At 42.6% G+C, this 144,179-nt stretch overlaps 2 protein-coding genes across 4 annotated transcripts; one reads left to right on the top strand and one right to left on the bottom strand.

The window, feature by feature from the left end:
- Positions 1–47,336: 47,336 nt before the first annotated feature.
- Positions 47,337–62,509, top strand: ZSWIM2 (zinc finger SWIM-type containing 2). Its single transcript, XM_045032391.1, is given in 10 exon segments — positions 47,337–47,360; positions 47,362–47,553; positions 47,742–47,818; positions 50,290–50,330; positions 51,139–51,358; positions 52,369–52,620; positions 53,655–53,739; positions 54,901–55,022; positions 56,134–56,287; positions 60,735–62,509. Coding segments are annotated over 10 exon segments (1,983 nt in total). The 3' UTR covers positions 61,551–62,509.
- A 10,942-nt stretch (positions 62,510–73,451) lies between these two features.
- Positions 73,452–132,395, bottom strand: FAM171B (family with sequence similarity 171 member B). 3 transcript variants are annotated; one of them, XM_045032390.1, is made up of 8 exons: positions 132,382–132,395; positions 88,211–88,444; positions 87,288–87,380; positions 86,128–86,286; positions 83,610–83,780; positions 80,661–80,777; positions 76,595–76,718; positions 73,452–76,250 (listed from the first exon to the last, which is right to left on the bottom strand). In XM_045032390.1, the coding sequence occupies exons 2-8, from the start codon at positions 88,431–88,433 to the stop codon at positions 74,930–74,932; spliced, it is 2,208 nt and encodes a 735-aa protein (XP_044888325.1). In that variant the 5' UTR covers positions 88,434–88,444; positions 132,382–132,395; the 3' UTR covers positions 73,452–74,929. The 3 variants fall into 3 exon arrangements, with proteins under 3 accessions (XP_044888325.1, XP_044888323.1, XP_044888324.1); XM_045032388.1 differs by lacking the exon at positions 132,382–132,395 and adding an exon at positions 131,731–131,881; XM_045032389.1 differs by lacking the exon at positions 132,382–132,395 and adding an exon at positions 128,637–128,740.
- Between the last annotated feature and the right edge of the window lie 11,784 nt (positions 132,396–144,179).

Genomic DNA, 144,179 nt, shown 5'->3' with positions numbered 1-144,179 from the left:
GTTATCTTTAGAGAAATAAAAATTACAAGGGGAATTTTTAAGCCTTCTTTGTTATACATGATACAATTGATTAGTTTAACATAACCAAAGAAAGCTGAAAAGGCAAGCTAACAGAAATTGTTGCATGTAGACATGCATTTCTCTCTGCTGGAGTCTACTAAACTTCATGCATGTTCATTGACTATCCTGCTTTAAATTTAGGTCATTCACACAGAATCAGAGTTTGTGCAATGTACATTATGCCCCTTGGACTATACAGTTTGTTTTATTGGAATCATGCTCCCATAGGGCCTTTAAGATCATGGGATAAATTGTTAAATGTCATCAATGCAAATTATTAGCATTGTGGTACTGTAAACAGTGTCTCAAAGCTAACCAACCCAGACCTCATTAAAAATTGCTCAAGTATCCAATTCATAAGGGTCAGCACTGCTCATATTGGAATTTATCCAACACCCAGATTTTTCCTATTGATGGTAGATGGATTACATGAGATCAAGGTGGCATGTTGCCTAAATACTACCCATCTACATGTGTTTTACTGGAGATTCAACATCAAGAAACTAACAGAATGGTAGGGGGAATAGCTCAAGGGACAGCTCTGCCATTTTTACTCATGCTAAATTGCACCTTGTCCCACTGAAATCAATGGGACTATTCATAGCAGGCAAAAAAGGCCCTCAACTCACTACATTAAAAAGATTAAACTGGTCAAAATGAGTGACATGAGCACACACATTTCCGGAGATAGAGAAGAAGAAAGGAATTGCCCTTCCTTCTTTTAAGTTTGGAATTAGTTTAATCTTTTAGATAATCAGAAAAAACTCACATCATTGTGAGGAAGATTTTGCAAAATAAGTATTTTCTGCCTGAAATTTAGCACCTGTTTCCTTGGGCTCATGAACTGACTTCTCAGCAGGGGAGCAAAAAGCAAAAGTACATTATTTGAACAGCTGATATATGGTACAAAGAGTTTATGATGGGAAGACTGTGACCTACAGGCACTTCATACGCTGGCAGCTGTTTTAAAAGCTTGCACAAATTTAAAGGGCATAGAAGTCCTTTATTACATCACAATAGAGATACTGAACTTGCCAATACATTAAAAAAGATACAAAGGTTCTATTTGGTGCATTAAATAACTGCATCATGTATTTCAGAGACTTAGTTTGAAATATTCTCATTTATCTGTGTGTCCATTCTTACTAACAATACCTCCCTGCCCAGATGAATTAAGTTTTATTAGTTGCTCAGATAAATATATTTTGTTTCAGTCCAGGTGACACGAAGATCAAGCACAACAAATAGATAGCCAGCAAAAGGCACATGGTTTTGTACAAAGCCACTCTTGTATTGTAGATTACACATACTACACAGTTTTGCACTGCAGGTCATATGAAGCCACAAAATCTGTGCTGTAAAACGTCCACTCCATCTTTAGCTTTTCCTAATGAAATTTCATTGCTGAAAAGGAATCTATAACAAAATCTTCACTGGACTCTATTTCAATCAAAATTTTAAGTGAAGATGTTGCTGGATTTAGAAAGAGAGAAAGAGTGTGTCCCTATTTTAACACAGAGTTCACAGCGGCAAGAGGAAGAAGATTTAGAATTCCAGTATTTCTAGCAATGTGATAGTTTTTTTAGGGTAGAAGCAATAATACCATTCCACTGTGTCAGATCCTCACTGTGTCATTCATATTTTAAACCTAAACCACAGTGGCTACATATTTTAATGAGCAAAAATTATACGGAGTTATGCAAGTGTGGGAAAAAGACAAGTGTGGGAAAATACAAAGGGGACGGGCAATGAAACTTGTGTTGACCTTTGTTCAACATTCCCAGAAGCTAATACAGATTGAGCTGTAACTCGTGAACTGTGGCAATGCTTTTATGATCCCCTACACTGGATTTGTGGGTATTGCTGTACCTTTAAGAACAATAGTATGAGAGAATAAAGACATAGTCTTTCTCTAGTTCTCAGCTGATTCTAAAACAAAATCAGTTAGAGAAGTGTGAGCTCTTTTTCGCAATTCTACATTCATGGATTTTTCAGTTTCTCCCTTTCTTTTATTTGAGGTTTTCAACAGAAAATCAAGATAAATTTAACAGAGCTTAAGGAAGAGAAATGTTCCTTTTTAAGAGTTAAAAATGGACCTATGTAAAAACTGTTCTTCATGAAGGATGCATCCTGTCCATTAGGGCAGTGTTTCTCAAACTTGGGACGCCGCTTGTGTAGGGAAAGCCCCTGGCGGGCCGGGCTGATCTGTTTACCTGCCGGGTTTGCAGGTTCGGTCAATCGCAGCTCCCACTGGCTCCAAGCCAATGGGAGCTACTGGAAGCGGCAGCCAGTACGGGCCTCAGCCTGTGCCGCTTCCAGCAGCTCCCATTGGACTGGAGCAGCGAACCGCGGCCAGTGGGAGCCGCGATTGGCCGAACCTGCGGATGTGGCAGGTAAACAAATCAGCCCGTCCCACCAGGGGCTTTCCCTACACAAGCGGTGTCCCAAGTTTGGGAAACACTGCATTAGGGCTTCATATACAGCAAGTTACCATTATGCTGAAGTGATTCTTGCCTGACTTCGTTCATCATAGAGGGTGATGTTTTTCTGAAGTAGATTTGCTGTTGCCTTGAGAACCACTTCTGTCTTCTAAAAGACCATGCTTTTTATTATCCTAGCAAAGCTTAGGTGCATGTAGCCTCTGAGAGCATTTAAGCCATAAAATGAGAATCCAGAAAGATCACTCTCCAAAGCCTTTCAGTGGTAGATGGGAAAGAGCTTCAAGGGGCCCTTCTCAAGATTTACAAGGCTTGAATTGCTGCCAGACATATGCAGCTTGGAACTTTTTTTTTTTGAGGCTTTCTGAGCTTTACCAGACAAATCCAACCTTGGTGGTATTCCTGAGCAGTCATTGGACAATGTAAAACACTACAAAAAATATAAACAAAATGGCTCAAATCAACTCTGTGGACAGTTTTCTGAAAAGAGTTAAGGGTTTAAGAAGCAGCACTTCAAAAAGCCATAAGTGCTTCCCAGAACCAAAAAGATTTAAATTTCCACACAAACAGATAAAGGACTTCAGCTGCTTAGCCTTTCTTATTCCACAACATTCACGACTGAGTTTAACTTGATCTTTGTAATCATGTAACCTCCACTAAATGGGGGACTCTACTCCTCAGACCCCCATGTAAAGGAAACCATCCTCACACAAATCCCCCCATACTGCTATGAAAGGGGGCCTCAGCCAGTTTCGCACTACCATTCCATCTTTACCTAAGTCCCGTGAGCATGCTCCACAGGGGCTGAACCCACATGGTAGGAAGGGGTGGTGAGTGGATGAGCCCAGGACACACATGGCCTCCCACCCCTCTGAAACCTGCAGCGTTTACTCAGAAAAAATCATGGGATTATATACCGTATGAGATTATATTAGTTCTATTGAGCCCTCTCTAATAGCACAGTTACTTTGGAGTCATTTTATCAGAAAACTGGAGAGGAGCTGCCACAGAGATGGTCCTGGCCTCCTGCAAACTCCAAGTAAGAAGCTCCAAGGAGTTGAGCTACTGATGATTTACATAAATTAAGCATCTGTCCCTTGAGCTGGATCCTGTGGTCTGTTCTCCCATTGTATGATGCCAGTTGTTTGGACCGAAGCATTTTAATGGGCAACTTTATCCTCTCTTTATTTAAAAATACAATCTTTAATATCAAGTCTAGAGATGTTTTTGTAATTTTTTTCAAAAAAGATTACCCTATATTGAAATGAAACATCAGCTTTTATAAATTACAAAAGAACTCTGACTCCCTCTTGTGACTGAGGAACAGAAAGCAAACAAACCTTCAAGTTGAAGTTTGTTTCATAGAGTGTGCAATATGTTATTCTTGCAAATGAGATTGCATTCAGAATGAGTCCCAAAAACCTTTCGCCCATTGGAACTAGAGAGAATTAATTCAGATTAACTACATTCCAAATGGTTTCTTCCAACCTTAATAGCAAAGATTCCAAGGTGAAATGGATCATACCGCAGTGACAATAATATTGTGTTTGTGTTGTATGTCTGAGTGCCTTTGCTTTAGGGCCCATTGTGAATTTCACCTCATCTTTATTCCTGAAGCACTGTGTCTTAAGATAAATAGAAAATTGACCATCAAGTACCATTCAACCAGCCAAGGATTAGAGATGTTCCTCACACTCTCTGTTCCCCCTGCAGCACGCCCCCTCTCCTCCCGGCCTCCAGAAAGCCATTACATGACCCCTATGTGAAGGTACAATGGAATGGGTGGTATAAAACTAACTATCCTGGCTTTATATCATCCACACTGGGGAAATCCTCAGCTGAACCTTTAGGACAGCTTTAATGTCATTTTGTGCAGTCCTAGTGGTGCAAAGTGACCTTACAGGGGCTGAAGTTCTTCTGCCCGATTATCAAGAGGTCTCCTCAGGAACCAACTAATGATAAGAACTGCAGCCCAATGTATGCAATTCCTCTTAGAATTTTCCAGCCTGTGTCAAGTGACTTGAATGTTTTTTTTAAACAAAAAACCAAAACAAACAAACAAAAAACTCTAGCTTTTATACCTATGTTTACATATTAAACATGCAGAAATAGCTTGCTGAATACAAGCAATGACCATTAGCACTGCCCGAAATTTCCACAGCTGTGTGGGCCTGCACTCAACACATCCCTCCTACCCGTAGCCTTGCCCCTGAACACTCCTTATACCTGGGTTTGCAAATGGGTCACTGGAAAGTAGCCTTACGGTTGTTTTCCACAATGCTTCTCCTGGGGGAATTCCACCACAATTGGAGCCAGGGCTTTTAGGGCCCCTTTAGGTGACATAAAGGGGCTGGAGTGTATGTGTGGGTGAGTGGGGGGAAGGATCTGTGGTGTCTGAGACTGACAATCCTATAATTACAGCAGAAAGGAGAAACTACTCCCCATTCCTTCAGATCATCAAGAACCATCATTTCCACGGTACTAGTGAAGTAATGAAATCTCTTTTCTTATCCATACCTGGAGTGACCTAGTTTGAGATGACGGTTTCTTCCCTTATGTCTGGAGCGAGCTCGGCAAAGTTTTCAGTCAGAGATCTTTCCCACATATTCCAAGAAATCTCCAGATAGAGAAGATGGCCACTGAGCTTACTGAGCCTCCTCAAAGGATTTTTCAGATGGCTGCCAGAATAAATAGGGACATGGGATTCAGTGTGGCCCACTTAGTGCTAATGAGAATCTGTCCAGAAAGGGACAATAACCATGTGTAACTATGCTGGAAAGAGCCATTTCCACAGTGAGTCCAATCCCCTCTTGACAGCTGGAGGAAGTGATGACCTTGTGAGAGATGTTCAAGCAGAGGGCAGCCCCCAATCTGAAAGGGGAGCTTTACAATCATTAAGGAACATATACAGCATATTTGTGTTACTGATGAAGTTCATTTGTTATGAGGCCACTGTCAAGGCGCATCTGTCAAAACGAGTGACGTTCCTGCTTTGGCCATCTCTGCCTTTCCCATGACTTTTCTGAAAGTTATGCATCTGAAGCAAGTAATATCCCCCTGAGCAGAGGACGGTCCTCAAATGAACAGCATAACAGGGAGGGAAACATCTCCTCAAAAATGGTGTACATATAATAGGGCAAAACCTTCTGTCTTCTTAAATGATTATGTCATTTCCTGCTATTCTCCCTATGGAGATATTTATTTTGTGATCTCAAACCAGGAGGCCTGATTCTTTGTTGAAATTTTCAATGTGCAGTTAAATAGAATATTATTTAGAATGAATTCTTGGGCAGTGCCCTTCCTGCCTAATGAGGAGTTGTTCTGCTGGGAAACTGCAAAGGCAAAAGATATATACAGGCTTTTATTAAAACAGGTTTTCTTCCTTTGTTTTTCCTCAGAGGCTACAAAGGACTAAAATAGCAAACTATAGGGAAAGTGGCCATGACAGTAAAAGATGACATTCAGGCCCACTCAGACACTGAGATGTAGAAAATGCTGCACCTTTTGGGACAAGTCAACAAAATAACAATACATTTTTACAACTGTGCTACTTTCCATTTGGTTGATAAGCAACACAGAAGTAATATTTTGGCTGATTTTCTGAACCACTAGGAGGGCATTAATGAGTGCATAGTATTATAGTGGAAGCATTCGTGCATACCTCTTGTAAACTTCTAAAACACAAAAGGATAGATAGACTAAGGGACTTAAACTAATTAAATATCACTGGGGCCAGAAAGTGAGAGAGTGACTTTATAGCATCGTTGTGAGGACACTCGCCTAGATTTTGGGAGCACAGGGTTCAATTCCATTGTCCAACCAATATTTAATTACACAAAGTGGAACAGCTTCAACAGGACAGATTGAGAGGGACCCACCCAGCCTGAGGTTTAAGGGACTCACCTGGGATATGGAAGACCCAAGGTCAAGTCCCTACTCCAAATTTGGCAGAGTAGAGATTTGAAAATGGGTCTTCCACATCCCAGGAGAGTGCCAAAACCACTGACCTATTGGCTATAATGGGGTGGGGTGTCTCTCTTTCCCTCTTGACCACTTAACTCCAGAAGAGGGTTCACAGCTGTGACTCTGAAGCAGAGGTAAGTACCTACCTCCAGCCCAGAGCTAGGTGTTTAACTACCTTTTGAGGTACCTCAACCCCTGCTGGTGGCTGTCATCACATCATCTTGCAGACACATGATTCAGTAAAGCAAAAAATAGGAACAGAAGAAGTATATCCTTAAGGAGTTGCTGTTCCCAAGCAGATCCACAGGCAGCCATGAAAACTATGTGTTCGTGTGGAGCTATATAGTGGCACATCTTGGATGCTCATCACCACCTTAGTTTCTTCCAAGATGGAGAATCCAAATCGATTTTAAAAATGACAGGTGTCCCCATAAATTTTGAAATGTTGATGCAGGTTAATTATCCTGCATTGTATAAGATTGAAAGTCATTTAAGAAGAGATGTTATACAAAATCTGATTTCTTTGGTATTATTCATGTATGTTTACCTCCAAAAGTACTCTCTAACACCACCATCATTTAAAATCCAATCATTCCATTGACTCTCAACATCCTTGGTAAGATATATACCTCATCATTCAGCAGAGACAGCTGAGTCAGCTGGGGTATTCATGCCAGTGCTGCTCTGCTCCAGGGATTATGTAGGGTGAGAGCAGTTTTAAAATTCATTTGTGACTCCACAGGCCCCCAGCTGATGGAGCTGCACCTCCTTTCCAGGTGGACTTAATACCAGCATGGGCCCACAAGCCGGGTTGCACCAATGGAAGTGAACATATCCTCTGGAACAAATGAAGTCAGGATGCATAAAATAAGGCCTTGTCTACGTAATTATCAACTGAAGATTTTTGACTAACTCCTAGCATTTTTAACCATCCTATTACTATGCTGACAGCTTCAGATGTAAAGAAAGACAGTCTCACTACAGATGTGTGAATCACTGGTCTGGCTCTTATCAACACCCCCCTTGACTGCATAGCAGGGAGATTTAATCTAATCATGGTAGCTGGCAAGCAGAGTACACAGAATCATAATAAAAATATACTATTTTAGGGCCAGAGCACAGCAAAAGTACAAAATGAGGCGCCTGTTACAAGAAGACTCAAAATCCTTATCTGGGCTAACAGAATTAGCTGTGGCCTGAGGAACTAATCTACCTTTTAGTTTGCTGAAACACCTGCTACATACTACAAGAGGAACTCAGCAAAAGTGAATTAGTTTCATTACATGGTATGTCAATAAAGAGATTTTAATCACTTCAGTCTAATCAGAATTTCAAATTTGATTTCCTTCAAGGAGGCATAAAAGAGCAATTCACAAACAAACAACTTACTCACCACTCCGTTAGAAGGAAAATCATAAATAGGAAGATCCAGAATCAGCACGGCAGCAGCATGCTCAAGAGGAAGACCAACAGTTCCAGAAGACAAACATTACTCCTAAACTTCATGATTAAAAACTTCTTCACTTTTTAATTCTTTGTAGAGAATATAGGAAGACAAAAATATTAATAGAAAATATGATCGGAAACAAAAACTCGCTACAATCTGATGTTTTTCTATATTACTACTCAAAATCATAAGTAATCTGCTATGATATTACTGTATGATTTACCAAATGCAGATAAAAATAGGTTGTACCTACTATCTCTAGATTAGAAGACTATATCTAGACAAGTTAATTTGTATTAACTTTGTGATAGTGGTTGATAATGCCTATTTTAATGATCATTTATTCCTTATACAGTAAGATTTAAGAGATTAACTAAGAAGTTCCCTGGAAGTCTGACAGCCTGTGATGTTTTTTATTTTCCTTCTTATTCATTTCCAAAAATTGTTTACCTGGGAAAGGGCAGAGCCACCAGACATCTTTGAAAACCTCATTTTTTCCTCACAGCCTCTCTCTCCAGCTTTCATCTATATATGCTTCACTTTTCTAATAGATCTTGTAGAGTAACAACTGGGTTAAGCTATTTAAAGCAAGGTGGAGGGGGGGCGTGCTACTGAGGAAGGGCTATAGAATTAGGCCCTTAAAATTTAGGAAATGGAAAGGCTGCATATCACTTTCTGTGAACTAGTGATAGATAAACATCAAGAGGTTCAGAGGTTTACCTTATTCCAATAAGAAAAACATCCCAGCTGTGTGGTGCTCACATGGACATTTTCAGCTTCATCCAGCATTAGTCCATAGAATTTCTTACATCAGAGTGGCAAAAGCAAAACTACACACCAGTCATTTTTCCTGCATACCCAGTCAAGATTCCCTCCAACTTCCTTTTTCTGAGTGTGGAACAAATGACCTGCAGAGTTCAAGTTTAAACCACATGACCAGAGTCTCCCCCAGTCCCATTCCATGTCCCTCTGACTATACCACATCTCAAATTCTATCTCCTCAGTCACTTAAGCCTCCCCTGCTTCCCCTCTATTGACTCAATGCATTATCAGCCCTTGAGCCGCTACGGCAGTGATACCACTGTAGCTGCTCTAGTACAGATCTCTTGTGTAAATCACGACTTGCACTGGTGATGCTTCCCGCACTTTGAAACCAGGGTAAGCAGCACTGATGCTACCATGCTTTCCACGTGCAGCATGTCTACACTAGGGGCTTGCACCAGGTGACCTATGTCAGTGTAGTTATACTGGTAGCTAAAAAATTTCATTTCCACAATGTCTCATTCTTTCTCCTCATTTTTCCAAGCCTGTGCCGCTTCCCGCAGCTCCCATTGGCCGGGAACAGCGAACCACAGCCATTGGGACCTGCGGGCGCCCATACAAATGTAAACAAACGGTCCAGCAGCCCACCAGTGGCTTGCCCTGATGGGCTGCAGGTTGCACACCACCACTCTAGTGCCCCTGCTGTTAAAGTCACTATTTCTGATGTTTCTCCTTTTTTTAGAAAATGAGCAGCTAGCTAGAGACCTGGCGAGGTATGGTAAGATCACTAGCCCCAATAGGAGGATTCCTTTGGCCTGTAAAGCCCCCGCGATTTGGCATGTTTTGTCTGTTTATAGGCAGGTTTGTGTGATATTAAACAATGCTTCCAAAGTTTTAAAAGTTTCCCTAAGTATAGGACTGGGGAGTGTGACTACACAGTGTTTGTTGCCACTGAGGACATGGCCTGTTTTCCTTGTGGGTGTCTGACACATTTGGTTAATCAGTGCCCTAAAAAGAGGCAGGCTGCCCATAGGAATGGTGACCCTGTGCCTGGGCATATGGGGGTTTCTGAGCATGAAGCACTGGGTGGGGTGGCTGTAGGAGAGATGAGGTCCCAACAGGCTCCAGATATCTCTGGGCTTGTTAGTTCTGGGGAGTTAGTGCCCCCTTTACAACCTGGGGGAGAGGGCATTACTGGATCTGTGGATGCTGACTCAGCGGCCTCTCAGCCTCAGCCTGACTGTGATTCTGGCTTGCTGGCAAAGCCCCAAAGTAAAACACTGCCATTGAAGGCAGAAGGAGCTCCAGTTTCTGAGGGTGCTGAGAAACGGGCTAGTTTGGTCAGCGCAGTTGGGAAGCACGCTCTTGAAGGTGATTCTGACAGTGGTTCTTCGGTTAGGGTCATGGAAAATTCTCAGGTATTAGTTTTGCCTTCTTGGTCCCAGTAACCTCTCCCTCTGGTCTCTCTGACGTTTCCCCCTTGAGTTCAGCAGTGACCCTGAGTCTGAGAGTGTGGGGGATGACGAACAGTAGTGCTTCTCCCATTGACATAACTACCACCTCTGGCAGAGGTGGTTTAACTTCACTGACTGGAGAAGCTCTCCCATTGGCACAGTAGCATCTTCACTAAAGCACTACTGCGGCACAGCTACCCCAGTGCTGCTGCAGCGCCGTACATGTAGACAAGCCTTAAGGCAAAACTTAGACCATGGCTACACTTGCACTTCAAAGCGCTGCTGCGGCAGCGCTTTGAAGCGCTAAGTGTAGTCAAAGCGCCAGCGCTGGGAGAGAGCTCTCCCAGCGCTGTCCGTACTCCACCTCCCTGTGGGGAATAACGTACAGTGCTGGGAGCCGCGCTCCCAGCGCTGGGGCTTTGACCACACTGGCGCTTTGTGCGCTGGAGAGGGTGTGTTTTCACACCCTGCTGCAGCGCTGCAAATTTGCAAGTGTAGCCATGGCCTTAGATTAGAGGTGAGAAAATCTGGTTTTGTTGTCTGCTCAGAATACTATGAGATGTGTCTCTGAGTTTGACAAACAGAAACAGTAAAGATTGGGAAAAAAAACTGATGGTCAAAGCGCATGTCTCTTTGAGCAATGGAAATGTTGGGAATTAATTAATATAGGAGAATTTCATGGTTTTATGGAGGTTTTTTCCCCCCCCGCCCCCGTATCCATCTTTTTCTTATTTTTTTCTGAGGAGTTCTGGTCTGATGGATAATTTTCTATGCAGTTCTCCAAATGTGAATGGGTGCAGGAACATTAAAAAAAAAAAAAAACTCTTTTTGAATACCTGTCCGAGAAAAAGCTGGACATTTCTTTTTTGCAAGAGATGCACACCCATGCAGGCAACCAAAGCCACTGACTTACTGGGGTTTTTCGGAGTCATGGTTCCACTCCAAGTGCAGGGGTTTCCACTCTCTTTACAGACGGAGTGAAGCCAGATTTGGTGGTTGTGCATGAAGTTGTTCCAGGACATTTACTGACAGTTCAAGCTACTTTTGAGTAACATCTTTTCTTTATTAATGTCTATGGTCCTGCTGTAGGGAAAGACAGGATGTGAGATTTTGGCAGGCCATTTGGCAAATTGTTTGGTAAGTGATATTTTAATTTTGGGAGGGTTACTTTAATTGTACTCTTAATGAGAGATTGGATAGGAATCATTTAGGACCACATCCACTCTCTGCTCAGCGACTTGCACCTCTTTTACAGGGTTCTTACCTGACTGAGGTGTGGCAACATTTTCACTCTTACACACAGCAATACATCTGGTTGAGTACTAGTGGCAGTTCCTTCTCTGTAGCCTTTTGGAACCATTATTATGTTTTTACTGATCATTTGTCTCATTTTCTTTCTAGCTGTGTTGTCCCTACCAGCATTTCAGATCATGTCTTGGTCTTATTTGCGTTGTCTCTTCCTTCTATTCAAGACCATTGTCCATACTGGCATTTTAAAGCTCATTTTTTACATGATTTCACTTTTTGGGGGAGCCTGGCGTGCCTCAAAGGATGTTTTCCCCTCCTTGAAGCCATAGAGGGAGGTGGGTGGGCACTGGTAAAGCAAGTGCCAGCTCTGGCCAAGGCCGTAGGCGTTATCTAAGAACTGACAAACTCAGAGCTGGAAACCAAAGCAGCTGTATGTTAGTTTTGTTCAAAACAGGCATTAGTCTTATAAGAATGTATTTCGTGTTCAAATTCCATGAAATGCTTGTAACTTGCTGCATGCATTAATCTCACTTGTAGTGCCTCAGTTCCATGCTACAAGGTAAAATATATGTTTGTTTTATTATTGGAAAGTGCCTGCTCTGAACTTGAACTCAGACAGGAAGAGTGGCTCCCCCCCACCCTTCCCAGAGGACTATCAAAATGAAGTGGGCCATTACAGGACAAAAACTTTGTTAATTGCCCCATCCACCCATGGAGAAGTAGGTGCAAAAGGCCTCATCCCATCAGTTTTAATGCTGGAAAAGGGAAATAAAAATAGCTGAATGAAAATTTTTCATCTCTGTGCTATTTGGGCTTTCACAAGGGCTGGAAAAAGCAGAGATTACTAGTGTTGACCTTCGTTAAGCCCTAAAAAGACATACAATGCTGACAGATTACTCTCTCTCTGTGGCACCTTTTGAATCACAGAATGAAATTCATTTGTATATACATACTGGAACTGAAGTTAGGTTTACTGACCTGTTGCCAGGATCAGGCTCTTTCCCCTGGAACAGCAGCACCAGACAGCCAGCAAAAGGGAAAATCCTTGCACGCCTGAGTCCAAGAGCTATGACAGTGGCCAGGAGAAAGGAGAACCTCTGAGTCCAGTGGAGGAAACTTTCATGTGCAGTACTGTCCACATGACTAAAAGTCCTACCTCCTCCGATCTCAGCAGGAATAGTAATAGCTATGATGCTTAGCTCTTAAATAGGGCTTTTCCCCAGAGATCTCCAAGTGCTTTACAGAGGAAGACAAGTATCATTATCTCCATTTTACTAATGAGGGAAGTGAGCCACAGAGAGATGAAGTGATCTGGCCAAGGTTGCTCCGTAGGCAGAGTGCAGGGACTATAACCAAGGTCTCCTGAATCCCAGTCCAGTGCAAGCCCGTTGGACTGTTCCAGGTATGTCAGAAGCTTGGTAAGATATCTGTGAACCAGTCCATTAAAGATGGAGTCATTTAGGGCCCAATGCTGCACACATTGAAGTCACTCGTAATTTGGCCATTAATTTTGATGAGTTCAGGTTTGTGGCCTTAGATTGCAAGTGCAATAAGGAAGGGACCAATTTCCTTGTGATTTGTAAACCATCAAGCACAATATCCACACCTCAGTAAGTCAAAATGAGCAAATGCTACTACTGTTACTGACTTTAGAAACACTGGAGGTGACACTGAAGACAGAGACCTCACACGCAATGGGATAGACTCTCAAAATGGGGCACAACTCCTTTGTGCCAGTGAGATGGGGTAAAGGGGCTACAATCTTCTGAGCATTTGTTGCAGGAGAGTGGGGGAACTCTCCATCGGTGCATCTGTGATACTGCTGGCCCTGAGCCTCTGCCTTCAACTCTCTTCCCAGGATAGGAGGCATATTGGGCGGGGTAAGGGGAGCATGGTGGAGCAGTGTTCAGTTCCACTAATCCTCAACTAAATGTAGGATCCATTGAGGATCATACATTGATGGCAGGGCTACCGGAACAATTTTTATAGTGGGGGCGCTGAGAGCCATTGAACAAAACTGTAAACCCTGCATATAATGGAAACCATTTCAAGACAGGGGATGCGGCAGCACCCCCCGCAACCCTATTTCCAGCACCTTTGATTGATGGTGCAACCTAGAGCTTCCTGGTAACAGCTGTATGTTGCATCAGGGCTTGGGCTGGCCCCTAGAACCAAGAGCTGGACCTGGCTCCAAATACCCCTGGCCCTCACTTCTTCTGAACTGAGCAAAGCCCTGACTAGAGAATCTAGACCATTATGTGCAATTGTAAATAAAAAAAAAAAAGTTGGAAAGACATTCCTCAAGTAGTCAATAATGTACTGGAAACGGAAGACAAACTGCAACTGCAATTGGATCCAAAATTAGTACTAATGAGCATAATTCCAGAAAATCGGCCATCACTGCAGAAACCACAAAACTCCTATTAATAGTATTCTGATGTGCCAAAACTATCATTACAAAGAAGTGGAAATCCCCTACCAGCCAACAGTAAAACAGAAGTGATGACTCAAGGTATTGCATGCTGTGAAATAAATGAAAACATTTTATATGTAGATTTATAAAAAATGCCCCATCAAATTTGTTACACGAGAACCCTTGATTCATTACTCAACATAGTATTAACTTGCAACATGAGATCTAAGTCTTTCACAGTGAAGTAGATATATGCTACAACTATTATCTCTATTCGAGAACTAGTTTTTTTTTAAATGTACAAACTGTAACAAAAACACTCTCTAAGAGATGACACCTCCTGTAAAAAATTTAAATTGGTTGCATGATTTTGTGCTATAGGCATATAGCACCAACCAAAAATGTGGGGAAACACATGACTGTGAATCAAATCATAAACAGTATATAGTATTAGATTAATATTCTCTTAGCAAAGCTTCATCGCCTTTTGCCCAACCTGATACTCTTCCTGTATTTGTGCTCTGTTGAACACCAGCAAGTTCACGGCTTCCTGTGTGATAGTGATAACATCTGACTTTGTTGTTGGCTGCTGGAGTGGAGGGGAAGACAATGCCCTTTCACCTGTCTAAAGCAGCACAGAGCTTATCAGATCCTCTCCAGATACCGTTGAAGGAAATGGGCTGGGAGGGCTGGCCCCACATAGGAAACATATAAAAAAATGTCCTGTGGTAATCTTTTTTTAATGCCATTAGAAAAGCACTTCTGCAAAATTTAGTCCTAGACAGTGGCATTTGTACAAGATAATCTGAAGTAAAAGAACAGGAGAAAGCATTATATACAGCACATTAAACTTAGGTTCTTTTCTTCTTAAGTGATTTTATAGTCACACATAGCAAGCGTGCTTCACATTATGGTGCCAGAATAAATTGTTCTTCACTATTCTTCCTCCTCTCTGTTTCTATAGTGGACCGAGCCTTTAAAGGTCATACATTGTGTGAAACATTATAAGCCTCCTTTTCTCTCAAATAGTACATTTAGGATTTCGTTAATATACTAGGAGTTCTCGCCAAGTTATGGTCAAGCACATTTCCTTTAAATGACCATAAAAGAAAACACATGTCCAGATGACTATTAGGACCATCTCGGAATGTCCCAGTACAGCAATCTAGATAATAGTCATACTCTAAACTGGTAAATAAAGGACTACACGGTTTAATAAAAGTATAACTCTGTAGAACAGATCACATATAAGTCAATTAACAGTAAAAATGATAAAAGGGCATTGACAAACCAAACTTGAGTCTGAATTTTTTTTTCATATCATGGTTACCAAGGCACACTTGAACTGATAACTAATTGAGATTAAAGAAACAAACTCTCTCTTTCATTTTGTTTACTTTGTGCATTTGACAACACTTAATTTATAATCAGTTTCACTGCTTCCTGTATACAGGGCCTGATCAAACTTCCCATTGAAATTACTAGAAACATTCCCATTGACTTCAATGGAACTGGATTGGGAGAGAAACACACTTTAAAAAAACCAGGATGTAATTGACAAAACAAAAAATTGCAGTGGGACTCAGGGTCAGATATAGCACCAGAAATGAAAGAACTTTCATTTTTTAATTAACAAGATTTCGAGCTGGTGGTGTCCTTTTACCCTTACATATTTATTAATGTTACATTTCACTCTCAGGCCTGGTCTACACTAGGCGTTTAAACCGGTTTTAGGAGCGTAAAACCGATTTAACGCCACACCCGTCCACACTGAGAGGCCCTTTATATCAATATAAAGGGCTCTTTAAACCGGTTTCTGTACTCCTCCCTAACGAGAGGAGTAGCGCTAGTATCGGTATTACCATATCGGATTAGGTTTAGTGTGGCCGCAAATCGACAGTATTGGCCTCCGGGCGGTATCCCACAGTGCACCACTGACCGCTCTGGACAGCAATCTGAACTCGGATGCAGTGGCCAGGTAGACAGGAAAAGCCCCGCGAACTTTTGAATATTTCCTGTTTGCCCAGCTCCGATCAGCATGGGTGGCGATGCAGTCTGAAATCAAAAAAATAAAATAAAAAAAGAGCTCCAGCATGGACCATGCGGATGTGATCGCAGTAAGGGCAGGCAAATCTGTTCTATCAGCGCTCTGTTACAGAAGACGAAATTAAAAATCATTTTAAAAAAATCTCCAGACAGACGCCATAGCAGGGACTCAGTGCACTGCTGCGTGACAAGCGTAACGGAAAGCCAAAGAATCAAATGGACGCTCATGGACTGGAGGACTCAAGCTATCCCACAGTTCCTGCAGTATCCGAAAAGCATTTGCATTCTTGGCTGAGCTCCAAATGCTTCTAGGGTCAAAAACAGTGTCCGCGGTGGGTCAGGGCATAGCTCAGCAATTTACGCACCCCCCCACCCACCCCCAGAAGTGAAAGGGAAAACAATCCTCTCTTGACTCTTTTACATGTCACCCTATCTTTACTGAATGCTGCAGATAGACGCGATGCTGCAGCACCCAACACCAATATCCTTGCTCCCCCCCCCGCCATGGGTGGCTGATGGTACAATATGACTGATACCCATCGTCATCATCAGCCTATTGGCACATGGGGCAGTGCAAAAGGACTGGTAACCATGCCGACTAGCATCCGTTAGGTCGATCAAGGGCACCTGGCCCTAATTTTTCCTGGTAGATGGTGCAGTATGGCTGGTAACCGTCCTCATCATAGCAACAGGGGGCTGAGCTCCATCAGCCCCCACCCTTCATGTGTAAAGAAAAGATTCAATTGCCCCTGGACTAGCAGCGCGATGCTGGGCTCCTCTCCTCCACACTTCTTAATGTCCTGTCTGGACTATCATAGCAGCTGGAGGCTGCCTTCCACTCATTTCTCACTAACAAGTCACTGTGTCTTATTCCTGCATTCTTTATTACTTCATCACACAAGTGGGGGGGCAATGCTACGGTAGCCCAGGAAGGCTGGGGGAAGAACGGAATCAACAGGTGGGGTTGTTCACCCCCTGTGAATAGCATACAGCTCATAATTTCTGCTGGATCTGACACAGAGCAGCTGTGCTCTCTGGTTCTATGATACAGTGGTTCTCTAGTACACTTGCCCAAATTCTAGACTGGACTGATTCTATTTTTAGATACCAAAAAGGAGGAATTGACTCAGGGAGTCATTCCCAATTTTGGCTTTTGCGCCCCTGGCTAAGAGCAGCCAGGGGCACTTATGACAGCAACAGATGGTGCAGTTCAAAGGACTGGTAACCATGATAATCTTTTTACCAATTTATGGATTGGTAGATGGTACAGTATGGCTGGTAACCATCTCTGCTGTCATGCAAAAGCAAAAGCATGCTGCTGTGTAGCGCTGCTGAATCGCCTCTGTCAGCGGCATCTAGTACACATACGGTGACAGTCACAAAAGGCTAAACAGGCTCCATGATTGCCATGCTATGGCATCTGCCAGGGCAATCCAGGGAAAAAAGCTGCGAAATGCTTGTTTGCCGTTGCTTTCCCAGAGGAAGGAGTGACTGACAACATTTACCCAGAACCACCCGCGACAATGATTTTTGCCCCATCAGGCACTGGGATCTCAACCCGGAAATTCCAAGGGGCGGGGGAGGCTGCGGGAACTATGGGATAGCTACGGAATAGCTACCCACAGTGCAACGCTCCAGAAGTCGATGCTAGCCTCGGACCGTGGACGCACACCACCGATTTAATGTGTTTAGTGTGGCCGCGCGCACTCGATTTTATACAATCTGTTTTACAAAACCGGTTTATGCAAATTTGGAATAGTCCCGTAGTGTAGACGTACCCTCAGAATCCTAAATTCTTTCCAGAAACAAACCTGTCAATACAATAACAGAATTGTACTGTGAAATAATTTAGAAGTCAGGAAATGGTGTTGGAATGCATATGAAACACAGGAGTGATGGTAAAACTGAACTTTATTCCCTGACCTAGTTACCTGACATGGGTCAGGGTTACAAAAGGTTAGTGCCCGTTTCATGACAAGGGTCAGTATCCACTTATTCCAGAGAATCTTGGAGGATTGAGAAACTGGCTTTGCAGGAAAGCATAAGAACAACCAAGTTTAGAGAGAAAGATTAGATTGAGGTTTATGTTCCTTCCATTATTGTAATTTGAGTTAACTATAAAGCCAAATCCCAGGAAGAGAGAGGTGTGTGAACTATAGGCAGTGTGTGCAGAGTCTGATCAGAGAAGGTGGGAACCTCACTTAATCACATTAAAGATTCATGCACAACCTTAACTCTGCTTCATCTATACCAGGGGTGGGCAAACTTTTTGGCCCAAGGGCCACATTTGGGTATGGAAATTGTATGGCGGGCCATGAATGCTCACAAAATTGGGGGTTGGGGTGCAGGAGAGGGTGAGGGCTCTGGCTGGGGGAGCAGGCTCCAAGGATGAGGGTTGGGGGTGCAGGAGAGTGCTCCGGGCTGGGACCGAGGGGTTTGGAGGGCAGAAGAAAGGATCAGGGCTGGGGCAGGGGCTGGGGGTATAGGAGGGGGTCAGGAGGGCAGGATCTGGGCAGCACTTACTTCAAGCCACCCATGGAAGTGGCAGCATGTCTCCCTTCTGGCTCCTAAGCGGAGGTGCCGCCAGGCAGCTCTGCGCATTGCCCTGTCCGCAGGCGCCATCCCTGCAGCTCCCACTGGCAGGGGTGGTGCTTGGGGTGGGGGCAGCATGTGGAGCCCCCTGGCTGCCCCTACACATAGGAGCAGACGGGGGGTGGGGAGGGACATGCCACTGTTTCCAGGAGCCACAGCGCACATGGAACAGGGCAGGCCCATGACCATGCTCCCAGTGGGAGCTTGAGGACCAGAATAAAACGTCTGAAGGGCCAGATGTGACTCCCGGGCCAGAGTTTGCCCACCCCTGATCTATGTACACCCGTGGTAAGGTTTTACATCCACTTTGCAAAGCTGTAAGGGACTACACAAGAGTTGTAAAAGCAACAGAGATCCAATACTCTTTCCTCCAACAGTACACTCTAACATTATGCAGCCTTTTATTACATCATTAAATACCTGCACTTACAGTAACTCCTCACTTAAAGCCGTCGGTTAACGCTGTTTCATGGTTATAATTTGCTGACCAATTAGGGAACATGCTCGTTTAAAGTTATGTAATGCTCCCTTCTAACGCTATTTGGAGCCACCTGCTTTGTCTACTGCTTGCAGGAAAAGCAGCCCATTGCAGCTAGTTGGTGGGGGCTTGGAATCAGGGTGGACCAGCAGCCCCTATCAGCTCCCCCTAAGTTTCCTGTGCAGCAACTGCCCAGCAGGCTATCAATTGCAACTGCCCCCCCCAGTGCCATGTGCTGCTCCTGCCCTCTGCCTTGGAGCTGCTCCCAGAGACTCCTGCATGCTGTACAGGGGGAGGAGGGAAGTGGGAGGCTAATGTCCGGATGTCCCCCTCCCCCTGCTCCCCATCTTCCATAGAGCAGGGGGGGGACACACCAAGGCTCAGGACTGAGGGCGCTTGCAGCAGCTGCAGTCTCAGCAAGCTGATCTAATTAACAAGGCAGTGTACTCAAAGGGGAAATGAGCATCTCTCCCTCCATTCCTGCTGCCTTGTAGAGTGAGAGAGTTAACCCTTGAGGGCTCAGCCAATTGCTAGTTCATCATTTAGCAGTAAGGGAAATATCCCACCCTCTGACTCCTCCACCTCAACCAAGCTTCACAATCATCATCATCACTGTGTACCAGTATTAAATTGTTTGTTTAAAACTTATACTGTGTGTATATGTATACATATACATTTGTCTGGCGAAAAAAATTCCCTGGAACCTAACCCCCTCATTTACATTAATTCTTATGGGGAAATTGGATTCGTTTAAGATTCGCTTAAAGTCGCATTTTTCAGGAACATAACTACAACGTTAAGTGAGGAGTTACTGTATGCACAGCAGTCACAAAAATAATGAGACTGGCCTAAAAGTGATGGGATTTCTTCTTTTTTTTAAATTGTGGTTTGGTCCATATCCTAGCTTTGGAACTCCCCATGACCACACCCAGGGTACATTGAGTCAGTTACAGGGTAAAAATTCAACCTTAATGTATGCCAAGTATGCACATAAAAAATGCAAGCCTCAGCTACCCAGCACCTGCTCTCCAAATTTCCCCCTCCCCTCACCCAGATCCCTGGTGGCTCCTCTCAGGCTGGCTCTGTCAACCTCCCCATCCCCATCCCAGCATGATCTCATGGCCCCTCAGTACCCCAGCAGTCACTCCTTGTCTCCAGCCTGCAGAGGAGATGGCTCCTCCTGGCCTCTTACTTACATGAACTCCCCATTCCTGCACTGTGATGGTGAGGGTGAAAGCACTGCTGCCCAGCTGGCTGGGAAGAGGCAGCTCTGCTCTGCTCTGCTGCACCTGTTCCAGAACTCCACCCCTCTCAGAGCACAGGAATGCACCTGAACTGCAGGCAACAGCTATGGCTGTCTGGCTGGAGCACAAGTAGCACAGAGGCCTCTAGCCGCTGAAGGAGCTATTGCAGGCAGTTTGGGCAAAATTCCTGAGCTGCCTGAGTTCTCTTGCAATATCACAAATAGGGAGATTGCAAAATAGGCCCAAAATTACTGCACTTGTGATAATATCCTGCATGTTAACAACACTGCATCTGTAGAATTTCATAGTTCTGTGCAGTGCTTTTTGTGTGTGAGAGAGAGAGAGAGAGGCACTGCATCAAAGTCTGAGCTATGTACTTTTTGGGTTTTTTTGGTTTATTTATTTTGGCTAGTAAAACTGCATGGAAAGAATGTAACTAGAGAGGTCTGCTGAACTGGTATCCGCTTATTAAGTTAGAACTTACTGCCCAGTTCTCAAGAGTTCACAGAAATCATTGGCTGTTTTTGTTGATTGGTTTGACAAAAACCTATACCCAAAATGTATCATATTTGTATTGCAGTAATACCTAGCAGACCTAACCAAGATCAGGGCCCATTGCAGTAGACACAGTAGATACATAGTGAGAGATAACCCCTACCCCTAAGGAGTTACAACCTGAACAGACAAGGTGAACAAAAGAGTGGGGGAAAAGGAAACATTACCCCTATTTTACATTGGGGAACACAGGCCCAGAGAGGCTAGGTCAGAGGCGCTGGAACAATTCATATAGTGGGGGTGCTGTGAACCATTGAACCAAACTGTAAATCTCGTATATAATGGAAACCACTTCAAGTCGGGGGGGTGCTGCAGCACCCCCCACATCCCTAGTTTCAGCACCTATGAGCTAAGTGACTTGCTTTAGGTCACACAGGAAGTCTGTGGCCAAATGGGAAAAAATAAACCAGCTCTCCTGAGTCCCAGTGTGGTTGCTAAACCCCAAGACCATCCAACCTGTCAAGTCTTAATATATTGACCTGATAGTTTTCAAATATGTTAAGGGCGGTTATAAAGAGGACATTAGTCAATTGTTCCCCATGTCCACTGAAGGTGAGACAATAGTAATCGGCTTAATCTGCAGAAAGCAATATTTGGATTAGATATTAGGAAAAACTTTCTAATTACAAGGTAGTTAAGCTCTGAAAGAGGATTCCAAGGGAGGCTGTAGAATCCCCCTCACTGGAGGTTTTTAAGAATAGGCTGGAGCTAGACAACACTTATCAGGGGTAATCTAAGGTTTACTTGGTCCTACCTCAGTGCAAGTGGCTAGACTTGATCTCACAAGGTCCTTTCCAGCCCTACACTTCTGTAATTCTGTGTAGATACTTATAGACAATGCTCAAGTCTCTTAACCTTCTCTGTTAAACTAACTAGATTGAGCTCTTTGAATTTGTCACTATAGGCCATGTTTTCTAATCATTCTTGTGGCTCTTCTCTGAACCCTCTTCAATGTATCATGCATGGACATTGCTCCCCTTTCAGTGAATAACTGATTTTAATGGGAGTTAGGTGTCTAAATACCTTTGAGGATCTAGGCGAAATGCTTATGCAAAGATCTGCTTAACTTCTTTAGAAACTATACTGAACTATTAGGATAACTGGTATTTCTTGGTTTCAAATCAGGATGGAAATAGAGCATGAAGAGGGAGAGGGGTGTTTCCCCGTCTCCATAAAGGGGGATTTTTTTTCCTCTTTTTTTTTTCCCCAGGACAGATTTATTATAACAGGCAGCTTAAAAATCCTTAAATTCCATAGTCCTGGCACCAATTTGTTTTATTAGATTTACAGTGAGTGGCTAGGACAAATCCAAGTTTTTTGTTCCTATTATAATTATTATTTTATAACTTTTAGAACATTATGAACAATGAGAGGGAAGCTTCTATTTACCATAAATACTCCCCTTACATTCTGGACTTGCTTCTAAGGCCTGGTCCACACTAGGACTTTAATTCGAATTTAGCAGCGTTAATTCGAATTAACCGTGCACCCGTCCACACCAGGAAGCCATTTAATTCGACCTAGAGGGCTCTTTAGTTCGAATTCGGTACTCCACCCCGACGAGGGGAGTAGCGCTAAATTCGACATGGCTATGTCGAATTAGGCTAGGTGTGGATGCAAATCGAACTTACTAGCTCCGGGAGCTATCGCACACTGCACCACTCTGTTGACGCTCTGGACAGCAGTCCGAGCTTGGATGCTCTGACCAGCCACACAGGAAAAGTCCCGGGAAAATTTGAATTCCTTTTCCTGTCTGGACAGTTAGAATCTCATTTCGTGGTTGGACATCGGGGCGAGCTCAGCAGCACCGGCAGCGATGCAGAGCTCTCCAGCAGAGGAGTTCATGTAATCTCTGAATAGAAAGAGGGACCCAGCATAGACTGACCGGGAACTCTTGGATCTGATCGGTGTGTGGGGCGAGGAGTCTGTGCTTTCGGAGCTGCGCTCCAAAAAACGGAATGCAAAGACCTACAAGAAGGTCTCCAAAGCCATGAGAGACAGAGGATACAGCCGGGATGCAACGCAGCGCCGCGTGAAAATCAAGGACCCCAGACAAGGCTACCAAAAAATCAAAGCGGCAAATGGACGCTACGGAGACTGCCACCATTGCCCCACCAGTGACCCTGGACTCTGACGATGGGACAGTGTCGACGGCCAGTTCCTCGGCGATGTTCGCGGACGGGGAAGATGAAGAAGATTTTCTGGAGGACGAGGCAGGCGACAGCGCTTACAACGCTGGTTTCCCCGACAGCCAGGATCTCTTCATCACCGTCACGGAGATCTCCTACCAACCCTCCCCGGCCATTAACCCGGATCCTGAATCAGGGGAAGGAGCAGTCAGTAAGTGCTTTAACCATGTAAACTTTTATTCTTAATATAACAGGAATCTGAAGTATGTGAAAAGGAGGTCTCTCTATATATGGGGATAGAACAGAAATCCTCCTGGGAGATCTCCACGAAGCTCTCCTGGAGGTAATCTAAAAGCCTCCGCAGGAGGCTCCTGGGGAGAGCTGCCTTATTGGGTGCTCCATGGTAGCACACTTTTCCGCGCGAGGCTTTCATGAGGTACTCAGGGAGCATTGCCTCCCCGAGCATGGCTGCATAGGGCCCTGGTTTGTGCTGGCTTTCACGCAGCATGCGCTCTCTATCTCCTTCAGTGACCGTCCTCAGGGTGATCTCGCTCGGAGACTCCTGCATCTAATTAGGGGAATTACTGTAATGTTACGCCTGGTCCAAAGTATTTGTAAAAAATCTCCGGACAGACGGCATAGCAGAGACTCAGCACGCTGCTGCGTGACGAGCGTAACGGAAACCCAAAGAATCAAATGGACGCTCATGGAGGGAGGGGGGACTGAGGACGCAAGGTATCCCACAGTTCCTGCTGTCTCCAAAAAGTATTTGCATTCTTGGCTGAGCTCCAAATGCTTCTAGGGTCAAAAACAGTGTCCGCGGTGGGTCAGGGCATAGCTAGGCAATTGACGCAGCCCCCCCACCCACCCCCAGAAGTGAAAGGGAAAACAATCCTCTCTTGACTCTTTTACATGTCACCCTATCTTTACTGAATGCTGCAGATAGACGCGATGGTGCAGCACTCAACACCAACATCCTTGCTCCCCCCCCCCCCCCGCCATGGGTGGCTGATGGTACAAAATGACTGGTACCCGTCCTCATCATCAGCCTATTGGCACATGGGGCAGTGCAAAAGGACTGGTAACCATGCTGACTAGCATCGGTAAGGTCAATCAAGGGCGCCTGGCCTTAATTTTTCCTGGTAGATGGTACAATATGGCTGATAACCATCGTCATCATAGCAACAGGGGGCTGAGCTTCATCAGCCCCCACCCTTCATGTGTATAGAAAAGATTCAATTGCCCCTGGACTAGCAGCAGGATGCTGGGCTCCTCTCCTCCACACTCCTTAATGTCCTATCTGGACTATCATAGCAACTGGAGGCTGCCTTCCACTCATTTCTCACTAACAAGTCACTGTGTCTTATTCCTGAATTCTTTATTACTTCATCACACAAGTGGGGGGACAATGCTATGGTAGCCCAGGAAGGCTGGGGAAGAATGGAATGAACAGGTGGGGTTGTTGCAGGAGCACCCCCTGTGAATAGCATACAGCTCATAATCTATGCAGGATCTGACACAGAGCAGCTGTGCTCTCTGGTTCTCTGATACAGTGGTTCTCTAGTACACTTGCCCATATTCTAGGCAGGACTGATTCTATTTTTAGATACCAAAAAGGAGGGATTGACTCAGGGAGTCATTCCCAATTTTGGCTTTTGCGCCCCTGGCTAAGAGCAGCCAGGGGCACTTATGACAGCAGCAAATGGTGCAGTGCAAAAGGACTGCTAACCATGCCCATCTTATTACCAATTTATGGTGTGGTAGATGGTACAATATGGCTGGTAACCATCTCTGCTGTCATGCAAAAGCAAAAGCATGCTGCTGTGTAGCGCTGCTGGACCGCCTCTGTCAGCGGCATCTAGTACACATACGGTGACAGGCACAAAAGGCAAAACAGGCTCCATGGTTTCCACGCTGTGGCGTCTGCCAGGGCAATCCAGGGAAAACGGGCTTGAAATGATTGTCTGCTGTAGCTTTCCCGGAGGAAGGGATGATTGACGACATTTACCCAGAACCACCCGCGAAAATGGTTTTTGCCCCATCAGGCACTGGGATCTCAACCCAGAATTCACAGAGACAGACTAGACTGTGTTCATTGTTCGCAAAAATTTATCTTTGCAAGGAATTCACTCCCTTTTTCCCATCACACAGCTTGGACTGTCTCCAGACCCGCCACAGCATCCCCCTCACAGAGGCTGGCAAAGATTAGGCGGCGAAATAAAAAGACACGGGACGAGATGTTTGCTGAACTTATGGGGTGCTCCCGAGACGACGCGGACCAGCAGAGCCAGTGGAGGGAGACCCTCTCTCTGTACCAGCGCTCACACAGCGAACGGGAGGAGAGGTGGCATGAGGAAGACAAGCAGGCGACTCAAACGCTGCTTGGACTAATGAGAGAGCAAACGGACATGCTCCTGCGCCTTGTGCATGTTCTGCAGGACCTCAGGCAGGAGGACAGAGCCCCCCTGCAGTGTATCTGCAACCGCCCTCCCCCGCCACAAAGTCCCATACCCCCCTCACCCAAAATAACCAGAAGGAGGAGCGCCAGAGGCCGTGTAAACTGTCACTGCACCCCAGCAGAGTGCTCAAGTACCCAAAAGCTCTCATACTCTAAATTTTGAGAAGTCCTTTCCTTCCCGCCTCACCCAAGCCCCATCCCAGTTTCATCCCCTAACTGTCTAGTTGATAATAAAAAATACTTTTCTGTTAATTACTGTTTCCGTCATGTTCTTTTAGAGGAGACTGTGTTTGAAGGGGGGGAAGGGGGTTGGTAATTTGACAGGACAATCACCTTTACCAGGGTACAGACATGGGGGCAGGATCAGCAGCAGGTCACACACACACACTGCAGTCAGTACACACCCTGGTCGGTATGGGAGGTGGTTTGCAGGTTCTGTGTGGGTGGGGGGGTACGTGACTTTGTAGCGGGGGAGGGGGGTTACAGATCTCATGCAACGGTCCCTGTCCTGGACCACAGAGCCACGCAGCAGAGGAATCTGTATCCGTCCTCCCCCGCCAAAAGGCCACATAGCCCCCGCACACAGAGTCCCAAAAAGGAGGGATGGCAGGCTCCGTTGAAACATCCAGTCCGGCACTGCAGACTGCTCTGGGAGCAGGAGCCTGTCATTCCTCGAGTTTACAGGCAGTCTTTACATCACTGCACACCCTACCCAGCACAGTCCGTGTCCCAGTTTCAACCCTGTAACGCAAAGTCATCAATAAAAAAACCTTTGTAAAGTTACAGTGGAACATGTATTTTATTTTTAAACGTGTGTTGGAAGTTGGGGAAGCGGGGTGGGCGGGGTATGTAACTGCAGATGCTAGTCAACAGTCACTTGGTAAAGAAACAGGGGCAGCTTCAGCTTCTCTGTAAAGAAACTGAACAGTCACAGGTCACGCTGCTCACTGCTCGCTGGTACTTGAAGAGTTCCTTGACGCTGTGCAAGGCGCCTGCATAGGGCTTCACGAGCCAGGGCATTAGCGAGTAGGCTGGGTCCCCGACGATCACTATAGGCATCTGCACATCCCCAAGACTTATTTTGTGGTCCGGGAAGAAACTACCTTCCTGCAGGCGTCTAAACAGACCAGAGTTCCTGAAAACACGCACGTCATGAACTTTGCCTGGCCACCCGACGTTGATGTTGGTAAAACGTCCCCCATGGTCCACCAGTGCTCGCAGCACCATTGAAAAGTAGCCCTATTTCTCAGCAGCTGACTGTGGTTCCATCAAATCATGCAGTAACAATAGAACAACTTGGGAGAGATCTTTGGAGGAAAATCCTTGGGGTTTCCTGCCATATAGCCTCCTCATGTAGCTTTTACCCCCAGGGGAGCAGTGATCTGGCCTAGCGATCTCATATGTCCTATCTGCATCAAACAACATTACATTAAAAAGATGCCATCAGAAAAGCAGCATGATCATTTCACTTTGTATTTGCATCTTATATGAGAAATGAAGAAAACTGTAAGTCATTTGAGTCTTAAAACTTTTCTCAGCACTGTCACCCCAATATTTTGTTAATTATTTACCAACTGTGCTCTGATTAGAACCTGAAAAATATAAAATACAATGTAAAATATGTAATAAAAATATGATCAGAACAAATTTATAGTCTTTGCTTTCCTAATAACGTATCACTGTATGGTCCTCCTAAAACTGCACTACTTAAGTCAATGGCAGTTTTGAGATTGATTTCAACAGTGCAAGTTCAGAGTCCTTTTATAGCCAAAATTATTACTTACTTTCACAGTTCATGGGAGTATAAGTCTCAGCCTCCTTTGTGCTTGAGAGCACCACAATTGGCACCAGTGGGAAAACTGTTTTCTTAGCATTGCTACATATACCCTTCACAGACTAGTAGGTAGGAAATGGATGGAGAGGAGCATGGAATGACCAGAGCCTCAAGCCGTAAAAACAAGTCAAGCAGTAAAACTGAGCTGGCAAGAGGGAGTAAACTGCACTCTCTTACTTCCATTCTGGGCTAAGGGTGAACCATAAAAGGAATTGAGACTCAGAAAGCCATTTCCCAGGGCTGCTTCTGGCATGACATGTCTAAATCCCACAAATTACACAGGGCTATATTTAGGTCTCAGTCTAGTCCTAAGCAAAACTACTAACACCAAATTTAGGCTATGATCCTGCAAACTTTTACTTGTGTGCGCAAAATGTTAAGACTGTGTGAAGTCCTACTGATTTCACTAAGATTAAAGTTAAGCACATGCATAAATGTTTGCAGGACTGTGTCTTTATACACACCAAAAAGTTACCACAAGTGCCTTATGCTTTTTTTTAACTGGAATTTCTGAATGTATCCATTTAAATTAAGGTGTGTGTAACTGGTTGTGCTCACCACTGTGGTGCCTCCTGCTGGTCACTCCAGGACTTACCTCTATCCTAGCCATGGAGCACCCTCTGCGGTTGTTGTTCCACCCGCTGCCTGCTCTGCTGTACTGTCTGGGACCTGTGTTGCTCCATGCCCCTGCTCTACTCTCCCCACTTCTGGGGGTATCAGCAGTCTTCAGTCTGCACCTGCCTTCGTGGCAACCTGCCACTCCAAAGTCTAGTCCCTTGCCTCAGGGACAAGGCACAGTCCATTGGCCACACTCCTCCATGGTAAGGTGTGGTGTAAGGGGAGGACCCAGGCCTACCCACTACTCTGGGTCCCAATGCAGGTGGACCCTCTAGCAGCAGCCTCCCACTACCCTCCTTCTGTCTCCTCTTCTCCCTGTGTACCCTGGGCCACTTCCCCTTGGCCCGTGCACCTTCTTGGCTCTTTTAATCAGGGGCTGCCGCCTGGCAGGTAACAAGCGGAAATATCTCTCTCTGCTCCCCTGAGCCCTGCTCTAGCCTTGGTGCTCTGTCTACAGAGAGCCAGTCCTTCTCCCTTTCTTGTCAGAAAGAGACTCCTGTCTCCTCTGCTTTGCAGCCTTTATATAGGGCCCAGCCTGGCCCTGATTCACTGCCTTTCTGCCCTTTTCTGATTGTCTGGGTTCTGCACAGGCTCCTCCAGCCTGCTTTAACTCCTGCTCTGCCAAAGTGGAGCAACTGTCCCACTACAATGTGGAATAAACAAAGGGAGAAAGATATTCCATAAAAGAGCTTTATTTAAGGGTTCATACTCATGGCAGTAGAATATACAATTTTTAAGAATAAATATATCCAGAAACGAAGCTGAATAATGTCATAAAGGGATAAATCTGTCAGATTGCTAGTATATCCTATAGTTATGATGATTATTTCTCTTATTCAGCAAAATAAAAGAAAATACATTTAACCATAACATCAACAAGGGAAAATATATTGTTTTAATTACTTGGGAATAATTGGTAGTACTGTACAGCCCCCCCCTTTTTTTTTCATTTTCCAGTTGCATCTTGGTGGTGTGACATGGTGAACAACTGTTTAACATCAGGTCATAAAAATGAGTAATTGTTAAAAATAGTGTATAGAAATTAAGCAATGGACACATTTGTACAGATACTCAAAGGTATTTAGTCTCCTAGCTTCCATTTGCTCAATCTGGTCAATTGCTTTCAAGGGAAGTAAAGCACCTAAATACTTTTGAGGATCAGGCCATAGAGTCAGTCTTTACTGTCATTTGTGAAGGGAGAATGTGAGGCTTTTGCAGGCTGTAATTGGCTGAAACTCTTATCAGTGACCATGTGATTAAAGGCTGTGTCATAATGCATATGCAGAAGGGAGCATCAAATTAAGGTTGTATGGGGCATATTTTTGGCATTTCCTTACTTGTCAGTAGTTGATACTGCAACCTTGATGTTCTTTTAACATATTTGTGGATAGGGTTGTTTGTTTTGTGTGCATGTGTGTGTAATGTCCTAGGTTTAAATAAAAAGAGCCAGATATTCCATTATGTGACATCTTATTAACAACTGGATGATTCGTAAGCGGGGTTGGAACCTTTAGAGCTACCTCACAGACCTCTGCCACTTGAGCTAATGACATAACTGAAAGCAGTAGTAGGTTGTCATCCTCTATGTGGACCAGCACTAGATGTGGGTGAGACACACTTTGCCAGTGAGTTTCACATATATTTGCTGACAGCAGAGGAAAGGTGGGACTCAAGAATCTTGGGTTCCATTCCAGATTTGGAAGAGAGTATTCTAGATAGTCACAGATCAGAGCCATCCTGTTTTGTCCACTCCAACCCTGTCCATGTCCTATCACCTTCCCACCTCTGGTTCCTTGTCCCAGTACCATTCTTTTTGCCTTCCCAAACCCTGTCTCCCTTCCTCACGTTTCTCATCCCAGTCCCAGTCTCCTCACCCAGTCAGTCCCAGTTTCCCCCTCTGGATGCCCCATTCAAATCCCAATTTCTGACATTCTCAGCCCGTCTACTTGCCCAAACAATCACAGTTCCCGCCTCACAGTCCCTCATCAGTCTGCCTCTTCCTCCCACCAAATTTTAACAATGGCAATTACCTTCTCTCCACCTAATTCCCTCTGCAACCTCTCTTTTCCCAACACCGGTTCCCAGTCTCCACTCCAGATTCCTCATCCCCTATCAGTCTCCCTCCCCAGACTCCCAATTCTTTGTCCAATATCTTTGGACAGCCAGTCACAGTTCTCCCCACGTATCTGACAAGGAGCTGGGGTGTCTCCCCTCCTCCTTCCCCCATTCCCCCCAACAGGTTCCCAGCCCATCTCCTTGTTCAGCTTGTCCCAGTCTTCTCTCCTCCCCCCAGCTCTTTGTCAGATCAGTCCCCCCTTACCCTCACTATCTCCCAATCCCAGCCTTCCCTATTCCTAGTCTCCTTGCCCAACAAATCCCAGCTTCCATGAGCCCCAGGCCCAGTCTCCTTGCCCAACTAGTCCCAGTCTCCCCACTCCAGGGCCTCAGTCCCAGGTCTCCCCCAAATCAGTCAGTTTTTCTATCCACCCAACTCACCCCAGTGTCACAGGCTCCTTTTCCAAATCTGCTCCCTCCCTTCAACCCCTCGGTCTGGATCTTGTGACCTGTGCATTTGAGTCAGGCTGCCTGGGTACTAACGGGGTGGGAGAGTGTTACTGACAGCACAGGAGAGACATTCTTCCTGCTCTCCATTCTGGTGCCCAGCCCAAAGCAGCCATTAGAGGGAAGACTGGTTTAGCGCCTAGCCCTGGCTGGAGCATGCCCAGTCACTTTCTGGAGATAATTCATGCATAGTCTGGTCAGCAGAAGGAGTTGTGAGAGGCCTGAGCATGCTCAATGTACATGGAATCTTTGGAGACTTTAGATACTAAACTCTAAGGCCCACATCCACAAAGATAGTCAGGCTCCTGACTTTCATTGAAATCAATGAAAGTTAGGAGCCTAAATATCTTTGTGGATCTGAACCTAAGTCTGTACTGAGCATTTGTGAACCCAGATGTTTTGAAAAAGGGTTATAAATTGGCCAAATTTGGTTACATTTTCACAAGTAGAGCAAAAGGCATACCCCGCTGACACAAAGACCACTTCACTGCCTGATTTTAAGCGTCTGCTCCAAAGCATGTGGGTGCTAGAGCTTCTCAAAGAAAAGGTTGTCAGACTATTTTTAAATAGCAAAACAACATATTTCCCTAACCTCATTCTCAAAAATGACAGAACCTTTTCATAAAAATTCAGTCTAAGGCAGACAACCATCATGGAACATTTCAGCCCAAAGAGTTAAAGGATGGCAAACTTGCTAAAAATAGGGGGTTATAATGGGAAGTGTTGGACAGCTGTAATAATAGGGGAATTACCATCCCCAATATAATATCATCTAATTCTCTGTTCACCTGCTCTTTTTAGTTAATACCTTGTGAAATCAGATTGGTGATGTCAGCAGCCAAGCGTCTTATCTTTTCTAGTCATAGGTATACATAATATGGTTATTTTAGATTCGGTAAGCAGATTCAAGATATTCCTATAATGCACAGCTGGAACATATTTGGGAAACAACTGAATGAGTCAAAACAAACAGCCTGGTAGGAAATAAATTAAATTAATTAAATAGATTTAAGATGCAGTTGATTTTTGGTCACTTTTAACTTGGCTGACATTTGATGAAAGGTCAATGTGCTATTACTAATCTAAATCATCCAAACCAATCTAAATCATCTGTACAATCTTTTAAGTCAACATACAACTTTACAAAAATTTAGAAGATGTCTGCAAGACTTCTTGTCCTTCCCTCTCCCCTACAGCCATGTTACACAAGTGAAGCTTCATATTTGGAATTAGGATCTGCTCATAGTCATAGCAACACTTCCAGTAAATACAGGAAGTTGTGTCATCTTAAGTGTTTGGTGGTTACAATTTAAATGAGTGGAAAGTCTGCAAAGGAAATCTTTTGAACCTGAATAGTTAGTGATTTGGGTGGAGCACTGGGATAAGGGATTGCTTTACTATATTGACCTTTCACCGCTGGAATTTAAGCTTAGAGTCCAGAGATATATAATGGAAAATTCACTTTAACAATTTGACATTTAATATCACATACAGTGTGAAGTTAACTACAAAAATATAAAGGCTTCCACAGCTAATATTTTAACTCATAGGGTGACCAAATTTCCCAAAAGGAAAATGGGACACTGCGTTGGGATAGCCCAAGCCCTCCTCTCCGCGGGGTTGGCCCAAGCCTCTCGCCCACGCCCCCCTCCCTGCACAAGACTGGAGCTGGTGTTGCTGCTCGCCCAAGCCCTGCCTGCCCCGTGCGCGAGGCTGGAGCTGGCACTGCTGCTCACATGAGCCCTGTCTGCCCCCCGCCCAAGCTCTGCCTCCCCCCTGCATGGGGTTGGCATCACCAGTCACTTTTTTTTTACAAAAGTGGGCATTTGTCCCTTTTGCTCTTGCCAACCGATCAAGTAGGCAAGAGAAAATGGGACAAATGCCCACTTTTGTCAAAGAAATTGGGAGGGCTGGGACAGGGCTTAAAAAACAGACTGTCCTGGCCAAAACAGGATATAGGGTCATCATAAATCCAATGATCAATGGGTTGCTGTGATGTGAAAATAAAAAAAAATAGCATGATCTGGCATGTTTTATCACAAAAAAAGAAGAATATTTAAAGTATATATTATACCCACTCCATTAGGTATATTCTAATTATATAATTAAAAATGAGATTGGCTTTGAGATTTAAAGAATACAGGACCAATGACATATAGCTGAGCAGGTCTGATTCTGTCCTGCATAGGGCAGTGATAGGTACCGTATTTATCGGCGTATAACACGCACTTTTTTCCCCTGAAAATAGGGGGCAAATGATGTGTGCGTGTTATACGCCGATATAACCTATAACCCCCCCCCAGCGGCGCGGAGCGGCGCCCTAGCCCCTGCCCCACTCCCGAGCAGCGCGGCCCTAGCCCCCCCCCCCAGCGGCCCGAGCCCCCGCCCTCTCCCCCCCGCAGCGGCGGGGCCTGAGCCCAGGCTTGCGCTGATCAGCTGTATGGCGGCGCAAGCCTGAAGGGAGGGGGTGGCCCCCCCAGCACTCACCCTGCGAACTGCTCCAGTCCAGCTTCTGGCGGCGGCGGCGGCGGGGGCGGGACGGGGTATGGACAAAGATGAAATATCGGGACGCGGGGGCGGCGGAGAAAAAAACCGCCGGAGCTCCACGCCTCGCCCCCCCACACCCCCCGCTCCGGCGGCCGGGTTTTGTTTTTTTTTTCCACTGGAGGGAGGGGAGAAGTGGAGACGGAGCAGAGGCAAGCTGATGGGGGTGGGACGGGGTATGGAGCGGCGGCGGCGGCGGGGGGGGGCGTTAGAGTTTTTTTGTTCCCCCCCCCGCGTCCCGATATTTCACCTGTGTGATCTGGTCACCCTACTTAGCCCCCGCGCCCCTCCAGAGCGGCCCGAGACCCCGTCCTCCCTCCCTCCCCCGAGCGGCCCTGGCCCTAGCCCCCGCCCCCCTCCCGAGCGGCCCGGCCAGAGCCGCCTTAGCCCCCGCCCCCCTCCCGAGCGGCCCGAGACCCCGTCCTCTCTCCCTCCCCCGAGCGGCCCTGGCCCTAGCCCCCGCCCCCCTCCCGAGCGGCGCGGCCCGGCCCGGCCCGGCCCGAGCCCCCGAGCGGCCTTAGTCCCCGACCCCCTCCCGAGCGGCCCGAGATCCCGTCCCCCCTCCCCCCCGAGCTTCAAAGTCCTTTATTTGAAATTTAAGTCTTTTTCCTGAAATTTCCCCCTTAAAATGAAGGTGCGTGTTATACGCCTGTGCGTGTTATACGCCGATAAATACGGTATATATAAATATATATATATATATATATATATACACACACACACACACACACAAGCCATTTCATGTATTATGAAATAACACATGCACCACTACGCTAACCTCAGTATATTTCACAGGGAGAAACACAACTGTTACCATATGTCAGAGTCTACCCTCACTTGAAACTGGGGGGTTTCAAAGTGAGGACCCGCATGCCTTCCCCCACCCCAAAATCCTAGGGTAGGTCTCTCCTTTGCTGCCACCACCTCAGTCAATTACGTGGGCCGGGACACCCCTGTATTCCCCCTCCCACTCCTCTTTCCAGAGACGTTCCCTGGGGAAATACAGATCCACTCACAGGAGGGAAACCTCCCCCCTCCCTCTCTCCTAGCCACTGGAAAGAGATACCTGATTCAAACTGCTTGAATCAAACCCAGGAGGAATTCTCTCTTCCCCCTCCCTTCTCTGCCCGGAGATAAGCCGTCTCACCACCGAGAGAGAGTTTCTCCGTCCCTTCCCCTATCCACAGTAGAAGGGATTTAATCAAATCTTTATAGAAAGAATTTATTAAAAGAAAACAAGAAAATACAGAATCTCTATGAGCCCAAGCCAGACACTCATAGGGTATAACCTTGCTAAGTTCTGGAGAGAATCCCCTCTCCTTCTCAGTACAACCAGTACAGGCAGAATTAAGAATAATCAATAACAAACACACAGAATTGCAAACATAGGATTATTAGATGGAGACACAAAGTATCTTTCTAATACTCACTATCTTGACTAGAAGAAATTAGTTCAGAAAGGTGAAAGCTGGTAGAGACTTGATTAAATCGTCTGGACCCTTGTAATTCCAAAACGGCTAAGAACAAAACACACAGCAACAGAGGGAAAAAGTTCACTCCTAGAAATTTCAAATTCTCTTCCCTGATTGGTACTCAGGTCAGGTGCCTACCAGGTACTATTTTTAACCCTTTACTAACTATTCATGACACGCCCCCCAAATCGCTACAGTGGGATCCACTGGCGGCGATTTCCTCCTAGAACTGTAAACAAACAGAGTAATAAAACACATGCACTATCACATAGACTACAAAGCATGAAAACATGTTAAGAACAGTTTTTAGCCACTTGATTCTGGGAAACTTTCACGAGAGAGTGCATCAGCAACTTTGTTGGAAGCTCCTGAAATGTATTGAATGTCAAAGTCAAAGTCTTGGAGAGCTAAGCTCCAGCGGAGAAGTTTCTTGTTGTTTCCCTTGTTGGTGTGAAGCCACTTTAGCACAGCATGGTCAGTTTGTAGCTGGAAACGGCGGCCCCAAACGTATGGGCGTAGCTTTTCCAGGGCATATACAATGGCGTAACATTCTTTTTCACTGATGGACCAGTGGCTTTCCCTCTCAGACAGTTTCTTTCTGAGAAACACGACAGGATGGAAGTTGTGATCCGGTCCTTCCTGCATTAGTACCGCTCCTACCCCCCGTTCAGATGCATCGGTGGTAACTAGGAAGGGTTTGTCAAAGTCCGGGGCCCTTAATACAGGGTCAGACATGAGCATCGCCCTTAAGCTGGGTAAAGGCTGTTTGACACTCATCAGTCCACTTAACTGCATTTGGCTGGGTTTTCCTGGTCAGATCAGTTAGTGGGGCAGCGATTTGGCTGTAGTGTGGTACAAATCGCCTGTAATATCCGGCCAAACCTAAGAAGGATTGGACCTGCTTCTTTGACCTTGGAACAGGCCACTGTTGGATAGCCTCCACCTTGGCCTGTAGGGGGTTGATGGTTCCTTGACCCACCTGGTGTCCTAGGTAAGTCACTCTGTTTTGGCCTATTTGACACTTTTTGGCCTTAACAGTTAGTCCTGCCTGCCTGATGCGCTCAAAAACCATTTTCAAATGTTCTAGGTGTTTGGGCCATGAATCAGAAAAAATGGCCACATCATCGAGGTATGCAACTGCACAGTCTCCCAATCCCGCTAGTAGACCATCCACCAGCCTTTGGAAGGTGGCAGGTGCATTCCGCAGTCCGAATGGAAGCACATTAAACTCATACACCCCTGCATGGGTGATGAATGCAGACTTTTCCTTGGCGGGTTCATCGAGTGGTACCTGCCAGTACCCCTTGGTTAAGTCAATGGTAGAGATGAACTGGGCACGTCCCAACTTTTCCAATAGCTCATCAGTGCGTGGCATTGGATAGTTGTCTGGACGGGTTATAGCATTTAGCTTACGGTAGTCCACGCAAAAGCGTATTTCCCCATCTGGTTTGGGAACCAGAACCACTGGGGATGCCCATGTACTGGTAGAAGGGCGGATGATCCCCATCTCCAACATGTTGTCAATCTCCTGTTTAATAGCAACTTTGGCATGAGGTGACACCCGGTAGGGTGGTGTTCTAATCGGGTGAGCATTACCTGTGTCAATGGAGTGGCAGGTTTGCTCAGTCCGTCCTGGGTGGGCTGAGAACAAGGTGTCGAAGTGAGTGCACAGCTCCTTGATCTGTTGCCGCTGTCGACATTGCAGGGTTGTGGAGAGGGTCACCTCTTTCACACCACCATTCCTTTTACCTTCGTAGTAGACACCTTCAGGCCACTCGGTGTCCCTCACTTGAAACTGGGGGGTTTCAAAGTGAGGACCCGCATGCCTTCCCCCACCCCAAAATCCTAGGGTAGGTCTCCCCTTTGCTGCCACCACCTCGGTCAATTACGTGGGCCGGGACACCCCTGTATTCCCCCTCCCACTCCTCTTTCCAGAGACGTTCCCTGGGGAAATACAGATCCACTCACAGGAGGGAAACCTCCCCCCTCCCTCTCTCCTAGCCACTGGAAAGAGATACCTGATTCAAACTGCTTGAATCAAACCCAGGAGGAATTCTCTCTTCCCCCTCCCTTCTCTGCCCGGAGATAAGCCGTCTCACCACCGAGAGAGAGTTTCTCAGCCCCTTCCCCTATCCACAGTAGAAGGGATTTAATCAAATCTTTATAGAAAGAATTTATTAAAAGAAAACAAGAAAATACAGAATCTCTATGAGCCCAAGCCGGACACTCATAGGGTATAACCTTGCTAAGTTCTGGAGAGAATCCCCTCTCCTTCTCAGTACAACCAGTACAGGCAGAATTAAGAATAATCAATAACAAACACACAGAATTGCAAACATAGGATTATTAGATGGAGACACAAAGTATCTTTCTAATACTCACTATCTTGACTAGAAGAAATTAGTTCAGAAAGGTGAAAGCTGGTAGAGACTTGATTAAATCGTCTGGACCCTTGTAATTCCAAAACGGCTAAGAACAAAACACACAGCAACAGAGGGAAAAAGTTCACTCCTAGAAATTTCAAATTCTCTTCCCTGATTGGTCCTCAGGTCAGGTGCCTACCAGGTACTATTTTTAACCCTTTACTAACTATTCATGACACCATACTTGGAAAACAATACATTTAAATTAGGCAATGAACCCAGCCACACATCAATGCCTATATAGAGTCTCCCACAGCAGAGTGTCAACAGCAGTGGTTCTCAACCTTTCCAGATTACTTTACCGCTTTCAGGAGTTTCATTTGTCTTAGTAACCCCAAGTTTCACCTCACTTAAAAACTACTTGCTTACAAAATCAGACATAAAAATACAAAAAAAGTGTCTTAGCACACTAGTACTGAAAAATTGCTTACTTTCTCATTTTTATAATATAATTTTAAAATAAATTGATTGGAATATAAATGTTGTACTTACATTTAAGTGTGAACTATATAAAGCAATATAAACAAGTCATTGTTTGTATGAAATTTTAGTTCATACTGATTTTGCTAGTGCTTTTTATGTAGCCTGTTGTAAAACTAGGCAAATATATAGTTGATGTACACCCTGGAAAACCTCCAAGTATCCCCAGGGGTACTTGTACCTCTGGTTGAGAACCACTGGTCTACAGGTTATTTTTAATCTGCCAATAAAAGGGTTGGTACAAACCTTTCAATACACCTGCTATGCTGAACTTCACTAACAGGTATAAAATACAGTGGGGAAAATCACTGGGCTAAAATCTATGTTACACATTACTTCCTGCTGTATCTACCAGTGGCTTAAAGATACCTATGTTCTGACAAAGATTAATTGATAACATGAATATTGCTTCAAGAAAAACATGTCACTTCAGCTTCACATGTTGTTTATGAAGCTGAGCTCTCATCCACATCAGTAATGCAATTCAGCTGCTCATTACAAGCCTCCACCACACACATGGTTGTCTGTCATTAAAGTAGTTGATTAGCAGGGATGAGTCTGATGAATAACAGATAACCAGATTGTGGAATGAATAGCTGAAGAAAACACACCATTGTTTAGTACAACATAGTCTGTATCAGTGTGAGGTTGATTCCCTTGCATGCAGACAGTGACTGCAAGCACCCCTTAAAATAGAGCAATATAAGTGGCAAGGATCTGAAAGGAGGCGTGGAAATTTCAATGAATCAGTTCAAAGAAAGATGTTAAGTAGCGGTATTTGTTTGTTCATCTGTCCCAGATATCCCCTATCACAGTGGTTCTCAACCACGGTCCGGGGGCCGCAAGCAGGTTTCAGGGGGTCCACCAAGCAGGGTTGGCATTAGACTTTCTGGGGCCCAGGGCAAAAAGCCCAAGCCCCACCCCATGCGGGTGAAGCCTGGAGCCCCAAGTCCCACCACCTGAGGCTGAAGCCAAAGCCTAAGCAACTTAGCTTTGCGGGGCCTCCTGTGGCATAGGGACCCAGGCTATTGCCCTGCTTGTGCCCCACCCCCAATGCCAGCCCTGCCTTTTATATGTAGAAAAACAGTTGTTGTGGCACAGGTGGGCCATGGAGTTTTTACAGCATTGGGGCTCTGAAAGAAAAAGGTTGAGAACCCCTGCTCTATCACACAATCAGACTGCAGGGAGTGTGCGGGCCCACGGACTTACTGGCTGCCACTTCCAGCAGCTCCCAGTGGCCTGCAGTGGCGAACCGCAGCCAGTGGGAGCTGCGATTGGCCGGACCTACAGACAGGGCAGGGCAGGTAGACAAACTGACCCAACCCGCCAGGGGCTTTCCCTACACAAGCAGCGACCCCAGTTTGAGAAACACTGATCTATGCAATGGCTAATTCACAGGTGTCTATGACCAGACATGTTACACCAAGATGAGGTGAGAGATTACAGCTGCCCATCTACCTTTGGAGAACGCCATGTTATGCAGCTATTCTGGATGCTCAAAGACAGAGTAAGTCTATTGCACCTATCAAATGCTGCTCAAACCCCAGGACTAGATCAAATGATCAAACTTCCATATGAATTTAATAGATGGTACAATATGAGAAATAGATTGTGATTACATAACTAAAGATAAACAAAAAATCAGAATTAAGTGGAGCACTGAGTTTTAATTGATATTTCTTGACCTTGGAGTGCTCAATTTTACAATCTTAACACAGTATCAGTATTTTAAATTTAATTTTCTAAATGTGGCGATGTTCTGGTTTGTGGAGGTACTACAGGGTAAAAAGCAAAGGGCACTTCAGTCTCCAAGGTTTCCAAGCTCCTTGGGCCTGAAAAAAATTACAAATGGAAGTTGTAACATCTCTCTCTATATATATAATTTTGAACTATTTGGCTTCAGTGCCATTGTCCTTTAACAAGGACCATTAGAACCCCATTGCCTTTGACAAAGGGTTGTGGATTATCAGAGAAAACATACACCTCAGTCTTGTTTTGGTAAAACCTAATAAAGTTACTTAGCCTCACTGTGCCTCAGTTAGCCCACTTGTAAAGTAAGGATTAATATTATTAATCAGGTTTATCATGGTAGTTCCTAGAAACCAACCAAGAATGGGCCCTGTTGTGCTAGGCACCGTACAGAATAGTAATCAATCTCTAACCCAAAGAGCTTATCCCAAAGGAATAGTTACTAACATCACCGGCATGGTAGGAGACCTAACTAGATAAGGCTTGAAAAGTTTAAAACCTTCCTAAGGTCACTGGTTGGAAGAAGACAAATTCTATTCTAATCTATCTTGTATACATTCTTATACCACACTCATCACCATAATATCTGAATACCTTCCAGAAGTGCATTATGGTATGTCTGCACTACAGTAAGGAAGTGTGATTACAGCATATGTACATAGGCGGCAGGTTTGTATAATTTTTGGTGGGGCCCAAAATGGTGGTGCCCCCCCGCTCCCGCCCTGTAAGCCGATATAAAATGAAGCTACAACGCGTCAGCGCCACAAGATTACAAGGATCAATTAAAAGTGGAAAGTCAGAAGCAGCACTTGCCTACTTCAATATACTGTATTATATTTTGTTGCACCTGTTGTGATGAAGTGGGAATGTTCTTAATATTTTCTCTGAATACTGTGTGGGTGCCTCAGTTTCCCCTGCAAGATGCCAACTGAAGGTGTTGGGGACAAAGAGATCAGGTCGCCTCCTTGTCCGGAAGAGAGACAGAGGCCAGAGGAGGGAGTGTCAGTTTGGAGCTGGCTGGGGAAATGGGGAGAGACCCAGAACTTGGTTCTGGGCTCCCCACCCCGCAAGATGGACCTGACAGAGGGGTTCTGTTTTCTGTACCAACAAGCTCTGTTTAAACTGTGTTCCCGTCATCTAATAAACCTTCTGTTTTACAGTCTGGCTGAGAGTCACATCTGACTGCGGAGTTGGGGTGCAGGGACCTCTGGCTGCCCCAGAACCCCGCCTGGGCGGACTCACTGCGGAAAGTGCATGGTGTGGAAGGGCATGCTGAATGCTCTGAGGTCAGACCCAGGAAGGTGTAAGCTTCTTGCCCTGGAGACAGTCTGCTCAGAGAGGAGGCTCCCCCAGAGTCCTGACTGGCTTTGAAGGAGTAGTTCCAGAGCATCCCAGCATCCCCTTCCACCCCATGCACTTCCCAGAAGTCCGCACAGGCACTAACACTCCCTCCTCTGGCCTTTGTCAAGAAGGCTAACAGCATTTTGGGCTGTATAAGTAGGGGCATTGCCAGCAGATCGAGGGACATGATCATTCTCCTCTATTCAACATTGGTGAGGCCTCATCTAGAGTACTACGTGCAGTTTTGGGCCCCACATTGCAAGAAGGATGTGGAAAAATTGGAAAATCCAGTGGCGGGCAACAAAAATGATTAGGGGGCTGGAGCACATGACTTCTGAGGAGTGGCTGAGGGAACTGGGATGGTTTAGTCTGCAGAAGAGAAGAATGAGGGAGGATTTGATAGCTGCTTTCAACTACCTGATAGGGGGTTACAAAGAGGATGGATCTAGACTGTTCTCAGTGGTAGCAGAGGACAGAACAAGGAGTAATGGTCTCAAGTTGCAGTGGGGGAGGTTTAGGTTGGATATTAAGAAAAACTTTTTCACTAGGAGGGTGGTGAAACATTGGAATGGGTTACCTAGGGAGGTGGTGGAATCTCCTTCCTTAGAGGTTTTTAAGGCCCGGCTTGACAAAGCCCTGGCTGGGATGATTTAGTTGGGAATTGGTCCTGCTTTGAGCATGAGGTTGGACTAGATGACCTCCTGAGGCCCCTTCCAACCCTGATATTCTATGATACTCTAAACTGACCACCAAATTTAAGTTGCGTGTTTTTCCCGTCTGGGGCAGGGCTGGGGATAAGGAACTTGGGGTGCAGACAGGCTGCCCCAGGGCTAGGGCCAAAGAGGACTCCCCTCCACCCTCCCTGGCAGCAGCAAGCTCCTGGGGAGGGACCCCTCTCTCCCCCGCAGTTCACTGCACATGCTCCTAGGTCCCTCTCAGGTCCAGAAAGCCCACTCGGCTCCCCTATGGTGGGTACCGAGGGGGGAGGTTGCCATCACGTGTGGCCTCCCCTGCTGCCACCCCTCACCATAGCCTCACTGGGGATGGGGCTGCCCCTTGCCCAGCATGGTGCAGGAGTGAGGACTGCAGGGTGGTAGCTGGAGAGGGGCACAGTACCACAAAATTCACCTAAGCCCCAGCTGCACAGGTCTAGGAAGCTCCCCTCCCCAGTGGTGTAGCCAGGTTCTAACATCAGGGGGAGCGAACACGTAAAAAAAGATGCCAGCCAACATATCCAATTTCTAATCAGGTAGTTCTATAACAGGCTATAACAGGCTGCCCTGGACCCCATCACCCCCTGAAGCACAAGGTAGGGGTAGGCACCACCATGTTGTGCAACAAACACTTGACAAAATTACTGGACTTAGTGATGGACAATGCAGGCAGGTGGGTATTATGTCATTCAATCATTCAACCCATAAAATTGCACACATTTTGCCTCAGTGAAATTAAATATCCAGAGAATTACTGGGCCTGTGATGATGACCAGGGCTTGCTCACCTGTGGCTCGGGCTCCCCCTCCCTGTGCTGTGGAGGAACAGCCAGGCAGGTCTGCATCTGCAGGCAGGCACCCTGCCTCATGTGCAGCTCCCGTGGGCCCTGATAGCCACTAGACTGGAAGCCTCCCGGCCAATGGAATGGGCTGGGCTGGGGGGCGGAAGGCAAAGGGGGAGATTGTAGGGAGCTTTGGAGGAGGGGAGGCAGTGGGGGAGGGGAGTGGGCTGGCACAAAGGGGAGGGTTCTCTGGAGAGGAGTGACGGGCACAGGGGTCATTGGGAGTCTCTCGAGGGGGCAGAGGGTTGTGTGGGTCTCTGTGGGGCAGGGGGCTGTGATGGGCGGAGCCAGCTGCAACCTGGGTCTGCTCTGCGGGGGGTGTTGCTATAGTCCCCTCAGGAAGCTCCCCCCATCCTGTGTATTTTATACCAGCCTCGGGGTGCCCATTGCTGCGCCTTTCCCCGCCCACGGCTCCATCTGTTTGTCCCCACAACCCCCCAGCTGTGTCCGTCTGTCTGTCCCACAACCCCCTAGCTGTGTCCTGGTGTGTGTCTGTCCCACAACCCCCAGCTGTGTCTGGCTGGCTGCCCCCACCACCCCTGGCTGTGTCTGTCTGTCCCACAACCCCCCAGCTGTGTCTGTTTGTCCCCACCAACGCCCCCCCCGACTGTGTCTTTGTGTCTGTCTGCCCCCCCCCCGCTGTGTGTGTCTGTCCCACAACCCCCTGGCTGTGTCCTTGTGTCTGTCTGTCCCACAACCCCCCGGCTGTGTCTGGCTGGCTGCCCCCACCACCCCCAGCTGTGTCTGTCTGTCCCACAACCCCCCAGTTGTGTCTGTTTGTCCCCACCAACGCCCCCCCCGACTGTGTCTTTGTGTCTGTCTGTCCCCACCCCACCCCCCCGCTGTGTGTGTCTGTCCCACAACCCCTGGCTGTGTCCTTGCAGGGGTGAGCTGCAGCCGGTTCGCATGGGTTCGCGCGAACCCGTTGTTAAATTTAGCAGCCATTTTAGAACCGGTTGTTAAGGGCTGCTAAATTTAACAAAAGTTCCCGCCCACTCCTCTCCTGCTCCGCCCCCTTCTCCTCCCCCTCCCCTGCTTCCCGCGAATCAGATGTTCGCGGGAAGCCTGAACAAGCAGCATGGAGGCAGCCAGCAGGTAAGCTGGGGCGCGGAGGGGGAGGGCAGGTGCGGCTGGCTCAGCAGCTCCCAGTCCCAGACCGCAGCTCCCTCCAGCCCAGCGCCGGCCCGGGGAGTCGGGCCCCGCGGCTGCCGCCGAGTGGCTCGGCCCCGGTGCCAGCCCGGGGAGTCGGGCCGCGCGGCTGGGCCCCGGTGCCGGCCCGGGGAGTCGGGCCGCGCGGCTCCGGCCCCGGTGCCGGCCCGGGGAGTCGGGCCTGGCAGAGTGGACCCGGTCCCCAGGCAGTGTGGTAAGGGGGCAGGGAGGGGGTGGGTTGTGGGGGGGTGGATAGGGGTCAGGGCAGTCAGAGGGCAGGGAACAGGGGGATTGAATGGGGGCAAGGGTCCCGGGGAGCAGTCAGGAAAGAGCAGGGTTGGATGAGGTGGTGGGGGCACTCAGGGACAGAGAGAAGGGGTAGTTGTATGGGGTAGGGGTTCTGGGGGGCCATTGAGAATGAGAGGAGGGGTTGGGTGGGGCGGCAAGGGGCAGTCAGGGGATGGGGAAGGGGGGGATGGGTCAGGGGTCTCGGAGTGTGTGTGTTAAGGAACATGAGGGGTTGGATGGGGCACGACCCCCCCCCGGAGGGGGGGGGAAGGAGGGAACCCGTTGTTAAAATTTTGGAGGGAGGAGGGAACCGGTTGTTAAAAATTTGGCAGCTCATCACTGTGTCCTTGTGTCTGTCTGTCCCACAACCCCCCGGCTGTGTCTGTCTGTCCCACAACCCCCTGGCTGTGTCTGTTTGTCCCCACCAAACCCCCCTCCCCGGCTGTGTCCATGTGTCTGGCTGCCCCCACAGCTCACCGGCTGAGTCTGTCTGATAGGGACAGACCCTGCTGCTCGCTCTGCCCAGGGCTCAGACGCTGCCGGTAGCTCGCTCCCCATCCCTGCTGTGGAGGCGTGTATTCAGCCATAACTCAAAAATGGCTGAATACATTTTGCCTGTAAGTTAATACACAAGCACCTCTGCACAGATACCAAATATAGAAAATGCCAGCCAAATAGGGCAGTGTTTCCCAAACTTGGGATGCCGCTTGTGTAGGGAAAGCCCCTGGCAGGCCGGGCCAGTTTGTTTACCTGCCACGTCCGCAGGTCCGTCTGATCGCGGCTCCCACTGGCTGCAGTTTGCTGCTCCAGGCCAATGGGAGCTGCTGGAAGCAGCGCGGGCCAAGGGATGTGCTGGCCACCGCTTCCCGCAGCTCCCATTGGCCTGAAGCAGTGAACCGCGGCCAGTGGGAGCCGCGATCGGCCGAACCTGCGGACGCGGCAGGTAAACAAACCAGCCCGGCCTGCCAGGGACTTTCCCTACACAAGCGGCATCCCAAGTTTGGTAAACACTGCAATATATGAATGTTTTGGAAATCTGAGCATATGAAAACAGAAGGAAACTGTTTATCAGTCTTATTGTTGAAGTGAATTGTGTGCTTAGCACAATGAGGTCTTGGTCCCTGACTGGGGCCTTTTGTAGCTACCATGTACAAATAATAAAAGAATAGCATAACAATCAAGCAAACACTAGAATATCTTAAGAACAAGTTGTTCAAACATTTAAGTTGATATTTTGGTGTGCCCAAAGTTTGTTTCCTGTACAGTCAATACAAACAAGGATACAGTTTTCAAACACATCCAAAAGGTTGATTCCCAGCTGTTGGCATCTTGTGTTACCAAAATTATAAATACAGACAACAGAAAATTATTATGATGCTTGAAAAAATCAGAGCTATTTTACAACTAGAGAGTAATTATTACAGTTAGTTACACACATTTTTGTTGATTTGTATAACTTTTACATCCAAGCAAATTGAACATACTGCTGGCCAGAAATATTGATACAAACATAAAACTCTCCTTTATGACAGATTCAGAGCAAATGTGTTTCTGTAAGCAACTTGCAAAGCTAAAATTTACAAAAATGAGAATCTTCCTATCTGAATTAGCAATTGTAGTTCATCCCCGTAAGTTCCCAGTTATGTCACAAGAGCATAGAAAAAGAGCTACTTTTTATTATTCTTACAAAGTTGTTATGTAGTAACAGGGAGCAGGGGTAGCAGAGGACACTGGGGATACAGAGCTGGCAGTCTGTGGTCTCCTGCTGATCCCCTGGAATCTGGGCAGGCAAGACTCCAGCCTGTCCTACCACTGAAAGGAGAGCAGTATCTGCCTGCCTCCCAATGGAACAATTCTAAACCGAACACTGTCAGATATGCTCATAAAATACTTGAGCTAATATTGACACAAGATGGTAGGAATTGTAATATCCTCTGAATAGACACAATTCCATCATAATTACTTTCCTGTACCTTTGGAGAGGTGATGAGCAGATGGTAGGAGAGATTAAACCACTATGTGGCTACAAAGAGGTCTATTATTTTTGTTGTTGTTTATTTTTCATTGAAATGGGATAAGGTGTCCATTTTTAATATTATTGGGTAAATTGATTACGTAAGGATGCCTAAAGTATGAGATTGGTATATAAACTAAAAGAAAGAGATACATAAAATAAGAACACTAAACAAATAATGATCATCAATACTAATGTAAGGACTAAGGAAGAAACAAAGTGCAACAGTTCCCCCTGTTGGCTCAACAAAAAACAGGTTACTAACCAATACTGTTCCCAGACCAACACTCACATTTCATTATATTACTGGTTCATAAGCATGAAAAAATTAAATACAAAATACCAGATTAATTTCAGCTGCATAAGAAAATAATCAAGTTTTGCCAAATGGTAGAGGACAAAGTGTTATCTTCAAACTTTTGAGGAAATGCTGCAGACAGTGAAGAGTAAAAATAATATTGAATAAACCACTGAGAGTTTTCTTAGGTTTATTTTTAGTTACTCGTAATAAAGAGGGAAATATAAAAATGATGTTAAAGAAAGGTAAAGAGTTCACACAGGATTTCAATTAAGTTCTAAATTAGGGCTGCTATTTTTGGGCCAGTTACCTACGATGATGTGAATGATTTTGGCACAAGGCAAGTATCCACTCCCTCCAGCTGATGTTGTAAACACTGCCCCTGACCATTCCTTAGGTTCTGCTGCAAACAAGCATCCCTTCCTAATCCAGGTTGAACTGCAGCCAGGTCACTTCCACCAAGATTTTACTTCAGTGAAGCAGACTCTGCAGTAAAACTATAAAAAGGCAGAGTTAATGAAGAGAGAACTAAGGCCAAACATTAATAATGCTGCAGCGGAAGACATCTCACAATGGCCACGAAAGATTAAACAGAAAGGGTAAAGCCCACTGGTGAAAGGCCCTGCAATAAAAGAGCAGTTACACACTGGGAAGAAGGGCTTGGATGCTGCTCCATAAATCCCCATTATCTACTTGCTTGTTTGCTCCAAACCGCTCCCAGATGCCCCCTGAAGCTAAATCTATTGTGTGGGAGACTGTGGGATGTTGTGGTGGTGGTGGGTCATAGTTCTACTTATATGTTATTTTTTACAACTTTGAAATAACAAAATAAGATGGAAAAAACCTGGCAGTGGAGTCCCAGCTAGGTTGACCAGATGCCCCGATTTTATGGGGACAGTCCTGATATTTGAGGCTTTTTCTTATATAGAAGCCTATTACCCCCCCCCCTCCCGATTTTTCACACTTGCTGTCTGGTCACCCTAGTCCCAGCACTACTCTGGTTTGGCCTGGCCTCTGCTGCCCCTCCGGACAGGCCAACACCAGCCTTGAGTGGTTAGGGTGAGCAGCCACCAAATGTGAAAAATTGGGACACGGGGTGGGGGGTAATAGGAGCCTATATAAGAAAAAGCCCCAAACATCAGGGCTGTCCCTATAAAATCGGGACATCTGGTCACCCTATGAGTGGTGCTGCGAGCCTGTGCACCCGGTCACAGCACCCAGGTCTCTGCCTGGGGAGAGCGGGGGTGGATTTATTCTCCAGCCCCCGAACCTGGAATCCTGTTCAGGACACCCCCCCCCCAGCCTCTTACCCCGGGCCGGGCCCGGGCGGGACCTGACCCGACCTCTCCCCACCCCCGGGGCAGGGCCTGGCCCGACACGGACAGGTGACAGCAGGAAAAAACACGAATTTCCCGAACAACAAACGGACCAGTCCGAGCCGCAGGGAGTTGCGCGCGCGGCTCTCCGCGGGAGCCCCGGGGCCGAGCGCGGGCACGGGCCGACCCGCGCAGCACGAACGCCCCTCCCCCCGCGTGGCCTGGAAGGGCTTGTGGCTTGGACCCGGCCGCCGCGCGACACACCAGCAAATAACGGCTCCCGTGGAGCCAAGGGGCCGCGCGCGTCACACCCAGTCAGTCATCGTCCCCGCGTCGCTTTGCCCCCGCCCCTCACGGGCGCGCGCGCGCTGAGCAGCGCGCCACGCTCGCGGGGACGCGCCGTTTCTATGGGGACCGGCATCAACGGCGGAGTCTGCGGCGGCGGCGGCGGTTTTGGCCCCTCCACCTGCTCCCAGCCGGGCCCCCGCCATGTCCCGGCGGCGGTGCGCAAGCGCCGGGCTGAGCTGGAAGCAGGACCAGGCGCTGGGCAGCACCATGCGCATCGTGCGGGAGCTGGGCCCCACCGGCTTCGTGCTGCAGGAGGAGGGGGGGCCCGCGCACCGGGTACGGAGATGGGGGCGGGGGCGCGCTCGCTGTGAAGCCCGCGGTGCTGAGTGACCCCCCCCGCCCGCCCGCCCGCCCGCAGAGGGCAGCGAGCCCGGCCGGCTGCTGCTGGGTCTGCCGGAGAGTCAGTCCGGGGCGCCAGCCCCCGCTGCGCCGCGACCAACGCCGCCGTGTGTCTGTTTCCCCAGGTGTTCCTGGGGGAGCCTCACTCCTGCACCTGCGCCACGTTCCTGAGGGAGAGGGACCTGTGCAGCCACATCTGTTGGTAAAGGCGCTGCTCGGGGGCAGCTCCCCCTCTCCACCCACCCAGCCCTGACGCCTTCCTTTCCTCCGGGGAAGAGGAAGCACTGGTCCAGATCAGGGGTCAAAACAGCATTTGCTGAAACAACCCCACTTACCTCTTAGCTTCATGGTCTAGGTGAAAGAAGCTAAGAATCAGGTGGCTGAAGTGCTCGCAAAAACGTGCAATTTCGCATTAAAATTACCTATTTTAAATGTAGAATGGAGGGTAACAAACTTTGTAACTATCTGGAAGAGAGTAGTAGGAGTGAACCTGGAAGTTACAGACCAGTGAATCTGAAGTAAGACTCAGGTAAATTACAAAGCCCCTAGGTTAACATGAAATGATGGGGACACACTAGCTGTGGCTGCTGTAAAGGAAAATTGGTTGCTTTCTAATTTATCAGTTTGCTCTAGCACCTCTTCCTTGATACCCCGATCCCTGAGAGCACTTCATCTTTATTACCAGGAGAATGCTGGCTCAGGATAGGTATCTCCACCCACATCCTCCATGGTGAAGACTGATGCGAGGAAATGATTTAGAGTCTCAGCAATGTCCTTATGTTGCTTAATTTCTCCCTTTAGGCCCTGGTGAGTCAGCAGACCTATCAATTTTATGAGAGGCTTCATAAAAGAATTTCTTGATGGATTTGACACCTTTTGCATATTTGCTCTTCAAAATCAATTTGGCCCTCTGGTTTCCCTCTTTTTACCTGCTGTAACTTGTGTGCTTTTTATTGGCCATTGGTCAGATTTCCAAAGTTTGAAGGATTTTTATCTAGCTCCAATGGCCTCTCAAACCTTGCCATTGAGCTAATTGGTTCACTCCTGGCCTGCTTGGTTCCTTATTTGTTCTGCAATGCACAGGCCTTCTGCAATTTTTAAGCAGCATTAATGCCACCTCTAAGGACTTTACTTGCAATGTTAAGGCCTTTTTGACTAACAGTCTCATTTTATTTAACTGACTTTAGAAACTTTAGAAAGGGAATTATGTTTGGGTATCATATTTCCTCCTTCCCCTTAGGGTGTTACTATTTAATGGCTATTTCTACTTTTCAGATTAATGCTTGTGTGTCACATAAGACTCAATCAAAAATAGTTTCTCCTCATGTTTGCTCTAGAATTAACTTTCCCAAGAAGCAATCCCTTAAAGCATGAAATTGTTTCTCTAAATGTTGTACCGGTGTGCAATTTAACCAGTTAGATGTAGTCAATTATGTATTTCCAATCTAAGAGAATTCTTTGACTGTGCAAACAAAATAGGGGATGAAAGAGAACAGGTGGATATAATATTAAATTTGGATTTCAAAAATGTCCCTCACAAGAGGCTCTTAAGGAAACCAAATAGATCTGGGGTAGTAGCTAAACTATTGGCCTGGATTAGAAAATGGCAAAGAAATGGGGGAAAATAGTAGAAATAATTGGTAATTATGAGGCTTTCAAACAACCAGCAGAGGCACAGAGGACCTCAGTTTGGATAAGAACGCATTTGTGTACAACTTAGCTGTGTAAACTTTTGTTCTTACAGTTTTAGTCCTAATATTTTCTCTCTGAAGTATTTAAGATGGCTGTTGTCCCTGAAATGTAAATGTGACAGGTTCAATCACAGAGACCCCCTTGGGACTGTCACTTGATGTGCTGGAATTACCTCTGAGCCCATTTTCCCTGCCAGCTTAGGACTCCAGAACCCTGCCTTGTTGAGCCAGACACGCTAGTGTGCTGCAACATAAACCCAGGTCTGGTCCATGCCCCCAAAAATGATTAGACTCACAGATTAGACTCCTTTCTAGTCTGGGCCCAATCCTTTCCCCGGTACAGTTCTTGTTAGTTCCAGAAGACATTTTAGGTGGAAACTAGGAGTGTTTTCATGACTGGCTGCCCCCTTTGTTCTGTTCCACCCCCTTTTATAGCTTTGGCACAAGGCGGGAATATTTTGTCTCTAGGTCTCCTCCCCTCCTTCTAAATGGAAAAGTACCAGATTTAAGATGGATTCCAGTATCAGGTGACATGTTCACATGTCCTGTGAGACCCCAGCCTCCATTTTTCCAGGGCTGGCCTACAGGTACCCAGAAAGGTTTGCAAGTAAACAGTCATTTACAACCAATTGTACTAGTCAATGGGAGCCATCAAGATTCTAAATCACCATTAATGGCCCACTCTGCATAATTACAGTAGGATCCCAGTTATACTTCATATTTCTAGCTTCAGCTACAAGAATGATACATGCATACAAAAGGGATGAACACACTCAGTCGATTATAAGCTTTGTAATGATACCTTACAAGAGACCTTTTGCCTAAAGCATATTCCAGTTACATCATATTCACACTCATAAGCATATTTCCATAAAACATTATGGAGTGCAATGTCACAGTAAAGTTGAAAGTAATAGCCAGTAGTTAGCTTTAGCTGACTTCCACAAGCACCACCTGATGGTTATCTTATTATCATTGTTAGGATATTGTTGAAAAAATTCAAAATTCCAAGAAACCATGAATGTAAGTATAATTCTTTTTGCTTGCTTGTTTTATCTTGCATATAGAGTTTAAATGCACAAAGGCAAAGTTCTCAGGAGGTTAGATAAGATCATCTTTTAGATCAATGACTGTTTTCCCCTAACTAGCATATCAACATGTTAATGGTTTGGGACATTGTCAGGATTCTGAAATATGACACCTTTTTCATATCTGTAACGCTGCTAAAGGTACAACTGTAAAGTACTTAAAGAAAAATATAGTAATTTGCAACACTTTCAGGGCCTTAAAGTAGAAGATCATGTGATTTAATAAAGTACCTATCCCACTCAGGGTATCATAAAACATTTTCAGATCCAAGTACTTCATTGATTTGGCAAATGTATAATCCATTTTGCACTTGGACAGATTTTGCACTGCACCTCGTACTACTCATTACAGAAAGTGCAACTCCCTTCTAGCCATGTTTGTGCCACACAGATTCAGGGGGTGATGGGTCTCCTCGAATAAATTAATAGCTGCTGTTTGGGGTTGCTTCTGATCATAGTTTAAACATATACACCACCATATTTTGGTGGTGTTTCAGGAAACCTGACTTGAGTTCTATAGAAAAACCTTTGAACCAATTTTGCCATAAAGATCAGTTTAGATGTGAAGTTGTACAAATTATCGTTACAAATTGCAAATGAGAAATGAAGATATACAACATTTCTGGCACTAGAAGCACTGACATCGTTGGTTCGCTGCAGATGATTTACCCTGAAAGTTATGATAGCTGAGTATAGTAAATGTTAAATTTTTGACAAAGAGCTTTAATTTGAGTTTTCTGTAGATGCTTTTCAGCTGGGTCTTCTGGAAGGAGAGATCAATGATATGCTTCAGCAATTACAGCAAGAACAGACACTCCCCCCAAGAGCAAACACTCTCTCCACCAAAACATTACAGAAAGAGGATGATGGATACATTAATCAGAAAGAAATTGATGCAGAGGATGTCTGTCCTATTTGCCAGGAAGAGCTACTAAAGAAAATGTTTCCCATCACTTATTGCAGGTTAGATGTATAGTTTTTCTAGTTTGTTTTCATGGTGGAAACTCAGAAAAAGTTTTCTGTGTTAGCTAATGATAGAAAGTTTCTGCACAGTTAATGGTGCAGGGATCCCATTGGAGGGCTGGTCTTGACATGTAAAAATTGTAATATTAAGTAGTTAATTTTTAGGGATTTTTTTTTATAAATGCTCTTTGAAACAAAGCAGGGCTGTTGTGTTGTGGCTGAAAAACTATTGTATTAATGATACTGGGTTTTCTAAATGTTTATGGACAGGGTACAGTAATTAATGCCTGTTTCAGATCTTGTCTACACTCAATAGTTTTTTTTGACAAAAGTCAGCTTTCATTGACAAAACAGTGGAAGTGTACACCCAGAAATGCTCCTCCCCTGATGTAACTCCCCTGCTATGGAGACATAATAAAAGCACCAACAAGAGGTGTAGGACTTATGTCGGTGTAGTTAAGATGATGCAGTGTCTGTGTAGACACTGTGTTCCTTACACTGGCTGTCATTCTTGTCAATTTCATGAAATTGACAAGAAAGCCAGCTCCTGGCCCCCGAGCCAGGCTGCTGCCCTGTCTCCGCTCCAAGCTGGGTTGCTGCCCAAGCTCCCTGTTCCCCGCTGGGAGCCCTGCTGCCCCTTTGGGGTCCTGGCTCCCTGTAAGGAGCACAGCAGCTGACTGGATTCTAGGCACGAATCTCCCTACTAGAAGTGAGAACCCACTGGTGTCTGCAGGCCCTCCCCCCGCCCCCGCTCCCAGCTGAGAGCATGGAGGTGAGAAGCCCCAGGTAGCAGCTGGGCTCCCCGTGTGTGGAGCTGACAACCCTGACTCTCAGTTCTCCACACTGCCCCTCTTCAGTTGGTGGAAGCACTTCTGCTGAGGACATGCACCACCTACAGAAGGAAGGTAGTGTGGACATCAGCCACTGCAGTAATTAATGTGGTGGTTGTAAGTTGACCAAAAATAGTTTGACTTAAGATTGTATCATAGACATAACCTTACTTTCTGTAGGTATGGCTGTGGAAACAACGTTCACATCACATGTATGAAGATTTGGGCTGATCACCAGGGTGAATTAGAGAGTGACTCTGTGGTAAAGTGTCCCCTCTGTAGAGAAGAATTTGCACCATTAAAGCTCATTTTAGAAGAATTCAGGAACTCCACTCAGCTTGTGACTGCAGCAGAGAAAGTGAGACTTGACAAACACCTTGGACTCCCCTGTAATAACTGCAGAGCATTTCCAATTGAGGGAAAATGCTACAAGTAAGTACTTTTAAAGCACTTTTAATTTAACAGTACAATTCCTTGTAACAACCTATAATTTACTACTTATTCCCTTTTGTCTTTACTATAACTAAACAAACAACGTTTCTTTGTGGGATAGATGACATTGGTTCTTATAGCTCAAGTCTAATTATATTGGTGCTGATTTCTGGTCAATTTACATTACAGTGATCGGTGTAACAGATTCCTAATGGGATCTTTAGCTCAATGATATATGAGGTTGAGTCAGCACCTCTGAATTCCTTAGTGTAATGCATTTCATCTGAAGACTTATGGCTATATCCACTAAAAGCACACAAGTAAGTTTACTCACACAAGAAATCGCACTGCCAGTGACGTGAGTAAAATTATTCATGTTTGTGGTGGCTGTAGGTCGACCTAACTTAAGTCTACTTAATTTTATAGCATAGACATGCCCTTAAAAGCAAGTAAAATTGAAAACACATCTAAAACTTAGATTAACTAGGTACAGGTTTTGTTCAAAATGGTTGTCTCTCACCAGTATTCTTCTCAGTTATGACTGACTTTTCCTCGGTCAGGATCTTCCACAGAAGTACAAGATGCTGGCTACCCTTGTCTTCCTAGGTGAAGGATCTTTGCCTAAACCTATTTTCAGTTTCCAGAGACTTCAACCCCTCCTTCTGTTGGTGAAACAGACCCCCTCCAGGGGTCTGCAGACCACAGGTTGAAAACCACTGTTCTGTGGTAATGACAACTTTTCGCTGACCTCTTTGACATAGTCTGTGGACCCCCAGGGGTCCGCAGACCACAACACCGGCACATACAATTCACTTTTCTATAAAATTCAGCCAGAAACAAAGCAAAGCAAAAGGGTTTTATTTTATAAAAACTTTCACGGATTAAATGGGCTTGAGTTAAGATAATTTTATACTGTAATATGGGACTTCCTGATACTAAATAGTAGAATTTTCAACAAAGGCTTTTCATACATTAATAAGTTATACTAAACTGTTAACATTCCACTCTAACTACCTTATATTTTTATTTTTCAGGTGCACTGAGTGTAGTGAATATCACCTATGCCATGAATGCTTCACTAGCTTTTGCCATCCTCCACATGTTTTCACCTTTCGACAGGTACAGAACTATATTTTATTGCATCATATCCAAAGCTATCTAATGGTCAGGCATAGAAAACATTTTACGTAGGAATGTAAAACTGATCTTGTTTTTTAAAAATAAAAACACCATTACAGTGACGAGGATTACCTGTGATTGAATATAAACCACTATGAAATACTTAAATAGTGAGGAAGGAGTAGAACCGTAAACTGAAATGGTACTTCAAAATAGGATCAATTGTGTGGATGAGGAAGGAGACATGACAGAAATGTCAGCTGCCTCTGTACTATTCATCTTCTGTCTTGCTCTGGACCTTTCAAATTACTCTCTGCAGAAACGGAATAAAGAGAATGGGTCATTTCGGGGCAGGGGACTGAATGTTGTCATCCCGTCTCCTGGCCCTCGTCTGGTGGTATTTTCTATTAAAAAAATAATACAGAATATACTGTATTAACTTCTCGGTGCCCCACTCCTTGGTAGGATCACCCTTTAAAAATGCTCAGGACAGCCACTAGCTGGAGGATCCCTGTCAACATGGCTGTGTTGGAACCACAGTGCCAGAGGAGTGCTGGGAGCACAGACCTAACTCAAAGGCATGGGGTTATCACTGTGAACTACCTTGGACTTCCACTGTGCCCTACCCGAGGATCTAAAAGGCTTGGGCAGTGATCTAGCCTTTTATCAATTTGTGCATTTCCATAGTTAATTAATTTTTATATCACTAATTCACTGCATAGAGCCAAGGTACATAAACCACGTGAATGAGGATTGCCATAGCCTCCATAGGTTCAATGGCAGGTTCTGCAGTTTTACGTCTCAAGACCCAGAAATATTAACTCTTCAAGTTTACCATCCATAAGGATAAGTTTGGGTTTTTTTGTTTGTTAGACATAAGGGCCAAAATTGTCCTGCACTGTTGTGAGAGACTGCACAGCACTTCAGAGCTTTTGCAAAACCTCATACAAGAGAGTCTCTTAAAATACAGGGACTTCAGTCAGAATGGCGATTAATCTGTTTGTAGCTACAGAAGTTTCTAGAGAACCAATTTGGTAAATTGTTCATAGTTTCTTTTCATGATTTACAAAACCCATATTTTGGAAATTGGAGGGTTTTTTTCTCAGTTACTTCTTGCACCATATTCTGCAGTCTTTCATTAGCTTTTTCTGTATTCAATAGAAGAGAAATCAGAGGTGGAGGTCACTTGACCAAGTTTCACAATTGTCAACTTCAGGAGGAAATTTAAAAAGCGTTAATCCAGGTGATAATTCTAAAGAAGAGATGTTACATCTTCAAGAGAAGTAAGATACATTTTTTTTCATACTATTTAATGTAATCAAATTCAACATTCTTTAAAAACAATTCTTTTTTTCAATTCATTAACATTTACTTTTGTTTATAGAAATGATCCTGTAAAGGGTAACAGGAAATGCTTTAGAGAAACCAGATGTATATTAATTTCATATCTTCTTAATCTAGATAAAATAAAATTTTAAATGCACCTTGCAGGTGAGTGTGATTCTGCTCACCTGTGTTTAGAAACTAATGGCATGAGCCTTGGAAAAACATTTTAAACCATCACATTATGAACTACCCTTTGAATAGCAGTAAAAAAAAAAAAAAAAAAGACAGCAAAAAGCAAAAACTATGCATTTAAACAATTAAATGTGTTTGTGGAATTTCTGAATGGAAAGAGAAACTACCAGCAATATCATAAGCAAACCGTATGAAAATAGGCTTACCATCCAGGTTTGCAGATGAAAAAGATTTGAGTAAATATGAATTGATGTGCTTATTGAAATCAAACTCTTTGCAGTTCACTGATGACGAAGAGCTAGCATCGCACCGCTTTGTACTAGAACAGAATACTGTTTTAGTGCACTCTGACTGCAACAGGCTCCACACATGCAAACAAAACCTGTGTATACCTCACAGAAAGTCTTAGTGAGGAAGGATAGCCTTGGTTAAGAAATTAGCCTGGGCCTCAGGACATAAGGATTAATTTCCTGGCTCAGCACAAACTCCCTGCATGAACTTGAGCAACTCACGTGACCCCTTTTTGTGCCTTGGTTCTCTCAAATAAAAAGGAGATTATAATCTTTCAACCAGAAGTTATAGGCTTGATGCAAGAATTACTTGAGTGACATTTTCTGGCCTGATTAATACAGAAGGTCAGACTAGATTATCATAATGGCCTCTCTTCTGCAGAGAGTAAGGGTCCACTGATGATGGTTTTGTAGCAAGATCAGGGCCTCAGTAATAGTGGCCAAACACATTAATCTGCTGAACCATCAGCCTGTAAAGTGATAGTCCTATCACCAAAACTAGCCTGCCATTTTGAATGTTTCAGTTTCTATTGCTATTTTCCTACTATGTACTGAAAAAACATGATGTGTATTTTCTATTGTTTAGGTCCAGTTGCATCCCAAAGCACATTGTAAAATCTTTACCTCTGATGTTGATTAGAAAATGTAGCAACTTTCTTGCTCCAGGTCTGCAATGTAGGCTCTGCTTGAAGATCTTTTGTCTTGGTCAGTATGCAAGACTCTTGCCATGTAATCACAAGGTAAAGAAAACTAAAGGCTCTAAATTTTACTGAACCCAAAACCCAGTGTTCATGCCAAAATCCCACTGTTAGCCTGTGTTCATGCTTGTGGTTCAGCTCTTTAACATAATCTAGACACTTAAAATTCTCTTCTACAAAGTTGATGAAAATGCAAGCATTGGAGAGAATATGTGAAGTATGCTGAATGCAGTATTGTGTAGTCGTGTTGGTCCCAGGATATTAGAGACAAGGTGGGTGAGGTAATATCTTTTATTGGACCAACTTCTGTTGGTGAGAGAGACCAGCTTTCATGCTTATACAGAGCTCTTCTTCAGCTCTGGGAAAGCTTACTCAAGCTATGTCTACACTACAGCTTATGTCAGCATAAAAAATGTCACTCAGGGGTATGAATAAGCTCTCTCCCATTGGCTTAAGAGCATCTGCACTAGCAGCGTTATAGCTGCATCAGGGCAGCTGTGCTGCTGTAAGCTCTGTAGTATAGCCATAGCCTCAGTGTCACAACTATATACAAGATGGAACAGATTGTTTGTTTAATATAAGTAGTTAATATATTTCAAGGAACCATTCAGGGTGAAGTGGGCTGTTAACACCCTTCCAGTCAGGGCCGGCTCTAGGTTTTTTGCCACCCCAAGTGGGGAAAAAAAAGAAAAACAAAACAAAACAAAAAAAACCTCCGAGAGCGCAACTCCCAAAGCAAAAAAAAAAAAAAAAAAAAGTGGCCAGAATGCCGCCCCTAGCATATGCTTGGTTTGTTGGTGTCTAGAGCTGGTCCTGCTTCCAGTCGTAGGGCGGCAAAGAAAGGTGGGGAGAACAGCTGTGGGGAATTGTCAGTGGGCTATAGATTGTTGTAATAAGCCATAAATCCAGTGTGTCTATTCAATACTTGATTTTTAGTGTTTAGCAAAGTTATGAATTTTAGGCTCCCAGGCTCACCTTTTGAAGGTGTTGTGCAGGTTTCCTTTGAGGATGAGGACTTAGAGGTCAGATACAGAGTGATTGTTTTATGAAAAGTGTTCACTCACAGGTGGTGAGGTGGTTTTGTGTTTTATCACTTTCCTGTTCAAGTTCATACAAGAGCGTAGTGATTGTCTAGCCAGTTGCTGTAGGGGCACTGAATGCACTGAATGAGGTATATCACATGTTGTGATAGCTATGGATAGGACCCATGGATCTTGAAAGGTGTGTTGATGGGGCAGCTTCCTCCAGGACACAACAGACTTCCTCCACAAACTCCAACATTAACAGCTGCCCTCAGAACACCATCCTTGTCACCATGAACATCACCTCCTTATACACCAGCATCCCTCACAATGATGGCATAGCTGCCTGCTTCAAATATTTACAAGACAATGAGCAACCCTCAGCTGTCCTCCTCAAACACATCTATTTCATCCTCACCCATAACAATTTAACGTTCAACAATAAACACTTTGTCCAAGCCATGGGAACAGCTGTGAGTACTAGGATGACTCCCCAAAATGTCAGCCTCTTCATGAGTAACTTTGAAGAATAAATTTTTAGACAAATGCACCACAAAAACAATGATACACCTGAGATACATCAATGATATTTTCATCCTCTGGACAGACAAACTCCCTCAGAGATTTCCACCACAACTTCAACAACCCACCAGTAGTCCATTAAACTCTTTTTGGAACACCCCCACACCAGCATCAACTTCCTGGACATCATGATCAGCTTTAGCAATGGAACCCTATATACAAGAAACCCACAGATCATCACACCTACCTTCATAGAGCCAGTAACCACCCCAAACCTACCAAAACAGCTGTTATCTACAGCCAGGCACTCATACGACAGAATATGCTCTGAGGAGAAAGTCCAGGATATACACCTTAACACACTCAAAACTGCCTTCACCAAACAAGGATACTCTACCAGAGAAGTAGATCACATCATGGAATGGGTCACCCAAATACCCCAAGAGAACTTGCTTCAATACAGAAATAAAACTCCCTCTGACCACACACCCCTAGTTATCAGCTGCCCTCCCATACTGGAACGCATACATGGTATCACTAAACAATTACAACCCATATTTGATGGGGACTCCATCCTGAAATAAATCTCTCAACCCCCGCTCTTCTGGCCTTCAAAAAACCCCAGCCTCTCTCTCCAAGCTCATCATCAGAAGCAATCTCCCCACAGACCAGGACACACCAACTCAAAGGGGCACCACACCCTTCCAGAACAGACATATCTGCACTGCTACAATGATTAACACCCCCCACAACACACCTTTCAAGATCCATGGGTCCTACACATGTCTATCACAACATAAAGTGTACCTCATCCAGTGCACTAAATGCCTCTATAGCAACTATGTGGGTGAAACCAGACAATCTCTACACTTTCAAATGAACTTGCAGAGGAAAATGATAAAAAAACAAAACTACCACATCACCTACGGGTGAACACTTTTCACAAAGCGATCACTCTAAATCTGACCTCTTTGTCCTCATCCTCAAAGGAAACCTGCACAACACTTTCAAAAGCGAGCCTGGGAGCTCAAATTCATAAAACTTTGCTAGACACTAAAAATCATGGACGAATAGAAATACTGGATTTATGACTTATTACAAGAATATATAACCCATTAACAACTTCCTTCCAGTTATTTCCCCCTTTCCTTTCCATGCTATGACTGGAGGGGTGCTAACTGCCCACTTTACCTTGAATGGTCCCTTGAAATACAAGTTAACTACTTATGCTAAACAGTATGTTCCATCTTGTATTTAGCTGTGACACTGAGGCCAGGCCTACACTACGCCCTTACTTTGGAATAACCATGTCGCTCTGGGCTGTGAAAAATCCACACACACCCCCGAGCGACATAGTTATACCAACATTAACCCTCCCTCCCCCGTGTAGACAGTGCTGTGTTAGTGGGAGAGCTTCTCTCGCCGACATAGCTACCACCTCTCATGGAGGTGGAGTTACTAAGCTGATGGGAGAGCACTGTCCCATCGGCTTAAAGCATCTTCACCAGAAGTGCTACAGCAGTGAAGCTGGGTGGAGGGGAGGGATAGCTCAGTGGTTTGAGCATTAGCCTGCTAAACCCAGGGTTGTGAAGTTCAATCCTTGAGGGGGCCATTTGGGGAACTGGGGCAAAAAATCTGTCTGGGGATTGGTCCTGCTTTGAGCAGGGGGTTGGACTAGATGACCTTCCGAGGTCCCTTCCAACCCTATGATTCTATGAGTAGACCTAACCTGAGAATGTTTCCCAGACCTGATGAAAAGCCCTGTGTAAGCTCAAAAGCTTGTTTCTCTCACCAACAGCAGTTGAGTCAATAAAAGGTATTACCTCACCCACCTTGTCTTTCTAATACCTTGGGACTGACACAGCTACACCATTGCAACCCAAGTTAAAAAGCAGAATTGCCAGGTCGTCTTTGCTATTTCAATGCTGGTTAGCTAACCTGAGTTAGGATTTTTTTTTCCTGCAGTGAAGACATACCCTGTGTCTCTAACAAATGAGCAAACTCCTTTTCTTCTTTGGAGAGAGGAACACCTCTGACCGGTGCTCTGAGGGGTTTCCTGAAATGGAACCTATAGTATGTCTTGACTTTGGAGTGCTTAGACTTGCTACTTTCGATTTCTCTCAATATACATTTGTAGAAAGGAGCTTCACACATCTGAAACTCAGATGTCTTGCAACAAATTGGCAAACATTTCTGTAAATGTCATGGCTTGGGACTACCTATCTGACCACTCTAGTACCTTACCACGTACATTATAGGCAAGTTACAGGAGAAGTCTCTCTTCTCCAGCACACCTTAGGAAGCTCATAGAAGACGTCCTTTTTCAGATTTGTATAACTGCTGGGGATCTTCTAGTTGACAAACATGATGAACTATTTTTATAGCAATTCACACCATCCTGTAAAAAGAAAAGCCAGTGTTACCTGAAAGTACACAAATATTAATCTAACATCTGTAGTTAGTATCTTTTTATAGATTTCTAGAAAGAGTGGCAAGCAAAGTGCCAGGAGAATTAGGCTGAAACAAAAATACTGAAGTCAACATTGAGTCTGTAGATCAGTGAACATAGGTGCAACTATTTTCTTCATGGGAGGTGATTAAAAAATTTGAAATTTGAAGCACATCAATAAATGTGCTTCAAATGTATTGATTTACAGCAGCCAATCTAAGTTGAGGTAAGGCATTTTCCATAGTAAATTGGAGTTGGCACTTGATACATGAAAGGAGCATGCCAATTATACACTAATGTAGCTCCACTGAGATCCAGTGAAGGTACTTCTGGTTTATAATGGTAAGAGAGAAGAATCCGGCTCCTTTGAATGTTGTTTTTGCATGCAAGAATAATTACTTCTATAGTATTCTTCCAAGTTGGATTAATTATTATAATATTGTCGATAATTATCAGGACACAGATCCATATATGTTAACTGACTCTCTTTTTTAAGTTCCACAGAGAATGTATTGACAACTGGTTATTGCACCAAAAAAATGCATGTCCTATTGATGGATATACTGTGTATAATCCATTAACCTGGAAGGATAGATCAGCCAATCGTGATATCAGTCAGCCAGGATCTCAAACAAATACTACCAAACTTGCAAAGCAGAAGGAACCAGAGCTTTTCATACCTGGAATTGGATTGTTCTTCAAGCAAACATTATTAGGCCATACACGTGAAAAATCTCAAGAAAGCCTCCAAAGACTTCATAACAATAAAGATCCACCACATTCTCAATGGGGTTTAACTTTAAATGGTATAAGTGACTTTCATTTAGGAGATTCTGATTCTAGTCAGCACAGCATTGATAGAAATTTAAATCTGCAGTTTTCCAGGCATGGTAAGGATTTAGCCCATAAGCCTTTCCAGAAAATACTCTCTCAAAAATCCTATTCTGTTACAGCTAGAAAAGATGCAATTTCTGATGGTACGAGAGGCTTAAATGGAACTTGTACTAATAAAGAGAAAGAAGCAAAAGTGTGCCACGCTGACCATGCTAACCCGAACAAAGTAGTTTCTTTTGAAGACCGGCATAACCATGAGATTTCAGCATGTGTAAGATTTCCTGGGAAATTGAACTTGGAGGATAATTTGGGGGGTACAATTGACTATACGTTCCCAAAAAGGGACAATAAGTGTGTGGGAAAAGCCAGACAGCAAAGAAGACTTCTAGCAAGACCACCTAAGCATAAGCCTCTGAGCCTTAAAACTACAGAAGTAGCTTTATTAATGGAAGGAATTTCACTGAATAACAAGTCATAATATAAAGAATGTATGAAATGTTTAGAAAACAGCTATATTTTTATAGTTTTAAACTAATGCTTTTTTCTGAGATTTTATTTTCCATTAGTGTATTCCCTAGAGGCTGTTTCTACCAAGTTTAAAGGTCCTTTACACCACTGGACTGGCTTAATGGAGTCCAAGAATCAGATCCAATAACTAACCTGGGGTGAATAAAGTGAAGCTAAAAGCTGAAGTATTTATTGCAAAAATACTAATAATTTTAAAACTTACAGCTCTTAGTTGGCTAGTCAAGGATACAATGCAAGTCTTCCCTGTTCTCTCAGAAATTCAAAGTTACTATATTGAAATAAAATATTCAAATTTTAATTGAAAGACTACAAAGTGGGCTTCAGAGTACTGTAAAGCAGATTTGATATACACATCTCACTTACACTAAACAGAGAAATCCACAATGCTATTTTTAGTTGCTTTTCAGAGTAGAATCACACCATTAAAGATCAAAGTTTGAGGCACCATTTTTAAACCTCCAATTAACTTCAGCCAAAAAAAGAGGAACTTAATATGTTGCAGGGGGCCAAATATCAGGGTCTTTAGTTTCTTTGAAATTAATGGGAGAAAGTATTTTATCTAGTTATATCAAACTACAGTAACTCTTCACTTAAACTTGTTCTGCTTAACGTTGTTACGTTGCTGATCAATTAGGGAACATACTCATTTAAAGTTGTGCAATACTCCACTCTTACGTGGTTTGGCTGCCTGCTCTCTCCACAGCTGGCAGCCTTCCTACGTGTCCCCCTCCCCGCACCTCCCACCTGCTGGCAGACCCACAGATCAGCGCCTTTCCCTGCCTCCTGCCACCAGCACTCAGCTGGCTTACGGTGTTTTGGAGGCAGGAGCAAGGACTCGGCACACAGGCTCCCTCTCTCTCCCCTGCCTCCCAAATGCCACAAGCCAGCTGATTGCCCTGGGCAGGAGGGAAGGGGGAGGACTCCGCGCGCCTCCTCCCTCCATCCCCTGCCTTCCGAATGCGCCAATCAGCTGGCTTATGGCGTTCAGAAGGAAGGGGATGGAGGGAGGAGGAGGAGGAGGCAGGACGCAGCATGTGAAGTAAAGGGGGAGGAACTGGGGCGGGGAGAAGAGGCAGGTCAAGGGTGGGGGCTTGTGGGAAGGGGTGGTGTGGGCAGGCTGAGGGTTGAGCCCCCTGCCCCTGGTACTTGTAGAGTAGAGGAAGCTACCCTGGAACCTAACCCCCCATTTACATTAATTCTTATGAGGAAATTGGATTCGCTTAACATCGTTTCACTTCAAATAACGTTGTAGTTTTGTTCCTGAAAAATGCTAAGTGGGGAGTTACCGTACTTAAGTAATAATTTCAGTTCTGCCTTTGGCTGCTCAGGAGTCAGGGACTGAGACCAATACAATTGATATAATCGTGGATACGAAAGCTTTTCACCTTTGAAGAAAAGAGAAAAGATGATCCTATCCAAGAAAGAGCACCAGTCAGTCACATGAGAACAACACTGTATAAAGAGATATTGTCCCTTCCTAAAACTGATCTTTGCAGCCATATAGAATTTAGAAACAAATTCAAATACCTCTAGCCAAAGTTACACAAACATCAAGTCCTAAACTGCATTTAAGATCAGAATTTCATGGCAATAATCTGAATTTACGTAAAATGATGGTAATCAATACAGTACCTTTGGGAAGCTGTTGCTTGACTAAAATGTACCACAAAAAACTCAGTTCTCATGAAATTGCTAATTTTGCTCCCCTTCTCTGGTCCTCTTTATTCTTTTCCTAGTTTTATGCAACTTAAACTTAATTTATATGATGACACACACACCAAGATATCTTTAGGATTAGTACCTGAAGCCATCACAGTGGTATCAGCCAATATCTTGACATTAAATTAGTTACTGCTGAGTACAACAAACTAGCACAGCTAATTTGATTTAAAGCACATTCTCTACAAATTTGGTTAGGTAAATCAATCCTGCACAAAGACAGCACCCCTTCATTTGAATCCCAAAGCAGCTGTATAACTAAAAAACAGTTCTTCACCTGTTAATTTTATGTGTGTGTGAGAGAGAGAGAGAACACACTAGTACAGATAAACTGAGTGTTTTCCTTTCCTCTGGCCATTGGATAGGTGGTATCCCATCAGAATACAGAGGTTTTTTTTACTTTGCTGTACATAGGTAAACTCCTCTGTTGATGACTTCCAAAGCTGCAAAATATGGATTGTTGACCCTACTGTCCTAACTCAAGTTACTCATACCAGGCCTCCTATCTAATGAGACATTTGAGTAGGGTGACCAGATGTCCCAATTTTATAGGGACAGTCCTGATATTTGGGGCTTTTTCTTATATAGGCACCTATTACTCCCCACACTCTGTCCCAATTTTTCATACTTGCTATCTGGGCACCCTACATTTGGGTGAGTGTCTGTTACTGGTCAGACCACAAAAAACAAGACATTTATTTTCCTTGTGGTGTAATTGCCAAAGGTTTATGTGGATAGGCCTCACACTAGTTATTGGTCCAAGGAACCAGGAACCAAGAGCAGGGTCATTGAGGTCGTAAGGCTACTCAAGCTGTTGAAATAGACGTGTATATGCTCCACAGATTACATCACCTGGGGGCATTAGATGATTTTCTAGGGGGTTAAGCAAACGAACAATCTAAGACCATGTGTATATGTACAACAGTGCAGCTGTACCAATGCAACTGCATCGCTGCAGTGAATGTAGTGAAGATGCTCTATGTCAACTGTAGAGAGCTCTCCCATCTGCATAATAAAACCACCTCCGTGAACGGCAGAAGCTATGTCAGTGGGAGAAGCTCTCCCACCAACAGTATGCTGTCCACAGACCTCTTTGGGATCCAGGTAGCAAACATTTGTTTAAAGTTACAACAACAAAGTATGTACCAGAGAGCGAGCGTGAGAATGAACAGGGTATAGTCTCCTCTAATTCCCATTATAATAAACAAGGTTACATTTGTGCATCAAGAGCACTCTGTGCACCTGCTGAAGAGATAAAATATAATTGTAATTTAATTGTTAAATTGTGGGATTATAGCTCATACTCATTTTCCAATTTCATTTTCTCAGGGAAGTGGACTATTATGAAATGAGAAACTGGTTGAGGCCCTGCACGGTCAAAATCTCAGTTCAATTCCCAGCTCTGCTACAGATTTCTTATGGACCTTAGTCAAGTCATTTAATCTCTTCATTCCTCAGTTCCTCATCTGTAAAATGTATTTCCTCTTTCACATCCTGTGTCTTGACAATTTACATTGTAAACTCTCGGGATTGTCTCGTACATCTGTACAGTTCCTAGCCCAATGAAGGGTCTGATCACAGACAAAATACATGTGAGAGATGGGCAGGACAACAAGGGAAGATGTCAAATCTTAGATTTATTGATAAATCAAGTACCTCTCTTTAGGTATTGTCTTTGTGATGTTACAAAACAATTACAATGTTTTTCTTAGACTTCCAGGTTTGTCAATAAAGCCAGACTATTTCGATAACATTCGGAGGAATGCATTTCAGATCTTATTTAATCCTTGGCTTGGCTGGTTTGTGAACAGTCAACATTCCACTGACATTAACAGAAATTAGGGCTTATCGTTACAGACATGAGCAATCTAGTGACTAAGGACATTTAAAAAAATTTTACTGACCCCAAAGATGTAACTGGGGACCAAAACAGAAGGCAATTAGTGTAATAACACGACATAGACTTCAAAGGACTTGCTCTGTGCTGGAGGTAAAATCCTGAGATTCTCTGAAGCAGAGCACATTATGCAACCAGGACTGCAGTGAGCCAAAAAATTTGGGCTTGGGTCTGAGAATGTTTCTGCCGTTCCCAGCGATGTCAGTAGAAATTGTGGGTCAGCACCTTTCAGAATCGTGCCCTTGTAAGGACTCAGTCCTGCTCTAAATATAGTCAGTAGAGGGGTTTATTAGGACATAAAGTCTCTATCCTTTAGTGAGCTCTTTGAGGACACAGCTGTCTGCCTACACAGAGCTTAGAATTTGGAGCCTAAGTAAACAAATTAATAGTAAGTGCAGTTTTGGGGACCCATGACAAGTTCTTAATATAGGAGTGATTTGGTGGGAAAATTTAATTTCTTGTTATAAACCTAGCAAAGAAAGTTCACATGAAATTAGTATGTTCCTGAATAACATGAGCTTCTTAAAGAAATTCTAAATGTAAATTAAAAATAAGGCAGCAATAACCTTTAAAAACTATTTTATTATATTGCATGAGCTATAATGTTTTACAAATCTTAATTTCATTTTCAGCAATAAATACAGTAGTACTGTAGTAAATACTCTGAGACATGAAGACACCTGACAAAAGGATACAAAAGATAGAAACACTTAAAAAGAGGGATGCAAAATGTCAAGTATGTTTGAAATGGAAAATAAATGTTTACAAGAGTATGTGTTTGAAAATGATTGCCAAGGCAATGAAGTGCTTGTTCAACATTTAAGGCGCAGTCCTGTAAGATGCTCAGCACTTCCTGTGTCATCAGCTCCATGGGTTTCATCATCTCACAGAATTGGGCTCTGTGAGCTTCATGTGCTAGCGAGCATTAAAAAGGGCCTTTTCCCCAACACAGCTGCAAAGATGCTGTAAAAATATTGTTACAAAAGACTTGAGATCATAATATGCATTAAAGTCTGACATATTGTGCTTTAACTGAATCTATCAGTTTAATTGAGGAATAATGTATCCAAGTACTTGGAAAACATGTATAGAGATTTAATAAATTTTAATTTGTGACTGAAATTACAGGAATTTCAGTTGGTAAAACTAAATTTTTAAATTTTAAAATGTTGAGAACATGAAATTACTGCACAAGCTTTTTTTTTTTGGAAAGGTTTACTACAAAGGGGTGAATGGCTTCAGATTTTTAGCAGGAAATATTTAATACTTCTCTTAAAAGTAAATAAAAAAGCTTGGATAAAAGTGTTTATCATTAAAAAAACTGCTATAGTATCCCAAATCCGTAGCAGAATGCAGAGTGCCTATGGCCAAAAGAGTAACACACATTTACATTTTAATACAAACAATTTCAAGAATAGCATCGTCACTTTTTAAACATGACTGGCCTAGTCCTGTATCTCTTGCATGCCCAAAGGCCCACTAAAGTCAACAACTGGGAAGTCAGTGGCAGAACTCTGAGTATGTAAGCAAGGCAGAGTCAGGCTCAACAGTGTGATTAAAATTGCTCCCTCAGTCTAAGTCATAAATGTCTCCATGCTGCTTCCACCTCCTGCTAGCCAGGTAGCTCAGCACTTAAACTAGGATGTATAATTTTTTAACTATGTGTACATTCCATTTGAGATAATAAATGTATTAGATCTGATATTGATCTCATTTAAATCAGTTTTATACTTTGACATCAATGGATTTCAACACATTTACTCCCTGATTTAAGGAGGTGAGATCAGAATTAGGCCCCCTGTGTTGAAAAAAAAAAACCTTGACTGTTGAAATCCCCGAAGAGAGGTGATTTCATTGATAATTTCTAACTTCTTTCCAACAAACATTTTCTTAACAATTCCTGAATAGAAAATGTAAAAACATGAGTTACAGCAAACAAGTGTTATCTACATGCAGGAGTCAATGTTCCAACATGAAACACTAGATTTGGCTTTCAAAAACTACAGAAACTACATAGTTTTAGCAATGATCTTTTTTGGCTAACAGAAAAAATTTACATGTGCTTTTTATATAGAGGAGTGTCCTAATGATAAAATAATTCTCTGGGGAAAAAGGAAGGCACTTTAGCAGGCTAGTTTCACTTTCTTCAGCTTTTCCATGCTTGGGTTGTTTATTCTATCAGTGTAAAGTGTTCCAAATACAGTACTAGTCATTGAAAGTTATCTTATTACAGAGGTAATTGCATTTTACCTTATAGACTGCTACATTAAAATCTACCATTAACCCACTTTTTCATTAGTTATAATAAAAACAAAGACTGACAATGTGAGGATGAATTCAATTATTGTGGAATATCCACAGGCAATTTCCTCCTCTTTGGTACAAATCACTTCATGTGAGCAAGACAGTGGAACTCAAACAAAGTATTTTCCTTCTTGCATCATGGATTTTGTTGCGAGGGTCTGGTTGTGAGAAGATTCCCCAGATCTGCATTGCTCGAACATGCTCACTGTTTGACTAGTAAATCTGGCAGTACACTTAAGTATTTTTTTCAGGATGTCAGACATAGAACAGGATGCCAAACATAGTTGTGTTCTAATCAGAACCCTCTATGTACATTCTTGAGAACAGCCCCTCACATCAGGAATAAACAATTCCTCTCCTGTGGTGTTTGTCTATATATGATGGTGTTTGACAAGTTAACGGAAAACTACCTCCATTTGGCTCCTAAGAAAACATCAGTAAGTTTAATATTCTCAGTTTACTCCAACAGAGTCGCTTATCTTCATTACAAAGAAGTGCTTCGTCTGAGAAATGTGCTACATTGCATAAAAACACATTATGACTAAATTACCTTTTCTGGGAGGACTCCATTAGCCTACCTTATACAAGACAGAAGAGATTTGAAACTGGTGTGCTACTCTAAGGTGGGAAAATTCTGGAGCTCCGCAAGTCACACACTGCAGCCACAGGGGGAAAAAAGCTATAAAGTTACTTATTTGAAGTCTGTCCCAGGCATCTGACAAAACTTGACGCTCAGTGGTTTGAGCATTGGCCTGCTAAACCCAGGGTTGTGGGTTCAATCCTTGAGGGGGCCATTTAGGGATCTGGGACAAAAATCTGTCTGGGGATATGCCCTGCTTTGAGCAGGGGGTTGGAGTAGATGCCCTCCTAAGGTCCCTTCTAACACTGATATTCTATGATTCTATGAAATACAAAGTACATTTGTGCACACACATTCCTAACTCTTTGTGTTTACACTCAGAGTAAGTGATACCTAGTTTTTCATTACATGAGGCAACAGCAATAATAATCTTTTGAAGAATCATGCTTCTTAGAGACAGTGAAGTGTTCTTTTACAATGCCCAACACCGACCGCTCTGATCACAATTGTGAACTCCACTGCCCAGGGGTCATGGAGGCTAGAAGCCCTCCCACCTTTAAAACTCCACGAATTTTTGAAATGCCTTTTCCCAACTGTCCATTTAAAAAAGCACACCCAGCAGCTCTTCAATTATGTGCAACAGCACAGTTGATTATGCCAGCTACAGGCTCCAGACATGCACCTGCCAGAGTACACAGGAGATATTGGATCTCCTGGGCCTGTGCGGAGAAGCTGTGCAGACACAGCTATAGAGCAGCTGTAAAAATTTGGACAATGACCATGTTTTGTTGATAACTTTAGGGAGCAAGGGAAGGAGGTCTGAATCTCAACTCTCGCTTTCTGTTGTTGCTTTCTGCTATCCTGACAATGCTGTGTTTTATCTGCAGCTGCTACCATTGCAACCTTGGGTGTCCTCCCTCCACACCGCACAGCCGTTACCCATATGACAGGCTGTTTATAGCCTACACCAGCTCTGCGTTGCAGGCACAAGCATACTGCTTCACTATGGTACAAAGTGGCAATGACATTATTCTTCTCGTCGCACGCAGCCATTACCCATTCTGACAGGCTGTTTATAATGCTAAGTTTACCGGTTTTCGGAGGTTGTCGACTAAGGCAATTTTTGTTAAGTTGTTTCAATCTAAGACTCTGGCAATTGCTGTTGCATCATTTCGCTAATACTTTGTGTCAACTGTGTGTGTGTGTGTTAAGTATTTGAGTGTATGTGTTTATCATGTGCAAATATGCGTGTGTAGGTTGTTGAAATTTGTCAGTGATATTGTCAGTTGTTGTATGACAGAGTATCCGCCATTCTAATTTTATTAACAATAATTGGATATTCTAAAGGTAGAATAAAATGTACATTTTGATATGAAAGAATGAAGGAAGGAAGTATACGTGACTAAAAAGGGTGTATTTCTGATTACAATCAACACTGCTTAATTTTAAGGAAAAGTCATCTTCATCTCTTAATCAGTGTTTACGTCAAACAGTTGATGAAATTCAAATAGTGACTCATAGTTAGTAAGTGACATGTATACTCTATCCTTTACTTTTAATAGTGAACAAGAAAAAGAACTGATAGGAATACAATTTCATTTTTTTCATTTTCAGTTGATGCAGCCTCCTGGCAGATAGAGAAAAATTGTCTGGGGCACAATTTTGTAAGCGTAAGGCTGATAAGTAAAAAGAAGAAAGAAAGCAAGAAGGTTTGTTTCTGAAGTATCTATGTCCTCTGGCCAGAGATGAAGGTAGTCCAATGCCAAAGGATCAAGCAAAGATGGAGGTGGGGATGACAGTTTCACAAGTTAAAGAAGAGTTTGAAGAATATAATCTGAATATTGAAGACGAATCAAATGAAGAATGTGAAAGCAAAAATGTCACTTGTATGAATTTGAGCTTTAGCGATCCTGATACTTGGGCCAAATGCGATGATCAAGTCCGACAAATTTTGGAGGAACATGGACCGGAACAGGTTCAGCAGTTCGATTTCCCCAAAGATAGTAAGCAAAGAAAATTCTCGACAATTCATTACAAACATAGGCTTGTTAATGGAGAAGAAATGCACAGTCAGTGGCTGCAGTATTCCACATCAAATGATTCTGTCTTTTGCTTCCGCTGCATATTGTTTGCCAGTAGTATTACTGGCGCATCATCTCTTTCTGAAAAAAGCTCAAGGGATTGGAAAAATATGTCTGCAATTCTTTCAGGGCACAAGAAAAACAATCAACATTTGACAAATGTTCAAACATGGAAGGAACTTGAACTGCGATTGAAATACAAGAGAACAATTGATGAAGAACATTTATGCTTCATTAAGCAAGAAGAAAAGTATTGGCAACAAATACTAAAACGTCTGATTGCTTTGGTCAGAGTTCTTGGTATGCAAAACCTGGCCTTTCGGGAAACACAAGAAAAACTGCACACTTCTGGTAACGGGAACTTCCTCAAATTTGTCGAACATCTAGGTTTGTTTGACCCACTTATGGATGAGCATCTTTGCAAGATTAAGGACAAAGAGATGCATGTACATTACCTAGCGAAAGACATACAGAATGAGCTTATTCAGCTTCTATCCAATGCCATCAAACAAAAAATCCTAGCATCTGCTCATGCTGCTAAATACTTTTCGATCATTCTAGATTGAACACCAGATGCAGGCCATGTTGAACAAATGACCATGATCATTCGGTTTGTGGATAGGCCTACTTCAGAGACAGAAAATGAGACTGAATCGGTATGCATAAAGGAACACATCTTGGGATTTGTGTCGCTTATGGAAACAACTGGAGCTTGTATGACAGAAACTATTCTTCACCAGTTAGAAGAGATGTCACTGCCTATAGAAAACTTGCGTGGTCAAGGCTATGACAATGGGAGCAATATGAAAGGGAAAGAAAATGGTGTCCAGTGAAGGTATATACAATTTTGAGTGATGTGGAGAAAGTAGATAAGGAAAAGTTATTTACTTATTCCCATAATACAAGAACTAGGGGTTACCAAATGAAATTAATAGGCAGCAGGTTTAAAACAAATAAAAGGAAGTTCTTCTTCACACAGCGCACAGTCAACTTGTGGAACTCCTTACCTGAGGAGGTTGTGAAGGCTAGGACTATAACAGCATTTAAAAGAGAACTGGATAAATTCATGGAGGTTAAGTCCATTAATGGCTATTAGCCACGATGGATAAGAAATGGTGTCCCTAGACTCCGTTTGTTTGTCAGAGGGTGGAGATGGATGGCAGGAGAGAGATCACTTTATCATTACCTGTTAGGTTCACTCCCTCTGGGGCACCTGGCATTGGCCACTGTCGGTAGACAGGATACTGGGCTAGATGGACCTTTGGTCTGACCCAGTACGGCCGTTCTTATGAAGAATTTTGGATATTAATTCCTGAGCCTTTTTCATTCCTTGCAGTGCACATTCATTCAATTTGGTTGTTAATGATGCTGCAAAGTGTTGCTTGGAGGCAACCACCTTCTTTGATTTAGTTTGTGTTTATGTGTATTTCTCAGCTTCTACACGTCGCTGGGAAGTTCTAATACACCACGTATCACAGTTAAACCAATGAGTGAAACAAGATGGGAAAGTTGAATTGATGCCTTGAAACCTCTTTGCTATCAGCTTGGTGACATCTATGATGCTCTGATAGAGATCTATGATGACACTACTCTAACAGGATCATCTGGCAATACGTCACGAGTTGATGCAAAGGATCTTGCAAAAACTATTTCTAGTTTCAAGTTTCTTGTTTCTCTTGTGTGGTATGACATATTGTTTGAGATCAACATGACTAGCAAACAACTTCAGGTGAAAGAATTTGACATATGTGACGCCATTAATCAACTTGGAGAAACCAAGAAGTTTCTTGTAGGCTGCAGAAGTAACGCCGACTTTGAGAAAACATTGGTAGATGCAGGTGAACTTGCAGAGGAGTTGGATGTACCGGCACTTTTTGAACCAGATCCAATCCATATTAGAAAAAAGAGGAAGCAGCTCACATATGAAGCAGATGACAAACCTATTTATAATCCGAAAGAAAAATTCAAAGTGAACTTTTACTTTGCAGTCATCAACACAGCAATACATTTGGTTGAAGAAAGTTTCACATTGATGCAGCAAATTAGTTCAGTATTTGGCTTCCTATATGATGTTTATAGTTTGCAAAATACAACACCAAAGCAAATTATGGAACATTGCTTGAATCTGGAGCAAGCTTTGCAACATAGTGAATCCAAAGATATTGATGCCTTTGACTTGTGCAATGAATTGCACGCTATTGCAAGACAAATCCAAAAGAGTGCATCACCGCAAGATGTATTGAACTTCATATGGAAAAATAAGCTGACAGATAGTGTCCCCAACACAGTTAGTGCTCTTCAAATCCTCTTGAGATAAAGTTGAATGTCCATATATGTATGTTTGTTATTATGTACAAAGTACAGTATTTGACTAAAATTGCTGTCAGCATCCTACATCTGATTGAGCACCATATGTAGAACGAAACCACTTAAGCCACCTCCAACTGTATGACACTATAGTATTGGGTACTTTAATGTACATACTTGTGTTCATAGAATTTGTGTTTCTGTTTCTTAATATATGCTTTTAAGATCTATTGTATTAAGGAATATTGGTGCTTTAAATAGAGAATATTTTGTTTTCAATGATTACTGCTTAAGTGTCAATCCTTTGAGCGGAAGGCTGTATCTGTCCTCCCAAGGGTAAACAAAGTTAGTTAGTTCTGGGGAGTTTCCTGAAGCTCATAGGGGAACCCATGGTAAAACCCTGGCAATTCCTCTAGGGTGGGCCACCTTCTTTTACCTACCAAAACAGACCATTGAGTTACTGGAATAGGTAAACCATTGTGGGGGTGCCCCAAGTCTGATTTTGGGGGTAACACAGCTTGTCAAGGACATTATATTAGTAGCAATGGAAACTCTGGATCTGTATTTGAAGGACTGAACAGAACTGGTGCAACAATGAAAGCACTGACAGTGACAATAATTTATAAGCTTGATATTCAAATAGTCTTTTAAATGTATATCTGGTCTGAAGTGTGGTTAATTATTTAACCATTATGAATCCATCAGAGAAAAAAAAATCCATCCAGAGGGTGGAACTTGATGAAGGACACGTTATAAACATTTTTATACGAATAACTAGTTACACGAATCAAAACACATTACTGAAGGCAGGCGAACATGGCAAATACCCACACTCATCTGTAAGGCAGATGATTTGTGTAATCTTTCAGATTTATTTTTCTGTTGGCCAAACAATAATCTACTTACCATATTTAATATTTATCTCTGAACATTTTATTTTTCATTGTTATATTAATGGGATCGATAAGGATTTCATATGTTCAGGAAGCAATGGCATACTAGGAAGAGTCAGAAACATGGTATGGTTTGCAATTTGGTTTGCAAATTCTTCTAGTAAAAGAAGGAATGATACCAACGCCCAACAGTTCACCGAGTTTGATGGTATTGTTTCCTGAGTGAAGATGACTGCAGCCCAGGTCCATAGAGTGTATACATATTTTAGTTCTGTTATTTTAACCATATGTACTATATAGACATTAAAAAGCTTTTTTTTTTTAAAAGGAATTTTCTACTATAACAATTTTTAAAGCCATCCTTTATAATCAAATTGCTAAAGCCAAAATGCTGTGACTTATTTCTTCAGAGAAACATCTTAAAGGTCACAGGAAATATTCTATTTCATGTGAAGCACATTAAAAAGTGTGAGAGTCTACTTTTCTGTTAGCCAAAGCTAAATCCATCACTTTGACAAATGACCATTTAAAACAAAAAATATATTTTGATAGACATTTCCTTCCTCTATACATATGTTAGTTACATTTCATGCATTCACAACTTTTGGTAGCTGTTTAACTTAGTAATAACTCATAATCAAGTGTCTCTGTTGTTCTGTGGACCAAGTTTGGAGCTCAGCTTCCATATGCTCAAAAGTCTAAACAATAAGCAATCAGTTTTTAACACCTCTGTGCTACATGGCCTACCACCAAAAGTAGCAAAAAAAGTGGCACATTAGCCAATGTGATCAAATTTACTATTTGTTTTTAAAAACTTTTAAAAGTGAATAAATGCAACAGTACAGATCATTCCTTCTAAAAGTATCTTTTCTGCAAAAGGCACCATTTGCCCATGTTTACGAAGGTATTTTCATTAGACATCAAGTTTTATCCTAAATACACCCATGTGAATCAGGAGTAACTCAATAGCCTATGAGAGAGAGCCAAATTTGACTCAATATGCATTGAGTAACACATGAAAGGGAAGATTTTTGCAGACTTTTAACAAGTGTCTGGAGTAGATACCAAGTCCCTGATTATTTCCAAGAACACATTGAGACTAATGTAGTGAAACTTTCTACAAAGTAGGAATTCCTATGGTCAGGGCACCAGTAAAAGTTATGTGTAAATGCTACACAATAGCCTGCTGGTCACTCCAGTGAGGGACATCATTTTGGAAACATTTTAACATCGCTACCCAGAACTATGCCTACAAAAAATAAAAGTGCCTAAATTTCTAGCTTTGCACCCCCAGAGGTGTACCCCAAGAATGAAAAATTTAAACAAACCATAATAGCATTTCTCAGTGATAAATTCACATTTTATATCCAATGCTCCGTTGAAATCATAATCCTTGGTCTGCACATTAAGAAATGTAACTTTACCTGATACTAGAAAACCATTTTGACTGCTCCTTATAAATCCAACATTGCAAATTTACAACAAGAAGCAAAGAGGAAAGAGTGCACAAACTGCTAGAAAAAGCAAGAACACTGAACACACTGTGTTTCAATTTATAGGAATCAGTGGTCTCTCCTCCCTCTTTTTCCAGATATTGGTTTGACTATCTTTCTTAGCCATAGGGGGTCTACCTCTTTTTTTAGCTGGTGGAGTACTGGACTCATGACCTTTTGTTGTGTTTTTTTTTCGTGGTTGTTCTTCCGTGTGCTGTTCTATGACCGGCCCACTTCCTCCGTCCAATAGGTGTCTCACAGACTGATCATCAGGGCTGCAAACAGTGGTCCCACTTTCGCTGCTACTCAGATCCAAATCTTCCAAATAAAGGATCTTAGAATGATGCATGCTTTTAATGAAAGTTTTCTCTCTCTCCAGTTTTCGACTGGGATGATGCTCATTCATGTCCACGCCAGAGTCCAGGCTGGTGTCATTACTTTCTGTTTTCCTGCCCTTTTTCAGATCTATGAAAGAGTGCCTCACTTGAGCGACTGGCTTTCCATCTAGTGACACGAACCATGCTCTGGGGTGTGGGGATGGTTTTCCTTTAGAAAGCTCCAATAATGTTTGCTCTGAAATACCTTGAAGTTCAGAGGAAAATGGTGTCATAACTGCTTCGTTCAGTGTCCCAGGGACAGAGACAGACTCCAGTAAATTATTGGTATACCGACCCCAGTTTGAAGTTTGTGAGGATAAGCCCTGTTGACCATCTAATGTGGCTCTCTCATCTCTGCCGGTGGGAGGCTGGAGAGGAGAGTGCATTAGCATTTTGGGCAACGTCTGTGTATAGCTGTCTCGATTCATGGGCTCCATCATTGGGCTATAGACTACCTGCCCTTTTCTAGGCAAAGTAGCTGACTTAGCAGCATGTAATTGCTCTGGAGAGTGGAACAGGTCAGAGGTTTGAAGAATGGCAATAGGCTTACTATAAATATGCATTAGTTGTTCTGGGATATGGGAAAGCCCATACATCTCTTCGTTCACTGCAAGATATCGGTTTTGGTCTTGAATGTCCCTGGGAGATTGGGAAACACTGCTGTTAAAGTGCTGTAATTGTCTAACTCCAGCATTAGGCTCCAAGGGCTGGGCTGAATTCCTCGCGTGACCACTCTGATTGGATTGATATGAAACATTTTCTGTGTAGATTTGAAAATTGTCCCAGGCTTTTTTGTCCTCTGTTTCCATAGAAGTCTTTCCGTGAGGGCTAAAGGAGGAAAGCTTGGGCATGTATGATTGTGATTTATCCTCTAGCTTTACTGACCCCTTCACAGCACTGAGATGATTTATGTGAGTTGTTGATGTTGTCTGGTCCTTTTTTAAGACCTCCAGTTTAGTTGTGTTTTTTCCCCGCTTATGTGATTGGCCACATTTATCCCTATGGAAAAAAAGGTGTGGGGGGGGAGAGAATAATTGGAGGACATATGATTAAAATACTAGTGATGAGTACGGATTGCACTTAAGACTTCACAGACTAAAAGGTACGATGTACAATTTGAAAGCCAGTAGGTACAAACTTAAACCTGTTCAAAACCCACTGAAATCATTTGTGATTACACTGCATATTAATATAGTGTAGATATTTACATTAGTAAGTTTGAAAAGGCTTTAAGCACATGCATTTCCTAGATATTATTAAGAAAATAATTATTTTGTCTCAAAAGAGCCCCATTTGTTAATTTTAAACTCAATTCATATTGAGCATATCTTCTTTTTCCTTACCTGCAGTAACAGAGAAGAACAGTGAAGAATCCAATGATAATGACTATAGTACCTCCAAGTATGGCTGTAAGGAACACTGTGTGATAGGCTGTTATGTCCTTGGAAACTGCACTAATAATAGAGTCTAGATTTTTCAAACACAAAACCAAACAAATTAGATGTCAAGAACTAAGAATTGCGTTTCTGATGCAAAACTGCATTTGATAAATTGCACTGTAGTTTTCTAGCCACTGTTCTGCTCCCTTGCACTATCCTGCTATTGATCATTTTAGCCACTATGGAAATGTGGGAACCATCACCAATATCAAATCACACTTCAGGGGCTGATGTCACAACACTGACATATTGCCTTTGCATTTGCTCAGTTCCAGTCAAATGGTGTTCATGCTGTATGTCCGAATTTATTTCAAAATCCTAGTCCCCGAACAGAGCTGTTGTCACATCATGTCACTTTAATTCTAAAATTCTGAAATCACATTTTCTCATTCAAAAGTTGTCCATACGAATCCCCACTCAGGGATAAGAACAACTTTAAATGTGAACGCTCAGATTCGTCTATATAAGCAGTAACCACTGGGGCCAATCAATCCAATCCCATCCTCCTCCTCACATGGTTCTAGGAGCTAAAACAGACAGAGGGTTCCAACTGCTTTCCAGTTCATTATGTTGATACTTCTCTTCTAGAGTACGCCCAGAAGATGGCAGTAATATATATACCTAACAGGGCTTGGCTCTCTCTCGCATCAAAAATGTTTCTGACACGAGATCTGAAAATGGGGACGATGAGGGAGACCATGTCTGTTCTGAGGCACCAGCTGATCCAGAATAATAGTTTTTCCAACTTATTGGAAAGGATTCCACAAATCTTATTTCCTCTTTCGAAGTGATGCTGGGTTGCAGGGCCGTCCTTAGGCATATGCAGTATATGTGGCTGCGTAGGGCACCTGAAAATTTGGGGCACCACTGGGGGTTTCAGTGTCCACCCTCCTGTCTCTTGCTATCCCTGTTCTGACCCTTCCTGCAAGCTCCCACCACAGCTGGCTGCTGGTGAGTCTTCCTCCAGAGGGGATCTAGGGCTTGGCTACACTTGAGAGTTGCAGCGCTGGGAGTTTACAGCACTGGTCATCCAGCTGTGTAGGAACAGCGCTGGTGTGTGGCCACACTCACAGCTACCAGCGCTGGTGTGTGGCCACATTTGCAGCATTTGCAGCGCTGTTGGGAGTGATGCATTATGGGCAGCTATCCCAGCGTTCAAGTGGCAGCAACGTGCTTTTCAAAAGAGGGGGGTGGGGTGGGGTGTAGTGTGACAGGGAGCGGGGGGGAGAGAGAGTGTGGATTTTTGGAGCCAACACTGTGTGTTAGCTTCCTGCCTTGCAAAATCAGAAAATGTTCCCGACCCCTTACTCTTAATTCTTAACTGCAAACAGCCTGCATCCAACGGACTCCCTTTCTCCCCTCTGCCCCCGCTGTCTGTCAAGCAAACACTCACTCCCTGCCTGCCTCATTCACAGGGGTTATCTCATTTGATTGTTCACAGTCAGGTACAGATTGATCACAACAAACAGGAGCTATGTTTGTTTTTTAGATAAGCAGCTCCCGGAGCACGGAGCTCCGAGTTCACAACAAAACAAAGAGAGGCTGCATAACAAAACAAAGAGAGTAATTTAGTTAAAAGCATTCTGGGATATCTGCTAATACCCTGGAGGCCAATAACAGTGCTGGTGTGTGTCCACACTTGATGAGCAGCGCTGGATCACCAGCGCTGCACTCGCTACACCCCAAGCAGACCAGGTGTTCAGCCAGCGCTGCAGCCAGGGAGTTGCAGCGCTGGATGTGCCTTGCAGGTGTGGACAGTTACTAAGGGCTTGGCTACACTTACAAATTTGCAGCGCTGCAGCAGGGTGTGAAAACACACGCTCTCCAGCGCTGCAAATTGCGGCGCTGCAAAGTGCCAGTGTGGTCAAAGCCCCAGCGCTGGGAGCACGGCTCCCAGCGCTGTACGTTATTCCCCACAGGGAGGTGGAGTACGGACAGCGCTGGTGAGCTCTCTCCCAGCGCTGGCGCTTTGACTACACTTAGCGCTTCAAAGCGCTGCTGCGGCAGCGCTACCACGGCAGCGCTTTGAAGCGCTAAGTGTAGCCACAGCCTAAGTTGCAGCACTGGAAAGCCTCCACCAGCGCTGCAACTCTCAAGTGTAGCCAACCCCCTAGTAACTTAAAAGTGAAAAAGCCTTCCAGCCTGCCAGACCAATTAGCACAACATTGAAACTGTTACAAAGCCATTCAAGTGGTAATGAAGCCATTTAACAGGCATTTGCCAACCCCAGGTATATACTGTCAGTTTCTGAATTTACTGACAAAAACAGTTGTGCATGACTGTAATATTTACTCAAAACGTGTTAGTCTACAAGACCTTAGTTTAAAATTTGCTTTTAAAATATTTCATTAGCGAGTTAGTGAAGATTATAAAATCACATCTTTAAAAAATACTTGCACAGATTTTTAGATGCACAATCATCTTTAGCCTTAAATGCTTGGATCTTCAGACTTAATCGTTTTTTAAATAAATCCTTCAAAAGACCACCCTTATCTAAAATACACATTTTAATTTTAATTACTATAGTAAAAAAAAAATTGCTTCCAAAGCCCTCCTGTCCTTTCTGTCCATCCCTTTCTCCCTTCACCTCTTCCTCCCCACCCCCACCCCCTTAAGGACAGCGCTTAAAGGGACAACACCCCTTTCCTTCCAGATAGGTGGACAAAGAGTTTCCCTTTCTTTACTTTACTTCTGACTATCTGATGAACTAGTTTTAAAAGAACCCTCCAGCAAAATCAGTACCTAGTAAGATATAAAATCCTTTGGAAACATATATTTTAAAGTTGGTGAAATTTCATAAACATGTCTATTGTTATGGAGATCACACAAAGTAAATCTGTGTTCCCTTTTTCTAAAAGCAATGAACATTGTTATGAACACACTAAAACTCTGTGACTGATTAATTAAAAATAATGTCTTTGCTTCAGTGAGTTAAATATGCAGTAATCTGGAATGATTACTTAATGAAGGCTTAAGAGTACATTTAAAATATAAAATCAGCTTAGAAATACTAATTAAGAAAATGTAAAACAGAGAAGAGCTGCATCATGTGTTCCATAATATTTAATGTTGTATTCAGCAAGACAGCTGACTCGCCCTCACTACAAAGTTTCTGCAAATAAATCTCAACAAACTTCAGAGCATATCAAAAAACCTGTGACTGATATTTTTTATTCCCAAGTTTAGTGCTTTTAATTCTTCATCATCTGGCATGCAGTGGAAAACATGCCCCAATTTCTTTAGAAAGAAATTGCAGAAGAGTGGTTTTTTTCAAATGTCATTTGCTTCATTTGGGCTCAGGGATTTGGCTGGAAGGAGCTGGGCAGGGAAGGGGAGGGAAGAGAGGAGGGAGACAGCGGTGAGAGGGCAGGGCCTGGCAGAGAGGGGCGGGGCCACCGGCAGAAGAGGTGGGCTGGGGAGCTAGCCTCCCCGAGTGGCAGCTTCACCCACTGCCCATGACAGCAGGTAAGAGCGGGTCAGCTCCCGCACACCCAGAGCACACTGCAGTGTCCTTAGGCAGGAGCCGTATTTAGAGCCAAATGCGCCAGTGCCGCGCATTCTGCGTGAGGGGGAGGGTACAGGGGTCTCTGCGGGGAACTGTGACTCTTCGCTGCCGTGAGGCAGGCTGGGCGGCTCGGTATCTTTTGCTGCCGCCACCGTGAGGCGAGCCCGGGCTGCTGTCGGGCATAGTGGCCCCATAAATCCTAAGGACGGCCCTGCTGGGCTGTGTTCCCTGCAATCCCCAAGCCAGCTGTATCACTAGCAGTTAAAAGGACACAAGTATGCACATGTATGTTGTATACAAAAGCAGAGGCACCCTAAGAATTCCATCTTATTAACAATGACTATCATCCGATTGAAGCCACCTGCATCCCAATTTTTCCTCTATATTTCAACATGAAAATTATACTGACAAACAGCTATTATTTGGATAATGCAATGATTTTTGTGTTCCAATAATATGCAATACCTCTGGTTTCAGGCACTGGAGCTGCTATCCAGTATCCCAAGTGTGGAGCAACATACGTCCATACTAAATGGTCATTTGCATTCTTGACCATTCCCAGCCCACGACTTACCCAAGCACCTGAAAAAGAAGGCAGCCATTAAACATAACACAGGACATGGTTTTGTTTTATATATGGTTCTACCAATGAAAAAGGTATTACATAAAGCAAGTCATCAGAAAAGTATGGAAAATCAAAAAGGAACCATTTAAAATCAAGCTCTTCTGGGACTTTCATCTTATACTCTAAACCCTGGTCGACACACAAACTTGTAGGACTTAACTAAATATTTTCCTACACCTGATTTAGGTATTTTAGTGCAATTCTACGAGTGGACAGTTATTTTAAAATAAAAGTGACTAAAGTCAATTTAGTGGTTTGTTAAATGACTTTAGCCAGTTTTTTATTATTAATAATAATTATTATTTTGGAATAAAGAGTTCACACACAGACTTGCACCTAAATAATTTTAATTCATATCTTCTGCTAATTTAGTGCAAGGCCTAAGTTTATTACAGGTGGGTAATTTAAGCACAATGAATAGAACATCCAGTATTAGTTATTAGCATACAATGGACAAGCCATGGTAATCCATTAAGACAGCAACAGGATCAACAATACCTGCACTGAACTTTTTTTTTTTCTGTTTAAATTGTCTACGCTGAAACAGCTAAATTAGCCCAAGGAAGACTTATTGTTAGGCCACAGATCCCACACCATCTGTCTTGCAGTGCAAACGACAGGTCTGGGGGCTTGTCAGGCTTCTGCAAGATAGGGTACTGCACTTGCATACTGTGAAGAGATAGCAAAGAAGTGTACTTAGTAACTGTGGATACCATCTGTGAAATTCTCAAGTGGAAAAAACTGTAGTAAGAATGTAGTGAGGCAGAGTAGACTCCCTCTGAGCCTGACAGGGAGGAACTGCCCCCTGGTGAGAGGAGCCAGGCCAGCCCTGCCCCTCATGACAGAAGGAGAGGGATGGGACAGGAAGTATAAGAGGGCAGCCCTCCAGCTCAGTTGGGCTGGAACCAGGGAAGGAGGCAGATGTCTCTGCCTCGCAGCGGAACTCCGGACCAGGGACCAAGTTGTGCAGCACCCTGCCCCTGGAGGAGACTGACTGTGGAGAGGAGCTGTGGGGACTGCCAGCCGCTGTTTACCCAGAGGAGACCGAGAACTCTCTGGCAACGGAGCCCTGCCAACAGACTGTGGTAGGAAGTAGCCCAGGGAAACCAGACATTGGTTCAGTTGTGTTGCTGGAAGACGAGTCAGTGTGTTTCAGTGATTTCCCTGCCGACCCAATGGTGGGACCACCTGCCATTGTTACGGCCCTGGACTGGGACCTGGTAGAGATGGGGAGCCTGGGTCCCCCCTGCCGCTAACCTCACCCCTGAGGTGGTGGCCTACTCACCCTAGGTGGAGTGCCTGTGTCGCGTTTCGGGCCTGCACCAGCCAGGAGGCTGTGAGCCCTAGACTGTGAATTGCTAGGGGGCGCAGGCTTGTTACTGTGCCCCTGCCCAAAAGGACTGTTAATTGCTGTCTGCCCAGCCAGGAGTCTAAACTAACTGCGCGGGGGGGAAGGGGGGGGACGGGACAGAAGCTGATGTGGGGCTGCTGACATATAACTGTGGCTCTTTGACAATGTACATTGGTAAATTCTGGCTCCTTCTCAGGCTCAGGTTGGCCACTCCAGTTTTAGAGGTAATTTTATGAGAAGTACAGCCTAGATTCTCATGAGGATTAATCTTTGTAAAAGTCCTACCTGGAGTGAGAATAAAAATATCTATGCAAAGTAATATAAAGATTTGTAATCGCCTTTAAAATTAGAGAGTTAGCATTCTTTAATTTTTTACTTTCTACTCCATAGGAAACAGCACGTACTAAGAAGAATGTAGGGGTATTTATTTATAATTTAATTCCCCTTTAGTATCTTTTAAACACAGTGATGTAATTTTCAGTTATCTTATAACATGTCTGAAAAATCAGTTTACCTATTGAGAACACAAGAATACTTTAAATATTATTGATGCAAATACTTCAGTAAGAGTCAAAAAAAGGATTAGCTCTATATGAATTAGAATAGTATCTATAGTAGCTGGGATACAATTATATGGGATTATATTTCAGGCTTAAGCTAATTGACAGTGAGAGTCAGGACCCCCTGTCAGTATAGTATTGCAAGATGAGATGCATTATGGAGGTTTCTGCCTTTGTGCTGACTCGCTAAGATGCACCAAAGGATCACTGTTCTATTTCAATTTAGTTGTTACTGTAAATATTTGACATGGAGATATTTGTATGTCAGATTACAGCAATTCTAGTATTTCTCCTATATAACGATTTTACTTTCTCAACTGCTTGCAATAATCATAAAATAATAATAATAGTAATAAAACAGACTAAAGCTATATTAGTCCCAGTGTTAACATTTCATTTCAAGTGAACGTTAAGGGTATGACTCTGGAGCACAATATATTCAAATAATTCTTAATAGTGAATGTCTGTGAAACCATCAGCCAAGACACTATCATCATGCTTAATTTTACATCAGTTTTAAAAATGTATCTTGTCTCAAATGGAATTGTGAAAATAAAGATCAACATGTGATCGATCCTTAAAACTACTCTGATATAACTTATTTACATACATATGGTTCACGGCTGAATTCATTAAAGCAGGGATACCCTTTTGAAAAAACAAAAATGCAAGTTAAAACATATACAACCAGGAAAATCCTGCTAAAGTATCTATGTCCCTACTTTAAAAAAGCAAAACAAAACTGACAGGTTTTAGTGCTATATATTATTCGATACATGCACTCATATTCAAACTACTCTACATCACACTAATACTACGTATTGTAGTGTATGATATTCAACATTAAAGTGGGATTCCAAAGTATATAGCTGACATACCAGTTTTCATGTCAAAAGTCCATGCAGGTATAGCATCTCCTGATTTTACCCTACTTGTCGGTAGAAGAGGCAGCGTAATATGAATTGGACCAGTCACTTTCAATTCTTTCCCAGCTGAAAGGAGGTTTACACATATTGCAGCAAGAGGGGTCAATTCAATGCTTTTAAAACCTAATCAACATAAGGAATAATTTGTCCATAAATAATACACACACTAGAATATATTTACTATTTTTTTAAAAATGGGTTTTCATTTGTAACTCAAGGCAAGCCACCATGAGAATGTCTGGTCTGTACCACTAGGTGTCAATATAACTTGAGAAAACTCAAGTCTCAAGCACCTCTTCAATGAATACTTTTTAATAATTGGTAAACAGCAATTCCTAGTTAAAGCCTGTAAAAGAGAAATATATCTTTTAAACAGAGCTGATTCGACAGTACTCACAGAATACAATATTAAGCACATTTGGCTTTTGGGGAGCTATACCTGGTACTTTAAATTTCAGATATCAGACTAGCTATTCTACGCTGAATATTGCAGACCAAGTCAAATGATTTGTGAATCCACACATATTAAGGGGGGTTCAGATACATATAAATCAAACTGAAGTTCCAGTATTCATGATATATTTGCATGTCTTTTCCAGTATTCAAGCATCTCTGTTAATAAAATTTACTGAAAGGATTGATTTGCTAATTTAGAAGTTTCTGTAGAGTTAATCATGAGGTATAGTACTTATGGCTTGTCAAAATATTCAAAGGAACCACTGTGTTTGCACTGCTTTATTGTGTGGGCTGTAAGTTTGTCTCCCTTCGTTCTTCTTGCTCTAATTTGCAATAACACAGATAATATGTGATACAAATACTTCAGAATCCACAGTGTGACAGGTTGCTCAAGACAGACAAACAGAATTATTAAGTAGCAGAATGATATTAGAGCTTTGCACACTGTTAGAAACTAGTTGCGAACAACTGTCAGTGTATCAGATATCAGCCTCTATCTGCTATAAAATACAGTCCTGAAGGAATAGGCTCTATGAATAATTTAAAAAGACATCAGACAGAATTTAAGGGAATAACACTACTTATCTCTGATGATTCAAGTTCAAAAGTTGTATTATAAACAATTTTTTTAAAATCTTCAAATGTCCACACACAAATAGGATACTGGTATTTGTGAGAATTTTGATTAAGTATAGATTATACAAACTGGAATATGAAACTCAGATAATTTGGTTAGAAGCCACATCAAGGACATCATCCAATTCACATTAACGAAACCATAAAATTGCCATGAATTTTTAAGAGCTTTGCTGTATAGTGGGCATTGGGAAGAAAAGGAAAAAACATTTAAGTAGGATGGAATAAAGGGTCCAGCATTGTGATCTCCTGGATACCAACATAACTATGTGGATTAGAAAGTAAGCATGAATAAATATTAGTAATGCAGTCGGTGGTTTATTTCAGAGTGCATTAAAAAGATGTAGCACTACAGATGTACTAAGTATTCATAGTACAGTAGAACCCTGTCAACACTGGTATTCCACTCGTTAGGTAACTCCCTTCTCTTCATGTGTCAGTATATAAATGCCTGCATCTGTAATTTTCACTCCATGCATCTGAAGAAGTGGGGTTTTTACCCAAGAAAACTTTTGCCCAAATAAATCTGTTATTCTTTAAGGTGCCACTGGACTCCTTGTTGTTTTTAAGTATTAATACTACTACTATCAACCCATGAAACAACTTAGAACTGTTTCAAAATGTATTTTTACTCACTGAAGCAGATGTGTGTAGAGAACATACTTGATTTCTGCAATTGCTCTCCATATATTTAAAGTGCCTGTTTGGTATCACCAGGCTTACATGGATTAACTGCAAGTAAATCAATAATGCTGCATGGATTAACTGTCTGCACGTCAAATGATAGTTTATGTGTTATCCTTATGTTGGGTGGGGCAAACACCAAGTAGGTAATAGAGTTAAAGTGAAAAATATAGGCAGATCCTCCGCTGGTATAAATTGGTGAAGCTCCATTGACTTCAACAGACCTAACCCAATTTACACTACTTGAGGATCTCACCACAGAATTCTGAATACATTGTGGAAAGTTGTGAACACCTTCAACTCCCAATAAAATCAATGGGAGATGAAAGTGCTCTGCACATTGCAGAATCAGACCCTGCTTTGGTTGCACTTAGGGGTTACATAGCATGTGTGGAACTCCCAGAGAGGGAATCAGCACATGGCCCTCTGTATGACTATTTATGCCTGTGGAAAAGAGGTGTTTATTGTGTTCTTGCTAGTAGATGTGAATGAGATGTAAAGTGATGTGAATTACTCATCTACAATATAACATGTATTGGTTCAATCCAGCTCTTGTGGAAGTCAAAAGGAGTTTTTCTATTGAGTGAAATGGGAGCAGCGTCAGGCCCGCATGACTACAGAATGTATATTTACATAAGCACATACTTACATGTATTATGTTTTAAAAGTGCAGAGTCTAACAAATTTAACATACCTGATTTATTTAGAAGAATTCCTGTTGTATAAAGAAAATTGTCCATTTTCAAAAACTGCTGTGGCACTGTCAAATAGGCAGTCACGTTTGTAATATGGTGGCTTATAGGAAGTTTAATTAAAGTTTTGGGAAACTGAACACTTGGTTGAGATTTGGCATCTTAAAAAAAAAGTAACATTTTAAATTAGCAATGGTTCAATATGAATTAATGCTTTCTATAGCCAAACTGTCCAGAAATCTGAAATTGTTCAAAACACTGTTTCAAACCCCTACTCTCCAGTGTTTGCAATTGTCTAAATTTAGGCCAGCACTTGCCGCTAGCATATATACAACATCATCTGAAAACAGAATCCTTTCTTCTTGCTCCCATCCCTAATCCTTGGCTTCTCTAAACACTCTCCACTACAGCAAACGTCCTCCAGCTTCAATCTTTCCTGAGGCAGATACGTTTCAAATAACTAACTATCTTGGGTACCCATATTGAAAACTACCCGAGCCTTTCAACGCAGTGGAATAATGCACATGCACACCAGTGCAGTGAGCTCCTCTGAGATTTCTGGTGTTTTTAATAGCGCTGGTTCTCCAAAGGACATGTCTTCAATCCATTAATCTCTCCCCCTCCACCTCCTATCCCTACATGTTCAGAGTGCAAAACCAGCAGCTTTCTACTCAGACTCTCTTATGATTTGAGATGAGGTCAGAAATACATAATAAATATAGGGATAATAACCTAACGTCTACATGGCTGTAAATAACACTCACATCCATGGAAGGCTGGAAGATTTGGAAGGAGCTTTGCTTGCTACAATAAATACAGAATCTGAGGCCAGTTCTTCAGCTGATGTAAATAGCGTAGCCCCAATTCAGTGGAGCTGTGTCAATTTACACCAGTTTGGAATTTGGCGATAAGTAATATAGCTATTTATTTTTAGTGGAAACTGGTGCCAGAAGCCGTTGCTTTACTAAGAGTTGGCTATTTGTGCACAAGGAAAAACATTCATGAATAAGCCCCAAGTGCACAGAAAACAACAACATTTGGGAGGTCAGTGACTCCTCCCCACAGAATTTGTTGGCAAAAAACAGTTGTATTCATTAGTTAAGGCACATAGTTTTACATACAAAAAGCGTTTACATCCGATCACGTGTAGTGCTGTACTTACCAGACAGTTTTCCAGTAATTAAAACTGTATCTTCAAACAACCATATATTAGCTTGGCTTTGTGGGAATAGTGAAAGTGTTACAGATGAGTATACTGTGGAAAGACAGACATTAAGAATACCTGATTATATGTGTAAAAGTTTCAAAGAAAGTTGTGATCAAACATACGGTTCCGAAGACAGATAAACAAATGGGGGAAAAGAAAAAAGGAATGGGACGACCAAAGGACTAAGCGGCCCCACTAGTCCAGGGATGAATCATACTGTCTAGGCAGTGTGGACTACTAGTGTTCATGGTGTACACATTCTGTGGATTAATGGATAGCTTGAGTTCCTGGACGGCCAACCTCTTGTTTTGTTGAAAACAGGCACTTTAAAACCCTAATAGAATTATTAAAAACAAAATGTGATAGTTAAAAGCAGGCCATTCATGATTAAACAATGCTGAAAACATAACTAAACTGACAGATGGAAGAGTTCAGAGCAGTAGCTCTGAACCACAATGATATTTCAGCCTCTCAGTACCCCATAATCCTAAAACTTTCGATATTCCTAGCTGGCCTCACTCACTCTGCTGTGAACATGAAAAATACACACGTGTATATATAACATGACATATATATATATATATGCATAGGCACATGCATTCACATTCTTCAAGTCATGCCGCCAATGCAGTATAATCTCTCAGAGTGAACAGGTATTTTCAACAACAGTTAAAAATATTACTTCAGTTTTAAAAATCCATGTTATAATTGTGTCAAGTCTAAAGGGTCACTTACCTTTAATACATGGCATTCAATCATGACCTACTTTGACTTCATTCAGTCATGTACAGTTCATTACAATTAGATGGATTACCCAAGGAAGAAAGAAGCTTCAATTGCACACAGTGTAATAATAGGATTTTAAAGGGTTTACTTACTTGGCATTCTCCCAGTCTTCCAAGGCAATGGTGTTAACATGTAGCCCTCTTTGTAAGATGCAATAGTTAAACTTAGACCTAACTTGTAGGGAACTTTTATTAATACTACTCCATTGTTTCCAGTGAGTGTGGAATTTGTCTTTGTGTAGTTAACAAACACTTCTACAATTGCTTGGGGTAGGTACTGATGACTGATAATGTCGTTTACTTGAACTTTCAGCATAAACACAGATCCTATGAAAAAAAGAAAAAAATGAGATAGGTTATAACCGATAATGACTAAGCATAATATTTAACTAAGCACCAATACTTTGTCATATTTTAAATTACCAGGCTGACGACAGGCAAAAGTAAGCATATTCTGTGGTTTATTGGTTGCCAATTTTGCATATTTCTCCTTTTCCCACATCCCAAATTTTAGCATTTAAAATGCATTTGTCCAACAAGAATACTGTGATTGTTCAACACTAGCATCAGTGCAAAATTATGTTGATGGAATGCTTAGGGGATATTTTCTTTAAAGTACTTTTTCGTCCTTTTCTCTAGGTTTTCTTCTACCATCTTTCAAAGCCAGCTTTGCAGGAGAAGTGATGTCATAGCTCAAAACTGTAACCTACCAAGAGGAAAAAAAGATAATGCTACTCGGACACAACATACTGAGATAGGAAATTCTGAAGCAACAGAGGCTGCAGTTCCAAACCCAAAATAAACGACAGCTCCACTGGGAGCCAGATTCTCCTGTACCTTTTTTGAAAGAAGTTGCTGTGTCTTTCCAATAGAATCTCAGCAACTCAGAACATTATTTATCCTATGTGATGAATTCAGCGTTGTCTGTGATCATTTAGGAATATTATGTGTTGACCTGGATTATCAGGATGTTTACTGTATGAAAATGCTGGTTTGGTTTAATAGCAGGGTGTGGGAAAAACAAGCAGGTCCCTGACAAGACACCTCTAGCTAAATGCTTCAAGGTGTCTAAGGCTATGGCGGCAGCGCTTTGAAGCGCTAAGTGTAGTCAAAGCGCCAGCGCTGGGAGAGAGCTCTCCCAGCACTGTCCATACTCCACCTCCCTGTGGGGAATAACGTACAGCGCTGGGAGCCGCACTCCCAGCGCTGGAGCTTTGACCACACTGGCGCTTTGCAGCGCCGCAATTTGCAGCGCTGGAGAGGGTGTGTTTTCACACCCTGCTGCAGCACTGCAAATTTGCAAGTGTAGCCATGGCCTAAGAGACAATGCCTGGGCTATTAAATAGAATGATCTCACTTCCTTGGCTCCAGTCAACTTACACAGCTTGTTTTGCCAATAGGGAACAAAAGAACTACAAACTGTCTAGAAGGGGAGCAGTTGTTTGAGGACAGACCCTGCTGGAAGGCCTGAAGCAGTTAGGTCTTCTTAGGCTTCCAACACAATGGGTAGTTAAGCCTTAGATAAGTTAAGCATTTTGGGGCAGGGACTGACTGTTTGTTTTGTGTTTGTGTAGCATCTAGCACAACAGGGCACTGATCCATGACTGGAGCTCCTAGGTGCTATGCGAAGAGAAATAATAAGTAGTAAGAATAGACTTGTGTAGATCATTTGTTGTTCTAAAACCCCTTCTCTCTTATCTTATGCTTTGCTCCTATGGTTAAAATAAACAATACTTTTTCTTTTAGAAGGCCATTTTGGGTCACACAGCTCCATTGGTCACAGACTCTCGAAGGGATGAACTGCAGCTACCCAAACCCAGTCGGACCTGTTGGGTTAAACATGTTTCATCTACAGAGTACTGTAGGACAGGACCTCGTCTAAGAATGGAAGAAATGCATAATTCCATTGAGGATGAGAATACATAGGAAAGTGTTTGCTGTTGCCTCTGCTCTGCTAAATGATCCAGATTCAGAGAGATTTTCTGCATCATCACCAGAGTTCATGATGGGGCCCCAAAACCTATTGAAAAGGTCCTTCCTAAATACAAGGACTCGCATCACCACCAGTCCTTATATAGAAATGAGGAATCTCCACCAATTTACAAGCTCATAGCGCAGCTATGTTTTCTGTCTTGAAGAACAGAGTGATAATCCTAGAACAGCCAACAGAGAAGGCTACCAGAGCAAAGGCTTATGAGATTTCTGTACCATAACCAGATGGCTAGGATTCATTACCAGCCAATCAGATTACAAAATGGCATTTAGTAATTTGAGCAATGTATTATATTGCATAAAATAAATACAGTTCCAAATTTACAAACTAAGGAACTGCAGATTGTAAGGTAACCATTCTTCCAGGATGTGTTATTCAAGAGAAGGTCCAATTCTACATATTGATCTCAATAAGAGAAATGAGAATTTTGCAAACAGAACAAGACTTCATTGATTTTTTTGTTTTGTTTTGTTTTGGTGAATCTAAAGTTTTAAATCCAATGAAAAATATTGTAGTTAATTTGTTTGAAATTTTATTTCAACAAATACCCAAAGCAGTGTATTTTCATTCTATTGCAGGCACGCCCTATTACAGAAAGAGTACAATTTGACTAATGCTCATATTTTGCATGCCTGCATCTGAGAAGGCCTTCTATGTGAAATTAGGTACATTGAATGCCACGAGTCTATTTGGCGGAATAAGGATAAAAGGGGTGTAACAATGAAGAGACAGTCTAGGCCAAATTCATCCTAGATACACCTGTGTAGATCTTACAAGTGTTTTTAGAGTAGAATTTAGAGACATCTATTCCAATAAAGGTCTGTACAATAAAAGGAAAGCTAACAAGAAGCTGACTAGTGACATGACAAGAGAAGCAATTACCTAAATAAATAAATGAATTGTGCAGATTTTATGCATGTGCTTAAGTACTCCATGCACATATGCTTGTGCTTTAAGTTAAGTACAATCTTAAACACTTTGCTGAATTGGGGCCTAATTGATGATACAAAATGAATGTCCGTGGAGGACTCAGGCAGGTCGATTCCAAACTGGACATCTGAATATATTCAAGAACAGATCCAAAGCCATATTTATTTTTACACACTTGCTGCGTTCAGACAAATCATTTCAGAATCTATCTAAAGCTCCAGGACATGTGCCAAATCCCAAGGATTTTGGATTAGCAAGTAGATGATCAACTGCATCAAAAGCTTTAGCTAAATCCATAAAATAAAACAGTACACATTCATTAACCATCCAAAGCTAACAAAATAGCCTTTCAAAATATACTTGTCAAAGTAACAGTTACAGATCTCTTCCTAACCCCAAACAACAATCTCTGAAAGATGTCATTAATCAGAGGCTTTCCATTATAGCTAGACTCTATGATTATTCACCATCTACACCATCACCAAGTACATATAAAAGATTATTTAGCGCACTTCTCCAATGTTTAATAAACTCTTTAAAAACAATGAAAAGATCTACATGATTAGAGTTCAAGTATAACAAATCTAATAATTTTATTATCGGCTAATTTAAAATATAGTAATTGGGACAGTTGAGATTTTAGCCTGTCAATTTCAGAATACAAAGAACTTCATTGAGTTGCTAATTTAAAATAAGAATGATTTAAAACTATTTATTTTTTAATTCCTGAAACAGAAGTGCAACTTCAGTATAACTCATCACTAAACTTTTTTCAAAAGGCCAGAGTGGCCTTTATTAAAAGTGTTTATTAGAGTGTATAAAACCATGTTTTGAAACTGCTATTCATAAGCCACCTTCATTATAATCACGACATGTATGGTTTTTTGGGGTTTTTTTGTCTGCCTTGCCACTTAAGAGAGGCAAAAATGATGGCTGGTTGAAAGTCCCAGATCTCTACAAAGTCCCATGCAAATAATAAAGCATAGCCATAACATTTTAAAATGTCAGCTATCCACTGAGGTAGTTCTAACCTTTTAAAATCTAATGCTAAATGTCTAAGTATTTCTTTTCTGAATCCAACAAGTCTGGAAAAAGTCTTAATTTAGTTGTTAGTGAATAATGGGTCTCACTCAACTCCATGAAGCCAACAAATAAATAAAAATATGAAAAAAAGGAGTTCCATACAATACGCTAATTTCCTTCTTCCTTCATGTACATATGTCCTCCATTAATCCCAATGGGTATTACCTGTGTATCAAGAAAAAAAAAAGAATACAGGAACAAAAAGCAGCCAGTTTGTTCAGCTTTCCTGCGATTAAATATATTGTCTCTGCGTGTATGGATTAGTAATGTTGCCCTCTACCAGTGAGTGGCCTACAGGAAAGAAATGGAACATGCTGTTACTTGTTAGCTAAATGACTTCTCCTTTAAATAGTGGGAGAGGTTTTGGAAATGAAGGTTCAGAGTGCTGTAACCCTGACTCCCGCTGTTCATACATTATTTATGTCTGTTTATAGGACGTGTATTCATTGCAGTGAGCCCCTCAAAAGTGATTTTACAATGCAAAGGAAAATGCCAGAATACTGAACTGTCTCTTTGCAGCATAGCACTAGTACTAGAACCATGAATATAATGCTTGTGATCCGCTACCAGTCTTTTCAGATGTCAGCTCTGTAGAACTCATCTGGGCTGGTCACAGAAAAACAAAAAAAAAACCCACCATACGTTCAATTATATCAATGTTAGCAGGTAACACAATCGTAGGGTGCTGTGCTGGGGACTTCTACAGCAGAGGGGGGCAAACTACGGCCCGCGGGACCACCCTGCCCGGCCCTTGAGCTCCCGGCTGGGGAGGCTAGCCCCCGGCCCCTCCCCCGCTGCAAACTCCTGCCGGGCAGCGCCGCGCAGCGGTGTGTCTGTTGCTCCCCATATGATTTTCATTCTCTCAGTCTAGTTCTCAGCTCTCTGTATCTCAGTGGCTCTCAAACTTTTTTACTGGTGACCCCTTTCACACAGAAAGCCTCTGAGTGCGACCCCCCCGCTTATAAATTAAAAACACTTTTAAAACATATTTAGCACCATTATAAATGCTGGAGGCAAAGTGGGGTTTGGGGTGGAGGTTGACAGCTCGTGACCCCCCTGTAATAACCTCGTGACCCCTGAGAGGTCCCGACCCCCAGTTTGAGAAGCCCTGTTGTATCTGATCTGCTGTATTGTACTTGTCTGCTTTTTAAACTCTGCTAAGTAGAGGATTTGACATCCCCTTGTGATACTCAGCCTCTTTCAGAAATAATAATTACAATGACTTTGAGTGTGCTTCAAACTGGGGTTTCACTGATAACAGCTGCATGCTAGACTTATTCTCAAGATGTTCTGCATAACCTTAATTAATCTTGCATCCTGGATTCCAAATAAGCTATTAGGGAATCCCTGGCAGCAGGAACACAGGAGCAGAGGGAGTACCATGCTGTCATCAATATGACCACATGCTTTTTGGAAAATGAGTTCTCCCATCACCACAAGCTCAAATACGTATGGACCCTCATCGAAATGGACATTGAATAATCACTTTTGAAGCATTATGCATCTTCGTTACAGAATGGACTGTTACACAAGATGACATCTGTTTTATATACAGGCGTTTAAGTGTTTTACCATAAATAGGACAGCATTTTAATTATGTCAAATGTCATGTAATTTTTATTTAAACAGCACTAAAATGGCTAAGATTTTTCAGGATAAAATATAGTTATCTACTGATAAAAAGCAGATACTAGTTCACCACAACTATGCTATCTTTCCTACGGTCTATATTGTACTGTGATAATCATTACTGCCATTGACCCATAATTTGCTTCTCAATGCCTTTTTTCTTTAAAAAAAATAAAATAAAACCAAGACAGAGATAAGTACACGAGTAAATGCTATGTAATGCGGGGATCTGAATGAGAACCACTGTAGGGATTTAATTATTTCCATTTATTATATCTAAAGTATATACGGTACATTAGTCTGCAGTGAAGGGGTACAATAAAAACTGCCCTGGATTAAATCTAGTAATAATTATGTTACTTAGGGTGATAATGTGCCAGCCTCTCCTATGTAATTCACAGAAATGTATACTTTTGAACGTTTTCTAATACCTTCAAAATTACAGTACCAAGAGTGACCACTCATGAGAGTTAACAAAAGTGGTTGCTTGTAAGAGGTGGTCTCTCTTCAAAGGTTTGCATACCAGAGAGCAGAGGTTCTCTGTGGCCTCTGCAAGTAGTCGCTTGTGACACGTGGTCTCTCTTCAGAGGTGGTCACTAAAGAGGTTTTACTGTATATGTATGTATGTACATAACTGAGGGATACCGCTCTAAATAATCAGATAGTATTTCTTGAATGTGTTTATTAGAGTTAAACATATAAGCGGTTTCTTTTACACAGTTAGTGTGCAAGTTTTGCTTTAAAGAAGCTACCAAAGAACAAATTTAATACATACATATGTTCTGTCTTTTGCTCTTTACACAAGTAATAGGAAGGAACCACAACACAAGGAAGGTGAGGTTCCGATAACTCTTTACTTAATATACAAGGCTTAGCCACATATAGGAACCACTGCTCTGGCAGGGTTCTGGGAGCTTTTGAAACACAGAAGACGGTGAGAGCCATCAGAGGGCTCACAAACTGTTTAAAGGGATACCACCTAATTCCTACACACTACAAAGCACAATCATACATTAATTAATACTTTTTTCCAGAATATATATATTTTTTAAAACTACAGCATTTTGGCTACAACTCACTTTTATTATGAGCCACCCTAACTGACGTATAACACATAACACTAATATAATCTCCAAAATGGCTCCTAACTCAATACCAGATCCACCTGAAGGTCCTGATTAGAGATGGTCAAAAAAAATATCTAAAGTTACAAAATGGTTTAAAAAAAAAGTTTTTGCAAAAAACAAAAAATATCTCACAACAAATTGTTTTTTTAAAAAAAAACAAACTTTATTCTATTTTAGGATTTTATGCCTTAGGGGGCAGTGTGACCTAATGCATAGTGTGCTGGATTGGGACTCAGGAGACATGAGTTCTATCTCCTACTCTGCCACTGGTATGTTGGGTGACCTTGGACAAGTCACTACAGTCCCCGTGCATCAGTTTCGCAATCAGTAAAATGGGGATAATGATACTGATCTCCTTTGTGAAGAGATCTATGGATGAAAAGTCCTATAAAAGAGCCAGCCACTATTATACAGCTGTCCATCATTATAGTCACGGAGTGCCTTACATGTAAAGTGGACCTAATTTGCAATTCCTTAAGATGACAGACCTAGCTACCTCAAATGCCACCTCTCCATCCCCATCCCACTGAGGACATATCTACCAATGATATGAAAAACTGAAAAAACATGGAGCCTATTCTCAGACAGGACTCTGGCTCCTTTAAGAGAGGGTAAAAGGACCAGAGCAGTACACACAGGAGCTCCCTATCTAGCCAGAGGAGGATTCCCCCAGTACAGGAACTGACAAATACAGGCAAAGGCTGCCTGCCAGGGACTCCCTTCCAAGCCCCAACATAGAAGACATGCCAGGGGTTCCCTGGAGGGCTTATGGCTGTTTAAGATAGGCAACAAAGGATCAGGAGGGTGCAAAGGTGGCTAAAAGCCACCTTAGCCCTGCCTCCCTCTGGGCTGCAAGTTCTATGCTGAACTTTTTAGAGAAGCAGAAGAGGATCTCCCCCAGATTGAGAAAGAGCTTTCCCCTGTGAAACACCTCTGGCAATCAGGATGAGCACAGCATGGTTCTCAGAGCTCAACAAATGTCTCTGTAAAGACCTTCCTCCTCAAAAAAGAGGAGAAAACTTGTCTCAGCATTTTCCACTCCTAGACTTCCTGATTGAACCTTAACTCTCAGAAGGATGCCTCTGCAGAAGGAAAAGCAGAAAAAAATTGTCCTTACTTGAACTTTTTAAGATACATCTAACTCTTTACTCAAGTTTTACCGTGATCGCACCTAGGAAATACATAAAATATCCTGTTTAGTAGTTGAAGTAACCATCAATCCTTAGACTCCTCTTCAAAAATTTATTTCACTAAACTCAGTTATCTTGTCTAAACCAACAATTTTCTTTACACTTCTCACTGTTACCACCAACTAAGAAAATTCATATTGGCATTCACCAACTTGCCAAAATGCCAAGTTGTATTAAATGCTAATGAGGCTATGGGGTAAAAAGCGATGAAAAAAAGCAAGCAGAACAACAGAAAACCAAATAAAAAGAAAAAACAGAGTAATTACTGAAGTAGCTAAGGAGCTGGTACTTAAGCTTTCCAGTTATTTTTAGTTCTCTTGTCCATGTGTAAAAACAGTTTTGTTTCTGTGTTAAATATTTCTTTACAAAGAACATCCAAAATTTGGTATGAAAGAAGTTATCATTTAAATCCTCAGAATCCTCACATTCTCCGTATATAAACACACATCAAAATCCAAATGTCAACCTATTCCCTTTTCTCCCTTTGTATAACTGCTGTAAGATGTAATTCTGGAGACAAAGATTTCTACCTTTGTGGACTATTTGGTGACAAATCCAGATGTTTTCTCAGCTCCAGGCATTACTCTGCTTATTGGAGTCAGACTATAGGAAAAATCCAGCCAGGCTTCCTAGTTTACATAATGTAGAGACCCTATTTTAAAACATTTAAGCAGTCAAGCAAAGTTTTAGCAAAAATATTCTTTTCTGTGGCTGAGATTATTCGACAGAAAAGAGCCATTTATCTCCTTACCTTTCTTGTCCTCTATCCCCAATATCCCTTCTAAAAGAAAAACAAAACTTAAAGGGGAACATTGTCAACCTGATAGTTAGTCAATTTAAAAAAACAAGTTAAAAGCAATTTCAGATTCTACATCTGTGTGTTCCCGCTAGTTTTTGTGGTTTATTCCAATCAGACATTTTAAAAAATATTTCTATCTTCCCTGATAATGTGTGGAAGATCTATTCAAAAGAGAGGAAAATTGACTGTATGGGAGGAAGAGTGTAGCAACATGTTGTCAAATGCACAAAGTAAACAATATGAAAGGATATTTCTCTTTCAGTTACAAACAACACCCAAGATGACTGTAACAACAGTAGGTTAAAAAAAGATTTCAAACATCAAGTATGATATTTGATGTGACAATCTCCCTTTTTATAAACTTAAAGATTGCATACTCAAACACTCTGGAGTATTGTAGTGGGGACAGCAGGTAAGAAAGAAGAGGGATGAATGTTGCACTACAGGTTCATGTAGACTGACAGAAGTCGCATCATTCCCCAGCGCATTAGCCCTCCTCACCTTTTAATACTACTTACTACCTTGGCACAGCCAATATTATGGTTGAAAGGCTTTGAGGCAGAAGATGAAAAGAAAGAGAAACATGCTTTGAAAGCACATGTACACTGGAGAAATTACTGAAACATAGTGCTCCAGTGTGAAACTGTTACACTCATCATAATGCTACTAGAGGCAAGGTCTGAAGAGGGAGGGAAAGTTCAGTGGTTTGAGCACTGGTCTGCTAAACCCAGGGTTGTAAATTCAATCCCTGAGGGGGCCATTTAGGGATCTGGGGCAAAAATCGGTCTGGGAATTGGTCCTGCTTTGAGCAGAGGGCTGGACTAGAAGACCTCCTGAGGTCCCTTCCAACCCTGATATTCTATGAAAGTGTAATCACCTGTGCAATTATTCTACCACATAAATAACAGTCACCTAAATTTAAAAAAAAATAAAAATGCTCATCTCACCACCTATAAAGGCTAAATCAAGATTATATAGATCCATTGCCAGAAAAAGCATAACCAAAGATTGATACTAACAGAGTTTGTGTGTTTTTAAAAAGTAGGTCCACGGGAAGGAAAAAATTCCTTGTCCCCATACCTGCAGTACAAATATAAATGCTTTAGCTCACACATATTGGGCGTTAGACAGAATTATACTGTGCTAACAAGCTCTTTTGATTTTACGTGGAATGTCTTGGAAAGTTTATTTTAAAAAAGTCATCCTTTTCTTCCCTAGACAGTACTGACACTAGGACCAAAAAAATGACTATACAATATGATGTATCAACATAAGTAAATACAGTGACACAGAAAAAGTGTGTAGTGTCAATATGGGAAATAGCTTCCCCCATTTTTTTTCAGAAGCAATTTCAGTCTTGATTTGTGTAAAACCGACTGCAGATAGCATCCTGCTTCAGCACCACCCTATTTGAGATCTAGTTAAGACAAATAATTGCTAAGATATATCATCTCAGCTTTTAAGCCCATTGATGCTATAGAGCTGGTGAAAAAATTTCAAAGTTTTGAAAAAAAATTGGATTTACAAAATAGTTTTCTTGCAAACAACTTCCCACTTTTTTGGGCAGCTCTAGTGATATTGCTGATAACACTTTGTTCACCTTCTGGTTGTAAGCAAGTTGTAATGATGACTCAACTCCATTAAACAACACACTATTTAGCTACTCCTCCTTCCCCATTTTTTCACAGTGCTCTTAAGGCATGTAATTATCTGCCGTGTTTGGGGACATGCAGATTAAAAATGAAACGATTTCTCCACACAAAATGGAAAACATAGGTGCTTACAAGATGGTATGATTTTCAATTTTCCTTGAATACTATTGCTGGGTATCATTTACTAAGAAAACTCTGTATTTTCTTACTTCTCAGAGATCTTAACTAGTTTTCTCTTCAAGCCTCAAATATGCAGGTGCTGTAGTATGAACTTTTATTTATCACAATAAAATGGGCTGCACATTTCACAACAAATTAACTGCTGTTTAATTACTCTACAACACTGAAGTTTCAGATATAACAAAATCACCCAACTTGAAAACTCATCATGTTCATTTTTGGTGGGGCACATATGTATAGGCTGTATTAGGGTGACCAGATGTCCTGATTTTATAGAGACAGTCCCGATATTTGCAGCTTTTTCTTATATAGGCACCTATTACCCCCCACTCTGTCCCAATTTTTCACACTTGCCATCTGGTCACCCTTGGCTGTATAGACACTGAAGAGATTCAACAGAACTCCCAGAATTAGAAAGATAACAATCTTAGCTAGTTCAATTTGCACCACTCCAGAGGAAGTGGGATTTGCTTACTGGAAATGCTAACCTGTAAAACATTTAACGGGTTGCTGCTAAATGGTCTCACAAAAACAATTGATATTGATACAGAAGTGAACACAACAGCTAAAGCTCTAATTTATTCAGCACAGCTATAATTTTAAAATGTACAAAATCTTATAGGTAATAAAAGATGGAGTTTGATTTCTTGCATTTCTGTGAGCAATAGCATTCCAAGCTACCCTGTAATTCGGGCTTCAGAGTATTGCTCTGCTATGGACATGTAAAATGCCTTGCTTAACTATGGAATCCCTATGATGAGAAAAATGACTCTTCTACAATCCTAACCTCATAATTCTAAACCAACAGGGCACTAGACTGAATTTTTTAAATTACGTCAAAGCTATTTTCTTTTCTCAGTGGATGTTCCTTGAGGCAAGTTGGTTATATCAGCTATACTCTTTCCTGTGCTGAATACATCAAAATGCATCTTTTGGGGAAGGATTTGATCAAGGGCATACGAATGCAGATTTCAAACGCAGACAACCCCCACACTCTCATAGTACCACAAATGGTTTTTATTGAATTTTATCGAATACTAAGAAACTGTGCAAGTCAAAGAACACAATGTCCACTTTATATACTGTCCTGTGCCACTTCACAGCAATAGCTATTGCCATTGGCTTAAACCAAAGAACTGCTTGGGATTTTTAGAAAATTGGTGTTTATGCTAACTCTGTAGTTTGCTTATACTCCTAATGACACTGCATTGCAACGCCTGAACAGCTGGTGCATTCACATCCTCCGCCGCGGCTGACTCTTGGGAGATGGCACAAGGGCATACTCTGGCTCAACATATTCCAGGATGAAGATAATCAGTCTCAGTTGTCACTGGGGACAAACAAAAATGAATCTACTGCTGGAGAAAATCAATAAATTCAGCCAATTACTGTTTCATACAGGAATCTTGAAACAGAATCTTCCAGAAAAGCCAGCATAACTAGATCCCATGCTAAATTCCCCACTGAACTGTGGTCAAAGGATTTTGAATCTGAATGGAGATGGGATTTCCCCCTCTCCTGCTACTAACAATAGAGAACATTGGTAAAAGAAAATAGTTCTTTTTTGAACCTTGTTATAGTCTTTTACAACATTCTATGGCAAGGAGTTCCACAGGTTGACTATATGTTGTGTGAAAAAATACTTCCTTTTGTTTGTTTTAAACCTGCTGCCTATTAATTTCATTTGGTGACCCCTACTTCTTGTGTTATGAGAAAGAGTAAATAACACTTCCTTATTTATTTTCTCCACGCCAGTCATGATTTTATAGACCTTTATCATTTCCCCCCCTTAGTCGTCTTTTCCAAGCTGAAAAGCCCCAGTCTTATTAATCTCTCCTCACAGGAAGCCATTCCATACACCTAATTATTTTTGTTGCCCTTTTCTGAACCTCTTCAAATTCCAATATATCTTTTTTCAGATGGGGCGACCACATCTGTAAACAGTATTCAAGATGTGTGCATACCATGGATGTATAGAGAGGCAATATGATATTTTCTCTCTTATCTATCCCTTTCTTAATGATTCCCAACATTCTGTTCCCTTTTTTGACTGCTGCTTCACACTGAGTGGATGTTTTCAGAGAACTATCCACAATGACCCCAAGATCTCTTTTTTTGAGTGGTAACAGCCAATTTAGACCACATCATTTTATATGTATAGTTAGGATTATGTTTTCCAGTGTGCATTATTTTGCATTTATCAACAATGAATTTCATCTGCCATTTTATTGCCCAGTCACCCAGTTTTGAGAGATCCTTTTATAGCTCTTGACAGTCTGCCTGGGACTTAACTATCTTGAACAATTTTGTGTCATCTACAAATTTTGCCAACTCACTGTTTACCCCTTTTCCCAAATCATTTATCAACATGTTGAATTCGACTGGTCCCAGTACAGACCCCTGGGGGGCCAGCACTAATTACCTCTCTCCATTCTGAAAACTGACCATTTATTCCTACCCTTTGTTTCCGATCTTTTAACCAGTTATCAGTCCATGAGAAGACCTTCCCTCTTATCCCATAACAGCTTACTTTGCTTAAGAGCCTTTGGTGCAGTACCTTGTTAAAGGCTTTCTGAAAATCTAAGTACACTATATCCACTGGATCCTCCACGTCCACATGCTTGTTGACCCCCTCAAAGAATTCTAGGCATGATTTCCCTTAACAAAAATCATGTTGACTCTTCCCCAACAAATTATGTTTATCTATGTGTCTGACAATTTCGTTCTTTACTATAGTTTCAATCAGTTTGCCCGGTACTGAAGCCAGGCTTACCAGACTATAATTGTCGGGCTCATTCCTGGAGCCCTTTTTAAAACTGGCATCACATTAGCTACCTTCCAGTCATTTGGTATAGAAACCGATTTAAATGCTAAATTACAAACTACAGTTAGTAGTTCTGCAATTTCAAATCTGTGCACTTTCTTCTATTTTCTCTGTCTCGATAGAAAGGCAAATGGGTTAACTACTAACTTCTGAAGATCAGTACAGGTTCTGGTTTTTAAACAGGCAAATAACTCCATTCTCCTAGGCAAATAGAGGTTTCCCCATACAGTAGCTGTTTTAGGACTTGAGGGAAGAGAATAAAATTAAGACATTCATTCATTATTTATTTTCTTAGTAGAAGGCTTTTCCCCTCATTTTTGTCTATGGCATGTTTAAATCAATGTAGGAGAAACTATTCTGGCTAGAAAATGCAGGATATTCACATAAGCATGTTTTACAGAAACTGTCTACAACATATTAACATCCCATCGGTAAGCAGATGAGAGCACCGTGCTGTGTGATTTATTTGGTCTAAGCTGAATGAACAATCATCATTTTTCCACACTTCACTACTGCCTTTATAGAACATGGTATTTTCGGATCAATCTAATTAGGGATATGAAAAGTGCACTGACGTGTAAAGAGGAAATCAGATGTTCTGAGAATAAGAGGGCTTACCATGTTTTAGCACAGCATGTGTAGAATCACACAGAGCTACCAATGTGGTAGTTAGTTAATATATATAGTCAACACACATAGCCATGTTCAGTGATGGTACTTTAAAAAAAGCCCAACAGAATAAAAAATTCCTTTCCTGATGTTTCCATAAAAGCAGAATAATCAGAATCAAGCAAGAGTGACAAAATAAAGGAGCATGTTCCAACAAAAGGAAAACCTATTATACCTTCAAAGAAGCTTTTTTTTTTCTTTTAAACCCAGCATACTTGAAAGTGAATAGTGACAGCAACTAATTTATAGGGGACTGATTTAATGCTGCAGTAAGCCTTCCACACTGCACTGACAGTCAGGTGTTATCCTTCATTCTTTATTTCAGTACAATGCAGTGATACCCCTCAGATTTTACTGAACAGTACATTAAAATGACAAAAAGCTACCTTGAAAATATAGTGAAGCTATTTTATTATTATAGTCTGATAATTATTATTAGCACCTTTGATCAGTTTTCAGTTATCATTCTTTCCAAAGAGATTTGATTACCTGTGAGTTCAAACGAAAAGACTGCAAACTAAAAAGTAGTTCATCAGAGCTAATTCACAATCACATCTTGCTATACTGTAGGTATTGCACTGTTAGCTGAATGAGCTGAATACAGATTTTCTGTACAGTACTTTGAAAATGGATTGAAAGTAATTTCAGAGTAATGTAATCACAATTGTTATGTTTCAAGAAAATAATATGCTATTTGTGAATGTGTTCATTTTAATGGGTTGCACTAATATTGGATTATGCTATAAATGGTTGCACACAGAGCAAGACATCTCTTTTGATACTAAAACATTATTTGTATTTTATTTTCAAATGGTAGAAGATCAGATTCAGAATCTAATAGTAGGGTTCATTTGAGAAAGACAGTTTAATATGTTAATCTTCAATTAAACAAGTAACTCACTAACCACGCGGAAAGTAAATTACTTTTTCCTAAAGGATGGTATACGGAAGCCATTAAAACCTGGAAACCACCAACGGTATAAAATGTTTAATATTAGTCAATTTCAAATTTGTATTGCACACCATTTACTACTATAATATACAAACCCATAAAGTATACATAAAACCTTCAGTACACATAAAATGAACAGGGAAGGGAATTAGATATCTAATTTGTGGGTACAAGGAAATTATAGAAAACTTCACTGCCTTTTTTGTTGTTTCTAGAAAATCATCATCTTCAGTGTACAAACAGAATTTCAAAGCCTGAACAGATGCTATGGCATGCATAGTTTCATACCTGATTAAAAATGCAAATGCTGAAAGTAGAACAGTTCTTCTGGACTTAAAACAAGGTTAACCAGAGTAAAACCCTGGACACGATCACCACTCCCATACAGGACAACTTTTAACCATGGGTAACTAGGTAGGGACATGATGGTTTAACTAGGTCGCTGACAGTTATAGTTTTTGCAGGGCCTTACTCTTACACCTAGGCATAAATATAGCATCATTCCACCAATTAACTTAGGGCAAGGGATGACTGCTGCTTGAAATGTTCTTAAATTTTTGAGTTAACGACATCTTGCTAGACTTTGGTTTTCACATTTGTGCTATTGCTCTACGAAGTTCAAATATGCAGAACAATGGTTCAACCTTTTGGCGCTCAGGACCCATTTGTAAACTTTAATGACTTGTTGCGACCTAATATATAGCTTTAGTACATAAAACATCTGGGTTACTAAATATTTCTTACCCCCGATATCTAATACACACATTAGTACTTAGTACACAAGTACTAAGCAAGTACACGGTGTGTACCGTATGGGGGGCTCCTGTGCTACAGGGCTGACTGGGCTTGGTTCCCAGCTCCAGGTGTTGCAACACTTGGGGGTCACAGCACTGCTCAGGTTTCGTATGGTGCCCCAATGGGGGGGCTGACCAGGCCAAATTTGTGGCACTACGACCTGGCCAGAGTGGGGAGCCAAGCCGAGCCAGCCCCAGGAGATCAGAGCTGCCGCTGCAGGGGGAGAGCAGGGCAAGCTCTAAACCCCCGCTACGCCCCCAGGGCCTCCCTCCTATCCTGGAAGCAAGACCCAACTGCAACCCTCAGGCCTCCCACACAACCCTTTAACACATTCCAGTGAAGCAATTTTGGGTTGCAACCCATGGGCTGAGAAACCCTGAGGGCAGGGATATAGAGAAAAACAGGTTTTGTCAACTCCAGGATAACTGAAGAGAGAGCAGATCTTGTGTGAATTTTTATAGAAGCAAACAGCTCCCAGAACTAATCAACAGACTTTGAATCTTTATTGTACAGTTCTGTAGTCTAGTATTCCCTGGAGATGATTTTTAAATGCAGGACTGAACACAAGATGCATTCTGTGCTACTGCAGAATATTTTATCAAATACACTGTTCTTGAAATACACCTCTACCTCAATATAACACGACCTGATATAACACGAATTCGGATGTAACGCAGTAAAGCAGCGCTCCTGGGGGGGGGGGGGGCTGCACACGCTGGCGGATGAAAGCAAGTTCAATATAACACGGTTTCACCTATAACGCGGTAAGATTTTTCGGGTCCCGAGGACAGCGTTATATCAAGGTAGAGTTGTACATTATTCACTTCAATAGTAATCAAGTGCAGCACAAGAAAAAGCTCAGGGCAGGAGGAAATGGGGCAGCAGGACAACCTAGGTTTCAGACAGCTCTGTTTCCAGTGATCCAGTTCCCATTGAGGTAAATGACAAAATTCCCATTTACTTGTAAGGGGCTAGGAGTTTGCTTGAACAGACCAACACTACCTTTTATACTGGGTAAGTACTTGTACATCTATACAATAGCAGAAAGTCACTGTGTTCCCGCTTGTCCTAGATGGCTCCAGCAAGCTCCTCTTGATATTCACGTGACACACTGTGTCACTGTGGGACAGTAAGATTACAAACTAAACTAAAAATAAACTGCTACTAGTGCTTTGACAGCCCATTGCTTAAGTAAAATCTTCTCAATAAAAAAAAAAAAAAAACCCACTTCACAGTAGTCTGTGTAAATTTACTGCGGACAAATCAACATTGATAACCAGGAGAAAGGTTTGAAATGTTATTTTTACTTACTCCAGTGACAGCATTGTTTCAGCTATAATAAAGCATTAATTTACTTACACACTTCATGCAATACCTGCCACTTTGAGATGTACATGGAGCACACTATGTCAGCAGTCCTCTAAGCAGATACGAGTATTCGAAACCTGTCCAACTAAATTTGGCAGGAGACCGATGTTATTTACTGGGAACTCTTCCCCATTATTGCACACATTTTACTGTCAACATGTACTGGAAGCTTCAGTTGGTCTTTTTTGCCCACTTACAAGATAGGACTGGTCAAAAAGAGTACAACATAGCAGTAGGGTTGCCACCTTTCTACTCGCACAAAACTGAACTCCTTGCCCGGCCCTGCCCCTCCTCTGAGGCCCCACCCCTGGTCCACTCCTTCTGAGGCCCCACCCCTCGCTCACTCCATCCTCCTCCCTCTGTCGCTCACTCTCCCCACCCTTACTCACTCGCTCCGGGGTTTGGGGCGCAGGAGAGGACTCTGGACTGCGGGGTGGAGCCAAGGGGTTCGGAGTATGGGAGGGGGCTCAGGGCTGAGGCAGGGGATTGGAGTGTTGGAGGGGGTATGAGATCTGGGCTGGGAATACAGGTTCCGCGGTGGGGCCAGAAATGAGGGGTTCAGTGTGCGGGAGAGGGCGCTAGGGTTTGGGGGCTGGGGGGGGGCAGGTTCTGGTGTGGCGCCGGGGATGAGGGATTTGGAGTGTAGGTAGGGGCTCCGGGCTGGGGCTGTGGGGTTCGGCGGGCAGGAGGGGGATCAGGGCTGGGGCAGGGTGAGGGGTGTAGGGGGGGTGAGGGCTCTGGGGTGCAGGAGAGTGAAAGGTTCGGAGGGTGGGAGGGGGATCAGGGCTGGGGCAGGGGCTTGGGACACGGCGCTTACCTCAAGCAGCTCCCGGAAGTAGCAGCATGTGGAGGCACAGCCAGACAGCTCTGCCCACCGCCCCACCTGCAGGCACTGCCCCCACAGCTCCCATTGGTCGCAATTCCTAGCCAATGGGAGCTGTGAAGCAGGTGCTTGAGGCGGAGGCAGCACACGGAGCCCACTGGCTGCCCCCTCTACGTAGGAGCCGGAGGGGTGATATTCCGCTGCTTCCAGGAGCCACACGGAGCCTGCTTTAGCCCCGCTGTGCTGCCGACCAGACTTTTAACAGCCCAGTCAGCAGTGCTGACCGGAGCCACCAGGGTCCCTTTTCGACTGGGCATTCCAGTCAAACACCAGACACCTGGCAACCCTACATAGCAGTGCTCCACATTGATTTCCCATCCAATTCCAGATCCACTTCAAAGGTCTTAACGCTGAGCTCTAAAGCCATTAAATCTAAAATGGACTTGGAACTAGATATTTCAGTGCTCTCACTTTCCAGGACCTAGCAGCACTATGTTCGAGTTCACTAGGGAACCCTCAGTGTGCCCCTGCAGGAACTACACAAACCAATCAATGTCAACACATTAGTGCATTTTAGAAATCACACCCCCGTAGTGTGCCTTGCTGTATGGGTAGGCAAGCCCTAAAGTGACAGAAGCCGTAGAAATCAGACAGAAAGACGGGACAGAACAATTACTCCAGTCATCAAGAAATAACATGTTGCAGTGGAGGCTCAAAAACAAGAAAATAAAATTATATTAAAACAAAAGATACCTTCTTCTCGATTCTGTGCACCACTCACTGCAGTTAATTTATTGGAATAAAGTTCATCCAGTAGAAGATTCCAAAAGGAGGAGCAGCTCCAAATGCCTGAGTGTATACCACATACAGGGGCGGCTCTAGCAATTGCGCCGCCCCAAGCAGGGCGGCACGCCGCGGGTGGCACTCTGGCGGTCGCCAGTCCCACGGCTCCGGTGGACCTCCTGCAGACGTGCCTGCGGAGGGTCCGTTGGTCCCACGGCTCCGGTGGACCTCCTGCAGGCACGCCTGCGGATGCTCCACCGAAGCTGCGGGACCAGCGGACCCTCCGCAGGCATGCCTGCGGGAGGTCCACCCGAGCCGCGAGACCAGCGGACCCTCCGCAGGCATGCCTGCGGCAGGTCCACCGGAACTGCTGGACGACCAGACCCTCCGCAGGCACGCCTGCGGGAGGTCCACCGGAGCCGCCTGCCGCCCCCCCGGCGGCATGCCGCCCCAAGCGCGCGCTTGGCGCGCTGGGGTCTAGAGCCGGCCCTGGGTACATATGTTAATTAATTTTTAAACCTATACGCTCCAAAGCATCAGCTGTGGGAGGACTTCACTGAACTCTCCATCAGCCACTATGTAGCACAGATGGGCACTTTCAAAATAGCCTTAATTAATTAGCACACGTAGAACCAAGGCAAGTCACAGTGCCACACCTAACATGGACTTCAAGCTGTTATTGCTCTTGAGGTTTAAACACTCAGAACTATTTGTTTTACTCTTTCTGAACATGACAGCCCCCCGCCTCCTGTTTTTTAGTTTTGAAACCATCCAAGGTTTGCGTTAAACATTACTTTGGTAACATCTGTTAACACAAGGCTGAATTTACTTCAAAGGATTCTGTTGGGGGTCACAGAGACACTCAAAGGGTTAACACCATCAAAAGAACTACTCAAATGAATAATTCATTTTGAAAGGTATATATTCCTATTAGCTGAATGATCTGATGGAGGCATCTTCAGAACCAGGACACTTACTTGCAACCCAGGCATGCTTTTTAGTAGCCAGAGTATACTCCGGAGTATGAAAGCCAGAAATTCCTCTGTGCTAATCCTGGCTGTGCTACTGACTTACTCTAGGAAAGTTTAACCCTGGGAAAGTTACTTAGGCCTGGTCTACACTACAGTTAGTTCAACACAAGGCATCTTACTTCAATCTGACTTTGTAAGTGTCTACACTAAAATTTCGTAGAAGCAGCAAAGAATCCTGTGGCACCTTATAGACTTATAGATAGTTCGCTGTCACCAACATAACTGCCCTGCTATGCCGACTTAACTCCACCTCCATGAGAGGGATAGAGTCACTGTCCATGTAGTTCAGGGGTCGGGACCCCTCAGGGGGTCATGAGGTTATTACCTGGGGGTTCACAAGCTGTCAGCCTCCACCCCAAACCCCGCGTTGCCTCCAGCATTTATAATGGTGTTAAATATATTAAAAAGGGGGTTTTAATTTATAAGGGGGCTCGCACTCAGAGGCTTTCTATGTGAAAGGGGTCACCAGTAGAAAAGTTTGAGAACTACTAATGTAGTTAGTCTGACCCAGTGTCAGGGCAGACACTGTGTTGCTTACATTGACTGTTACTGGCTTTCAGAAGCTGTCCCACAATGCCCACACTGACAGTACAGTCAGTACAAGCGCTCCTGGTGAGGACGCGCACCGCCAACGCAAGGAGCATAGTATGAACATGGAAAAGCAATTGAATTACTGTGGCAGTTGTATGCTGACCTAACTTAGGCTGACATAATTCTGTAGTATAGACATGCCCAAGGTCTGTATTTATAAAGGTGCAAGCACTGATATGCCAAATGTGAGCATGAAAGTTATGGGGGAGCATGTGCATACCTCTGTGAATACAATAACTCTAGCCTGTGTGCATACACCAGGTATTTTACAGACACAACCAGAGCATGTGAAGTTTTCATCCTTAGCCTCTATGGTGTGAATGAGGATAAGAATACTTATCTAGTTCTACACTATCTAGTGTTGTGAGGCTTAACATTTATAGTACACTTTGAAGACAAAGTGCTATGTATTATTAATCATTCATACCAAATAAAATCCACACACAATTAAAAAAAGCAGTGTTTACATATTGATCTTAAATGAGCAATTAACAGAAGATGCTACCCGGATTAGTAATAAAACATTTAACTTATTAAATATAGTAAATTAAGGCACTTGATCATTAGAGTTTATTTAAATATTTACTGTGTGATGTCTTAAAAGTAAGTCTGTTTCAAAAGAAGCAAAAGAATTAGTGCAGAAGGGAAGCCAACATTTTTGGACAATTCATTGCATCTCATAAATAATATATTGGCCCTCATCCTTGCCCTCTTTTCCTCCTACTCACCTCCTTGATCACCTCATTTTTCTCAAAGAGAAATGTCTCTTCTCTCACTCTGCTTTTCATGTTGTTCCTTCACTTGGAACAACTTCCCACCTCTGTCTACCAACTATCTTCCTTCAAATCCTTGTCAACATCCATTCCATCCTGGGATGGTCTCCTTTGTGCTCTCTCTACAACCCCATACACCTGAACCATGGCAGCCTTACATATTTGCATCTGTGACAGGTTGTAAAGTATGGGGAAAGAACCTTGCCCTCTTGTTTCTCTAGAGCACCATGCACTCAAATGGAACTAAATAAATTATTAATTACAAATGCATCAAATTAAAGGGAACATGTTAAATCAAATCCTTCAAAAACAAGCGCTGTTAACCAGAATCTATGAACCCATCAGATTTCACAAACTCAACAGGATCAAGCCCAGCAGATAATTCCAAGATCCAGAAGAAAAACCTAGAGTCCTTAAAAAACCGATGATGGTGAATCAATAGGCGACACTCTTCCATCTGGTTGGGTAATGAACTGACGTCCCTGTATTGTCTAAAAAGTGCTGCCTTTCCTACAAGATGAAAAACTGAGCAACTGACAGTTTATGGCTATTAAAGATCCCAGAGCACTTTTTATAGCCAGATAAAAAGCCTAAATTTTGTCCTCATTCAAAACATATTGTACTGACAATATAAGGACTAGCAATAAAAACAAATTCACTTATTTTGAGGACTTGTCAGTCATTTTATCCACATCTCAGCCATGATTTGATAAATACTTTTACTGCAAAAATGTTAAATTGACTTAGTTGTATAGCTTGGCATATAATTGAAATGAGGATAATACTGTGTTCTTATCTCCTGGTTTTGCAAAATTAGAAATAAAATTATACTAGAGAGGCAAAATTATTGTGGCTGTATATTCCAGTTCTGTTAGAAACAAAACAATGAGAGTTATGTTCACTATTAACATAAAGAATAAAAAAGATAGTAAGGTTACTTGTTCCTCCATTTTTCCAAAAATATATTAGAAAGTTGATAGTCATTTCAGTGCCTCTCCCAGCAGGAAAATATTTACTGACATCTCTACAGTCTAAACAAATAAATATTACAAAAAAATTCAGGGTAACAATATCATCATGTCACCTGTACTCATATTTATTTCTATAGAAAAATATTTCTGTAAGAGATCTTGGTTATATTTTTCAAAAATAGGAGCCTAAAATTAGGCCCCTAAATCCGTATTTAGGCATCTAAATAAGTGGCCTAATTTTCAAAGTGCTGAGCACCCAAAAGGTCTCACTGAAGTCAATGAGAGCAGCTGGCTGATCAGCACTTTTGAAAAAAACATGCTACTTCTTTAGCTGCCTAAAAATATGAATTTAGGAACCAAACTTTAGGCTTTGAGTTTTGAAAATCTGACGCCAAATTTCAGTCCTCCAAACTCAGATGATTCCAGTGAAGGCTTTGACTAATCAAGCCTTAATTTGGCCCATGGACACTGATGAAGTATTTTAATCTCCACCATTTTGGCAGCTGATGTGTAATATGAACTAATTCTTTGGATAAGTGAAATGGTTTGGAAATTTTCCATTCTTTAAGAATTTACTCTAGAATACATATTCCACAAATACAGCAGCTAACCAATGATATTATATGTCTATATAGATTTATCTCCACGTAACAGCACTCAGACACACATAAAAACCCTTTTATTACCTGCACTAATTTTAGTGGTCTAGAAAAGATTGATGATTTTATATCTAATCTCTAAGAAAACCACCACTTTACGGTTAGACAGCCAGGTACAGAGAACAAAATCTGAAGTATAAAATTAACAGTGCCTCACAAATAAGACAGAAGAAAAATAAGTTAATATCTGAAAAATAATTAAAATGCTACAAAGTAGCTAAACTCCCTGAACATCAGAATTAAAGTGACCCAATTTTAATAAAAATTCAGAAAAACATCTATTGCTTAGGCACATTAACCTTTCACTTCCCATACAAAGTCATAAATACGAGAAACAGATAGAATGCATGCATTATTTACTGCAAAACCTTGTACCAGCAGCTTGATAATCCAGCCAATAGAAGTAAGGCTCTGGAGCAAGATCTCAATCTGAACGCTCAGTAAAAACAGCCAGGAGGGCCATTCTAGAAATACTGACAAAAGCCAAATGTTGTCAAATTAAGGCCCTGATTCTGCAAACTTCCATTAATTTTACACTCATTAGTAGTTCTCTTGACTTCAAAGAGACTCCTCATGCGTGCAAATTAAGCACATGAATAAACATTTGCAGGCTTGGGACCTAACATATCACACATTGCATCCTGTATTACCTGCTCTAAATTCAAGGAGAAATACAGTGCCTAAGTGGATGAATTTGAATTACTACAGAAGAAAAAAAATGAGGGTCCTGCTTAATAATAATAATTTTAAATGTATAAAATGCCTACTGCCAAGTTGATCCAAGCTCTGCAAAAGCCATTAAAAAGCAGCAACATTCATCACAGAATACATAATATATAAATCTAATGAAATATTTAGAAGCCAATGTGGTTATTTACATGAAACATTTACTGATTTATAGGCCCTAATCACATGTTCTTTTAACATTCTTTACCAAATTTTTCATATAAAAATAGGAGGAAAAAAAGCAACTCAAAAAATACACTACTACCCGGAGTTAAATTGCTAAGAACAGTTTCAACTATATAAGCTTATTCAATACAAGCTTTACATGGCCTGTCTAAAAGCAGCAGATCTAGAGATATTATGAAAGATAATTTCCAAAATTCCTGGAAGCTTCATCATATGTTTAGCACCAAGTTTACATATTAGCCTAATCAGGTTTTAATTGCAACCCCTCATCCTCCCCCAGCAGAATTCTTCAGGAAACCTAGAAATGTGAAAAGCACTGAAGTACTCTCTCTAGCTTGAGGGTCTACAATCATTTAAAGGCCTGAAGAAGAGCTCTTTGTAAGCTCAAAAGTTTGTACCTTCCAGCAACTTGGTGCACTAAAAGATACAGGCGAGTCTCATCTTACGCAGGGGTTCCGTTCCGCGGTTAGCGCGTAAAGCGAAAACCGCGTATAGTCAAAATTACACTGAGTTGAATGGCGGGCGGAATCACCCGCACTACAGATACAGTATTAAAATTGTTATTTTTCTATTTTTGTTTGTTTGTTTTTGCCGACCACGTAAAGCTGAAATCATGCATGTTAAATGCGCATAAGATGTGACAGACCTGTATTACCTTCCTTTATTTCTCTCATATCCTGAGAGCAATACCACTACAACAACACTGCAAACTATCATTTAAAGGGGAACTTGACAACGGAACTTCTTTAAATTGACTAATATTTTGAAAAATAAAAAATAGAATTTCACCTTTTTAAAAAGCATGCATAGTAAGACAGTTTGGGGAATACGTGCCCAATGATAGATTCTACGTGGTATCACGAACACTATTTGTATTTGTAACAATTGTGAATTGAATCATCCATTTGCAGGAAGAACTTAGCAGGTAGTTCGGAGCTATGTCTGGAAAGCATGGCAAAGCAATCAAGGGGCCATCTCCAAAATGATTTCCCTCTGACCGATAACAATCTGGCATTGCAAGTTTCCACAGTGCGATCACTACTTCCTTCTTAATTGTCAGTGCAGCTCTTCTTTTGGTATCCCTGTGCTGGAGGGCTGGGGCAAGCTCAGCATGCAGATAGAGTGCCTTTTGCATCCCAAAAGTGCCATGTGGATTTGTGGGATTTAAAAAAAAAAGGCATGAAATTATGAGATATGGATGGCATTATGGGATGGAGAAAATTGTGTGCTGGAAATTTGACCCCTAGCTCCCAGAGATCCTGCGTGACTCATTTCTATCCCACGACAAACTATGAAAAGTTCCCAAAAGGCATTTGCACCGGACTGCCATGCACGACCCACTGGGACACCTACTTGGGGTGCACTGCACTTTGCATCTAGAGAAGTACACCTGTTGAGTACACACAGTGCAGCCACAAGCAGCCACATTTGCATGAGCAAGATACCAACTTTGACAGCTGTACACCGACATTACTACATGACTCGCATTGATCAAAGTTTGAAGTATAGACAAGGCCTTAAGAGTAAAGACACCATGCTTAAATTCCGTTGCTAAGCCTGAATTCCTTTCTTTCCTGACACATTGTCTCCAAAGGGATTAAACTAGAAGTCCATGAAGTCCACAACCAAGGTGGAGCTCTGGAGGAGCACATGTAGGCAATTGCGGGGGGGGGGGGGACAGCAAGAGGAGTGCTGGGAGGTGATAAGACACCATTTTGGGTCTCTGGCTCCTGAGTTGTGGCCCCCCCAAATCCCAACGAAGGGCATCAGACAAGATGTTTGAGCCCAGGGCATATATTAAGAACCCTGCGCTAGAAACCATGGCTTGGAAATGACTGGGTCCATTCACAACTAACTGGTGACCAAACAGCATGAATCTGGGCCAGGTTATAACAATGCCAACCTTTTTAATTATGTCTCTTGTAAATAGCAAATGTGAGGGAGAAATACCTGAACTTCTGTGGAAGTACAGTATCCCATGGTGTACCTTACATAAGTATTTTATCCTTCCAGTCAACAGCGACAGTGAATAGCTAAAAGTACTCACCGGCTAAGATAGCAATTCTGCCTATTTTGCGTTAGAGAGACACTCACAGACAATCGGCTTGTGCTTTGACAATCAGAGTGAAATTACATTAAAAACAAACAAAAACACCTCACGGAAACAGAGAGATTGCAACGTCAAGCACTCAAAAATCAGGAAGTGTCAATAGTAAAGTTGCCCCCTTGTATGTATGCACTATGATTCCATCTTTAATAACACGATCATACACTTTTTTTTTCCATTACACCCCTGCCTCATTTAGTGCACAGGATGAAAACTGGGTCTAGTTCTATACATGTCTTGGGGGTATGGAACATATTTTAGTAATCAGAAATTTAATTACGGTGTTATATTTCAGTTATTTGTATAGTCTTCACTTTATCAAAATCTCTATACTTTATCCAGAACATAAACTCTAGGTACATGACTGTGAAGTTATGCCCAGCATTTTAATTACCATAGTAACTTCACTTTTTCTTTTTGATGCAACTCCTAAGTGCCACTGTTAGATATCCAGCTGCATGAGTTTTAGAACTTTGGCTATTATGATACCCAGAAGATTCACCCTCCTGAGTGCAAAGACACAAAATGAAGGACAAAAGAAAAACTATGGTCCAGGGAGCTTTCAATTACACAGGATTCATTTCTTCAGCACAAATAACATTTTCTGTAACCTTATTTAAATGGCTCAGCATTTCTGATGTAAGTAATTAACCATATTACAGCAATAATTAAATAAGCCCAGCTAGGTGTGGAATAAGATAAATTCATGTCATGGGCCGTTAACAGAAACTGATCTAAAGTACTTTAATGAGCAAGTTCTGCCATCACAATCTGTAAAACATACTGACCGAGAACATCTCTGTACATATACATCAATGGATTTATTTTTTTTAAAGGTGGCTTTCTCTCCTCCATTCCCCCTCAGTTGCTACCTCTAAATCTGAGCTTTTATTTTTAAAATGAATGACTATACAAGTCTATCTTGTAATGAAGTAGATGGCACTATGAAGGAGTATCAAAAATATAATCCCCTATATAACATTTTTGGGCATGATAATAGTCTTGCATCAGAGTGCTTTACAGATACTAGTTTCAATATCTTGAAAAAGTTTTGACAAATGGCTGTTTCATAAATGGCATTCCTGTTATGAACGGTATGTATTTCCTTCCGACAATCTTCACAGAACCATAGAAGTTATTAAATCACCTAGTCCCCTCTTCCTGCCAATGCAGAGTTGCTTCTATAGTATATTTCCTAATATTGTCCATTCTGGTATTTTTTTGTCCAGTGAAGCATTTTCTTTGGGGGACAATTCCACACCTTAATAACCTTATAACATGTCTTTTTCTTACTATCATATTATCGGAGGATTTTTCAGCATGGTACAGGTTTGGTCTAGATTAATTTTCATTAGCACTACTGGATGCCAAGGTGGACAAAAGTGGATCATTTAATAACAATGGACTTCTTTATTTGAAATGAAACATCCATTTTTTTAAATAATCCTATTTAAAATTAAATTTGAAATTGACAACCTATGTTAAGGCCTATATTTATAATCTATTAAAATCATTTAAATTATATATATAAAAAAACTAATATTAAGTCTGCTGCCAAGATTCAAAGAAAGGCAAACCACTGAACCTGTGGATATCACTGGCTAATCACCTGGAGCCAGAGTTTGTTGAAGTACTAAACCAGCTTTTGACAGAAGTAGCCTCTTCTGCAGGTGCAGAGAGAATATTTTCTTCATTTCCATTTATTCAACTAGTTCAGTTACAGTTAAGTGACCAACAGGGAGTTGAATAAGCAGGAAAGCTTGTTTTCCCTCTTCGAATCTATAAACAAACATTACACCGGGGCCAACTTTTTAAAGTGCCGGTGGGTGCTCAAGCTCCAGCTCTGCCCCAGGTCCCGTCCCCACTCCAACCCTTCCCCCAACAGCCCACCCCCGGCTCCACTTCTTCTTGCCCGGTTTTGCCCCACCCCTGAGCACACCATGTCCTCACTCCTCCCCGCAGCCTCCTGCACCCTGTGAAACAGCTGATCACAGAAGGCAAGAGGGAGGGGGAGGTGCTGATATGTGGGGCCTGCCAGCAGGCTGGAAACACTGGGAGGGGGAGCAGATAGAGGGCTGCCGGAGGGTGCTCAGCACCCACCATTTTTCCCCGTGGGTTCTCCAGCCCCAGAGCACCCACGGAGTCAGTGCCTATGAAACATTAGATGTGAGATGATGAGATCTACATGTTCTAAAATCTTGAAGAACAGAAATAAATGAGTTCAATTCACTAGCTACAGATACTTCTTGCATTTAACAATTTGTTTTGTTTTAAATGCAAAACATGTTTTGATAAACTTTTTCTCTTATGTATATAGCCCACTTTCAGACGTTTAATTTAATACAATAATTAATATGCTGTTTTTGTGTATTTAATTGCATTTGAAGTTCCATCCAAATACAGCTTGAGACAAACTGCATATAGCAAAAAAGCTATTTAGTTACTGTATACATGTGTATAGATCTAGTGTATCCTCTAGCAAAAAGAAGCACCAAATTTAGTGTTCGGGCTATCTTTAGTTTTAAATCAACATGTTTTAATGGTTACCAACCAATGAGAATCAACCTTTCTTTAGAAAAATAACTAAAAAGTACAAATGCAAAACACAACATTGATTATTTAAATCAAGGTTTCCTGCTCGCTTAAATCTGTAAGATGTCAAAAGTATAACAATTTCCACACATTGAAAAAAATCACAGGAAAACAAATAGCACCTCCTTCAACCATGACATTTAACTCCCTAAAGATTTTGAGCTCAAGACAGATGTACTCATCTAAATTCAAAGTGGCGTAAAATAACCTGAAGACCAGTAATTCAAATATCACTGCATGCTTCTCATTAGTTATAAAGAAAAACTATAAACGCTGCTCAAAAATTGCACTCATTAAGGACAACTACAGAATGCTTACTATTTTTTGCTAAGAATCTTTTCAAAAACAAAAAAAAGCTAAAAAATCTCAGATTGGGGCTTGAAGTGAGTTCTTTGTACAAGTATAGTAGTATATTTATTTCTCTCTCACCTTTCATACCAAAAGATCTGCAAATGGGAGTAGATACAGAAAGTGACACTGAGGCGTTAGGAGGCCAAAATTTCCCATCTTTAATTTGAGAACACAAGTCAGAGGGGTAAAGCACTTCAGCTCTATGCTATACACTGCTACTTAGCTGAAAAGAGGTTGCAGGGTACCCTTCGCATTTGTGAAAAATCCCAAATCCTGCAACAGCAGGTGCAGTTGCATGCAGTTCCCTCATCTTGAGTGTACAGGCAGAAAAATATGGAAGTCTGCCCCAAATGGGGGGGTGGGGAGAGAGAGAGAGAGAGGTTTTGAGGGAAACAGTAGCTGTTGGTCTGTGCTGTGCTGACACAGATATATGTTTCTCAGCCCACATCTATACTATGGGGACTACTGCAACAAAGCTACAGCACTGTAGCCGTGCCAGAATAACCCCAGAGCATAGACGGAGCCTACAACGACAGAAGGGTATATTTCGTTGCTCTACCTCCCCTAGTGATGATAGCTCAGGTCGAGGGAGGCATTCTTCCATTGACCTATCTGCAGCTGCATCAGGGATTAGGCCCATAGCTACAGAGCTCAGGGGTAGGGATTTTTCACACCCCTGAGCAAAGCAGCTATCTGTATCTAAATTTTAAGTGTCTACCTCTCCTCACACTTTCTCTAGGACAGCTGAAACACCGAGGGAGTAGGAGGGACACACAGCAAAACAGAAACACAAATCAGAAAGTAACAGTGCTTCACTTCATTGCATTATCGAGTATGCCAATTTAAATGAAAGTGACCCAGTGCTGGAGGACAGTGCACTAACATATGGTGCCTTGTGAAAATCAGAACTCAGAACTAGGGGCAAGTTCCATGCTTCCTTGGGGAAAAGGGATAGGAAGAAGGAAAGCTGCAGGAGTGACACTAATGAATTCTGGAGGGAGAAGCTTTCTAGACCAGAGAATGCTGCTGTGATGCAGCACTTTTCAGGAGGGATCACAGGAAAAGGAGGGAGATCATAGAGGAATCCCAACAGTAAATGCAAGTTAAAGATTCCTGAGCAATCTAGGTGGGGGAAAAAAGGGTAACGCCACCCACACCAGAACTCTAGAGAAGACCAGTGACTAACTGGGGAAGCAGAAGATCCAAGTTCAATTCTTTGCTGCACCACAGGCTTCCTGCTGACCTTGAGTCAGTCACTTAGTCTCTGTACCTCTAAGTTTCCCATCTATAAAATGTGGATAATAGTTAGGGCCCTACCAAAGTCACAGTCCATTTTGATCAATTTCATGGTCAGAAGGTTTTTAAATTGGTCGATTTTACATTTTCCGATGTTTACATCTGAAATTTCATGGTGTTGCAACTGCAGGGGTCCCAATCCAAAAGGTACCGGAGGTGGGTCTCTTCTCCCCACCTTTGCTCCCCTTCCCCCAGCAGCCCTGCAGGGGGAAGGACAAGTCCTGTCCCTTCCTAGCCTGGAAGGGGGACTTGTAACTCGGAATCCCCTAGCTGGGGTGTTCCCAGCAGCACAGGGGAGATCAGATTTCACGGGGAAGGTCTTATTTCACAGTCTGTGACACGTTTTTCATAGAAGTGAAATTGGTCGGTCCTAATTGTAGTGTTTCCCTACCTCACAGAGCTAGACACATCTCTAGTAGAATCTGGAATCTATTTTGAATAAACTTGCCTCCCTCAAATCTCAGCCTTAGTCTGCAGAAGGTTTCCTCTACCATTAACTAATTCATAGATAAAAACACACTGCAGATCCCTGATGGCACCGATCAACAGCTGTATTCCAAACCCTGACACTGCCTTCTTTCAGACTTACAGCAATTTTTGTAGAAGCTCTGACATATTGATTGGCCACTGATGATTTAGTGCCTCCCAACATCGTACTAAAAATTAATAGAAACCAATAAAATGAACGGCAGAAACTACCACCGTTTGGCTACATTCACTTATTGCCATCTGACAAACTAAACTGCAAGCTCTTCAGGGCTGAATCAGAGGTTCCATGTCCCAATTCCGCACTCAACACTTCTTCCCCCAATTACCTCCTTGCTCTTTACTGAGGAAATGAATGCCAGTTTGGGCTTCTTGAATCACACTGGAACACTGGTGCTACTACTGTTCAGTATGATGGTCCTCAAACTTTCCATACAACTGAATTGTTTATAATAATTCTCCTTTCTTTCACCCCTCACTACTTCACTGTCACAGATTGCTTACATCTCCTACCAACTTTCCCTTCTGAAATGTCCATTTTTGGCTTCTGTTTTTGGGTTTATCTTTCCCATGATTGCTCCTGGCAGCTGAGCAATCACCCTTCATGAAACACAGAAAATAAACCTCCCTCTACATATATTTCACCTTCTCCATTATATGTTCCCGTCTCATATTCCACCTGTCATATCACCTCTCAATTTCTTCCCTAAATTGGTTTCATAACATCTTATCTCATTCCTTTATTGCACTATTCTCCTGTCTCCAGTCTACTACGTGTTATAGTTTCATCCAATCTCTTCCTGTGCTGTGCTACTGCAGTCACCAACAATTATCTACTCTTGCCATTTCTAATAACTGAACGTTCTAAACACAGGTCCTGAATAAACGGAAAACCACTATACAAAAAATTGTGTTTCCCACCCCTGCTTAGTTAAGAAACCAGAACTAAAAATGCCAGCAAGAATCAAATTTTAGAGCACAGCAATGAGCTTCTCCACAACAATGTGTGTTCACAACTTGTTTTTGGAGTCAGTAGGGGTTAGTACCTTACATTGTGTTCAATGACATCTTCTGTCTGGGGTGAGAACTGTACCAAACTTCTGTAATTCTACTTGAAACCAGGTGCAGATTTGCCAAAAAGGTTCAAGTTATTTGTTTATTTGGAAATGCATATTGGTGCCTATCTTCAAGTGCCTTGGCACCTTACATTCCTAAACACTACACACAAGCAAAACAAGAGGCTTTTAACTGAGGGCTGCAAGGCACCCTTCCCCATCCCCTAATAAATAAAAAAACTCACAATTCCTGATTTAATCAGTAATCTTTCAAAGGCTTGAATATATGTGTCTTACCACACTGCGCCCTGACACTGGCTAAACTCTAGCTCAAATGACCCTCCACTGAAAAAGCCAAGCTGCCAGTGGAAAGTTTAGCCCCAGAAATGATAGCGAGAGACAATGGATCTTAATTTCTGTGAATTATGCCGCCTGGCTGCATCAATAGTCCCTAATTTGACAGCCCTGACCTCATGAGCAAGGCCCCATGTCCTATGCAATTATGCAGCCAGGAAAACTGCAGCACAATTTCCTTCTTTCTACAGATGCTGGATAATTCCCCCATACAGCTCTACTGCCTCACTCTTTAGCCCCACATTTCTCTGCTGTGGGCTGTGTAGACATATCCTAGAGGACCGGGCAGGGTCACAACACAAGAGATTCAAAACACAAGGCCCCATTACAGAGAACAACCTGCCAGCAGCTCCCTCATTTTTACTGAAGGACTCTGGCTCAAGTGCCTCTGCTGATCTGAACTGCAGAAGTATGTAACAGGGAGAGAATCGGCAATTTCTACACTGCCTGTAGGAGCTTTGTGGCGAGCATATGAATGTAGCACTCCTCTACATAAACATCTGAAAAGGGAGAGGAGACCTTAGAACTAATGCAAGCACCCAGATAGATGTATATAGTGATAACCAAACATATATACCAAACTTAACATTTGTATCAAGTTTTACATCTTGAAAGCATTATCCATGCACTGATTAAACCTCACATAAACCCTGTGCATTATTTTCACTTGGAATTATTTTCCTCACTTTACGACTGGAGAAACTGAGGCAAAGCAAAGTTAAATGACTAGCATAGCAACACAGTATGGTCTTGGGCAGACAGCTGACCCTTGGGTCCAGAAGGAGTTGAAGAAGGGATACATTTTTCATGTGTTTCCCAGATACAATTAAAAAGTTATTTGTAAAGTTGTGAGATGGACTGCTGACAGAACATGCCTGCTACTTATCTGAATAGTTATAATCGAAGGTGTCCAAAAATGTAGATGAAAAACAGTCTTTTATTAAATTATACCTCTTTTGAAATTTTCCAATTTTTCAATGAAAATTCATGTTAATGATTTTTTTCAGTTTTTAATTTAATTTAATTTTTTTTTTCTGACCAGCTCTAATTGTAATAGTATCTCACTACAGAAGCTCCTTCTGCCACCATTATGAGCTGAGGCTCACACATTGCTCAAGGAAATGGTTAAGAGAGACCCAGGTCATTTGCACTAAAGAAACCAATCTGAAGAGAGATCTGCCCTTTTGAAAATGTGCTACCAATTTTTTTCAAAATATTTAATTTGGGCATATAGGATGGCCTGGCAGGGCAGGGCTCAGGAGGGAAAGCTGGAGCAGGACCCCAGAACAAAACTAGGGAGACAAATGGAATGGCTATAGAGTTGAGCTGCCATATAGGAAGCAGCAACCTGTGGGTAGCTACTCAGTCAATTCAATAAGACTTTGTTGGTATGACAAGCAGGCTGGTTTGATTTAAATCAGCCAGCAAGAAACTTGATTTAAACCATTGATTTTAATCATGTTTTGCATTGAGCTTTTCAGTTATTTTCCTTCAGAACGGTTGTTTCCCATTGGCTGATAATCATTAAAACATGTTAATTTGCAATTTGGTACTTCTTTTTGCTAACCCGAAGGATAAACTAGATTGATACACATTTGTTTCAGCAATTACATAGCTTAACAAATATTTATTCAGATTCTTAATTTTTACTTTTTTATTGTGTTAGAAAACGGTAAATGATGTGTTAATATTTACTAGATTTGTATCAACCTATAGGAATTAAATTAAAAACACACAAATGCATTTTAAATTTTGGTTTTTTTAAACAGTTAAGTAAAACTACCTTAGTGTGCTGGGCACATAAGGGGAAAAAAGTTACCGGTAATCAAAACATGTTTTACATTTAAAACTAACCGATTTATTAACAAAGGAGGTATTCTCTGTAGTTAGTGAATTGAAATTATTGTTTCTGGTCACCCTTTAGAACTAGTAGAGCACATCCTCTCACACCTAACTTTTATTTATAGATTGGAAAAGAAAAACAAGCTTCCCTACCTCTTCAGCTTCCAATGAGTTTGTCAGTTCTGAATGGATTAGTCATGAACTGAAATGAAGAAAATATTTTTTGCATCTGCAAAAAACTGCCAGAAGCTAGTTTAGAACTTCAGAAAAACTGGTTCTAGTTGCTCAGCCAGTAACTTCCATCAATTCAGTAGTTTAAAACTTTGGCAACTTTGTGTAATTTAAATTATTTAAATAGATTATAATACACTTAGGCCTTAACATCAGTTATCATAAACCCATTTAAAGTTTAATTTGAAATTATTTAACAAAACAAAAAAAGGTATTCAAATTTTTTAAAAATCTCATATAAATCAAAAAACCTTTGTGACGCACGGCTAGAAAGGGTTAAACATCCTGCAAAATAAATGGCTCAAATTCAACCCTTAAAGACAGGTGAAAGGATAATGTGTGTGGTTTTGTGTATTTACATGTATATGGATAATGGTCAACAATGTAATCAACAGTCCCTGTCTATGCTGTATTCTGATAATCCAGTGATCAAAAGAACATCCTAGCATTTAAATGAATTGTAAACACGGGATATCCCTGTATTCATCTCTCTTTGAAGTGTATAGCAAATCATCTGTGAATGGTGGAAGAACAAGCCAATTGCCTTATGTTAATTCTATAGCAAAGTACAGGTGATGGACCTCCTTCAAAGTCATCCTAATTATCTTTTGTTCCCCAAGGAACTCCCAGCTTGTCAGAGAGGACATGAAATTGTATAAAAGATCCTTGGGTCCTGATTCTGTCATCTCAGATCTCCTTGAGGCTTCATACAGGGGAAACTTAGGCATAAGGACTGAGATCCCAGTCCTAAATTGGAGCACCCTGCAATGACACTGGACTATAACCTATGAACTATAGCTGACAAAACTCTGCAACTACAAAGCTCACCATTTCTGCTATGAATCTGAACCTCAATGAAATGAACTCATTGTATACTGATCTTTTAACTATACTCTCTCTCTCTCTTGTTTTTTTAAATACATTTTAGTTTAGTTAATAAGAATTGAATGTAGCGTGTATTTGGGTAAGATCTGAAACATTCATTAACCTGGGTGGTAATGTTTCTGATCCTTGGGATTGATAGAACCTTTTCTTTTATATGATGAAATAAGATTTTCAGAAATCATCATATTTGACTTAGGTACCTGGATGGAGGCCTGAGGCTAGATCACTTTAAGGGAACCGTGTTGTTTGGATTTCTGAGTAACCAGTAAGGTAATAAAGAAGCTGTTTTATGCTGGCTTGGTAAATCTAAGTACTGGAATATCCACCAGCTTTTTGGGGATTGTCTGCCCCATTCTTTACAGTTCACCCTTATTGAGTGACCTTAGCTGGCCCCCACTGGGACCCCGGTCACAGACTTATTTAAAAAAACAAAACAATTAGCTTTATCCACCTGCTGACGAGCTATACAAGTGTTTCCAAAATGTAAGAAAAGGATGGACCCCTCTTCAGATATTTCTCAGAGTCAAACTGAACCCATATAGGGTTGCACACCGTGTTTGGAGTTTGATCCCCTCGATCCATTTGTTGTTATTGCCCATTCCTGAACCAGAAGTAGATGGCATTGTGTGGCATAGCAATCTCTCTTTTTTCTTCCTAGCTCAGCCACAGGTTTTTATTCATCAATTGTTGATGAGATGTCTTATGAATTGTGACCATTGGGGGAAATGTCTTTCTTGTGCTTCCTTGTATCTGGGACATTGGAGTATAAAATGTTGCTTTGTCTCAGTATTTCTTCTGCCACATTGGCTCCTCTCTGGATTTAAATGATTTTGTGCCTCCCAAATTCCTCCCCTAATTAGTGATCACTGACTTGATTTTTAGTGACAGTCTGCCATGGTGATGTAATGTGATGGTTCTGTGCAGGTGTCTAACAGTCAAGCTTGTGGCTACTTTTTGATTTACTCCCCCTGGTGACTCATAAATCAGTGTGATAGATGCTGTTCTAACAATGGGCATTTTTGGTTTTCATAGCTTGCTCTGGTGGTCGGGGGGGGGGTGGAGTTGTTGAGCATTAGGAATGATGACAAGCAGGAATACACTGTGTTTTCATTTAGATCTATTTTTTTATTTTGTGGTGGAAGGAGTATTTGCCACTTTGGTTGAGATATCACTAGAAGCTGAATATTGTTTTCTACATGTTAATTAGTTGAGGGAATTGGCTCAGTTCTGCTCTGGCCCACCTCTCTCCCTGGGCTTCAGAGCCTCAGTGCAACTTCAAAGCACTGTTTACACAGCTATTTTTAGAGTGCCAGCCCCACCAGCCTAAGTCTGTAGACCGCTGGGATGCTCAGTTCTGCAGCTTGTGCAGAGGGTAGTACCATTGGAGCCCAAATGTCTTGGCTTGCCGTGTGACTCGAAGGTTCTTTCTTTTTAACTCTCTGCTCTAAGGCTGAGGGAAGGTGGGGATGGCCTGCAGTGGACAGACATATGGCCAGTCCTTTGTTTCTGTGATTCTGTGTTTTCTCATGAATGGGCTAGGCACACATATCTGGATTTGAAAGTATTTTTGAAAGCTGAACTAATAACAGTTAAAGTTATGTTATGTTAAGTTATGTTAAAAGAAAATTTTTTTAGATTGCAAAGTCAAGCAATCAAAGGTTAGACAAAGCCAGAATTAAGGTTACCTCAATTCACGCCCTCCCTCCCCCCTGTGCAATATGATACAGTCTTTAAATACAGTATCATATACTATTTAAATACAGCAGTGGTCCCCAACCTTTCTGTGGCCAGTAGCACATTCATGTTTTCAGAAGTGTGTGGCGGGCACCAACAGTTTTGCAAGGCTTATTTTGTATTTGTACATTAAATAATATGAAAAACATCATATTTAATATAACATAATATATGAATCCAGAGAGAAGAGAGAGGGCGGAGAGAAGCCTTGAGCACAGAGATCACCGGTGCCTGCAGCCCCAAGATCTCTGTCCCTGGCAGGCGCAGGGCCGTGGCTTCTCTCTGGCTTAAGCCACGGCCCCGCACCTGCCAGGGACCGAGACCACCGGCGCCTGCAGTCTGCAGCCCTGGAGTTCTCTGTCCCCGGCAGGCACGGGGCCGCGGCTTCTCTCCCCTGCTGGGCACTAGGTGGGTGCACATAAATGCCCCGGCGGGTGCCATGGCGCCCACGGGCACCACGGGCACCACGTTGGGGACCACTGAAATACAGTATCACATACTATTCCCTCCCCTCCCCCCCCCGGAGCTCTCATTCATTGCACAGAATAGACCAGGGATTCTCAAACTGGGGGTCAGGACCCCTCGCGAGGTTATTACATGGGGGGTCACGAGCTGTCAGCCTCCACCCCAAACCCCACTTTTCCTTCAGCATTTATAATGGTGTTAAATATATAAAAATGTGTGTTTTAATTTATAGGGAGGGATCACACTCAGAGGCTTGCTATGTGAAAGGAGTCACCAGTACGAAAGTTTGAGAACCACTGGAATAGACTATGCTGTGGGGATGAGACAGATATTTCTTTTTATCCTTATCATTCAATTAGTGGCCCGACTCATTTACTACACACCATCCAAAATCTGTATTTTACAGAATGATTCATTTTCTCAACATCTTCAGAGTAACAGAGTGCCTCACAAGCACTGATTAATTTACCTCCATATTTCCCTTGAAAGGTAAGAAATTGTCCACATTTTACAAACAGGGAAACTGAGACAAATATCTGCCTGAGATCAAAGCCAAGAGCAGAACATAGGAGCACCTAACTCCCAGTCCTGTGCTCATTCCCCCAGACCTCGCTTCCTTACTGACAGAGATGTTGAGCATTCACAGCTCCCATTGACTTCAATTGCAGTGTTCAGCATTTCTGCAGATCAGACCCCACGTGTCTCAAGTTGGGCACTCAGAAAATAAGGAATATACAAAGTCTTTGGGGCAGAGACAATCTTTCTGGTCTGCAGTTGTACAGCACCAAGCATCATGGAGTCCTGGTTTATTACTGGGGCTTCTAGGTGTTACTGCAATTCAAATAAATAATATGAGTGGCCATCTGGCAAAATAATGCTTCAAGTGGCTCTCTCAGCATCACATAGGAAGTCTGTGACACAGGGAGAGAGAGAATTGAGTTCTCCTGTGTGACAGTCATCTTGCCTTAACCATAAGCCCCATCCCTCTCTCTTCCTGTTAGTCCTGTGACTTGTTCTCTACACATCTTCTAATTTATAGAGAAAACAAGGGAGGATCCCTACAAACATCCTCATTCACTACATAACCTTGATTGATTCCCTGAATACTACCCATCCTGTGCACAGTGCAGCTCTATGAACATATATTTACGATAGTTCTTTAATGCAATTATCTAGGCTTTTTAAACAGAAAACAAGTAAAATACAAATTCTATTATATGCAACTGTACATTCGTACAGTGAGCTTAAACACAAAAAAGAACCTTACAAGAAGTGGAAACTTGGACAGATGACTAGGGAGGAGTATAAAAATATTGCTTGAGCATGCAGGGGTGTAATCAGGAAGACCAAAGCACAATTTTAGTTGCAGCTAGCAAGGAACGTGAAAGGTAACAAGAAAGGTTTCTACAGGTATATTAGCAACAAGAAGGTGGTCAAGGAAAGTGTGAGATCCTTACTGATGGGGGAGACAACCTAGTGACAGATGATGTGGAAAAAGCTGAAGTACTCAATGCTTTTTTTGCTTCCGTCTTCACAGACAAGGTCAGCTCCCAGACTGCTTCACTGGGCAGCACAGTAAGGGGAGGAGGTGAGCAGCCCTCAGTGGTGAAAGAATAGGTTAAGGACTATTTAGAAAAGCTGGACATGTACAAGTCCATGGGGCCAGATGCAACGTATCTGAGGGCGCTAAAGGAGTTGGCTGATGTGATTGCAGAGCCATTGGCCATTATCTTTGAAAACTCGTGGCAATCAGGGGAGGTCCCGAACAATTAGAAAAAGGCAAATATAGTGCCCATCTTTAAAAAAGGGAAGAAGGACAATCTGGGGAACTCAGTCCCTGGAAAAATCACAGAGCAGGTCCTCAAGGAATCCATTTTGAAGCACTTGGAAGGTGATCAGGAACAGTCAACATGGATTCACCAAGGACAAGTCATGCCTGACCAACCAGATTGCCATCGATGATGAGGTAACTGGCTTTGTGGATATGGGGAAAGCTTTTGACATGGTCTCCTTGCCAGCAAGATAAAGAAGTATGGATTGGATGAATGGACTATAAGGTGGACAGAAACCTGGCTAGATCGTTGGGCTTAATGGGTAGTGATCAACAGCTCGATGTCTAGTTGGCAGCCGGTATCAAGCGGAGTGCCCCGGGGTCGGTCCTGTGGCCGGTTTTGTTCAACATCTTTAATAATCTGGATGATGAGATGGACTGCACCCTCAGCAAGTTCACAGATGACACTAAGCTGCAGGGACAGGTAGATACGCTGGAGGGTAGGGATAGGGTCCAGAGTGACCTAGACAAATTGGAGGATTGGGCCAAAAGAAATCTGATGAGGTTCAGAGTCCTGCACTTAGGACGGAAGAATCCCATGCACCACTACAAGCTGGGGACCGACTGCCTAAGCAGAAGTTCTGCAGAAAAGGACCTGGGGATTACAGTGGACAAGAAGCTGGATACGAGTCAACAGTGTGCCCTTGTTGCCAAGAAGGCTAATGGCATATTGGGCTGCATTAGTAGGAGCATTGCCAGCAGATTGAGGGAAGTGATTATTCCTCTTTATTTGGCCCTGGTGAGGCCACATCTGGAGTATTGAGTCCAGCTTTGGGCCCCCCCCCACTATAGAAAGGAAGTGGACAAATTGGAGAGAGTTCAACGGAGGGCAACAGAAATTATTAGGGGGCTGGGGCACATGACTTATGAGGAGAGGCTGAGGGAACTGGACTTATTTAGTCTGTAGAAGAGGGAGGATTTGATAACAGCCTTCAACTACCTAAAGGGGGGTCCCAAAGAGGATGGAGTTCAGCTATTCTCAGCTGTGGCAGATGACAGAACAAGGAGCAATGGTCTCAAGTTGCTGTGGGGGAGGTCTAGGTTGGATATTAGAAAAAAACTATTTCACTAGGAGGGTGGTGAAGCACTGAAATGGGTTATGTAGGGAAGTGGTGGGATCTCCATCCTTAAAAACCTGTAGGCCAGGCTTGACAAAGCCCTGGCTGGGATCATTTAGTTGGGGTTGGTCCTGCTTTCAGCAGGAGGATGGACTAGATTACCTCCTGAGGTCTCTTCCAACCCTAATCTATGATTCCCACTGTCTCCTTTATGTCGCATCAATAGGATCTGAACCCTGAAATTGGAGCACAACTCAGGCTTTGACCACTTGAGCTACCAGGTTAAATATTTCAATAAAAGGCTGTTGTCCCAGAAGACAATGTGCCTCTGAAGCCACATGCATAAAATGGGGTGTGGGGGGAAGAGTAGAACGCAACGCAACTCTCTCTCTCTCTCATTCAGGAGTCTGGGGAAGCTCCTTCCTCCTTTGGTGGAAGTGGGGGTGGGCAACATGATGGGTTGGAGAACAGATCCAAGTCCAGCACAGTTCTCTTTACCTCCTGGAAAGACTGCCTGCTCCTGGGGTTCCCAGTGCAGTGTGTGCTCCTGCTGCAGTAGTGTGGGGCCAGTACTTAGCATGTTCATGTTCAGTTATTCTGCTGCCTGGACATTGCTAGTAATGGAAGTGATAGAAGGAAAATTACCATTTTCAGCAGTTGATAATTCAGCTAAATCTGAACAGAATTTCACAGAACAAAGAAAAGATTTATTTCTGGCCCCAAGGCTTTCTTCTTGTTGAATTTCAATGTGAACAATTAAGGTGTTAGAGAATCTCGAAACTGTCACAAATCTTATGATGAAACCTAAATCTTACGATGGACAACCTAAATATTAAGCTGGCTATCAAACTCCCCATAATAAAAACAAACTGCCTAATTCTCACGTAAAGAATTATTATGTTTAGTCACAGCTATTTAAAAGCAATATATGGTAATATAAGTTTGACCAAGATCATTTCTAAAACAGACAACTGGAACAGTAGCTGAGGACTGAGATGCACACTAACAGAGCTGTGAATATATTTAAACAGTACCTAGTCAGTGCAGTCAATCATTTTGATGAATGTTAGTTGGCTTGGATTGTCAACAGGAAATGTGTACCAAACTGCCTTAGGCCTTTAAAGCCCAGCCATCAAGAATTTTTATTTAAAATAAAACCACATAGAATCAGCTAAGAATGTGGTACCATTAAACTATTGTTTGAATGACTTCACCAAAAAATAAATGTCTTATAAATAAAAAGTTTACCACACAAACCAGTAATGTTGACACAATATTTTAACTTGGGCTAAGGTAAATGGTAAATATTTTCTATAAAAATTAGGGGGCGGGGGGGAGAGAGGAGAAATACAGGAATTTTTGTTTTTCTTCTAAAGGTGAATGACAACAATGCAGTTTTCAGTTCCCACATCTAAGCCTTTTTTCCCCCTTTGCCTACATTAAAAGGTTTCTGAAAAACAACATTTGGTATTCCGTAGAAAAACAAATGTGTAGCATCAAAAAAAATTTTCAATCCTTTTTCTCCAAAGCTTTCCTGGTATTTGTTTAATTATTTTATTTGCGATTGTAGAGGGAAAAGGAACAAATCCCCTGATATTCAACAATAACCATGAATTGTATTCATGTTCAACAAAAACTTTTTCCTTTCTGTATGCATGTTCTAGTGGTTATAAAATAAGTCAGTTTTCAGTTCTACAACTGACCTATCTGTACAATCGGTCCAACACTGACATACTTCACATGGGCTTCACTTCAGCAAAGCACTTAAGCACACACTTAAATTTAAACATATAGGCAGTATTCATAGGCAGTATTCAGTGCCTGACTGAACTGAAGCTAAATCTGTGCTTAAGTGATTTGCCAAAATGAGGCCACGATAATATAAAGGCTTAACTAATGTTTGGAAACATTTTGAAATCCTTAGATGAAAGCCAGTATTACAAGTACAATATTTTTTTAGGCTGACTTCAGAAGATATGTGCGTAGAAAAAAGTCTTTTAATCAGAAATATTTTTTAAAAACCGTACTGACTGGTTCCCCGATTCTGCACCTGGGTCTATCTACATCAGGGGTCGGCAACCTTTCAGAAGTGGTGTGCCCAGTCTTCATTTATTTTATAAATTTAAGGTTTCGCGTGCCAGTGATACATTTTAACTGCTTTTAGAAAGTCTCTTTCTATAAGCCTATAATATATAACTAAGCTATTGTTGTATGTACAGTAAATAAGGTTTTTAAAATGTTTAAGAAGCTTCATTTAAAATTAAATTAAAAGGCAGAGTCCCCTGGACCAGTGGCCAGGACTCTGGCAATGTGAGTGCCACTGAAAATCAGCTTGCGTGCCATAGGTTGCCTACCCCTGATCTACATGGATTCAATTGCAGGACTGAGGCCTTCATTTGTGAAATAACTACATTGTTCTACATACAGTTGTTGGGAAAATTAACAGATTTTCTTGTTCTACAGAGTGCATGTGAAAACAAATGAGCTCACAGATTTTGCCACTCATTTGAGAGATTTAAGAAACCTACACATGCGTCATCCATTACATTAATCTAGTGATTACTGCCTGCATATAGGAATTCACCAAGGCACACTTCCCTAAGCATTATCCAGTCACTTAAGGGACCATCTCCTGCTATCAATAGGTCAAAGCAACCATATAGCTAAAGGGATATGTTCCTCCCTCCCACCCCGCAACAACATTATAGTATCTGCACAGTAAAGAGCTCCAGTGATAGCAAAGATGGATTCTCTTTAGGTGTTAGGAACTAATGTGGATCTACTCTCTACTTCCCTAAAAACACTCTTTTCGGGCTTCTGAAAAATAAAATGTTCCATTCTTTGCATAAGCAACTTGAAGTTGTATTTTCACAAATTCAGTCATCGCTGACGTGTCGTAGATTGCAGCCAGCAGCGTGTGTTCGTCAAGAGTGCTAACATAAGCACTTTAAAGCGATGCTGAATCTGCCTCAATCCCAACCCCGTTTTTAGCAACGCGCAGAATGAAAACACCAGGCGGGGGTGGAGGGGAATAAAGACCACCAGCGGGACACGCAATTTCTCCCAAGCCACGCAGAAACCTAGATGGATTTGATGGAGAATTATCATGACGCCTTCTTTTCCACTCCCACAAAAATACTATGTCACCCTCCCCTTGGGAACGATTTTGTTTTTCAGACCAGAAAAATCTAGGTAATGGCCTTTTCAGCTCCGGGAGCTGGGCCAGCTGTGGGGAACGGTCCCTTCGACGGATCCCAGGGGCTCTGCCTGCAGGGGAGCCCCGCGTGCGGCAGCTGCTGCTCTGAATGCCCAGGCCAGGCCAGCGAGCGGGCTGGGAGGGGAGAGGAAGAGCAGCGACTCCAAGGCGAATCCCCGTGCCCGGGAGGCTCCGCTGAACACAGCGGCCACGACCCTGCCCCAGGGACGCGCTCCGCGCAGCACAGGCACAGGCGTGTCCGGGCAGCCCCGGGGGCTCGGCAGGGCAGGGGCGGGGGCCAGCGGAGGGAGGGCGGGGGCGAGCTCCCGGGGATGGGCGGGCGCCGGTGCCATGTGCCCGGGGCGCCAAGCCGCGGCGGGGTAGCGGGGACGGTACCTGCAGTAGCCGCGGAGGGGGCCCCGGGGCGGCTGCGGCTCAGCTCGGCGGGGCTGGTGGCGGCGGCGGCGGGGAGCTGCCGCCCCCGGAGCAGCAGCGCGGCCGCCAGCCCCAGCAGCAGCGAGGGGAAGCGCCCGCACAGCCCCGGCATGGCCAGCGGGCAGCGGCGGCATATTGCGGGCGAGGCGGCGGAGGCGGAGGCGGGGGCCGGCAGCTCCCTGCTGCCCGCCCGGCTGCGGCGGCTGCCGGAGGAGGATGGCGGGGCGGGAGGCGGCCCGCGCCCCCTGCACAGACACACGTGACAGAGGGGGAGGGAGCCCAGCGCGCCCCAGCCCCCGCAGGTGCTCGCCGGGCGGCCCCAGCCTGGGAAGGGGAACCGGGGAGTAGGTGCCGGGGCCCGGCTCCAGCCCTGGCGCGTCAAAGCAAGCGGGGGAGGTGCTGAAAGAGCCGCGCCAGGGGGTAGCCGGGGCCCCTGTAGGAGAGGGGGGGCGCTGGCCCCGTGCAGTCCAGTGAAGCTCTGAGTTCCCTCACGCTGCTAAACCACAAGTGTTAGTTACTAGCTGCCCCTCCCCCGTTATCCCCCAAGAGATGCGGGCAACCCTGGGCCTGGCCTCGGCCCCTGAGCTCATCTCCACTCGGCTTAACACTTACGGAGAGCCTCCGTCTTCCCCCCTGCACCACCTTTACTCCCCCTCACTGGGACCTGCTCAGGTCTAACCCAGGCAGACTCAGCCCCCACTGGGCCAAGGCTTTTGCTTTTGCTTTTACAGCAAGTCTGGTGGAGCTGGAGTGTTCTTCTTAAAGTCTCAGCTCCTGGAATCAAAAGATTAAGTGAGAATCTCAACTCCAATTTACATTTTTTTTCTAGCCCTTGTGCCCGCGCATGTGTGTGTGGGGGGGAAAGTAAGTGTATCCTAAACATACAGAAAATAGAAGGCAAATAAAAACCAAAAACTGCATTACTGTTTTAAAAACACATCTCATGATTTTCAGACCAGGCTCATGATTTTTGAAAACTTGAGGTTAGGAATAGGGAAAGTCTTTACTTATAAAGTTACATCTATCCCAGTTATTTCCTCCCCAGTGAATCCTATCCTGATCTCTAGATCATATGCGTTATACAGCACCTGGTACAATTAAGAGATTCTTTTGGCACTTAATACTAAGTACTTACATTTTAGTCTTAGTAATCATAGAATTGTAGGACTGGAAGGGACCTCCAGGGACCTTGGTGTACAGTACCCTGCACTGAAGGTAGGACTAAGTATTAGCTACCTAAAAGTATTATCTAAAAAACAGAGTCTATCAACTAACCCATTTCTAGTGCACATATTTATGGAATGCAGAAATTTACAGTTGTACTGGGCCTCATCTAAACTCTGGAATAGCTTAAGCTCAGCCATTGGTGGCCAGCAAGCAATGTAGCTACACCACTTCGAACCCCAAAGGCCTTGATACTGCAAACACACGTCTTAACTTTAAGCGTGTGAATAGTCCCATTGGTTTCAATTGAGCTAGTCACATGCTTAAAGTTAAGACGTGTTCATGTTTGCAGGATTCTAGTGGAAATGTAGACAAGTGCAAATTGGAGTTTGTGTTGAAATTAATAAATTATGGTCCCCAGTCCTGCAGTTGACTGCATGTAAGTGGATTGCTGGAAATGTGTTGGGTACAACAGTCCATTTGCCTGCAGTCCACTACTACTAGGGCCTAAACACACATTAAAAAAAGGTATGGGGTGAAGTCCTGGCCCTATTGAGATGAATGGGAGTTTTGCCATTAACTTCAATGATGCAGGAATTTCACCCATTGTATGGGCAGGATCAGTGCTTTCCAAAGTTTCTACATTACATTTTATCTTAAAACTTCACCAAAAAAGTAATTCTGAACAGTGAGTGCAGTTTTTTTTTTAAAAGGCCATACTATAATTTTACAATTATTATTTCGCCGTCAATAAACAGATTAGCCAAATATAATAGGTTGTAGGGAGATATGGACGTGTCCTTATCTCAGAAACTTCCATAGTGGGGGAGTAAGAGGAAGAGAGAAATATTTGCACAATTATGCAACAGTGAAAGATTTCCCAAACCTAAAAGGGAATGATCAGGTTAAAAATCTTGACGTGTTATCAAAACTAAAAGAATTTTCAAAATCTAATTTACTTTTCCTTATTTAATTACTTTAATGTCATTCTCTACAGAACAGTGTAATTAATTCATTGTCATCAGTAATGACTTCATAGAGATGAAGGGTTGAAGGAACAAAAATCTAATTTAATTTTAACCTGGGACGCTGATGGTTTAATGCCACTCCTTTTGGACGTGGAAAACAGACTCTCCAGCTCTCATGCTCTAGTCTAATATAATGAAGCCCTCACTAATAACTACTTGCTGAATCCAGCTGAGCAGGCATGGGGAAAAATGTGCATCTCTCTGCACCTTCGTCTTCTCCCTTAGGATCTCATGATTTTTCACCTTTCCTTGGGAATGGTTGGATTAAATGTGGCATCCCTGCATATAGTGATGTAAAGATGAGGAACATGGGTCTATAAAAGACTTTCTAGCTCTGTCCGCTACCTGCTTCCCCCTTTGAACTGATGAATGATGAAAGATTATATGGCCCTGGGGAAATGGTTGGATCCCTTAAGTGTTCATTTCCAAATGTTCTAATATTTTGATTTTTAAGTAGTTCTAATATTTGGCCTTTAAAAAGTATTGATTTTTTTTTAAATAAGTTATTTTGGATATTGGTTGGACCCACTCTCCACCTTAAAACTTTTTAAACTAAGATTTTGGTTTACTAACATGCAATTATTAGTTATGTACAAAAAATATGAAATGAATGCTGAAAGACAAAAATGGTTGTTGGAGATGATGACTTCCAAAGGGGAATAATATTGTATTAAGGCGAATCACTGAGGTGGGACTACCTCTGGCATATCTACAATTGTTCATTTAGAAAAAAAATTGTATCAGACTTATCTTTTTTTAAACCAACCTTGTAAGGATATGAAAGCAATAATAAAACATTTGTTTCACTTACCTGAATACTTCTTTTCTCTGAGGTACTATGTCTGGCAGTCCCTTTTAGGGAGTAGCTCCTGCAGTCTTCAGAGCTCTCCATCAACTACTGCTTAAATTTCAGACATGATAGTAATTCATCAGTCTACAAGAGGTTGCAGTAGATGAAACACAAGTTTAGGGCCTGGATAAAAATGTAGCTGTGTCTATACTAGGGGGAAGGTGAAGATCTTACAGATATTCTGAAGGAAGAAGATGTGGCAAGATTTAGCCCTGTCTACACTACGAATTTAGGTCAAATTTAGCTGTGTTAGATCGATTTAACCCTGCACCTGTCCACACAACAAAGCCATTTTTGTCAACTTAAAGGGCTCTTAAAATCGATTTCTGTACTCCTCCCTGATGAGGGGATTAGCGCTGAAATCGACATTGCTGGGTCGAATTTGGGGTAGTGTGGACACAGTTCAATGGTATTGGCCTCTGGGAGCTATCCCAGAGTGCTCCATTGTGACCGCTCTGGACAGCACTCTCAACTCAGATGCACTGGCCAGGTAGACAGGAAAAGCCCCATGAACTTTTGCATTTCATTTCCTGTTTGGCCAGTGTGGTGAGCTCAGAGGTGACCATGCAGATCTCATCAGCAGAGGTGACCATGGAGTCCCAGAATCGTAAAAGAGCTCCAGCATGGACTGAACGGGATCTGATTGCTGAAATAGATCTGATCTCTGTATGGGGAGAGGAATCCATGCTATCAGAACTCCATTCTGAGGATATGCCCAAATATTTGAAAAAAATCTCCAAGGGCATGAAGGACAAAGGTTATAACAGGGACCCACAGCAGTGCCACGTGAAACTTAAGGCACTCAGGCAAGCCTACCAAAGAACCAGAGAGACAAACGGCTGCTCCAGATCAGAGCCCCAGACATGCCACTTCTATGATGAGCTGTATGCCATTCTAGGGGGTGCCCCTACAACTACCCCACCTCTGTGCGTGGACTCAGTCAATGGATTCTCACGCAACAGGGATGTGGATTTTGAGGACGAGGAAGATGATGAGGGGGAAGAGGTTGAAGATAGCGCACGGCAAGCAAGGGGAGAAGCTGTTTTCCCCAACAGCCAGGAACTGTTTATTACCCTAGAGCCAGTACCCTCCCAACCCACCCAAGATGGGCTCCCAGACCTTGAAGGAGGAGAAGGGACCTCTGGTGAGTGTACCTTTGTAAATATAATACGTGGTTTAAAAGCAAGCATGTTTAATGATTAATTTGCCCTGAAAACTTGGGATGCATTCACAGCCAATACAGCTACTGAAAAAGTCTGTTAATGTGTATGGGGATGGAGCAGAAATCCTCCAGGGACATCTCAGTGAAGCTCTCCTGGATGTACTCCCAAAGCCTTTGCAAAAGATTTCTGGGGAGGACAGCCTTATTCCATCCTCCATGGTAGGACACTTTACCACGCCAGGCCAGTAGCACATAGTCTGGAATCATTGCATAACAAAGCATGGCAGCGTATGGTTCCAGTGTTTGCTGGCATTCAAGCAACATCCATTCTTTCTCTCTCTGTGTTATCCTCAGGAGAGTGATATCATTCATGGTCACCTGGTTGAAATAGGGCAATTTTATTATGTGAATATTCAGAGGTCGCCGTTCCTGCTGGTCTGTTTGCCTGTGGTTGAACAGAAATCATCCCTGCTGTTAGCTACGCGGTTGGGGGAGGGGTGAAGCGTTCATCCCAGAGAATTGGATGTGAGGAGGGGGTTTAGTTGGGTTTGTGCTGCACGTTAACCCGAAAACCGCAACCCTTCCTTTTAAGTAGCCAACCCACCAGGTGCTTGGTATGAGAAATGAGGGTGCTGCTGTTTGAAACCATTCCCACGTTATGAAGGTTAAAGAAGCCAAAAGATTGTGGCTTACCATGTCTGCCTGCAAGCCAAATTCTGTTGCCCGCCAGCCCTGCACGTGTGATCTCTCACACCAAACCGGCAGGCCCTCACTATAAGAGGCTATGTAATGTCCACTGTTAAAGACTCTACCCGTTGTTCTCTAAAATGTGTCTTTTTAAATATACTACTCTCCCTTTTTTCCTCCTGCAGCTGCAAATGTTTCAATGCTCCCCCTATTATCTCCATCCCAGAGGCTAGCGAAGATTAGAAGGGGAAAAAAACACACTCGCGCTGAAATGTTCTCTGAGCTCATGTAGTCCTCCCACACTGAAAGAGCCCAGCAGAATGCCTGGAGGCAGACTCTGTCAGAGTGTAGGAAAGCACAAAATGAACACGAGGACAGGAGGGATGGGCGAGAGGACAGGTGGCGGGAGCAAGAGGAGAAGTGGCAGGGTCAAGATGATAAGTGGTGTCAGCATGATGAGAGGAGGCAGAAAGCAATGCTGAGGCTACTGGAGAATCAAACTGATATGCTCCGGCATATGGTTGAGGTGCAGGAAAGGCAGCAGGAGCACAGACTGCTGCTACATCCCCTGTGTAACCAACTGCCCTCCTCCCCATGTTCCATACCCTCCTCACCCAGACACCCAAGAACGCGGTGGGGGGGCCTCCAGGCACCCAACCACTCCACCCCAGAGGATTACCCAAGCAACAGAAAGCTGGCATTCACAATAAGTTTTGAAGTGCAGTGTGGCCTTGTCCTCCCCTCTCCATCACCGCACCTGGTGCTTCCCTCCTCCCCCACCCTTCCTGGCCTACCTTGGCGGTTATCCCCCCATTTGCTTGAAGAATTAATAAAGAATGCATGAATTTGAAACAATGACTTTATTACCAGAGGGGTAGCCGTGCTAGTCTGGATCTGTAAAAGCAGCAAAGAGTCCTGTGGCACCTTACAGACTAATAGATGTATTGGAGCATGAGCTTTCGTGGGTGAATGTTCACCCACGAAAGCTCATGCTCCAATACATCTGTTGGTCTATAAGGTGCCACAGGACTCTCTGCTGCTTTTAATGACTTAATTGCCTCTCAAAGTGGTGATCAAAGGGGGGAGGAGAGGGCGGTTGGAAGTAGCGTGAACCAAGGGGGCAGGTTTTCATCAAGGAGAAACAAACAGAACTTTCACACTGTAGTCGGGCCAGTCATGAAACTGGTTTTCAGAGCTTCTCTGATTCGCAGCGCACCATGCTGTGCTCTAACTGCCCTGGTGTCTGGCTGCGCATAATCAGGGGCCAGTCGATTTGCCTCACCCTCCCACTCCACCATGAATGTTTCCCCCTTACTCTCACATATTGTGGAGCACACAGCAAGCAGTAATAATGATGGGAATATTGGTTTCACTGAGATCTAACCAAGTCAGTAAACTGCACCAAAGCGCTTTTAAACGTCCAAATGCACATTCTGCCACCATTCTGCACTTGCTCAGCCTATAGTTGAGTAGCTCCTGACTACTGTCCAGGGTGCCTGTGTATGGCTTCATGAGCCATGGCATTAAGGGGTAGGCTGGGTCCCCAAGGATAACTATAGGCATTTCAATATCCCCAATGGTTAGTTTCTGGTCTGGAAAGTAAGTCCCTTGCTGCAGCTTTTGAAGAGACCAGAGTTGAAGATGTGAGTGTCATGTACCTTTTCCGGCCATCCCACGTTGATGTTGGTAAAATGTCCCTTATGATCCACCAGTGCTTGCAGCATCATTGAAAAGTACCCCTTGTGGTTTATGTACTGGCTGCCTTGGTGCTCTGGTCCCAAGATAGGGAAATGGGTTCTGTCTATCGCTCCACTGCAGTTAGGGAATCCCATTGCAGCAAAGCCATCCACTATGACCTGCACATTTCCCAGAGTCACTACCCTTGATAGCAGCAGCTGAGTGATCATGTTGGCTACTTGGATCACAGCAGCCCCCACAGTAGATTTACCCACTCCAAATTGATTCCCGACTGACCAGTAACTGTCTGGCGTTGCAAACTTCCAGAGAGCTATTGCTACTAGCTTGTGAACTGTGAGGGCTGCTCTCATCTTGATATTCTTGCGCTTCAGGGCAGGGGAAAGCAAATCCAAGTTCCATGAAAGTGCCCTTACACATGCAAAAGTTTTGCAGCCACTGGGAATCATCCCAGACCTGCAAAACTATGCGGTCCCACCAGTCTGTGCTTGTTTCCCGGGTCCAGAATCGGCATTCCACGGCATGAACCTGCCCCATTACCATCATGATATCTAAATTGCCAGGGCCCATGCTTTGAGGGGAGTCTGTATCCATGTCCTCATCACTCTCATCACCGCGCTGCCGTCGCCTCCTTGCCTGCTTTTGAAGTTTCTGTTGCTGCATATACTGCAGGATAATGCGCGTGGTGTTTACAGTGCTCATAACTGCCGCGGTGATCTAAACAGGCTCCATGCTTGCTGTGGTATGGCGTCTGCAGGAGAGCAGAGTGGCAGTGGAAGCGGTCGTTCGATGATGACAGTTTGCAGTCCTACTGTACCGTTTGCTGCCTGCAGCACCCAGGACACAACAGCGGCGGCTGAGCAGAGCGGGCTGCACGCTTGCCGTGGTATGGCGTCTGCACGGAAAAAGGCGCGAAACGATTGTCTGTTGTTGCTTTCATGAAGGGAGGGGGGCCTGACAACATACCCAAAACAACCTGCAACACTGTTTTTGCCCCATCAGGCATTGGGAGATCAACCCAGAATTCCAATGGGCAGCAGAGACTGCAGGAACTGTGGGATAGCTACCACAGTGTAATGCTCCAAAAGTTGACACTAGCTTTGGTACTGTGGACGCACGCCGCCGACTTAATGCGCTTAGTGGGGACACACACAATCGACCGTATAAAATCGATTTCTAAAAAAATCAACTTCTATAAAAGCGACCTAATTTTGTAGTGTAGACATACCCTCAAACACTGCCTGGATGTGAAGATGTAGAGAGAGGTTTTCTATGCTGTTTTAATGGTGGCCCCTCATTTTGATCTTTGTCTCACAGGATAAAAATGGTGGCTACAGATCAGCTGCCACATGTTGGGTCAGACCACGGTCCCTGTTGTCCAGTGTCCTGTCTCCAATAACTAAAAGCAATTTTTCTTTAGCTCAAAATATAAGCATAGCTATGCTTGTGGAGCAAAAGACCTCATTTATGTTCCTGCTGTTGCCAGGAGGTGTCATATGGAGCATATTGACAACCTTAGGTAGCTACAGATTGACTTCAATATTGTAAACAATTTTGCACATCTTTCTTAGTCTCCTTTTATGGTTTTCTCCAGTTAGTATCCAACCCACTATTTGTTTTGGTAATTTGATATTAGTCAGGCAGCACTCACTCTTATTTCTACTGCAGTCAACATGTATTATGTCAGGGGTAGGCAACCTACGGCACACGAGCCAAAGGCGGCACGCAAGCTGATTTTCAGTGGCACTTACACTGCCCGGGTCCTGGCCACCAGTCTGGGGGGGCTCTGCATTTTAATTTTAAATGAAGCTTCTTAAACATTTTAAAAACATTATTTACTTTTCATACAACAATAGTTTAGTTATACATTATAAAGACTTATAGAAAGTGACTTGTCTAAAAACATTAACATGTATTACTGGCACACAAAACCTTAAATTAGAGTGAATAAATGAAGACTCGGCACACCACTTATGAAAGGCTGCCGATCCCTGTATTATGTCATGGTCTTCAAAAGCAGCAGAACTGAGGGAACATTAAAGCCCTGGCAATAGTACTACTCCATGTGTAAAGGGAAGCACATGCATAAGTCTATGCAGAATTAGGTGTAAAGGTGCAACCTGACCATCTGAGCTGTATGCACAGTGTGTTCTATAGACACACAACCTGTGTGCCGATACTGTATCTTATAGAGCCGATTGAAAAATGCCAAAAAAGTTTCCACTGAATTTCTACCATTCTAAGCTGGTTGAAAAACCAGCACGCACACGCACACACACATGCACACGCACTTTTGAAAAATTTCAGCTAGCTCTACTTCCTAAGTAAAGATATATTCAGTCAAAAGAAAATAATATGCACCCCTTTATTATTTTGTCCAGCAAAATATTTACAATCACCCAGAATATAAAGATGAATACAGTTGTTAATTTGAAAACAACCCAAGAAATTAAATTGTCCTAATATGTACAACTAGAAAATTAAACACTTGTTCCCAGAAATTTCCCTTGGTAACGTTACACATTTAAGAAAAGGATAAAAAGTGACTGTTTTCCGCCAATAAAATAATGACCATGGAATGACCATTCCGTCAATAAAATAATGACCTTGCAGATATAACTTTTTGATATTGAGATATGTTGCAAGATGTTTGTCATCCAGTAATGAGAGAAAATAGATTGCAACCAGCTTCTCTTTCCCCTTACTGTAGTAACAAATCCCCTTGTTGGAAGTGCAACTTCAGCTGAGAAATTGACATCTGTGTTATGTGCACCTTTTAATACTCAATGAATCCTTGTGGGCTGCAAGCAGCTACTCTGGAACTTTTCTACTGACTATTTTATAGATTTTTTTTAAAGTGCATATTCCTTTGAAATAATTCAGAGAAGATTTTTTTATTGAGGTATTTTATTCCAAAATTCTAATAAAAATCAATCTAACATTTACAATCAGATTTTGAAAATCTGTTTATCCAATCATGAATATTTTAAATTATATCTAAAATCAAATACAGAGCTATACAAATATAACCCAATGAAATCATTTTAAATTGTAAGGTGTCAGTGGATTTCTGGGATTAAAAATTGACTTTAAAGGAAAAGAAGAAAGGTTTGCTAGCCATATCTGATGCTAATGCAGTTCTTCCTGCTGCAATACACAATTTGTGTGATTTATATTTAAAAAAAATAAGGTGGCTGAAAATGAATATTGCTCTTTAAATGTTCCATAAGGCCCCTTGCAACAATTTTGTAACTTTTGAAAATATTTCCACTTGATTCATGAATATATTTATCAAATAGCTAGGAACACTAGTTGCCCAAATTTGTGACAGTCTTGTTAGTAAGTTAATTTTCTGCTTGTGCAGACAACATTGTATTAATTTAATGCACTAGCAAAATGTATGCAAAAATGGTCTTATAAAATGAAGAATTAAATTTTACATTTTCAAAACAGAATTGTCATAACAAGTAAGTTTCCTTTATGGACCAGAAAGGGCCACTCAACTAATATTTTCATTGCAGTTTCTAATGTTATGTTAAATCTTTATTTATTTTGCAAAAGTCAAGGGTCAAGTTATTCAACCTTAATGTAAAATATTTTTACAAGGACAATGCATTTAAACTTAGATTTCCTTTGCTATTATTAAAAAGTTTCCAATATCTTTTGGAAAAAATGACACTGAAATAAGAGGCACAAACATATGAAACAGTAGTAGCACTACAGACTCAAATACATTATTGTACAGTCACTAGTCAAATTTTCCACAGTGGATTTAAAGAAAAACATTGTACCAAATCTCATTAACCCCAACCAATGAGTTAGCAACTGATAAACTTTAGAATATATACTCATTATGTCTGACCCAATGTGGGTGATCAAAACACTTTCTACAGCATTCATGTATCAACTCCATTTAATACATTAGTTTTGTAAAAGGTTTTAAAAAAGTATTGACTCCTGTAAGTCAACAAATGCTACATGACGTCTTAGGTTAGGCCTATTAAACTTAAATATGACTTGGCAGTGAATTAGATCTGATTATAATGTTATATTGCACTTGAGAACTAAAAACTCGGGACTGAGTACCAAAAAGTTCAGATCCCAAGGAATTGCGAGAGCTCAGCACCTCCCAGGATTAGATACTAAAAGGAACAAAAGGTTGCATTTCTTTGTGGTAGGAGTACACAGTGCACAAAACTTTTTTTTCTCAGCTCTTGTGTCAACAAGTGAAAGAGGCCCTTATCGCCCCAAGAAAGTGACAAGGTCAGCGCACATTCTGCCACCTACCCATTCATTCTGGGCTGCCATTTTCCTATTACATAATCTCAATTCTTTCCCATTCACAGACAGCTGCATTGTACATGAGCAGCCCAACTGAAAGCCGACTTCACAGGACTTTGGAACAGGCCCCACTCTGCAGTAAAACAGAGTTGACTAGATTTTATCCACGCTAATGCTGCTCTCTGATGCGATTTGGTAGTGCTCAGTAGTGATACCTCATAGCTCCCTCTGGCATGAGCACTGGTTCTAAAACAAGATCTCTTCTCCTCTCCCCTCCTCCCCCCAAAATGGTCAAATCTCTTTTAACCCCTCTGAAATCGTAGCGGACACTCCTAAGAAAACTTCTTTAATGCATTTTTTGCTGTGTAAAGCTCTACACTTTCATAGCTATATATTAATAAAGTGAACATTTCAAAAGCACCAAGAATCCCCTAGTTCCAGCTGAAATACTTTTGAAAGATACCTATAAAAGTCCATTTTAACAAGGTTACAAGTATTCAAGGCTAGACACAATTTTAGGAATACTACTAAAATCACGGTTTGGATTTAAATCTTAGCTATACATAAAGAGATGAAAAATGTTTAGTAAAGAAAGGAAATACAGTAGTAGACTTTCTTTAAAAGTATAAAAAGTACCAAGATCGTTTCGTCAATCATAAATTTAAAGGATAGAACTACAAGTCTAATATAGACATTTGTGAACATTTCTAAAAGATTTTGACTTTTGATATAAATATCTAAAGTTTGGCTTCCCACTTGTGCTTAACAACAATATATCTACTACTGAACTTAATAGTGTTTCTTGAAAGACTGATTTAAACCTACAAGTGAGGTTACATCCTTACACCTCATGAATCTTGTCAAAGTATGGTACCAGACAATATACATTTCTCAATACTTTTTAAGATACATCATGAAATGCTGCAATAATGCAAGTTGGAGTAATTATATAAATTCATAAAAGATCTAGATGTTTTAAATTGCCCTCTTAGGCTAAATAATTTCACAAGTTGTTAGTGCATATACATGAATTTGGACTTATGAAATGAGTTTATCTGAAAAGAGGACTAAATAAGCTATCTGCTATTCGTATTTTATGCACAGCATTTGATTCAGGGGCATTCATTGCATACAAAAATATCACATTTTCTTTATAAAAAAGTGAACATTATCAAACACTTGCTATAAGAATACAAGTAGCGCTTGCAGGCCACTATGAAAACTATTATGACAGTAGAAAATATAAATTCTATAATCATCTTATTGCCAAATCTAGATTGTAAAAACAAAGACCTCAATTCAGGAAAGCATCCCTGTTCAAAATATCCCTTAACATATGCTTAACTTTAAGCCTGTGCATATGTGCTGTCCTGAACTGGGGGTTGTGTGTCCAGTTGCAGTTATGATGTAACCTGAACACTGCAGCTATGTTACTGTTTTCTAACAATGAAACTGGAGATTAGTGGATGTACAGGAATTTTAATCAAAGAGGGGAGGCAATTATTTGCTGTTATTCTTTAGTAGAATATAAGAAATACAAATA

The sequence above is a fragment of the Mauremys mutica genome, chromosome 10, assembly GCF_020497125.1.
Source record: "Mauremys mutica isolate MM-2020 ecotype Southern chromosome 10, ASM2049712v1, whole genome shotgun sequence".
NCBI classification, from domain to species: Eukaryota; Metazoa; Chordata; order Testudines; family Geoemydidae; genus Mauremys; species Mauremys mutica.
This window is presented reverse-complemented; position numbering and strand designations above follow the sequence as displayed.

What these genes read in the sequence shown, in the direction of transcription:
- FAM171B (XM_045032388.1), bottom strand. Translation starts at nt 131,881, where the DNA reads ATGCCGGGGCTGTGCGGGCGCTTCCCCTCGCTGCTGCTGGGGCTGGCG. An exon ending in GAAGACTGGGAGAATGCCAA is followed by an intron (nt 87,381 to 88,210) that starts GTAAGTAAACCC and finishes GTCTTTCCACAG; the next exon opens with TATACTCATCTGTAACACTT. An exon ending in TCCAGTGCCTGAAACCAGAG is followed by an intron (nt 76,719 to 80,660) that starts GTATTGCATATT and finishes TGAAAAATCTAG; the next exon opens with ACTCTATTATTAGTGCAGTT.